Source organism: Limanda limanda, chromosome 13 (genome assembly GCF_963576545.1).
Source record: "Limanda limanda chromosome 13, fLimLim1.1, whole genome shotgun sequence".
Classification (NCBI taxonomy): domain Eukaryota; kingdom Metazoa; phylum Chordata; class Actinopteri; order Pleuronectiformes; family Pleuronectidae; genus Limanda; species Limanda limanda.
Window position 1 is genome coordinate 22,293,208 of NC_083648.1, and position 144,179 is coordinate 22,437,386.

General features: G+C 40.6%; 4 protein-coding genes across 4 annotated transcripts in view; 2 read left to right on the forward strand and 2 right to left on the reverse strand.

Annotated features, from left to right (window-relative positions):
• The first annotated feature begins 15,678 nt into the window (after window positions 1–15,678).
• Window positions 15,679–49,968, forward strand: col15a1b (collagen, type XV, alpha 1b). Its single transcript, XM_061084844.1, has 44 exons — window positions 15,679–16,075; window positions 19,572–19,759; window positions 20,165–20,374; window positions 21,747–21,899; window positions 24,085–24,159; window positions 24,508–24,594; window positions 27,435–27,538; window positions 28,033–28,084; window positions 28,193–28,366; window positions 28,479–28,505; window positions 28,611–28,673; window positions 28,789–28,866; window positions 29,092–29,154; window positions 29,238–29,387; window positions 31,356–31,529; window positions 33,582–33,635; window positions 33,776–33,811; window positions 33,954–34,091; window positions 34,217–34,276; window positions 34,369–34,404; window positions 35,022–35,063; window positions 35,634–35,696; window positions 36,115–36,150; window positions 36,258–36,341; window positions 36,929–36,994; window positions 37,393–37,428; window positions 37,705–37,767; window positions 37,954–38,043; window positions 38,564–38,599; window positions 38,786–38,839; window positions 39,145–39,201; window positions 40,055–40,114; window positions 40,414–40,458; window positions 43,453–43,534; window positions 43,760–43,782; window positions 44,544–44,642; window positions 44,745–44,902; window positions 45,047–45,113; window positions 45,246–45,377; window positions 45,584–45,682; window positions 46,505–46,579; window positions 46,728–46,925; window positions 47,913–48,028; window positions 49,746–49,968. Exons 1-44 carry the CDS (start codon window positions 15,679–15,681, stop codon window positions 49,966–49,968), a joined length of 4,323 nt encoding a protein of 1,440 aa, XP_060940827.1.
• Window positions 49,969–52,273: 2,305 nt separating this feature from the next.
• Window positions 52,274–73,033, reverse strand: xrn1 (5'-3' exoribonuclease 1). The gene is made up of 41 exons (XM_061084077.1): window positions 72,847–73,033; window positions 71,202–71,434; window positions 70,551–70,648; window positions 68,476–68,585; window positions 68,262–68,372; window positions 68,084–68,169; window positions 67,876–67,963; window positions 67,582–67,750; window positions 67,245–67,312; window positions 66,810–66,947; window positions 66,550–66,713; window positions 65,811–65,900; window positions 65,423–65,579; window positions 65,103–65,222; window positions 64,826–64,995; window positions 64,424–64,541; window positions 64,076–64,171; window positions 63,509–63,612; window positions 62,955–63,089; window positions 62,552–62,714; window positions 62,045–62,158; window positions 61,636–61,734; window positions 61,399–61,514; window positions 61,093–61,239; window positions 60,895–60,984; window positions 60,526–60,661; window positions 60,336–60,392; window positions 60,059–60,191; window positions 59,854–59,923; window positions 59,555–59,750; window positions 59,314–59,403; window positions 59,110–59,193; window positions 58,697–58,747; window positions 57,564–57,644; window positions 57,274–57,411; window positions 56,967–57,099; window positions 56,708–56,871; window positions 56,089–56,202; window positions 55,598–55,703; window positions 55,163–55,350; window positions 52,274–55,039 (listed from the first exon to the last, which is right to left on the reverse strand). The coding sequence occupies exons 1-41, from the start codon at window positions 72,919–72,921 to the stop codon at window positions 54,680–54,682; spliced, it is 5,160 nt and encodes a 1,719-aa protein (XP_060940060.1). The 5' UTR covers window positions 72,922–73,033; the 3' UTR covers window positions 52,274–54,679.
• A 2,419-nt stretch (window positions 73,034–75,452) lies between these two features.
• Window positions 75,453–88,205, reverse strand: cop1 (COP1 E3 ubiquitin ligase). Its single transcript, XM_061084845.1, has 20 exons — window positions 87,537–88,205; window positions 87,361–87,420; window positions 86,663–86,760; window positions 85,319–85,383; window positions 85,096–85,215; window positions 83,380–83,448; window positions 83,070–83,129; window positions 82,339–82,418; window positions 82,031–82,094; window positions 81,558–81,672; window positions 80,757–80,892; window positions 80,267–80,410; window positions 79,277–79,385; window positions 78,890–78,971; window positions 78,673–78,789; window positions 77,741–77,858; window positions 77,285–77,409; window positions 76,673–76,833; window positions 76,356–76,400; window positions 75,453–76,055 (listed from the first exon to the last, which is right to left on the reverse strand). Exons 1-20 carry the CDS (start codon window positions 87,869–87,871, stop codon window positions 76,038–76,040), a joined length of 2,121 nt encoding a protein of 706 aa, XP_060940828.1. The 5' UTR covers window positions 87,872–88,205; the 3' UTR covers window positions 75,453–76,037.
• Window positions 88,206–94,214: 6,009 nt separating this feature from the next.
• Window positions 94,215–144,179, forward strand: part of pappa2 (pappalysin 2) — a 65,498-nt gene continuing 15,533 nt past the window's right edge. Inside the window, exons 1-23 of the mRNA XM_061084832.1 lie at window positions 94,215–95,154; window positions 99,423–99,655; window positions 100,285–100,512; window positions 100,716–101,314; window positions 108,217–108,365; window positions 110,883–111,022; window positions 111,269–111,422; window positions 112,230–112,422; window positions 112,756–112,889; window positions 119,115–119,297; window positions 120,865–121,168; window positions 126,179–126,307; window positions 126,401–126,486; window positions 131,939–132,135; window positions 134,121–134,234; window positions 136,159–136,294; window positions 136,398–136,572; window positions 136,891–136,956; window positions 137,046–137,142; window positions 137,535–137,712; window positions 139,756–139,969; window positions 141,582–141,750; window positions 143,462–143,594. Of these exons, the coding sequence (XP_060940815.1) occupies window positions 94,215–95,154; window positions 99,423–99,655; window positions 100,285–100,512; window positions 100,716–101,314; window positions 108,217–108,365; window positions 110,883–111,022; window positions 111,269–111,422; window positions 112,230–112,422; window positions 112,756–112,889; window positions 119,115–119,297; window positions 120,865–121,168; window positions 126,179–126,307; window positions 126,401–126,486; window positions 131,939–132,135; window positions 134,121–134,234; window positions 136,159–136,294; window positions 136,398–136,572; window positions 136,891–136,956; window positions 137,046–137,142; window positions 137,535–137,712; window positions 139,756–139,969; window positions 141,582–141,750; window positions 143,462–143,594 (4,951 nt within the window). The remainder of the gene's footprint in view (window positions 95,155–99,422; window positions 99,656–100,284; window positions 100,513–100,715; window positions 101,315–108,216; window positions 108,366–110,882; window positions 111,023–111,268; window positions 111,423–112,229; window positions 112,423–112,755; window positions 112,890–119,114; window positions 119,298–120,864; window positions 121,169–126,178; window positions 126,308–126,400; window positions 126,487–131,938; window positions 132,136–134,120; window positions 134,235–136,158; window positions 136,295–136,397; window positions 136,573–136,890; window positions 136,957–137,045; window positions 137,143–137,534; window positions 137,713–139,755; window positions 139,970–141,581; window positions 141,751–143,461; window positions 143,595–144,179) is intronic.

Consider the following 144,179-nt stretch of genomic DNA (forward strand, 5'->3'; position numbering starts at 1 on the left):
GCTTATCGTCTGTTAACTCCGGAGCAAAACATCAGATCTTCAAAGTGCTAAAGCGAAGCTGCATTAACATTTTTTCTTTGTGACATAGTATATAGAGTGACAAAGTCTGTGTCTGGAGGCAGCAGAGCTGGACTGGGTGGGTTGACCAAACACAGGACTTTGACACAGTTGATCGCCTTTAATTTCCCATGTGAAAACATAAGTCATTGTGGTTTCCTTTACCCATGAACTTTCAACACCCTTTACCTCAACCGTGTGTTTATTATTGTAGACACTACGATGATGGTCTTCTAACCTTTTGACCCCAAAACATGATCTTCATCTAAATCTAACCATGTAGTTTTAGGGCCTGTATTTGTATCACTGTTACATTTATTACTGTTAAGATGATGATGACTATTTGACACTGTAACACTCTCCAGAGTTCAGCAGCAGTGCAGTGAAAAGCATCAGCCTTATCTTAAGTCCTTTTGCAATTGTTATGTCATGGAAGCTAGATGCAAAATTCGGTGTGTCTGAAATGTCTGAAACTCTCTGAAATCTTCAACAGCAAAATTCTGGGGGGTCTCTGGAGAAAATATGTTTAATGTCACTTTTAAGCTGACTATGTCCAGTATTAAGTAGGTACGTCTATTTTGAGGCGGTGGCCCGTTCCTTCTTCGGGATTGTCCATACTTCTCTTTCGTACAACTTGTTTATGTAGGAAATTTGTGCTTTTATTCTTCTTTGCCATTTTGTTTAAAAGATATGAATACATACTGGTAGGGAATTACTTTAGCCAGCAGTGGAAGTTCTCACAGGGGCGAATCGACGTGGACAGCATATAGCACCAAATCTGAACATTCATTATCTCACAGCTCTTTACATGGTAAGGTCGCTGGCTGCAATTTGGTTAAATTGGTTCATCGTAAACAAGCTAATCAGACATAGTCAAGGGTCCTCTTAATTCCATAACTGCAGTGTAGCAGAATCTGTGATTCTTATTGAGCACAAATTTAGACTTTTCTCTATGAGCAAATTTCATTATGAATGCTTCATCCTTAATACTGAACACCGAGTTCTGTCTTACTGTTTTCTACTCTTCAAACTTCGTCCTGTTCCCCCAAAAACACTCCTGCCTCCGGGAACCTTCACTTTTCATTTACTGCTGGTTGAGTAGCTCTGAATGGGTTCTATGTTTATCCAATATAAATGATTGTGAGGTGAGCCCAGTAGGAGTCTGCTTTGGTCGAGACGCTCGTCTGTACAGTAAAACCTAGTCACATTATTCTGCAGTTGACAATCTCAGTCAGGTTTAAAAACCTTAACAACAGCCATACATTTGTTCTGTCCTTGTCTGCATATTTTACATATTTCCATTTTATTCCCATGCATTCGCCTGTGATGTTTAACTCAGTGTATCTTTACCTCTGAGCCTTTGGATCGTCTCCCCTCTTGACCTTATTTGGTTTCGGTTACTGGAAAGAAATTCCCACCATGTTCCATCTAGAAACCTGGAACGTCATAGAAGTATAAAGGGTCTTTACTTAAATCTCCTCAGTATATTGGAGAACTGGCCGCCCTCACTGCAGCGGCATCCTGTCTGAAATGTGCTCATTGAGACGGAGTGGCTTCCATTCCAAAACTGCTGGACACAATGGTCTAACTGTAAAAGGTGTCATTGCCGTATGTGTTTAACGGTCGGCTCTGTAGGATTTTAATGGGAAAAGATCTCTGAGTGGAAATTTAAAATTAAGAATAGCCGTTGCTTTTAGGGTTTTCCCACTTTTCTGCTGTGAATGGTGTCATGTTTTCCATGAATTAAGATGATGTGGTTTTCCCGGTGTGCAGTCGGGCTCAAAATGAGAAGAGCAAAAGCTGTTGTGTTGTTGCAGCGGATATTAGGCCGATATGAAAAGCATTAATAGTCGGACATTATGCTTTTCTAAGATAAAAACTCAAAATTTACAGCTCTTACGTTCATGTTTTTTTAGAAAGGAAATATTAAACTGTTAGTGGGTGGCTGGTGTTTTTATTTGGGTACACCGTTTCCATGGTGACTGTTTAAAAAGTGGACCATGAATCATTATCATTGTGTTTCTGTTCCATACTGTTTCAGCTTTGGGGCAGGAAACATACAAAGAAGGTCTTTTTACTTGAGGAAAGCATTCAGTGTTGTTTATGTGCAACGTTACACTTGTTACTTGAGATTTTTATGACCGGCTCTACATGTGGACATACAGAATATTGATATAAAGTAAAACTCACACGAATACTCATGTAATAGTCTGGTTTGAACTTTAGTATCGCGTGATGATGTTGGAGTGAAACGTGGGGGTGAACCTGTTCAGCCATTTTAAGGGTTATTCATTAGGTAGTTTTTTCTTCTAAACCAGCTGCGGTTAGCAGTTGGTTCAGCCCTAGTTATGAATGACACATCAAATAGATATGTATGAGGTAGAATGAACACAACATTCAAATTAATATAGTTAATAGTACAATCTACAGACAAAATAAGCCCTATTAGTGTTAGCTTACACACACAAAAACAGAGTGGTGGATGGTGACCTGCCTCCGTGTCTCCCCATGTGAAAACACAGCAGTAGTTTTTCAGTCCACATTCCTCCACAGCATCTAGACCTTTGCTGATAATTCAGCAAAAGCACTTAATAGGCCACTGACTGTGTTTAAAGAGCTAATGAGGTGACGTCATGAACTCCGAGTCAGAACCTGTGAGGAACAGGAATACTCCTGCTGTGTGTCTCAGGACAGGAAAGACTGATATTTCACCTGCATGGCTTTTCACACCTTGATTTGACTTTTTCTGCCTTGATCAGGCATTAAACATGTTTGTGTTAGGCTTAGTTAATATTGGACCTTTGTTCACTGCTGGTGCACTGCTGTGATAGAATGTTATGTTTGTGTTATCAGAACTCTATCAATAAAATCCATTTTGTTTCTATACATGTCTAAATCAGGTACATGCAGTGTATGCACTCTTATATGTGCAGCAAAGGCTGTGGCATTTAGTTATGTAAAATGTATGATGTTGGTAGATTTAAATGTTACATCATATTCATATTTCATGTTTAAAAAAGCTCCTAATATATTTGACTATTACCACATTTGTGATGATTTGACCTTGAGAAAAATAGGACACTGTTTGACAATTGTTTCATGAAACTTCCCCCCTAAAATAGAAAGGCCAATGTCAAAAATGTACTTCATAATCTTGCTTCACACACTACTTCCCTGACGATCACATGCAGAGACCCTTCAAGACCCCAAGGGGCCCAAATCCTCCTCTCCTCCCTTGTCCCGTCTGTTTGATTTTCTGTAACTGCTCCAACTTGCAGCTCACTTTCTCACTTTAAAGTAACCTTTAATAACTGTGGGAGTTTAAAGGGGAAGGTTGAGCACACTGTCTTTCTGTGTGAATGTGTTTATGCTTTTGCACATTTGGGTCTGTGGCTTCTGAAACGATGAAGCTCGTGCTGTTTGCAGACGGAGAGCTCCTTCACATTAACAGCACGCCCTCGTTCCCTTTGAGGACAAATCCACCTAAATAACTAACAACAAACAACCCAAACCCTCATGTGATAACCTTTGGCCTCTATTGGTTCTGTGGAATGTCGTCCAACAAACTGGCAGCACTATCCATGTTTTAATGTTCTTAAACACTAAAATGAACATTTGAAGCTTGTGACTGACAATTTCTTGAAAATAATTTTATTTGAAATATGAACGTTCCTGTTTGAACGTCCTGTGCCACAGCTGCCTTATCATTATTTACCTTTGCATTAGAAGCTCAAATTCTTCCCCTCACTTCTCCCCTGTAGTTCCCTGAGGCGACATGAATGTGCTGCTGAGTTCCTGCTCCTAATTCTCTGTTTTGGTTGTGAGTGCTCCCAATGAGTAACAGTAAATCACAATCACCAAGCCGCATAACTCAGGGAATATTAACACGACTGTAAAATAAATCTTTTACCTGCTTTTTTTAAGCACTTTGACAGCACAATGTCAATGACATAAATAAACAGTTACAGTTTTGTCTAAACCTTTGTTCAAAGGCAATAACTATTACATGTGAATAATTACAATTGCTTGCCACTGGATGCAATAAACACAAGCTCTGTAAAATACATACCATTTATTTCTGTGGTCACAACCAATCTCCATTTGCTCTCTTTTAAGAAACTAATTGCTGCTTTATATGAAAATATTATATAATATGTAAAAACTACCTACTGTGAATGTGTGTGGTGGATCCCAGTGCAGATAAGATGACTTTTCTTGGTTTATAAAATATATTTACTCTTCTAGCTAAAGGAGAAGAGACCCTCAATGCACTTGACTATGTTATCACCTCAAGTTGTTTTACACATGTCTCGGATCATTTCAAGGGTTATAAGGAAAATCAAATTGTTGTGTGAAATAAACAATTGGAGAAGTTAAACTCATGTTGATCCCTGTGCCTTAGTAGAAATACTCAATGTGCCCGCATCTGTTGCAAGACGTGCGAATAGTCTAACTTTGTGTGCAGAAGGTGCCATTTCAGCAGTAATACGACTATACTGTATTGATGGCTGCACCTGCACACATCAGACAGACAAGCTAAAGATGGGTGTAGAGGAGAAATATCACCACACTGCACAACTTTTTACTTCTGCAGTTCCGAACAATAGTGAATTTTGTAGTGAGGGTTCAGTGGGTGGACGTCAATGGATGGTGCTCTGCCAGAGGGACTGTGGAAGGAACATGAGATAATATTTTCCTGTCAACATTTCACTGAAGGTTGTCTTTCATTCCAAGAGGTTCACTTGAAATGTCTGTCACAGTTACCCAGTGTGGAGCACTTCCAAAATACATCACAGACCTGCAGGACTTCACTGATGCTTATTGTCCAAAACTTCCTACAGTACCATGAATGCGTCCGTTTGTCACATCAGCGTTGCCCAGTGGGTTTCACGCCTCACACCATGATTGTGATGCTGACACTTTGCATGAGCAAAAGAATTCCCCCATCACTGTGCCTCCCTTGTCTTTCATTACCATTCGTATTAGAGGAGGAGATGAGTCCTTGCGAGAAGCTCCGTGGGGTTGTTTGCTCTGGGAACAACACTCGCAGCTGAGCAAACACGCACGCACGCACACACACACATACACACACACACACACACACACACACACACACACACACACACACACACACACACACACACACACACACACACAGCGTATCACATTCAAAGCTCTGGGGCTTATACATGCATGAGCAGGATGTAAGCAGATGTAAATAACAACTCGTATCTATGATACCAGATGTTTTTATTGACTGTCTTGGTCGATCCAGTATAGTTGCTATTATCCCAAGTCAAGAATTAAGCTTAAATTAACACAATAACAAATGTCAAAACATTTTCTTAATTTCCAGAGAAGATGCCTTAAATTGTGAGGGTTCATTCACCGCATGTATGTAATACTTTTATGTACTATGATAACGTAAAACAAGCATCCTAATTATCTTGATAAGGGCAATGTGTTACTATACAGTCAATGTGCACATTAGCAAAGAATGGTTGGTCTTTGTGGCAAATATCAGTATTATTTGCAAATTCATCATAGTTATTATTAAATTCTTTCCTCAAATAGTGATTTGAAGTGAGATGGAGGAAATGGATTAACGGGCAATGAGCATCAAATCAGTCTGCCTGCTTGTCTATCTGTCTGATCTGATTGTGTTTCTGAATCCAGCTGTCCCAGACAGCAGACACCAGCACATGGAAAGTAATAATAATATAAATATCACTGCACTGCTAATTTGATGACGTAGTCGTCCCTCTCTGCTGCTTCCTTCTCTGCCTTTGTCAGAGTATTTCAGAGGGTGAGGTAAGGGTGAAAAGATGGCAGGGGTCGGAGGGACACTTGATGTAATGGAAACTGTCCTTCCACAGATGTCCACCTCTGACTCCCTACGAGTCCTGACAATGCATTCTTTCTTCTTAAACACGCTGCAGATCTGAATGTGTGGCATTGAGTGAACTTGTGTGTTCTTTGTTTGTGTAATATATGTGTGTGTGTTTGTGTGTGTTCCAAGTCAGAAGTTCATCAGTAGCTCAGTCAACTGGTTATTGTCTTAATAACCTTTGTATTGACAGGCGGCCTGGAAACCATTAAACCAATTAGTGCAGAGCTTGAGCTCCAATCACATGCCACTACATATTTATGTATTAACACAATCTAGCCGACTTTGATGGGATATACCTTTGCCCTAGAACGGCACTTATGTAGTATAATAGTTTTATAATGTTAATAATAGGTGAAAAGGACCTAGTTAAGTGTCTCAAATACGTACAAACCGCCAGAAAATAAACAACCAACTTAGCTCTAAGTGTTTTATGTTTGTTTTGCTTTTATGTGAGGGCCCCCTCATGTTTCCAGCAGCAGCAGGAGGCTGCAGAAAAGCTTAAGATTGGCTGCGCACTGTCGGAATCCAAATACTGTTGCTCAATTTAAAACACTCAAGTCAAAACTGATTTTATTCCTTTCCAATTAGAACACACTGATGGCCAATGTAAGAGAACTTAAGACAAATATTGCTGTTTTACCAACATTACTGGGTTTGACCTAAAGATGCCTCTTTGTTTGTTTGTCTGTTCGAAGAGATTCAAATTGTCCTGTAATTGCCATTTTTGGCCACATTCAACGAGCAGAAGTTATTTTGTCACAGTTCAAAGTAATGGTTCTATTTTTATTGGCCACTTGAGGGGATAAATGTTACACCCTAACTAACTTGCTATATGCTATGTTATTATCAAATAAAAGTATGTGCCTGTTTGCACGTCCAGCATTATAAGAACAGCATAACCTTTTTAAATTTTAAACTTGTGCTAAAGTTTTGATCAAATTTAAGTTCTGTTTTATATCCAGTATTATATGCGGTATGTGGCTCTTTAGCTGCTAAATGCTAAACTCACCAGCTACTGGTTAACTTTATAAGTTAGCCTCAGCCCAAGCTCTGACTCTGGCTCGGCGTGCTGGTTCTGGATCAGTGATGCTGTGGCGGCGGCAAACTAATCGTAAAAGTTGTCTTTAATGTCTCGTCACTTAATATTTATTGAATGAGAAGTCAAGGGTTTCAGGTTGAAGTGACCAAGGGGAGCCGCTGTGTGTAAACCTGACACCTGGACATCTTCATGTCAGTGTTTAGGGGCCGGTCCATTTAGATCCACTCCGCAGTTCTGAAGGGGAAGTTGTGCCGAGGAACCTGCTGTCGATGCAGGTCAGCAGAAGGTGATCGTACTCCTGACGCTCTCAAGCCAGGTCCTCTTGTAACACACGTCTCCATGGTTTGGGTCGGAGCTTCTTCTCCAGCAGCAGCTGCTTCAGCCCGCTCCTCTGCTACAGGTCCACAATGAACTCTATCTGCTTCCTTGGCAATATTAATATTACATTTTGAAAAATTGTTTGCATCTTGCACAAGAATTTATGAATTTAAGTCAAAAAACTATATGGAAAACTATATTTAAGATAGTCAAAGATAGATAAACTAAATTTACCTTCGACCACATGCCTGTTTCCGGTAAGTCAAGTGTGTTTCTGTCTTTGGCTGTGTTAGGCAGTGTTAGGCTGGCCCCATGACTCCTCAGTCAAGGCAATTGGCCGGATGCCCAAGGCAATTGGCCGGATGCCCACCCGTGTCATTATCCAGAACTATCTTGATGCTGGCTTTCGTCAAAAGCACACAGGTTTTAAATGGATTTAAGACTTTAGATGAACGGGAAGTTGTTAGTGTGACTTTCCTCTCTCATACCTGTTAGATTCATTTGAATAAGACGGCCTGCTCCAGTGCTCAGCTGCTGCTATGACGTGTGCTACAAGCAGATGAAGTTATACCTCCATTCTTGGACAATGAAAGTCTATCTATCCTTGCGCTCCCTCAGTACAGGGGTTTATTGTAATCTGCCATCAGTAAACCCATGACTTGTTGCTTTGAATCAGTTGTGTGTTGCCATATTACCCAACATGATTTGTCATTCAGCGCGATGCAATCTAGATTATATACTTTTACATGCTCTATTGGCTCAGAGAGGGATCTCTGACTCATAATGGCACCCACACATTCTCAGATGATGAACGTCACGAAACAAGAGAACACCCTGTCTGGAGAGAAGTCAGGTCCCTTAAGTTTGGGCTCATGTGTTTAAGTTTCTCCCGTGTGTTTAGATGTGTAGGCGGGTCAGTTGTTTGGGTTAATCCTACCCTCGGGCCAAACTCTCCCTCTGACAACATATCTGGACACCCTATCTTTATCCTGTTTTCTTTTCTCTATTTTTTTCTTGGCTGTTCTCAAGATACCCCTTCATCTATCCCTCCCTTAACTTATCCATTTGCCCCCTATTTTCCCATGCAAAGTATGGAAAAATAGGTGTCCTATATTTATTGCTGGCTAGAATAACTACTACTAAAACTACTTCTAATGTAATGGTTCTTAAATGGTTCTTCAAAGTCACATGAACCTTTTTATTTCAATGTTTTAGTTTTTCAACCATTTCCATATTAATTTGAATCAATATGGCCTAAACGACCATTTCATTTCTATTGAACCAGTTGAGTCTGCAAAGAACTTTAAAACTTTATTTTACTTAGAATGCAGAGAAATTATGGCAACACACACACACACACACACACACACACACACACACACTCACATCCTCTTGCCTGCAGCTAGTCCATTTGTCATCACTGAGGTTGGAGGTTGGAGCCAGAGGTTCAAAGAGTGCGAGCGCATGTCATTGTGCACCTTATGTCTCCGCGCATGCACGTGCGTGCACGTGGGACATCATCTCTAACATTCCGGGCATTCTTTGTGTCCCACCTGTCGTCTCTGGAGACAAAAGAGATGCGATCAGACTCAGAGATCCTGTCCCGCTCACACAATCACCGCTGAACCTCAACCGGAGTTCAGAGCATCAGTTGGAAAGTGTTGCTGCCCCTCAGTGACGTGAAAGTAAATTACAAGTTGGATCAACAATTCTTGTCATAGACAGAAATTATGTAAAGTATATTAAGACATACTTTCATGCAGCAATCGATGATATTTTCTCACTTATGAACCTTACATTAAGTATTTATCATTCAGTAAAAACAATATGCACACACACTTTTCATTAATTTAGTTTTTTTCTCTTGTTTTACTATAGTCTATGATTTAAACATTTTAGCAACATTAGTAGGTCACAGTTCTTTTTTACAGTTCTGTTCTGTATTTGACCAGTGTACATGCTTAATTTATCATGTTATAGATGCATATCAGTGACTCTATTGGCTGCATGACGATGACTCACTCCTCCACTTGATGATTCCTAGTTGCTTAACAGCCTTTCTTTCTTTCTTTCTTTCTTTCTTTCTTTCTTTCTTTCTTTCTTTCTTTCTTCTACTGGCCTTTCCAACAAGAACATATAAATGCAGTCCAAAGGTTTCCTGAACATGGCCTTGAAATATGGAATGAAAACATATTGTAGGAGGAGAGGAAGAGGGAGGAAGGGAAGGTTAGCAGGGGGGAGGTGCATGAGAAAAACAGCTAAGCAACACAGGCTTCATTGACTGCTTAGCTACTGGCTACAACGTGTGTGAGAGCGTCTGAAAATGTGTTTGTGTGGTTTACTGTTACCTGAGAACAGGTCCTCACTGTTGACCTCAGCAGCCTGCCCATCTGGACCTCTGGCTTATGGTTGGTTCAGACCACGTGTCAATCAAACATATACTGGCACTCGAGTAAAATATATGTCACAGACAAAAGAAACACAGCACAAAAAGCCACTTTGAATTCCCCAGATGACTTTGGTCTTGTTTGATATAACCAGTTTAAATTAAACTTGAACGCTGCGATTTATCTTTTGAGCTGAGTGGGTCAGTTTGTCATTTAGAGCATTGATTTGTGAAGGATTATTTTATTTAAAAACAGATTGTTAATAACTTGTTGTGCCCTGTAAATGAGTACTCTGTTGTTTTGGCACAAAAACTCTGAACAGTGAGCCAAACCCTCTTTCGCTCTAATTGGCAGAGCGGACCATCCTGTACACTCACACACAAAACTAAGTACACCCACATTGGACTTAGGGACACACAGAAACAGGGACTCTGACCATCATCTTTGAATTGGACCGTGAAGTCTGTTGTTAAAGAAATATTTTCTGTGTTATTTTATTCATCTCTATTCATATTTGTTATTCCCTGCAGGACTATTTTAAACCAGTGAAATGTTTTTATTTAGTTTTGGTGTTTCCTGAGGTCATGGACAGTTGCTCCCATGCCTATTTTGGGGCCCAAATCACTACAGTACTATAAGCATCTCTTCATATCTATCATGTATTGTGTGGATATTATGTAACAATTATTAACAAAATCTGGGTTTTGTGTAACTATTTTTATCATGTAAAACTTGTTTAGCCGGTATTGATTGTTGAGACATTAATATACTAAGGATTATCCTCAAACTAGTAAAGGTATTTCCCTCTAATCACAGAAATAATAACTAAGCGTAACTGATGGTATGTAAACTGGCTTATTCACTTCATGGACCTACAGACTGATTTTATAACGTATATGTATCACTTATTTTGATTTGATCAATAATTATAATACTAATGATGATAATTAAAATGAACTTAATTTATACAGCACTTTTCAAAACTCAGTTTCAAAGTGCTTTACATACTTGAAACAGGATCAAACATTTCCAAACTAAGTTAAATACGATCAGGGAATAAAATAAAACACAGACAACAGACAACAGACACGTGTAGGTAATAAAGTGGTGTGGTTTGAACAACTCCCACATCTATTACTGTTTATGACCACTAGGTGGGGGCCACCATTGCACCAATAGGTACTTCGATATTGTTATTGGTAATAGGCAATTATACAATAAACACTATTTCTGCTTGTAGGGCCTTTCAAGTTTACTGTACATAAATATATATCAATCAATGAAAATCCTTTCTATTTACCATTGTTATGGCAATTTTACGTAGTCGTCAGGAATAAAGAGTGAATCAAACAAACTGTTAGTCTGTATTTTATTACAAGGCCTCGGACACAAATCAAACTGAGAGCAAGGCTGTCTGCTTGAGAGTGCGAAGAGTCTCTCAGGAACTGGCAGTTAAGAAGCCCCCCCGAGATAACATCATAAAGAAACTTAAGATTTAGCATTTGAAACAGGAACTTTGACTAGACAGTGTCTAGACACGATCTCCAACAATAGATTTTTAGAGAAAGTTTCGGGAACAAACACACATTCAATGACTCATATGAACCCGGGTCACTTGATGCAGATGAAAAAAGAAGAACTTATAATCAGATACATTTGAACCTGTGTTGTGTTTACAGGCACTGCAGGAACAGTAGAATTTTCCACTACACCATCTGACCTGATTAGGACATAATTCAGTTTTATATAAATAACATATTTGAGTCCCAAAAACATCAAGCAGATGATTGGCTCTTTTTCAGAGTTATGGAAGTAATTCTTGTAGCTGTGTCCTTATGAAATTAGGTGTCAAAAGTTTTCAAAGTCTCCCGATCCCATGATTTCTCCTCAGTCTCCTGCAGCCACTTCACTGCTCATTTCTGCGAATAAATCCATGGCATCGCCGCGCGATCGGCTGTGACAGTAAACCAATTAGAGTTTATTGTTGGAGCGGTTGCTAGGTAGAGCGGGAAGTGAGAGAGAGAGGTGAAGGGTGAAAGGGTTATTCTTCCTGGAATCCAGAGGCCCTAAACGGGGTCACCCCGACCAGAAAAATAGGGGGTCTGAAAATACTCCCTTGCATCCTTTCATTTAATTTATCCTCAAATATGATGACCACTTGTCCTAGTGTATAGGTTACAACTTAATGACCTCCAGTTATTGTTCTGTCTCTGACTGGCTGGTGTTGCCAGGACTGCTGAGAAACACACTTTAATATACATAAGGTTCCTGAAGTTGCTCCAACAGTGATTATGTTGCAAAACTATGAGATGAAAATGTTTCTCCTAAAGGTGTTTTGCATGATAAAAAAAGTTATCTCAGAAAAATCTTGTTTACATTTGTTACAAGTTCTATGGTTTTGTGTAAAAATGTTCATATCTAAGTTATTATTGCTGTACTGACTAGGGATTGTGTATCTTTTCAAACTTAACAAGGATTATGTCACTTGCAGTCTTTATTCATTTTAGGAGGCTAATAGAGTGCACTCATATAGTTACATGGTTACATATGTGTGACTGAGGCAAAATGATGAGGACTTGGGAACCTCAAGGTTGGACAACGCCACCTGCAGGTCAGGATCCCTAGGGAGATTTATTTAGATAAAGCTCTCCATAAAAACTTGTAATGGATATACTACACACACTTATGACAGGGTTAAACGTGCCCACCATGATATCCACATTGACAGACACAGATGGATTTTCAATAATCAACATAACATAAATCGGTCTTTGTGAACAGAAATCGTGTTTATTTGCTAATAAGTGAGATCTGATCACTCAAGACACATTCTAATACCTGGTTTGCACAGGGCCTGTGTGTAATGTCAAAGGGTCTCTTGTAGTGTCGGACCCACAAAGAATAAATAATTAAGTTTACTATAGTTTTCAGGGGCTCTTTATGGTCTTTCAGCTCATTGTCTTGGTTTTATGGCCCTCAACTTCTTGTTTTGGTTCACTGTCACAGTCATGATCAACAATTTTTCAGTTCTGATAAACACACTGTGTATAATGTTAGTTGACACTACTTTCAATGCATATCCGGCTGTAATGATGTCTTGTATAATTGCTAACCGTTAAAGTCAGAAACAGTCCCCTCTGACCACCTCAGAGGGGCTGACAGCTGTGTGCGTGTGTGTGTGTGTGTGTGTGTGTGTGTGTGTGTGTGTGTGTGTGTGTGTGTGTGTGTGTGTGTGTGTGTGTGTGTGTGTGTGTGTGTGTGTGTGTGTGTGTGCGTGTGTGTGTGTGTGTGTGTGTGTGCGTGTTGGTATGACATGCCAGGTCTCCCTGTGGTGAAGCATCAGGGCTGCCCCCCCCATGTGTATCTTCCTGACCTTCTTTATCCCCTCCTCACCACACCCCCATCCTTGGCTAATCCATGACTAATCAAGCTTCTTCCCCTGGGGGGGTTTCTCTCTCACCCCCTCTTTAAATCTTAAGCCCATCATCTGCTCCATTAGAGAGCCCCACCACCCTTATTTTCCCACAAGTGTATGTCCGTGCGTTCTGACCAGCATGGGACCAGAATATGATGAAAAATATAGTAACAAACAGCAACTACAACCCTTCTCCAGTGGAGTCATTCAGGGAAAAGAAATGTAGAGCAGGAAATATGGATAAGAGTGCACCGTATGAATGAAAACTGAGTTAATCATGGTTATGAGCATGTCTGAAATAGATAGATGTTTTGATTTCAGCTGAATTAGCAGTGGTCATGTATTCAGATTATTTTATTTTATTTGTAAATATCAATAAATCCAGGTTATTGAATGAGGTCTGGCCAGCATACACAAACTATCTGGGGTCAGCCTCAGCTGTCGATCATGCAGTTCCCATTTTATAGCATCAAATAAATAACTAAAACCAAATTTAACATCAGAATAAACATCAGTCTGATAAGAACTACCTAAAGTTTCAGAAGACATCTTTGGAAAAACATTTATTTGGCGCGTACTTGGGGAAGAGGTTCGTAAATTATAATTTTTTTCAGATATTTTCGTATTAACATGTATCTTGTTTTACTCCCATTGCTGATTTATAAGCTTTGAAAATGTCACAGCTGGTGGAACACAGATATACATATTCAAATGAATAATGGAGAGTTCCATTCACTTGCTGACATGTCTCACTAGGACACCAGGACATCATTCATTTGATCAGTTAAAACCTGTGCTTTTCCTGCTATTCAAAATCAGTAATAAGTCAAAATGGCAGGGTTTTTTTTTGTTTGGAACTTTAAGATTGATGAAACTGCCAAAACAAAGTGCCCCAAAACATACATCAGTGTGACCGCACCGCTAACACTTAAAGTATCAGCCTGAACAAACAACTCCACCCTCCACCCACTGCACCATCCCCAGCCACACAGCAGCTCCTGCTCATCATGGTCCTCTCCAAACATTTAGAGAAGCACAATACAAAAGGACAGACTTCCCTTTGTCATCATCGACATGGGGCCTCGCTCCCTCTGCCCCTGATCACTGAGCTGCAACACAGAGACATGTTTCCATTTAAGCTTTGGTCGTTTTTTAATTATCTCTAAATCAAAGTTCTAACACCAACATGATGCCTTATCGGGCGTTAAGAGTGGCATTACAAATTAGCGAAGAGTAAAATTAAAACTACGGAAACAGTAAATCTAATTTTAGTTACCGAGATGAAACTGATAACCAAATTCAAATCAGAAAAATAGAATGCCATGTCTTCTTCTGATCCTACTTCTAAATAAATCTTAGATAATTGAGATATTAATTTGGATGAAGGGTGGCAAATTTATTTTAACCGATTATAATTTCTCCATTTGGCTCAACAACAACAGAAGTGTATTGTATTCACAGGAAAATTAATTCTGCTCTGAACAAGAGATTTCACAAATAAAAAGATCTGCTCTGTTCACTGAATAACAAGAAGCTCTAATCTATTAAGACTCAAGTATTTCCCAAACCAAAATATAACTGGACCCAACAATGATATATATATATACACACTTCTATATATGTTCTTTCTTCGTCAGACTATTTTGAATTTGTAAAGCAGCTGAAAACATACTTTTATGTACAAGTGGAAAAACATTTCATGTTCTGTAAGAGACCAGGGGGAACGCTTTGCCCCCATGTCCCTATAGAGAAACTCTTTACATTTGTATCTGGTATTCGGCTCTCATTATTAGTAGAGACCTATGTGATCATTTAGATATGACAGTGCTTGCTCTGTTCAACAGAATCCTGTTTGTAAAGGAGCTTTCCCCCTGACTTTTGTTGTAATAAGCGGTGTATTAACACTGTGGAGCGTCAGGAGAAAGGGACACAGAGGATGCAGCATCGTGAATGATGCTCCTTGCTCTAAATCAGTCCGTCCGGATGCATCGGAGAGTTTGACAGGCTGCTCATATGGGGCGGCAAGAAACCAGAAGCTTGATCCATAGATCCCACACAGAAAAGAGAGAGAGAGAGAGAGAGAGAGAGAGGAAAGAGGGTGAGGAGGAGGAGGGGAGGAGTAGTGAACTAACTAACTCTCTAATCTGCCTGTCTGAGGGAAGAGGGCAGAGAAAACCAAGTCGGCTGTGTGGTGGAGTGCCAGAGGAGGGGGACTGAGTAATTACACAAGGGGGGGGAGAAGGGGCGCAAAAAAGAGAGAGATGTCAGGGAGTTAGAAACAGAGCAAGAGACAGAGACGGACGGAGAGAGCGAGGACTTCTAACGAGAGGGGAGAAGAAGAGAAGAGAAATGTGAAGAAGCAGCAGAGAGGACAGAAAGAGGCTGAAAAGACACAACTTGAGTATCTGTCTTGTGACCCGGATCTCCTGAAGTGCTGAGATTTGCTTTGACACATTCTGTAGGACTCTGCATGTGCCTCCTCTCACAGCACCTGTCCTGCACATGTGTAGTGTTCTGTGACCACAGTGGACGGGATCAGTGTGCATCAGTGTGTGTGTGACACAGAAAGAGGATGGGAACCCTTTGTCTCTCTCTTGCTCTCCTCTTCCACCTCTGCTCTCCTGCACAAGCCCAATGGTGGAGTTTCATCTGGGCAAACCCAAAAGCCAGCTCAGAATCCTCTCCTCCCTCCATTCCTCCCTCTACCACCTCTTCATCCATCTCCTCCCCGGGCTTTTCTGACACCCCGTGGACGACAGGGCAAGTGGGAGTGAAGGACGGGATGACGGAGGAAAGTGTGGAGGGTGGCACTCAGACAGAGGGGTCTGTACTGGCTCTTTCAGCCGGGCCTGGAGAGTTCCTCTCTGGCCTCAGCACTGCAGAACCTGGGAGGTTCTCTGCAGAGGAGAGTGCAGGTGCAGACAGCAAAACCAGGTCCCAAAACAAACCACTGAAACACTGGAAGAGTGGTGAGTGTTACTGGGATGCTTTTCAAATGTATATCCGAAAATCTGTCCCTAGCATGAAAACACTATTACTCTGGGTTGGTTTGCTTCATATTTAGTATTCAAATCTAGAAAGGTTTATAGGTTGCATAACAGCAAATTGATCCGCAAATTCAAACTTTGAAAGAGAAGCATTGCCATTGTCAATTATCACAGGCTGCCAATGACCAGCAAGTTTGGAATGATCTATATATTGTATAAATATAACTAGTATTTACTATCCAGTATTCCCCCATAAAAGCAGAGATTAGTGAAATGTCAGGAGAATTGACATAATTTTTACACTAGAAATGTTTTTTCTTCCTTTTTCTATGTTGTTCATTGGTTGGACCATTCTCTAATATTGGAAATAATAAACCCTGAAACCTCCATTGCGTTGTTTTTCTGTTTGGCCACTTGGGGGCGGCAGAAACAAGTTGCAAACATAACATTGACATATCCGTTAATATGGGGAACCTGTTAGCAAACAGTTGCTCATCCAGAAGAAACTAAACAATGTTAAACCAAAACAGTCTGCTGAAAGATGCTAAAGATGTAGAGCTGAATAAGGAAGTGGTACCGTCTTTCCCTGTGGGTAATTCACTATATTGAGCAACCCTTAAAAAATGACAAAATGTGTATTATCTATTGTTCAGATGAAAATATTAATAAGTGCAGCTTTGACAATTATCTCGGTATTTAAACCAAAAACACAGAGCAATTGCTGCTAGTGAATATCAGTAAAGAAAATAGAGTCAAGCTTTTATATTTTGTGTTAACATGTGATTACAGTAAAACTGTGTTAAAGAAATTAGGCTTAACTACACTATCTAATCTTAATGCAAAATAGTGTCCCTGTGTGTGACGCAGAACTGAATTTGTGCTTTTTGTTCCTGTGGTACGTTGGTATGTGACTCAGAAGTATCTGCCGGTGTAAGAAGCTGAGATCTCTAGACAACAAAGGAGCAGGAAGCTTTTGTGTGGCACGTCAGGGTCGAGTGGATTTAAAAGGTTATATATGGCACCGTCGAGGGGGTTGTTCAACTTGGGTTCATAAATCCATAAATCTCCACAAGTTGATCAGGCATCCACGTGGCCATGAGCATGACGAGGATTAGGTTCAGGAGCAGGGAGTCACAATGGGGAAAAAATGACACAAAGGAAGAAGACTGGTTGGAAAACTATGAATGAAACTGAAAGAATGATGTGATTTACTGTTTGAATGACCTGACGACACCGGTGTAACTTACCTGTCTGAGTATGAATGTATGAATGGACGAGCTATATACGGAAAGGATTTAGATCCGGTCATTGCCGTGTTTTATCAGGGGAGAAGGCCTTGAACATCCATCGTGTGAGATATGTGTTTAAAACCTCATCTGATGTCAGCATGAATTATTCTGAAGAATCAGCGATTTAATCCCTATCACATGATGGAGATTCAGTGGAGAGGGATTTGTCTGCAGGCAAGGCATCACCACCAAGAAGACCCCACATTATGTGGCCTCTGCATGTGTACATTAAACTGAACAAGCCAGCATAAAGCATCCGCAGTGTGTTTTATGTCATATCAGTGTTTCACTGTCCCATAATGCTTATTCTCCCTTTTACACAGTCAACAGTCTGGTTTTGTCAGGGTTTGTGAAGACAGCAGGTGGACCCACATCATAGGAGCTAGGCAGGAGGAAGATCCGATACAAAAAAACTGAATTTATTCCAAATAGCACAAAATAAGGAGCAGGCCCAGGAAAAAACAAAGGCAAACCTCAAAGTGTGCATGACAAGAAAACAAGGCAGGAAACACTGGAGACAAAACTGACAGAGACAAGCTAATGACTAAACAGACGGCACGAAAAATACAGAACTGAGGACTTAAATACAAATTGAACTGATGACAAACTAGAGGCAGGTGGCACAGGACAAACAGGTGAAACACATCAAGGCAGCAAAACTGGAGGGAAACACACAAAGGCAGGAAGTAAATGGAACAGAAACATATTTTTTAATAAAACAGGAAATACAAAATTTAACATGAATGAAAACAAATCTGAAACAAGGAAACACAGGTAAAAGTGAAATAAGCAAAAGAGTCCATAATTAGAACAGTCCAACAAAATTCAAAAACTCTTTATCCAAGAGTTTAGAGCCTGCCAGAATCATGACAGAATCATAAGTACCTCTGCTGCTGGGTTAAGGCAACTATACAGAACAGTAAGGTGGAACAAAGGTGCAATACTCCTAGCATGAGCAGGCTGTGCAAAAGGAGTTTGTGTGTGTGTCTGTGTTTCTTGAGTACCTGCCACAAGCACAACACCTGTGTTTGCAATATTTAATGCATAAATGTAAAGAGGACCACTCTTCAGATGTCAGCCACCTACACACACACACGCACACACACACACACACGCACACACACACACACACACACACACACACACACACACACACACACACACACACACACACACACACACACTCTCTAAACCCTCTAATCAACTGTTTCCAGTTGGTCAGGCTGATGAATTAGAACCCCCCAAATGATGGGCTGTCGGGCCTGGAGTTCTTGTGTGTTCATGTGGGTGAGATGTGTATTTGACCTGTGTGTGTATAGCAGACCTATAGGTAGGTATCAGGGGTGAGCCTGGCTGGAATGCGGAGATGAGAGTTTGTCGCTACAGGAGACGGGCTCCATAGTGGAAGGAATCAAGGGAATGTGAAACCGTCTCATCACGTACAGGCTAAATACTCTAATTGGCCACACTTGTGTGCTTGCGTGCATTTCTCTCTCGGAGGATTAGGTCCATGTGAGGCAGGACAGCGAGGCGCGGACAGAGTCAGGATCAGATTGAGTCAAATCCCAGTCGTGTCAGGATGATTCAGATGTACCTCTCTTCCTTTCTGTAATGCTGTGAACGACCGAGCAACTTACAAGTAAAAGACGAGGGAAAAGGGTTTCAAGGGGGGGGGGGGAGAAGAGAGAGACCAGGAACAGTTGTGTAACCATATTTAAGCTCTGCCTGACTGGTTGTCACAATGAAAATAAATATGATAGTTTGTATGGATATAATGATTTAGTTAATGATAGCAGCACCATTTAAAAGTAATTGTATTAATGATAATAGTTGAGTAGTGTGAGATCTGGATCCTGCAGCTCTGGAGTCAGAGATAAAGTCAGTCAAGTGATCCCTCTGTCAGGAAAACAGAATTATCAGTGGTAATGTAGTGTATCAGGAAGTGAAATGAAAGAACAGATCTTGAGGGCGATCTCTTGCTCATTTAAACTGATACCAACTTTGATATTCTGATGAGGAGACTCCAGAGTTCTGAATCAAATTAAAAAAAGACCGGGCACAGATCATCAGTACTATGATACAAAGCACATGGACAGGGACATCTTCTTCAGCTTCTCCCCACCTGTCGCTCATTCTTTATTTCCATTTACCCATGTTCACGTTGTCTTCTCTCTCTGTGTCTCTCTCAGAGCGAGGCTCGGGGGGGCATCTGGACCTGACTGAGTTAATTGGCGTGCCGCTCCCTCCCTCGGTCTCTTTCACTCCTGGATATGAAGGGTTTCCAGCTTACATCTTTGGGCCCGAAGCCAACATCGGCCGGCTCACCAAGACCTTCGTGCCGGGGTCATTCTACAAGGATTTTGCCATCATCGTCACGGTAACGCTACTGAGATATGAACTCTCTAACCTTTTAAACCTCATGCTGTGATTAAGACTTCACCATGGCTTTGGATACAGTGGTCTTGAAACACAACAATGTTGCTTAGCTTTTATCAGATCACAGGAATTTATTGTGATGTAAAACATCTAATGGGTAGCTAGAACCTCTCTGTGCTTCCACCTGGTGGAATTCTGATGATATAGCACATCAATTCAGGTCCTAATTTTTCTCCTTGAAATTCATGAAAACAGTCTTATTGGTTAGTTACAATAAATACAGAATGAGTGAATGGTTTTAATGGGAATAATTTGTAGAACTGCTATATTCATATGATGCATGCACTGCTCTGAAGCATTAAGTTTTTCCTGACCTCTGCTGTCGTCTACCTCGTCTTTGCTGCAGGTGCGACCGTCCAGTCCGAGGGGGGGCATGCTCTTTGCCATCACAGACGCCGGTCAGCAGGTGGTGGAGCTGGGTTTGGCCCTCACTCCGGTGCGGGGGGGCCTCCAGAGCATCTTATTGTACTACACTGACAGAGAGCAGGTGTCCCACAGCCACAAAGCTGCAGCCTTCAGTGTCCCCGACATGACTGACCAGTGGACACGGTTCACGGTGAGCATCATCTGGAACAGTTCATGTAATATGCTGAATTATAGTCACAGTTTATTGAACTGATACTGGACAGTAATTAATTACAAAATGAGGCTGCAAGACTTTAAACCAAATGACAAAAGCAAAATCATATCTCTCATATCTCTCATATCTCTTGATTTTCAGGAGGGTTTAGCACTGAGCTATTTGGTTCAGCAGTCCATGGATAGAGATCTATCAATACATCCCTTTTAGCTGTCCTTCAGTCAAGGCTGAAGACTCAGGGTGACAGGGTATAATTAACCTGTAATACTTAGACTAGAATTTTTGTCTTTTTAGTATTTCTCATAACCCACTTTTACAGAATGGCTTTTACATCATTGTTTTGATTAACTCGGTGATACGTTTCTTTTATCTTTTATGTTACCATTACCGTTCAAATCAAAAACAATCTAATCATTTCATCAACAACCAGAGTTTACCAAAGTGCTGTACAATAAAATCACACAAGAATAAGAGAAGATAAAAACAACATAAAAGTATGGTTAAAGCCGATTAAAATAACAATAGAATAAGAGAAGATAAAACCAAAATCAAAGAATAGCAATCTTAAGATGAGTCCACAAATCAAACCCTTTGGCATAATTGGCTAACAAGTCTAAAACAAACAAGTAGAAGATTTAGTCAAGGGCAGTCAAAAGAGAGAACATGTGGGTCTTCAGTCTAGCCTTAAAAGACTCAGCAGAGTGGGAACACTTAATGGAAAGAGTTAAACTGTTTAAGATCTTTGGGGCGGTTACAGTGAAGGCACAATCCCCCTTACACCTCAGCCTCGAGCGAGGGACAGCCATGAGCAGTTTGTCTGAGGATCTTAAAGATCTGGGGATGGAAAGGGAGCAGCAGAGCTCTGAGATGTACTGAGGTGCCAGGCCTTGTCAAATTATTGTATTTCTTGTATTTCATTGTCATTGATTTGCATAGTTTGTTTCTGCAATTGCCAACATCTTTGATTGTATGTTTGCAAAACATTTTAAAAGCTATAAAAGCTTCTTCTAACTCTCACTGTATTCTCTTTGTTTATTAAAACACTTTGGGAACATTAACTTATGAGTTAAAAATAAAAGTAATTCTTTTCAGTTCATTCCACAAGACTCTTATCATTTTAAACAATGTATATAAAGCATGTAAAATGCCTATGTGTTATATTAATGGTAGCTTTTTAAAATAAAATGTAAGCTGACCCCAACCATAAAAAGACAATTTTGCTCTAGGAAAGATAATATATTCCTAGTTGTTTAATTAACACAATCAAAGGCCTCATGTCAACTGAAACCCCTAGAGTTGTAAATACATTTCTAAGTGATACTTAGTGTGTATTTGCTCTTTCTGTCAGGTGGTGGTGGAGCACGATGAGGTGCGTCTCTACATGGACTGTGGAGAGGCAGAGAGGGCGACTTTCCATCGCAGCCCGGAGAGACTCACGTTTTCTCACAACTCAGGCATCTTTGTTGCTAACGCAGGAAACACGGGGCTTGACAAGTTTGTGGTAAGTCAATAACCTGTGCCTGTGAACGCATGTCTGAATCCAGAGGAAGAAGACAAGGAGTTCTGAGGGAATATGTCTGGCTGCCATTGTCTGGTCTGTGCTGTTGGCCTCAGGATTACATTGGTTAATGTGTGTGAGTAGGTGTGTGCATGTGTCCTCTAGCCTCTGATTATCATGTAAAAGAGTTGAAATCATCCACCCCCAGTCTTTCTCCTCTGGAGAGTTATTCAGTCTGCAGAGAGACGGTCATGCACTTTGCAAATATAACAATTAAAAAGTTCATATGATATGAGCTGATTGTAAAATGATGTTTATTGGATTATAAGTGATGACGTCAGAAGTGATAGTAGTAGTAGTGAGTAGTTCCGACATGATATATATTGTGGGTCAAGGTTTACAAAACCTGAACTCGCCACAGGAAGACAAAGTTTTATCGGCCTCCACTTAGAAGTAAACAGGAGGTAAGGGTTTGCCCATGAAAATTGTTTATGTTTCAACGGTCCCTTAAAATGGGTGAAAATAAGTGATCTCACAGTGACTTTGACAGTGGCATCATTGTTGTTGTCAGACTTTTGTTTGTTGTTTCAGAATTTTTGAAGTCTTCTGGTATTTTCATATACAGCCGTCTCTGGGTTTTACTCAAACTTCCAGCGAGCAGCAGTTCTGTTGACTGATGTGACTCGTTGATGAGAGAGTTTGGAGGAATGGGGCATTTCATGTCTTCTGATCTTTGCCAGACCACATGATGGCTGAACTCTACAGTACTAATCCATCTCTATAACACAATCTGGACCTCTCACAGCCAAGTCTAAACTGGGTCAAGATGTCATGGTGACCCACCCCACCTCATCTCTAGTCCACATCCTGTGCTGGCTGTGACATGAAGGTAGGAGAGGATGAAGTAGGAAGAGAGAAGGATGATATGGAGGAGAGGATGGAGGAGTAAAGCAGTAGCAGATGCAGAAGTCGGAGATATCAACAGGACTGACATGTGGTCAAGGCTCAGTTGTGGTCGGATCAGGGCCTTTGCAGCCAAGTCTGTCAAATGTGATAACGTAGTAGGTTTACTGCAATATTCTGATGAAGGGGAAAACCTATTTGTATGCATGTCATTGAAATAGATGAAATGACAGACAGGGTCTTCTAAGGTGAAAAAAAAAGACATTAGAACATAAGAAAAAAGTGAACAACTAAAACACCCTGCACACTCACACTCACTGCCAGTCCAACCCAAACAGTCCTCACAAAACAAGCTGCTGATCTTGTTGCCATGGTGACTGGATGTGGTCACTCCCACTTCATTCTTCTTTGTTTGGTGCAGCTTGACTTTCTGAGCGGGTTATCTGAAGCGTAGCCACTCAATATGTGCATGCAGCAGTCATGTCCAGCCTGAAATATCTGGGTCACTCTGTTTGCGTGTGTGTGTGTGTGTGTGTGTGTGTGTGTGTGTGTGTGTGTGTGTGTGTGTGTGTGTGTGTGTGTGTGTGTGTGTGTGTGTGTGTTGTCTTGTCTTGAATCAAAGGAAAGCAGTCATGGTATGGGGCCCTTTGTCATCAGCGTGTGTTTGTATGTGAATGTTGACCACAGGAGTGAACTTCTTTCTCTGGGTTCTCACAGAAGCCATTTAAACCAGTAACATGACTGCCATGCAGCGAGTTTGAGTATTGTAAATGTTTAACATGTATCTCTAGAAATCTGGTCTCCATGTTGACGGTACTCCATTGTGTGTGGCGCTCCTCTACTGCGAGAGAGAGCAAACTTTTTAAGATTATATTCCTTTTTTGTTTGACCTAAACTGTCTCAGGTAATTAGTTAACTCATATTGCAATTGTAATTTGTAAGAAATTAGACTTAAAGCAAATATCGTAAGTCAGTGTGTGAATTAAACCCAATATTATTTCGTCATGTCTTTACTGGATAAATAGTGGAGTTTATTTTGGTAATTTGTGATCAGCTTCATGGTCCCAGTCAATATTGACTCATACTGTATATCATGTTGTTTCCATTGATTATGCTGAGGAGCTCAGTTATAATGTCACTCATCCTCTCTATCCACCGGCAAAGTGATAAGTAATTTATTGCAAACACCAATTCACATCCTAGGAGTCTATGAAATATTCAAGACAGTTTCCTGAGTCAGTTTATGTTGGTTGTTAGTTTTAACACTGTCACTGTGTCTCTCCAGGGCTCCATTCAGCAGCTTGTGATTAAAGATGATCCGAGGGTGGCTGAGGAGCAGTGTGAAGATGATGATCCTTATGTGAGACACCCACACACACACACACACACACACACACACACACACACACACACACACACACACACACACACACACACATACTCACGCACACTAGTAGCATTTTCTGAAGTTTTTGTCAAACTGGTTGCCACTGACAGGCAGGCAATTTATTGAGGTTAAGACACAAACGACTTATTCAAACAGTTAGATAAATAAAATAGAACTTTATACATGATGTATTCAAAGTAATTAACAATTTAATCAGGTAATTCTCTGTTTGGTTAAACTGGAGCACTACGCCATCTGTGACATCTTGTTTTGAGCCTGTTTTTTTCTGAATCAAGCACTTTGATGTGATGTTTGACAAAGGCCTCGGGATTCGCCAGCGGAGATGATGCTCTGGATGACAGGGAGACGGAGGAGGAAATGACCAAGAACAAACACGGCACGGCACAAGTAGGCTGGATGGATGGCATCACTTCATACACATATCTTTGTGCAGTGAATATATTCAGTCTTAAATATTGTTTGTGTCCCTGGTATGCTTGTTGAGGTCACAGCTTCACACCACGTTTATTAAGATGGCGTTATCTTGTGATGCTCTCAGTGTGTGTGTGTGTGTGTGTTAAGGCTCCATTATGCTTCTACGAATCCGTTACGGACGGACGAACGGACGGATCGGACAGACACTTTTTCATTTATACCTCTCCGTGTTGAAAACAATTCACCGCCAGAACAGTAGGTGGCGCAACGGAAGACAAGCTTGGAGAAGCCTACCTCACGAGTTATCAGAAGAATTCCACGCTGTTTATTTACTTACTCCCCACTTCCCTCACACACAGTGTAGCTACGATGGCAACTAAATAAAATAAAGTGACACCCAGCAGGTCAAAATGCTGATGTAATCGTTTCTTAGCGCAGCGGTTCCCAGGTCTTGTTTCCGAACTGTGTTGCTAATCCCACAGCTTGAAGCTACACGGAGCTAGCTAGCTTCCCCCCCAGCTAGCTCCCCCCCAGCTTCCACACACAGTCAGCAGGGACTCCCGACTACTACCCAGTGTTTGCTTCTAATGGCTCTTATATACTACTACGTGTCCGTTTCTCGGAGAGGTCTCAGCGAGGGGCGAAGAGTCTTTTTGATTTTTACTTCTCCGACACAGTACGTCGGAAAAAATTCATCGCCAAACCCATAGGTGGCGCAACGGAAGACGAGCTCAGAGAAGCCTACCCCATTTGGGAAGAAGAAGTCCACGTGTCTCTGTTTACATCTGTTAGCTTGCGTCCCACACACTGAACCATGGCAACTAACAGAACTAAATAAAGTGACACCCAGCGGGTCAAGATGCTGATGTTATCGTTTCTTAGCGCAGCGGTTCCCCGGTCTTGTTTCCGAACTGTGTTGCTGATTCCACAGCTTGAATCTGCTTGAGGCTACACAGAGCTAGCTAGCTCCCCTCCCAGCTAGCTTCAACCTCAGCTTCCACACACATTCAGCAGGGACTCCCGACACTAACTACTACCCAGTGTTTGCTTCTAACCTGGCGGTATTATAGAAACAGTGTCATGATAGAAGTGGAATTAAAGTTGTGACGGCGGGGTTATGCACTGTTACCACCGCAGTTAGCATGGTTGCTAGCCCGCTAGCCTAGCCTGCTAGCACCGTTTTGAAAGCTTGTTATAACCGTATGTGACCAGGCACACATGCCCCTGGCTTAACACACACGTCACATTAATCGTAGAATCGTAGTTATGTATGTGTTTATTGTGAATCAGGAAGTTACAGGTCCGGAAATGACGTCGAATAGAAATGACGTCGTACGGAAATGATGTCGTTCGCGGACCAATCACAGCCAAGAGCTGTCCGCGGGCTCTCCGACACAACACGGAGAAGTTAGAAAAATCAGACGTGTACGTAAAGCTCTCCGAGGCGCTCGGAGAGGGCGATCCACGACGGATAGGGCGGTCTTATCTATCCGTTTTACAAAATACGCAAAAGCATAAATTGGCCTTAACCTGACGGTATTATAGAAACAGTGTCATGATAGAAGTGGAATTGAAGTCCTGACAGCGGGTTTTTGCACTGTTACCACCGCAGTTAGCATGGTTGCTAGCCCGCTAGCATAGCCCGCTAGTGCCGTTATGAAAGCTCGTTATAACCGTATGTGACCGTGCACACATGCCGTCAGTGCTCTAACGAGTCACCGTCAGCCGGACAACACCGCTGGCTTAACACACACGTCACATTAATCGTAGAATCATAGTTGTGTTTGGGTTTGTTGTGACAGGGAAGGAAGCAGGAAGTTTGAGGTCCGGAAATGTAAAAAACAGAAATGATGTTGTACGGAAATGACGTCGTACGGAAGGGGTCTCCGAAATAAACACGGACAGTTAAAAAAATCCGAGGTGCACGAAAAGCTGTCCAAGGCCCTCGTAGAGGGCGTTCCATGGCGGATAGGGCGGTCTTATCTGTCCGTTTTAGAAAAGACGGAGAACATAAATCGGCCTTAGGCCTGTTGCATTTGCTCTTGTGTTTGCACCCCGCATCTTATCATCAGAACCCTAAAACAGCTTTCCTTCTGTACGTGTGTATGAGTTTGTATTTCTTCCCTGTTCCAGTGCCATGTTTCATCCTCCCACAAGCAGGAAGTCCGTCTGACCCCAAACATCCCATAATCAACACTTACTTTGAAGCTTCAAACTAAACTGTCCTTCAAAAGCTGAATAACTGTTGCAAGCCATTAAAGTCAAAGTGAAAGCCTTAGTTTTTTACACCAGAAAATAGTGTTGACAATCTCATGTTTTTGATATTATCCTGCAGGATAAAGGTCGGTAAATTAAGGCTTTTCATTATCTTTAAATGACCCTTAACTTCTGGGTTTTACACATTTCAAACTACGCTTTATAAAAACATTTCTTACAGTTCATTTGTATGGGCTGAGTAACCATATGTTGATTATTATTCTTGCTTGCATTATCACTTCCTTATTTTTACTTACGTTATTTTAGTGGTGTGGCTCTGGATATTAAGATACTGGTGCAAATCTCCATTTGCTGGTTCGTCACACGTGACTGAATCCTTCAACATATCTATGACTTCGTACTTAAGTATTAATAATTAGAACCAAAACCAACGACTAATCACAATATCATGCTGTGAACTTTCCCTCTTGCCACAAACAGGATGCATCATGTTTTAATATGTTATAAGAGCCATTTCAATATTTCATTATAACTTTTGAATTTGAATTTTGAATTAAAATGTTCTGTGACCAACTGATCTTCTCCTTCTCTCGTAGGGGGAGGACAGCTATCCAGTCAGAGCTCCTCCCACTGAGGCTCCGGAGGTGGAGCTTGAAGAGTTTTCTGGTCACATGACACCAACAGAGAGCAATGAAGAAATGATAGGAGGTCAGAATCACATGCTTTGTTAATTTACTTTCTGCTTCACAGCAAAGATCTGAAGTTAATATGAAAAGTCTGTTAAACAGAAATCTACATATAAGAGAAGCCCACCTGTGAACTGGTGCATCTTAGCATTCGTTGGTTCCGATTCTGGGGTACCCTTAAGCAAGGCACAGCTACTTTTGTCTGGTTAAATAAAGATTAAAAAGAAGTTACTGTTCAAGTTTATCCATAATCAATTGAGACAGTAATACTAATTTGTTTGCAATATCAGCAAAAGGAGTATAAATAGCAGATACAGATGTTACAGTTGTAATGAAACCAACACTTGCTCATGCTCTGATTTAAGAACCAAATCTCAGTAACTTTACTGAGAAGCATTTATTAACTGTGACACTCACGTTTCGTTGTGAGAATCTGGAGATGATTGTTAAATGTCAGACGACAGTTTGGCTGAATCACAGGAACTGTTCAGTAAAACATGAGGATGTCTTTGTTAACAGGGCCACACCAGACAGAGGAGGCAGGAGAGAGATCAGGAGACGTAAGTGTCACTGTCAGTCAAAACATTACAACAGACATCAATATGTGTTATTACACATTGTCTACACCACCTTTATAAATAATATGACATAATTATTTGAATTTCCAGGGTCATGTAAGGCCTGAGATAAAAGGAGAGCGTGGAGATCCCGGACCACCTGGACCACCCGGTCCCCCAGGACCGACCCCTCGACCTGGGCAAGCTCATCCTGGATCAAGGGGGACCCAAGGGCCAGCAGGGACCCCCGGATCCACTGGACCACCAGGGAGAGATGGACAGCAGGTGTGTGTGTTTCCAAAACTTTATTGAACTAATCAGATCATAAGCTCTATCCCTCATGAATCCTACACTGTTCTTTTTGTGTCACCCACTTTTACCCTTCCACGCTTCACAGGGAAACAAGGGTGATACAGGAGACCCAGTAAGTCATTTTTTCTCCTTAGTTCTTCTTCAGTCTGCATCAGTATGTTTTTGTGTAACTGTTGATAAATAGACTACTATAACAAGATTGTATTTTCACCTCCAGGGTCAGAGAGGACCTCAGGGATTTCCAGGTTTGGATGGAGAAGCTGGACCAAGCGGAGACAAGGTGCGACTGAAGCCCCCATGTTGCAACTAAAAACCTAATCATAAATGTATCTTTGTGTAAAGTACAGCTCACTTTTATGTTCAACACCAAATGCACTTGGCTTCCCGCCCTACAGGGTGACTCAGGAATCGGTTTACCAGGCCCTCCAGGCCTCCCTGGGCCACCTGGACCCCCAAGATCACGCAGTGTACCAGTAAGTAACACGGTTCATCGTTCTACCACTTGTGTGTTGATAGAATCCAGCATATTTATTGATGGAGTCAGAGTGAAGGACAAGATGGTTGAAGCGTAACTGAGCTCTCCGTGTGTGTGTGTGTGTGTGTGTGTGTGTGTGTGTGTGTGTGTGTGTGTGTGTGTGTGTGTGTGTGTGTGTGTGTGTGTGTGTGTGTGTGTGTGTGTGTGTGTGTGTGTGTTTTAGTATGGAGCAGATGCTCTTGGTTCTGGCTTTGAAGACTTGGACAGTGACACTGAACTCATCAGGGTAAGATAAGAACAAATAAAAAAGTGAGGTGTCTGTTACTTGAAATGACAGAGTTGAAAAAAATATTATTCTCCTTCTCCCAGGGTCCACCTGGCCCACCAGGGCCTCCAGGGCCTCCTGGTGCCTCTGGATCTGACATGTTACCTGACTCAGCTGAAGGCCTCCCCTCTGGTCACGATGGCCCCTCTGGTGTCCCCGGCAGAGACGGGTCCACAGGCAAACCTGGAATACCAGTAAGTCACCGATACCAGAGGACATAATCAAACTTACAGTGTATTCTGTTTCAAATATATGGGTCGAAGTAAAACCTGCAGATCAGAAAGTGTAATTAACATTGTTAATTTGAGGCGTGTAACAGCCCTGGAGTGTTGCTTTATGATTGAGTTATTTATATAGAGGAACACAGAGGCTGCTCTTGTTCCACAAACACATTTCATTAAATTTACAGCTTTAAAATCTGATAAGGTTTCAAATGCTGCTTCAAAAGACAGTCCACCCTCAAGATTCAAGATTCAAGATTCAAGATTTTTATTATCAAATGCACAACAATAACATTAAGCAGTCGCTGGCAATGAAATGCTTGAGTCACAGGCTCTCTTCTAGCAATGCTCAATAATTACAACCAAAAAAGTTAAATAGAAATAGTATAAAATAGAATAAAATAGAATATAAAAAATGTTAAATAGAAAATATAATGTGTATATATAAAAATATATATATACAGCTCAAGAGAAAAATAGAACAACAATAGTTAAATTGTGTGCAATAGTGCAAATATGCAAACAAACTCTGAACCGATCTCACTGGAATACACTCACTTCTAAAATGTAATAACACCAAAAACATTGATTTCTTATCAAGCAGAGGATGATTTACTGAAACAGGCTGACGACATAGAAAAACATTTGAAGAACAAATAAAAGCTTTTTGAGTTAAAGTTTGCCTATAAAAGTTTCACCTCCGTAGAAAGTTGTGCTTTCTGTCTTACAATTACATTATGTGTGAAAACCTTTTCTTCCCCTTCATGTAATACTTGTGTTTGTCTATCTTTTGTCTTTGTAATCTTTATATATTGTGTGTCTTTATTCAAGCATATAGTTGTATATGCTTTTTATGAATCTTTTTTCGTTTTCCAGTTAAAATTCACCTTAAAGGGATAGTTCACTCATTATCCACTCCCCACTGGTCCGCTGGAAGGGTGGGTGAAGTGTTCGAGTGCACAAAACACTTTTAGAGTCTCAGGGGTAAACAGTGTAGCAGCTGAATCCAATACAATTGAAGTTATTGGTAATTCCTTCTTCAGACATTATAAAAAAAACAAAAAAAACATAACATGCCTCCATACTGCTTGTGGTGTTTCAGCCCAAAAGTCCATGCATGTCTTTGGGCGAGAGCTTGATGTCGGAGCACACTTGGATGACACCACACAAGCAGTATGGAGGCATGTTAGGTTTTTTTCTGTTATTTTTATTATGTTAAAAAAATTATCTCCAGTAACTTCAATAGAATTGGATTTGGCTGCAACGCTGTTTTCAACCCTTGTGACTCCAGAAGTGTTTTGTGGACTCAAACACTTTACCCACCCTTCCATCCGCATAGTTGTAAGTAGATAATAAGTGAATTTAAATTTTTCTGTGAACTAAGTTGAAAGGATGCTGGAAGTAGTAGTAATGCTGACGGGGCTGCAGCACCGTCTGCAATACAAGAAAAACCCCAGACCAATTCGATTAAAACTTTCATTTCATTTTGTACATAACTTTTATAGAGAAACGTAATAGTGGGCCTTATATCTTGAAATTCATGAATAATTTTTAATTTCATTATAGAACTTTGATTTTATTTTCTGTGTAATCCAATCACAAATATGGAATGTGACAATTCCGGTTTGCTGTGTGTTGTACTAAAATGTTCTAAAACTGGTATAACATATACAAAAATTGGCCAGTCAAATTTGTTTATTTTGACTTTCTCTCAGTATCACAACCTGACTGACTTCCAGTGTTCCTGTTAGTTTGTCTTTTCTTAAATCACACTTGATAAGTGTTTGTGTGTTTCATGATCTTTTAATCTCTCTCCACCTCTGTTCCCACATGTCACTCCTTAATATCCTCACCAATCTTTATCCTGCCCACATCTCGTCCCTGTTCTTCATCTCCGACTCCCCTCCCACCACCTCGTCCTCCTCTCCACTCTCGTTTCAGATGATAGTGGATTGGTTTAGTGGTTCTGGGCCCGATGAGTCAGGTTTGAGCGCAGAGTGGTCCCCGGACCTCGGCTCAGACCTCGGCTCCGGTTTCAGTTCTGGGTTCACCTCTGAATCCGGTTTGGCCTCTGGGTCTGGGCTTGTCTTCGGGTCTGCTTGGGGTTCAGGCGAGGTATACTGTCGTGGGTTTGCTTGTAAACCAGCGAACACTAAAAGGCAGAAATACAGTCAAGAGACAGTGCATTGAGGCAAAGTGAAAAAATAATCACAATGCTTTATATATTTAATTTGATTGAGAGCACATGCCCCAATGCTCTGCCCAACGGCTGTAGATTATCTTCCACCATGTTGTCCTAACCACTGAATGGCAGCTGAAATTGTATTTACCCAGGTGACTGAGGTGTGTGTGTGTGTGTGTGTGTGTGTGTGTGTGTGTGTGTGTGTGTGTGTGTGTGTGTGCCAGAGATAATTGCTTTCTTTGCTGCTTGATGATCCTCTGGAATCCACAGTTACTGTTCACATAGGATCTGCTTGGAATGCTCTCTGTCAGTTTTGGGTTCATTCACCTCCAGTTCATATGTTGTCATCACCAAATGAAACATTTCAGCATGAAGTTTCACTTTACATGACAAAGTGACTGAACAGTGAGGAAGTGACCTGAGACTTTCTGATTTCATAACCTCAGCATCAGCTGCCTGATGCTCTTTTTCTCCAACATGGTGACGAAACAATTCTGCCTTTTGTTCTGGTCTGTCTTGTTTTCTCTTTTTGCATATTGTTGTATACTGGCTGCTCTCTACCAAGGTGCACTGGTGTGCTGAGATATTACTTTCAACCACAGTAATAACAATCCTACAACAGTTCCTTATTGTGTGTTTTAGTTTTATGAAGTGGTGAGAATAATTGTATCATTTATAAGAAAATGTTAGAACAAACCAAAGAGTGGTTTCATAGGGAAACCCATGATCCCGATTTTTCACAGCAGAGCATGAATATGCAGATGCCCTGAGAGACAATACATCTTTTTTTATCAATTTTTGTAACTTTATTTATTTAATCTTATTTTAAAAGATTTTTTCAATGATATAAAAACCATATATATTCGCACATTGTCAATGTAGAGCCTACACATTACACACATTAAAAAAATACATTTGCAGAAAATGAAAAAATTGGGCATGACAGTGAAAAAAAATAAAATTACTAAAAAAAAAGAATTATATAAAAATATATAAAAAGAAAATGAAAACATTTACATTCATTTTTGTTGTAATGGTCTTTTTGGCCACAAGAGGCTGCCATTCACCACTCACTAAGTCTGAACAGGTCTTGAAGCAGTCATGTTTTCTCAAAGGTGATTCATAATTTCATCCATGAACTTTAAACACAAGTTATGTGTTCGCAAATTCTGCAAATTAATGTCATCTCTTTGTTCTGGCTAGAATTGTGTTTTAAATAGTTCTTTTCAAGAATTAAAAAAATTATCCAAACATACAAATAAAACTCACGGCTTCTGCATAAATGTGCCCAGCAAATTTTGAAGGGGCAGTAGAGATTTGGAGTCACCAAGATGATTGAGATTCATCCTAAAGATTCTCACACGGACTCCTTTAAATGATCTGTGCATAAATTCATCAGTGTTCCTCAGAACTGAAAGTGATACCAAAGAAATCTGAGGCCCCTGGTACACGGAAGATACAGAAACATTGCTGTACTTTGGTCTGCTACTGCTTGGTTAAAGGAATACACTGATCTTTTCACCTTTTAAGTAATGAGACAATCATCCTTCCCATTACATTCCTGACGCCACTGCTTCATGCTGCATTTCAGCTGAATCAAAATAAGCTCAGTATGGTGTTCATTACTAAATAAATGTTAATTAAATGGCAGAAAAAAAGTAATGAGATATATTTACATGCAGCCAACCCCGTTGTTTGATTTCTGTCAGTTGGTAAAATTGGAATTTTATACATGATACAACACTTAAGTCTTAACATTGTTGGAGTAGGAGCATGTTGTCTTGTGGTGTGTTGAGGTGATGAAAAATAGTGTTGGAATGGTTGATCTCATCACTTAAGGAAGCTCACTGTATTCTTTTACATTGACATGCTGTCATCTTTGAGTTCAGTGATGGCCAATGAACAGCTCACTATTAAATCGTGCTATTTCTGTACTAGCCTATTGTCTGTGAATTGTCACTGATTAATTTACTTTGTGTGTCCAGGGTTCAGCAGGAAAGGATGGGGCTCCAGGTCTACAAGGAGCAGGGGGAGAGAAGGTATGTTCATCCAGATACATGTGGTTCTGGCCCGGGAGCTTACTGAGCTCCAGACCATTGTCTTGGTTTTCATCTTTGCTAAAAGTCATGAAATTCTCCAGAAATTCTCTGGATCTAATTTATTTTCTTTACATCATCAGGGTGACCAAGGGTTAACTGGGCCACCAGGGCCAAAGGTAATGTACTAACTCACAGTAAATGAAAACACAATGTGTTTAGTACCCAGATTGTTTGTACAGTTTAGAACAAATCAAAGGATAATGTTAACTGGGCAGATTTTGCTAATAGTAATCTTCCCATTTCTCTTTCTCCCTGCAGGGTGAATGTGGCTCTCTGGGAACAGCAGGGCTCCCAGGGGCCGATGGGCCCAGTGGCCCACAGGGGGAGAGAGGCCTAACAGGACCCCCAGGACTGCCTGGACCCCCCGGACCTCCAGCAACCAAATTCTTTGTAGAGGTGACACTATTTTTATGTCTACCACCTACACATACACATCCTGCTACACAGACTTTCACCAAGCTAGGAAGGAAACAATAACAGAAGAACAACAAATGACATACTGATATTAATTTTGTTGTCAGGATATGGAGGGATCAGGGAAGAGTGACATGCTCCTCGGAGCTGGAGTGAAAGGCCCACAGGTCAGTGTGTCAGTGTGTGTGTCGGTGTGTGTGTTATTATGTGCTATCTGTATCGAATCATTTACAGTAAAGTTTTTGTGTTTTTCTCCCAGGGTCCTCCTGGCCGGCCTGGCCCACAAGGACCTGAGGTAATCTATTAATGAAGGTTGATTAGAAGTACTCATTAAGCCTTGAGACAGTAGCTAGTATTGTAGTATATTTTTTATATTAACAGGTGATAATGCTGTAGGTCTACCTTTTATTTTGCATTTTGTGAATAAAGTTGAAATGTCAAGAATAAATTCAACTACTCTCGTCTATAAAACCCAGTCAGAGGTGTGATTGACAGCTGTGTGAGCTGCCAGAGGGATACATCCTGCAGTGTTGGTGTAGTAGCCAGCATTACCCTTGTATTTCTCCATTAGTGACTAATTGTTTGCACGAATGTGGCGTCCCCTTCCAAGCTTCTGTGGTTTAATCTACTAAATGGACGCTGAGCTATACTGATATTACCAAAGTGTTTCATGCTAAAATGGACAGAATTTCCTTGTTACTAAAACTGATGCGAAGTACAATTTCAACAATTCATCAACACAATGCATCAGGCAGTCATATATGAATACAGTATATATGGTTCTCCTCTTATTTAGTTTGACTTTATTCTCAAAATTTCAACTTCATTCGTTAAAATGCAAAATACATTTACATGTGAACAATGTATTGCTCCTTCTTGTTCACTGAAGATACTCCCTCATGTCTCCTGCAGGGTGAGAACGGAGCCCCTGGATCTCCAGGGCTCTCTGTCAAGGTCAGTTCATTCTCAACTTGATGTTTTCTTTCTCATACAGCATATGATTCCCTCGCCTTTCTGTCCATCTTAACTCTTTATGTTTGATCGTCAAGTGGTTTTTATTGTTAGTTATTATAGTTTTGTCATTCTTTATGATTTTGAGGGTGCACTGATACAAAGGGCGAGGGATTAATTAGCATTTCTAGTTATTTGTGAAAGATGCAATTATATATATAAATATAATATAGCTGCATTTCATTTATATCTTTTCAGTGCCATCTTTGAGTTACTTCAGTCTGAATTTGTGCTTTTCCTGTTCTTAACATTCATTTGGGTCACAGAGGAAACCACTAGTTTCTCTGAGATAATAATTCAATAAAAGCCCAGAAGGTAATTTGAAAACACTTAGCGCTGCTCTGACTCTAGTTTCTGAATCCTCAGACACTTCAGTCTGGCTGAAAAAATATTCTATCCACAAAATAATCATAATTCCTATTAGGAGAAACTGAAAATGACCTTTGTGAACCGAATGTTTGCACAAGAAGCATTGACTGAGGTTGCCACTCCTCATGCTGTGTGTGATTTCAGGGTGAACCAGGAGACCCCGGAGCAGAGGGTATCCAGGGTCCTGCTGGGCTACCAGGCGTTCGGGTAAGGGCAATAACCAGGGAGCAATTCAGATCATTTGGCTTCTTGTCCATCTTTATATACAGTCTATGGTCAACCGGCACAGCCCCAATATGTTACAGTTAAACGTTTGGCACAGAATTGTGTGCATTTCATTAGGTATATTCATCACAAAGGAACAGGAACGAGCCATGTTAATAACCAAAACAGCTTGAATGTAGCAAGGAAATTAACTAGTTGGAAACAATTAGCTGGTTTTGGTAGTTAGTAGCTCATGGACCATGTCAAACTGTTAACATGTGTGTGTTCATTTATTAATAAGCCACTATGGTTCCAAGCTGACTGTGATCATATGTATACGTATTAGTATTAAATGTATTCTTCAGTGCATAGGATGGTTGCTAACACATTTACTTTTTTTTTCTCTTTACTTCACAAACAGGGGGTGAAAGGAGAAAAGGGAAATCACGGACCAATGGTTTGTTGAGCATATCACACTTTGTTAAGATTTCAGATACTCTACCCTTTATTTACCTTTTATTTTGATAGAGCAAGACTGACAAGTCTCTGTTTTCCCTCCTGAAGGGCGATCGAGGCGCTGATGGACTCAGTATCCAAGGATCACCTGGGCCTCCTGGACCGCCTGGACATAGTTTTAATTTGCAGGATGTATGTACACATATATGCACACACACGGTTAACTTACCAAAAATATGGGGGTTTTTGTTACCGGGGTTTGAATTGCTACTTAGCATCAGAGATAACAGTTTTAAATGTTGGTAGTATAGTCTTTAGTTGGACCAACATCTGTTTTAATGTAATATCATGGAAACATTTTTACAAATCAAAATGATCAGGACCTTGTTTTTTCCAATTACAATGAGGTTGAACAAACCATGTTCATTGTAGCTCACAAGATGAACCGCAAAGTGTGTTGCTATAAAAAGCCCACAGGTTGTGAGTATTATAGGATAGATTCAAATGTATCAGAGGGGAGAACTGCCCCAGTCTGTGATTGCTGAAGAGAGCTGTCTGGACTCAAGAACCGCAGGACATAGTGTATTTGGAGTTATGGTCTACAGTTGATAATGGATTGTAACGTGAGAGATTACAGTAAAAGCCACAGATTTGATTTCACAGCTGTCATGAGGCGCCAAATACATTTTCAAGTCCTATTTAGTGAATTGTACAAATATCTAACTATGTGAAACAAGATCACAGCGCTCTAACTTAGTCAGCATATGTTTTGTCTACAGCTGCTCCTCAACGTTACGGATGGAATTTTCAACTTCACAGAGATCAGAGGACCACCAGGGCTCATGGTGTGTAGAAATAAACTGTTAACACAAAGTGACAAAGTATTTTCAGGTGTTTCCCGCTGCCTTGTTCCACCATTTCAGAAGCTTACAGACTACAGATAATAAAGACAGGAGGACCATGGCGAAAAGATTATGTCGACTGCAGCTACACCAATTAAACTATTATGAAATACTTTTACAGTCATTTCCTACAGCAGAGCTTCATGAGCTAATTAATCTTCTTCATTAACATACTTCACTGTGGCATTATCCTTTTTGATGCTGGAGCTGCAGTTTTCTTTGAGGTTGTTCATTTATTGACATTAATCCAGCTGTGCTGCTTTTGCTTGTATGTTGTGACTGCATGTCTTAATGCATATGAATGTGTGTGTCTGTGTGATGCATGTGTCCGTGTGTTGCAGGGCTCTGAAGGCTTGCCAGGCAGAGCTGGATTTCCTGTAAGAGCAGCTTGCTACATTACGACTTACGCTGAGCATGTGTATCACCACTTTTAAACATTTGTACAATATTATTTGCAATGTAACACTGTTTTTTATTTTATTTTACCTTTGCTCTCATTGGGCTAAACTGGGTAGGTAGCAGAACTACTGTAATGTTTTGTTTTCAATGGATAAGAATTGTGTAATCATTTCAATTTAGTTATTTGGAAAAATTTTAAATATTAACATGCTGGTTAAAAGTCTCAACTGTGCCTCACCTTCGTTCCTTTTCAGGGCCCCAGAGGACCAAAGGGAGACATAGGTCCTCAGGGTATCGAGGGGCCTTCAGGACTGAAGGTGAGTGATCATTGAGCTGCAAATCAAAATGTGCACTTGGATAGCTAGCATGCCATCACGTTGTCTAATGGCATTTGTTTATCGAAGAATAAACACTGAAACCCCTCCAACATGTAACAAGAAACAAGGAGTGTTTGTAAATGCAGAAAGGTATGGATAGATTAAACGTCTTTGCTCCTGTAACAGGGAGAAAAAGGAGAGGCAGGAGTCACCATTGCTGCTGATGGATCTATCTTATCTGCACCGAGAGGCCCCAAAGGGCCCAAAGGCATAAAGGTAAAGTAACCCCCACCCGTAAATGAGTCCACTACTTTACCCCCTTACTGATGATTTTACCCTCACTACAATGGTCAGATGGCTGCACAGTCATTAAGTCATTTCATACTGTGGTCCCTCCATCCGTGGTCCCTTCTTCTTAATCTGAACACCAGACACATTTTGGACAATAAGAAAGACTCCAGGTCTGCCTGCACTAACACGATTCCATAAAACTCAACAGTGAAATTGGAATATTATGAATCACAGCTGCAATGCTACAGAAGTCAAAGTCAAAATTATCTGTTTTATTGTTCTTCAACTCACTGTCAGTCCGACTATTGTAATATTATGATAACAGAAACACAAAGATCAAAACACCACATATCAATGCAGGTCTTAAGTTTCAATAAATACATTAAAGCTCAGTGATGTTCATGTACTGGAATAGAGAGCAAATCAAGTTCATCATTGTAAAACACTTCACACCACATGATCATTGTATTCTCATCTCAAATCTGTACTTTGTTGTATTTTGTAGGGTGACCAGGGGTACCAAGGACCATCTGGAGTTATGGTGAGACATTAATATCTACATGTTTCATCACTTAACTAAATAATAAAATAATATCATATCATAACAATATACCTGAAATCATTTTAGGAACTTTGTAATTTATTGATTCATTTGTTTTAAATACTTCATCACGTAGATGAAAGATTGTATTGAAGTGTACGAACAGTGTTTATGTGTTAATTTCAGGGCCCAATAGGACCTCCAGGACTAAAAGGAGAATATGGTTTCCCTGGTCGCGCGGTGAGTGGCTTCTGTTTATCTGCATGTGTACTCGTCAGAAAATAACCAACCCAACTGCAGTGAGAGAGTCTGCTGAGGAGCTGGTCAAAAGTTAATGAAAAAAATAAATAGATCCAGTGTGGGAAAAGCCTATTCTGTAAAAAAAATCTTTCTGATAATTCACTTCACTGTGTTTAAATGCGACTTTTAACTGGGGAAACTTTTCTCATGAATGATTTGAGTGGCTTGTCGGCTTGGCTTTTCAAATGATGCACTCTGCATTTATACAGAGAACTAACTTGTTTTCATTCTTTCTCTTCCTGTAGGGGCGACCTGGTTTGCCTGGAAGGAAAGGAGACCGAGGAGAAGCTGAAGGCCTGCAGGTAAGACAAAGCACCATCAGCCCCAAAGGCTCTCTGTCCACTACCTGCTCAGCGCCCCAACAGCAGACAGAGGCAGTCAGAGAGCAGCCAGAGATTTGTCTCAGGAGCAGGAGGAGTTCAAAACAGAGCTAACAGACAGTGAATATTGGACCTAGATTCATCATATGAACACAAATTTCAAATGAAAGACATTGGAGGGGGCACGCGTTGTATACCTCAAACAGGAAACAACTGCAACTCTTGATTTTCTAATATTGCCATTTCCGAATGACATAATCATGACATACATTATGCAATATTCTGAAGAATGATTGGTTAATCTCGATAAGCTGTAGACCATGTCTCCAATCCTGATGCAGAAATTAATGCATTACTACTACCGTCATGGTGACATCGTTCCTACTATATGATCAGAAATGATTTTCTGATTCAAGCCTCAGGTTGTGTCTCTTCATCTATAAGATGCAATTTTAATTTTCATAATGTCATTTACTAACATTCTTGTGACTTCTTCATGATTCATTATTTTAATATATGATGTGGAACAATAGTCTGATCAGGTATACTAAGCTTTCGATTGTCTCTTTAGCTTAATTACTAGCAGGGATATCTTAAAAAAGGGGTTTTAGACGATGTTTTTGTTGAATTTGACCTTTGACTTTGGCTGTTGTCCCAGAGCCCCTCCTTCTTCTTCTTCTCTTGTCTTTTGGTTTGTTTGGTTTTCTTCCTTCCACTTTTTTTTTTACATCTATCTGTCTTTGTCTCCCTGTTTCTAAAGGCTTCTGTGTTGTGTATTTTTGAAAAAGGAAAAAAATTACTTCAACTGTATTTCAACTGTGTTTCTGTGTCTCAGGGACCACCAGGTCCCCCCGGCCCACCTGGAATTCCAGGAAGAATTATTGGTCTCAAGGGAGTAAGTATGAACTTTATACACATTATATTTGATAGACTTTAGCAGCTTTTAATTTTCACTAGGGTTCATTCTCCAAAGTAACTTCAGTCAATGGAATTATTTTAAAGATGCTGTAATCTCATAACGCGTAAAAATGTTAATCATTAAGTGTCAGTCTGCGGAGCACCACTATCTTAAAATGTTTTTGTTTTTTTTATAATGGATAAAGATCCTGACACTTGACAGGTTGATTCACTTTAATTGAAATTTTAAAACTTGTATTTAGTCTGACTCTGCTGCTCTCCTTTGAATCCTTAAAGACAGTGTTCCCCGTGCGCCCCAGACCGCACTGCAAAAAGGGACTAGTAAGTGTGAGTGGGACCACCTGATTGGTCCGTTTCTGTCTGAGATTGACCATCAGTGGTTCTACTGGTGTGCGGGTGTAGCAGCATGGCAGCTCTCTGGTCTGGGCTACGAACAGCAGCCCATTCCTCCCCTCCTCTTTTACCTCTGTTCGGTTTCTCCTCCCCTCCCTCTTTGCTCTCTTTACGTCCTAATGATCGTTGGTAAAGGCTCCATGTTTGTGGGTCTGGTCTCATTTCACCAGGCATTAACATTTGTCCTGTAAGCAGCTTATTCGTCCTCATTTTACACAGATCTACATGTTAAGTGGATTGTAAGTAGTTGCCAGATATGAGATAAAAGATGCATTAGCTACCTGCTAATTTAATTTGGCCATAAATTTAAGGCATCCAATAAGATCACTGAGGACAAATGCTATTTCCTCGTCCGTCCTTACTCTCCTCATCATCTCCAGGAGGAAGCTGGATGAAACTCTGACAGGGAAGAGAAAAATAAATAGTTGAATCTAATCCCTGTTGGTGCCAAATCACTTTCAGTTCAACTGGTTTAAACAGGAAACTAGAGAATGTATTCATAAATAAATGTTGGCTACGATAAGTTTTAGATTGTTACTTGTTCCAAAGAAAGGCTGCTTTCTTAATCAGTTGTACTGAAAGTGTGAGAAGTCAAACTCCCTGTGCTTGTGGTGTTGGGTTTTCTGGGTTCAGCTGTACAACCTTGCGTCTGACAGTCTTTTCCGAATTGCTATAACACATTTCCTGAAACTTCCTCTCCTTTTTCTTAAAACAGGACACACAAACCCCAAAAAAGGGACACTCACAAAACCTTTGACTTGAGTTGCAAAATCAAACAATCAATTATCTTTACCCACAACCAAACACTGCCATCAAATAACATTCACAATCATAAAACACTACATGAATAAATGAAAAACAATGCACTCTGAGTATAGCAGGGGAAAAAACATCTTTGTATTTACTGTAGGATATTTGCGGTTCCTGCACTTTAAACTTTTAAATGTAAACATGAAATCTGCAGCAAAAATTAAAAAACTGTATGATTTTAATGTAGTAATTAATTTCAATCCTTCATTCTGCCTCAGCATTCTGCCTCTTGGCCGGGTCAGGCCACAGGACTTCATCTACATCACAGGCAATTCTCTCCTTTGCTAAACAATGGGGAAAGAATCGTTGGCGAATCCAGCCTTGAATAGAACCAGATAGAATAGATTCAATAGATCCTATATCATCCACTGACTGATGAGATTTTCTTGGGTATGGGGGTTTTGGCCTAACAGCATGCTGAGAACATTTTTTCTATAAGGTTCAAGAAGGAAGAGTATGATGGAAGGCAAACATAGCTATTGATGAAATATTATCATGCTCTTTGACCAAAGCGAAAGCTCATGTTGTTCCAAATATCAACATAAACACGAGGCTCGGCCTTGTGAACATGTCTGAGCAAATCCTCCTGTGGACCGTCAGAATCTTTGTTGACGTTTCGTGATGAATGGTCCTAAAGTAAAATGACATCCACAAGTGTGTCTAATCAGAAGATCAGTGTTTTAAGTTTTGCCAACTATGTGATTGATTCAATAAATTTGTTTAGATAATGGGGTTCAGTGTCTCCTGTGGCTCTAGTGATGCTTCTGGCTGAATTCAAAGCAGCTGAACTAGTGATCAGATTGGAACATAGACATATTTGTAATACAGAAGCAGTGCTTGGTTTGTTGGAGATGGATTGAGCTTGAAACTTGACTCCTTTTTCCTAAACTTCAGATGTGGGGATTAACACAGTAAAATTATGTATACATCTCTGGTGGAGACATTTTTTTTAGATCTGCAATCTTTATGCCTAGTTTTTTTTTTGATCATATAAACAATACACTTAGAGAAGTTTTATCACATAAGAGTGGTTAGCACTGTCGCCTCACTGCAAGAGGGTGCCCGGTTTGAATCCCAATTTGGGTAGCGTCTTTCTGTGTGGAATTTGCATGTTTCTCTCTGGGTACTCCGGCTTCCTACCGCAGTCCAAAGACATCAAGTTTAATTGGAGACAATAAATTGGCCGTATGTGTTTGTCTCTTTAAGTGGTCCCTGTGATCCGCTGGGGACATGTCCAGGGTGAATCCCGCGTCCCACCCAATGTCAGCTGGGATTGGCTCCAGTTAAGCGTATAAACATTATAGATAATGAATAGATGGATGGATTGATGGAGATTGGATTTCTCTTATATCAATCTGCTGCAGTGAAGGACAGCATCATCCCTAACGCTTACAATTAAACAGTTCATTCGATGCTTGTAATTTTGTGCTTATGATCCACCCGGGACATGCAGATGAACAGGACAGTTTCATACAAGTATGCAAGTGGTGGTTGGTTTTGGTCCACCTGAACATTTCGGCTGATTTTCTAGGCCTCAAACAGAGTTATATGTTACAGGCAGTGGTTCACTCTACTTCTGTGTGCATGCACCTGATTAGTGGGTTTTTAGAAAGCAGATTGAATCCAGAGGGGGTTCATTGATGTGTGGCAAAAGGACATAGTTTCGGTTTTTATGGGCTAAGTGTCGGCTGCTACTTGGAGTCTTCAGTGTGTGGTTTAACAGGAACGTCCAGGATAGTGACTGTGTTAAACCCTGTGTGATGAAACAAGGAAACCTTTTACATTCACCATGCTGCTAATAACCCAGCCCTGCTTTCACCTTAATCCCTAACTTTGTACAGACGGGTGGAGGGTGTATACGTGCAGCTCTCTATAGCATGCATCCCTTGTATGTAACAGGTGTTGTTGTGCAGTGCTGACAGCAATGTTTTAATCTTTGGATCTTATGCTTTTTATTATAACCCAAGTTATACTATTTTGTCACACATTCTTTACAGATGTTTTACTTACAAAATTAATTCAATCCATGTTTTCAGCAGTCTGCAGATTTGTGAACATGTGCATATGTTTTTAGTATCCATCTGATGCTAGTGAGCATGTATGTGTGTGTAGGAGTCAGTGACAAGGGGAGACTCAGTTGGAGCTAAAGGTGACAAAGGAGATGAGGGGATTCCTGGAGAGCCAGGCACATCTGGTAAGAACTCAACATCATTAATGCTCTGAATTGCTCACTCACAACTTTTGTGTGTGATTAACACTATGATGCTCAATCAAACAGTACCAGTAACTTTACATGAAACAGTAAGGCATATGGAAATTCAAACTGTTTGTTTAATTGCAACGTCATTATGTAAGAAACTATTTTTTGCAATCATAAATAATTATACACATGTATTATTTATGTTATGTTTCATCTCAGAACCCTTTCTGGATGGAATTGTGGTGAGTACTAATTGACTCTATAAACCTCCTGAAGAGTTTAAACTTGTTCTTTGTGTCAACAATTTATCTAAGAGTGAGGATTTTTGTAACATTATAACAATAAATTTGTTTATATAAAAAAGATAATTATGTTATTATTATCTTATTTTAGCAACTCCACTGCCTTTATCACGTCTGCACAGACTCTGGCTCCAAATACAAAAGATAAACCTGCACAGAGAAATGTCACATGACTGCCGTTCCACCACAGCTCTATAGATTCTCTCATTATGTTTCAGCTCATTGTTTTGGTTTTATTACCTCTCCCTTTAACACTTTAGACTCACTCAGCTGAAGTGCATCATTAAACCTATTATTCAGCACCAAACAGTAAAAAAACAGCAACAACAAGCTTTTCAGCATGACATTAGACCTGTGGAGGTGGTGGAGGCCAAAAAAGAATAAAAATAAAAATAATATTGGACATATATAATCTAATTTATTGGATGACGAGACACAGTGCTGCGCAATGTCTGCTAGATGTTAAAATAGGCAACTGTTTGTTAACAAGAAAAACACAGCAACTTTATACGGTAAATCTTGTTCCGTTTCCCCCGGGTTGCCAAAAATAAATAAATGTGAAAAAAAGTATATGACTGTATTTGACTTGCTAATATGGGTGATCTATACCCATATCATCACTGACACTGAAATATGCTCCTGACACTTCCATATCTCTACTCAGTGCTGCTCTGGTTGATCTCTGTTGTCTCTCCTGTCAGGGTGCGAGAGGAAATCAGGGCAACAAAGGTGAAAAGGGAGACAGGGGTGACACCCCTGGGCCTGGTCCTCCGGGAACGCCTGGCAGGTCAGGACTTGTGGTGAGTTCCGATATTAATAAACTCCGTCCTGACGATGCTTTAAGATTCTCCGTCCTGAGTTAGAGTTTTTCTAAAGTTATTATTGTATTTCTGAACCTGTAGGGTCCAAAAGGTGAGTCCATCGTTGGTCCTCAGGGTCCCGTAGGTCCTCCTGGCGTGCCTGGAGCCCCTGGGTTCGGACGCCCCGGCCCCCGAGGCCCCGCTGGCCCCGCTGGCCCCGCTGGCCCTCCAGGACCTGCACCTCCATATGGATCTGGTATGTAGAAAGAGAAAGATTAAGTAATATTCAATCTCTACTAGGAAAAGTTCTAGATCAAAATCAGTACATATATGGTGTATGAGTGAAAGCTGACTAAGTAGTTAGTTGTTGAATGTAACTCTTATGTGTTGTCATCAGATGACAGCGTACCTGGCCCTCCTGGTCCTCCCGGTCCACCAGGTTCTTCAGGATCTTCAGGATCCGGCAACCTGGTACCAAAACACGCCTCAAGTTCCACCCTGCTTAAAAGAAAAAAACTATAAAACTATTATTTTCAGTCATTGATAACTTCAAAATTTGTCATTAAGTTACAGCTCTGATGCTGTGGTGTTGTGTGTGTACAGGTGACCGTCTATAAATCCACCCACGCTCTGATCAGAGAGAGTCAACGGGCTCCAGAAGGAACCCTGGCCTATGTTTCTGAGAGAGGAGGAGAGCTGTACATCAAGCGGCGGAACAGCTGGCGCAAGATCCAGGTGGGAAGATGGTGGGCGGACATGTTTCTGCTTGGTTGGATGTTGGACTTTCCCATTCTGATTATCAATAATTTATCATCCATATACACATATATGTACATAGGTATTTTTTTAGACAATAAAATCAGCAAAATGTTTGTTACGTACCAATCAACATGTAAGTGTATTTGACCCAGAGTCTGTGTATGTGTGCGTCTGTCTAACAGCTTGGAGAGTTGCTCCATCACGGACCTTCCTCCTCAGCAGAGTCTCAGACGCTTAGCGTACCTGGAGAATATAGCAGACCACACAGGAGCCACAGCCAGGTGCATACACGTGCACGTGCACGTGCACATGCACTGGCACACACACACACACACACACACTAACACACACACACACTTACTGTCATTTTGTCTGTATGTGGAATGCGTATCTCGTGAACCGGTCATCTTCTCTATAAATGTAAGGTCTTGACCTTATTATGTTATTATTTGGCTCTTTAATCGGACTGAACAGAAAATCTTTAATTACAATCGATACTTTACTTTGTAACCTCGTTTAGATAAGTGCTATACAAATAAAGTTATCATTATTATCGGCTTCACAATTACATTGTTAGTGACCCAGAGAAGTCCTCGGCCGAGTTTGTTGTGATTATATGCAGGTGATACGTTCAATATTAATCAACTTTGAATAAATGGGTGATGAGCGCTCTGTAGCAGTCAGTGGGGGCGGGGCAATGTATGTAAAATATACACATGGTCAGTAAATTAATGTAAATTATAAATAAAAGCCACACACATGAACAGTAAAAAAGCAAATTCAGTTATATATTTGTCACTGCAGACAAACCAGGTAGGATGAACACAAAGTTTTCTAACTTCACTCTGCACCATAGACTGTTTATAAAAGGCTCTGCACACAAACAATGAAAAGTGACAGCATATCGTAGAACTGTATGAGGTCGACAAACTACTGACCAGTAATAATTCTGAAGTAGCTCCAGAGCATCAACACAGGACAAGATAACAGTCCCCACAGGTTGGGAATGGAAAGACTGGAATAAACACATATGTTCTAACATTTATAATTGCTGTTTATGAACTTGTCTTTAAAATAATAGATGACTAAATATGTTCCAACAGGAGTTGCAGGATGGCGGTAGAGGATATCAGCCGAGCTTTAACGTACTACCCCAGACCTTTAATGCTGTTCCTGGGGTGAGTAAACACATGTTCTCCCTTACACACACCTACATGCACGCACACTTAGAAATTACTTTGCCGAACACCAGCTGCACTGATGTCAGATTCGTGAAGGATAACGTGTCAGATTTGGACCAAGTGTATTTCTTCTCCAACCCACCAGCTCCATCTGGTAGCACTGAACTCGCCTCTGAAAGGGGATATGCGTGGTATCCGGGGGGCCGACTTCCAGTGCTACCAGCAGGCGCGCTCCGTGGGACTGACGGCCACGTACAGGGCCTTCCTGTCCTCACACCTCCAGGACCTGTCCACCATCGTGAGGAAGGCGGACCGCAACGACATGCCAGTGGTTAATCTCAGGGTAAGGGCAAATTAAAATGTACCTTTAATGCGTAAAACCCAGAATAATTGTCACTGAAGCTTTGTAGAGGCCTGATTTGTTCTTTTAGAATCTAATGACTGATTACATCCAAAGCTGAATTTCAGTTGTGATGTGTTGAGTTACAAGTTTGAGTTTGTCAACTTTCAACTGCCACAATAAATTTTCACACTAAAGTGTCCACAAGCATTTCAACTGTCTATTATGAAGAAAAAACTTCATACTGTCTCTGTATTTGTTAAAGCACCCCCACTCCCTTATGCAACATAATATAACCACTGCATTGTTCCCACTTTGGAACACATTCAGAGGGTTTATTAAATCAAACGATTTGCAAAAAAAAGAAAACAAGATGCTACCTAGTCAGTAAAAATCTGTTATGTGATGTTATACCTTGGTGAGTGAAAGATACAACCTGTTGAAATCTGAACTAAAATAACAATCATATCCCAGGAGCACATGTGGGAGCTGAAAAAGAGAGATAGAGAGAGAAAGAGAGAGAGAGAGAGAGAGAGAGAGAGAGAGAGAGAGAGTTAAATAGGCGTTGTCACAATGTCATGGGTCCCATCTGTGATTTAATTAAATAAATAGTGTGTTTAATATATGTTTAAATATTTATGCACATAAGTTTAACTTTATTTCATTTAATCACCCTCAACTTATTTGATTTATTCACACTAACTCAACCTGATGGAAAACTATTTTTCCAGGCTTTATCCCTTCACCAGATATCACAGATTCATCTTCATATAAATATAACACACAATATTTCACTGTGGTGTATTTCTTCAGTGATGGTGATTACATCATACTTTTTAACTTCAAGAGATTTTTCATTATTAGAGGTGAATACATGTGTTTCTGTGTTTTCCTACAGATTTATAGTTATAATCCTGATAAATGATGTATTAACTGTTGACATCATCTTTTGAGTATTTTCTTTTTATTCTCCTTCTGTTTTCTCCTCAGGGTGAAGTGTTGTTCAGTAGTTGGATGTCCATCTTCTCTGGGAATGGAGGAACATTTAATCCATCCACTCCCATTTACTCCTTTGACGGACGCAACGTTATGACTGATTCATCATGGTGAGTGTATGTGTGTGTGTGTGTGTGTGTGTGTGTGTGTGTGTGTGTGAGTGTGTGTGTGTGTGTGTGTGTGTGTGTGTGTGTGTGTGTGTGTGTGTGTGTGTGTGTGTGTGTGTGTGTGTGCGTACATGTGGGCAACTAAGGGAAAGTATTTGTGTGCAGGGATCATCCAAACCAATGGTCTTTTCTATCAGACAGGTCATAAATCTCATGTCCACATGAGCAGCAGCTCTCACTGAAAAGAACATTTGTGCAATAAGCAGGAGCTGAAGTATCTTTGAGCATCTCCCAGCATGCATTTGGTCACAGATGATAGGGTAGATGAAGCACTTTAAAGACATTAATAGATAATTCTGCTTTACAATAAGGAATATTTTCCTCTTTCTCTGTACCAGTCACCTGCAAACATGTGTGTCATGTGTTCATAGTACATACATGTCCAACCCATAGACTGTATATAAAGTTGACATCATCATGACAGCTCTGAAAATTGCCTCCGTTGCCCCGGGTGACTGTTTGCAGTATAGTTCATAAACCCCACTACCTCCATGTTGATGGATGGTACGGGTACCAAAATATAGTGAAAAAAATGCACATTTAATACATTTTAATCAAAGATAATTTCTGTCATTTTAGGTATAGTTCTCACCACACTGATATTTATTCAGGTGTCTGTTTTAAATTTGGTTTTAATTACTTATTTGATAGAATAAATATTAAGTAAGTAAAGATAATATTTGAGTTTGATATATAAAACTTTGGCTACCTCGACTCGCTACAGTGTAACTTTTGGCTTAGAGCGACGTCGTGGCGATAGAGGATCCCACTGGGGTCCCACACACAGCCAGGGATGAAGTGTTGCTTTTCAGCATAATTTATAACTTAAACATAAATTCATAAAGCTCTAACTTAAATACAGCAGCACTTTCTGCTGGACTTTTGCAGCTCAGCAGCATCCCTTCCTGTGTGTCTCTCCTGTGCGTCTCTCGTGTCTCGCGTCTTGTGTCTCTCTCCCTTTTAAACCTGAGGACCAATCAGCTAACAGCTCTCACCTGCACTGATTGGTCCTCTGGTTCAGATGGATTACAGTCTCTGGTGTTGCCTTGAAGTGTTGCATTTAACTGAAAAGCTTACAGTCAGCAATAGATGATCATAAAGCAACAATAAAACTTTTTGGACTCTTGGGTTCTAACTTTAGTTTGCATGTTCTCGCTCTGCCTGCTCTGGTTTACTCCAGGTGCTCCGCCTCTCGCCCAGTGTCGGCTGGATATGGGTTCACTGTCTCAGTTTTAGGCCTTTGAAAACTTTAAAATGTATACATGAGAGAATCATTTTCCATGCACCTGACGTGCAGCTGGGAGGAAAGTGGAGCACTCAGTGGAAGCACATGCAGACACAGGGAGAACGTGTAACTCTGCTTCCTGTGAGCCTTTCTGAGGCCATGGACCCGGTCACACATCGGTGAATGGGTCTGACCTTTGCCTCCTGGTTCACTTCCAATCAGCTCGGGTGAGGAGCAGAATAAAACATTTGCTCCTCATGGCTAAGCACATCAGTTTGGTGAACTGCAGTCATGTATGAGTGGCCGTGCCCTCAGCCTTCCACCACTAGTCCGAAGTAACTGTTGACCTGAAACATAGCGGGGTCTCTATTTATCTGTCTTTGTTTCTGATTCTCATACATCCTCCACTCTCTCACCCTCCTCCTCCTCCATCAGGCCAGAGAAGCTGGTGTGGCACGGCTCCAGCACCGTGGGAATCCGTCTGACCCACAACTACTGCGAGGCGTGGAGGACAGGCGACATGGCGGTGACGGGCCAGGCCGCGCTGCTGCAGACGGGACGACTGCTGGGGCAACACACCCACTCCTGCTCCAACCCCTACGTCGTGCTGTGCATAGAGAACACATATGTGGGCAACACACATCTGAGGAGGACCTGAGGAGACAGAGGACACACACACACACACACAGACACACACATACACACACACACACACGTTAACACATGAAGAATAACACATGCAGGCATGCTGAAAGTAGAAAATGTGAACACTGTGCACATGAATGGGAAACACACGCAGGCACATACACACATAATGATGTTATAGACATGACTCTTGAGTACAGACGAAAAACACAATATTTTTCCCAAAAAGGTTTTTCCACAAAGTTATTTTCTCTAATTGTTGAATCACGTTTATATTGAAAAAGATTAAAAAAATGAATAAATAAAATTAAATAGGGCACATTTACCACGACGCTTTGCTCGCTATACAAATAGACACAGTACACAGATAACATTGAAGGCTTGACCCATAATCGCAGTGTGGCGCCCCCTGCAGACTCACCACCAGCTTTGTTTACACTCCTTTATCTATGATGTTGTCGGTTTCAGGATATTTCGAATGTTTTTCTCCAGTTTTCTGCTTGTGACCTGAACTAGTCTCAACATTAACATCTGTGCTTTAGTGTTAGCATTAGAGTTGAAATCAATGTGTGAATTTCATTAATTTATACTGTAGCGGGACATAGTGTGAAAAATCTAGTGAAGTTCAGATCTTGAAGATGTTACATGTATATATAAATATATATATATATATTTGTGTTGTTGACAATTGTTTTAGTTTCTTACTCCGTAGAGGTAGATGTAGAAGGTTTTTCTCTCACTGTGCGTCGACTGAGACGTAGTTCCAGTCTCGTGCCTGTAAAGACTACGTAGGCCTGGTTTTCATGGAAGTGTTCGTTTTTCTGATCTGTGACTATGAAGTTTATGCTCAAACTTAACTTGAGGGAACATTTGTACTGACTGACTGGTGCTCACAGAAAATAAAATGTCTTATTTTGTGTTTTTTAATTGGTGCCTCCATTTGCTTTTTTATGCACACACGTCTGTCCAGGACATTAGCTGGCGGGTGCATCCCTCAGCTTCCTTAGGAAAGAGCGCCTCATTTTGGTTCATCCTTCATGGTCCACATACAGGGCGATCTTTGTGGACCTTGACAAACGCAACCTTTGAGGGATGCAGCCTCTGAATATAGACCCAACTATGTATATGTATGTACAACTATCAATGACAGCTGACCACTCCCCATAAGTGAAGCCAAATCATCTGGATTGACCCCTGGTGGCTGGCTGAGGAACAGTGAGCCCTGCTGCCTCCAGGTCAGTTCAAGGGACCAAAGTAAAAAAACACTAAGTACACTGTTCTGATAGTTATTTCCTAAGGATATTTTCTGTTAAATCTTATCACACTAATGATTTAGTTTGTGGGAGGTAAAGGTGCAATACTGATGATCTTGTCTTGTTTTAGTGTATTTAACTTTTCGTACTTTAATTTTACAGCAGTTTTGCAAATAAAGAAGAGTCATTGGGTCCATACAGGCAATATTTGAATGTTGCTAACATTACCACTGGTCCAACCAGACCAGTGAGGCTGTGGCAGTAAAACCTGTGCAGTGAAGAAAGTAAGGATACGTTTTATTGCTCAGCGATTCAATGCTTGATTTGAAGAAGGCAAATTGTGTTCCTTCACTTTAATGGTACATTCTGAAACTTTAAATATCAGTCACACATTATTAAAATGTCACCATGGAGGTAATGTATGAATCTTTTATCTATGGTGCTGCAGCCAAGATTATTCGGCATTTTGTCAGTCCCCTGTGCCACCAGGATGGCCCTACACACTAAACATATTTCAATTGTAAATTAATTAATAAAAAATAACTTGACAGTACCAATGCCAAAAAGAATAAAACACATTTTAACAAGAATCACTTTATTAAATGGATATGTACAGCACATTCCTGGATCAAAACATCAACTAATTTTCTTTTAATATTGAGAATTCTTCGTATAGTTTCCGGAGGAAAAAAAAGAAAAAATACAGATATATATCAGGTGTGCTTCAATCTGAAAAACATTAAAAAATGTCCTCTTATTGCACCAGAGCATCTTAGACTTGAGTCCCAGGGTCGGTGTTAAGATAGACATCAGCCCTGACAACAAAAATTTGAACACAATGTACTATACATCTGCAACCCTCAAAATGAGGACAAAGTAAAAATAAGTGATGGATTCAGCTTCCTCCATCACTGTGGATCACCTAACACTGAAACAAGAATTTTCCGGATCGCTTAGAAAAGACCCGACGATGTCTATAAAAAAGTGTATCCATAAAATCAAAAGCTAAAAAAAAAAAAAGATCATCAAAAGAGAAAAGAAAATAAAATTCAGATAAGCATCTCGGAGATTTTAGAATTTAATGGGAACATTTGTTATAGAGTGATACACGGGCAGTGATATATAACAGGAATATATCAGTACTGGTTATGGACAGGAGTTACATTGCTGTTTGGCTTCATTTACACAAATACAAAACATTAAATAACCTATTTTCAAGCTTACATAATGCTTTCTCCTAATGTCAATAGTGACTTTTTCTGCCACACCCCTCTGAAGATTCAATAAAAAAAGTATCAGATTGAAACAAAAATGTTTGACGGACAAACGATATTTCCTAATGCAGCATCTGTCACACGTCAGGAGTCTTCATACAATCATTAGAATCCTATGTTTTGGCTCGAATTTTGGTATTTTCATTTAAAATGTCAAAAGTATGGTAAAACATTTTTGTGAACTTATCTGAGTGGAAGCAAGAAAATAGACAAACAAATTCCACCTGTGTAAAATCAGCCCACAATCTCCAGACAAGATTGGCCTTGTATCTAGTTGCATTTGTTTTTCAAGATTAAAATCATTCTGTAGACTGCAACAATAAAAGTAAAGGACTTCACAGGGTCCAGCTCATAAAAACAAACTGGATATAAAAAATTAAAAAAAAATTCCTCTGGAGGTTCTACGTATCACTGAGGACGGTGGGTCAGACTCTGCTAGTGTAAAACAGCTCTGTCTGTCTGTCAGAATTAAATGTGTCACATTGAAAAACTTCATCAATGTCTTCCTGATTCACACAGCTGATCCAAACCTGGTGTATTTTTATACAAATGGCTGTAATGATTCATTAATGTGTGAGCATTATGTACAAGTGTAGCCGTGACAGACGAGTGATCTCTCTACTCGACACTCCCTAAACAAAACAAGGCCCAAACACAGTTCGCGAAACATACAAACATGCAAATATCCAACATTACTCAGAGAGCGATCGCTGCAGTGCAAATCTGAGGCTCGAGTAAGGAGAGAGCGTCTGTCACGGCCACACGACCCTGAGAACCGACATCCAAATTTGATCCAAGAGCGATTCTGAAACAACACGATGTGACCAGGAGCATGATAGATCTCAACAAATCAGAATTCAGATGATGGTTCCCAGTGTGTGTGGCCACATGCCCGGTTCAGACCTGGTATTGAAGTCTGTTCCTGAGAGATCTGATCCCAAGTGGACAGTGTTAAGTCTGTCTGTTCACACCTGGATAACATGTGACAACTTGTGATCTGCTTTCACTTCCTCAATAAAATAAAACAGAGAGGAGTCGGCAGGGGCTGAAGGAATTCATAATTGAATTTGCGCAACTATGAGGAAAGATTTGATAAATTTAACAAAAGTATCGGTCATTACGTGGTGGTCAGTGTTGATATTGCGGCAAAAATAACAAAATGTGGCCCAAGACACATTTTTGCATCCACACAAAAGAATGTGGCCACTTCAGACGACCACCTAATCTGTTTTTTTGTAATCGCATCTCAGGTCACATTTGGGTGCGTTCAGAAATGAACTCAGAGCGGACCACTTGTGATTGGATCCCTCAGGATGGATGTCAATACCAGGTCTGAACGGGGTCATGAGGTCTTCGACCCAGGAAGACAGCAGCGTGAGAACTCCCCTGTCCTTAAATCAACTGCAACGATTTGAAGGAGTTAGGATGGAGAGTGAAATGTGGGGAGGCTGTACAGGAAAGGCCACATTCAATCAAACTGCAGTTATGTCAAAACAGAAGCAAAGCTTTTTGTGGAAATATTGTATATTAGGTCTAAGATTATACACCTTTTAATTGCTAAATTATGATGTTGAGTGTTGTATTTGTTTTCAACAGTTTGTTCCCCTAAAATGCATATTCAATAAAAATGAGGCACCTTTAAGGCAGTGTTCACTAGGTCTTGGTCACTGTCGACCAGTCTCATCAGGCTGAGTTCAATAAGTGAGTGAGGAGACTTGAGGAGTCTGAAGAATCCATGATGGTAGTAACACGGTACTCATCAAACCTGCTGACATTTTCAAAAATGGCGGCAGTCAGAGAATCTGTTTTCTGAAACAGGGAATTAATGGCGATGCTATTAATTCTCACATCAGCAGCTTTGGATGTTTACATTGTTTATGTAATGGTACTGTTGGCCTGTTTTGTTTACAACCAGTGCTTGTATTCGCTGTTTCATTGATGCCGCCACGTTGTCCTGATTCTAGCAGTTGCCTGAGTAGGAGCTACAAAAATAGAAGCTGTAATAAATCAATTTTCCTTTAAATATACTTAAAGAGCCCCCGGGTTCTGATTCAGATCCACATTCATTAAAGACTAAAGTAAGGAAACTGAAGCTGCTTTTACATTAAAATGTTGAGTGAAAAGAAACTTTCTTTTTGAGATGCTGAGTCAGGCTTTCAAACAGCAACTTTAAAAAAACTACACACACACCAGCTCATCACTCTAAGACTTTAGCCGCCTCGAAGTTGACAGCCAGCTTCCTGTGCTTCCTTTTGGAGGCGGAGCCAGGGGTGTGACCTGTTGCTGGGTTGTTTTGCCTTGGGGGGGTGTGCGGGGATGCGGTCGTTGGGGAAATACCATCAGCTAGACTGGTAGCGGACATAGTGGGGTTATTGTTGGTGGCATGCTGGTGGGACTGGATGACCTGACCGCTCTGTGGTTCACTGTGAAATTGAAATTGGCCAGAGGGCTGGTTCGGGGATTTGTGGGAGTGGTTCCTGGCCACGGTGTGTGCGGCGCTGTAAAACTCTCGAGTGTCCATGTTCTTCTTGTTGGCCGAGACCCGCTTCTTGGTCACCTGTCAGGGTCAGAGGAGGACAATAAGAACGATGGGTTACCATGACGAGATCACGACTTTACTTGCAGAAGCAGAAAAACACTTCCACAATTATTCTACGTCCCAACGTGTGTTTGTGTTTACTTGTAATGGGATGAACTGGTTGTGGGAGCCGATGGGCACCCCTGCCTGTGCAGGCTGGGGCCGGGCGGGACCAGGGAAGGTTCCAGGGGGTCCATAAAACTGTTGATTCTGGTGGTGAGGAGGCAGTGCCATTCCCCACATAGGGCCAGGGCCAGGGCCAAAACCCTGAGGGGGCAACAGAATACCACCTGAAGAAAAAAGAACAACATGTAAGAGATTAAAATTCATCTACACGGGTAGATTTAGAAAGTCTCACACAACATCTGAGACAGGAAAAAAAAACAAATGTGGAAATAACAAAGTTCTAAAGGCTTTAATCCGATAAAGATTTTTGGGCACAGATGGCTGGTCACCATGATATCAGTTTACCACTCCATACTCACATGAGATCATGTACATGTTACTACTGTCTGTAGAGAGGTGATGTAAACTGACCTTGCTGGTTAAAGACTCGGTTCATGGCTCCCATGGGTGGAGGTCGTATCTGACCCACTCCTGGATATAGAGCAGGTGGGAGTGGGAAGCCCGATCCCACTGAGTTCTGCAGACACACAAGAGAGAGACGGTGAAGCTTTTAATGTCTAAATCTAAAGAACAACAATACCTGTGTTATGATGCATATTTACAGTCTGCCTGGTCAAATCATCAGTTTATGAATCTTGTCTAAGCCCAAAATGCTGCAAGTTAATGTCCACAGTGATTCTTGTTTCAGGGCTAATACCACAATGAGCTTATATGAACTGATTATTAAAATTAACAAACATCTTCCTGAAGTTTGTCTCTCTTTCCTTTTAGCTGAAAATATATTTAAGGTTCATTTGATGATCATAAGATTTCTAATTTAATTATTTATCCACTGACAATTGCAAGCACACATTCTCTCATTCACATAAACACTAGTATGTGTGTGTGTGTGCGTGTTGTACCAGTCTTTGGAGGGCAAAGAAGGCAGCTTTCTCCTTGGCATCATTTTCAGACTGGCACTGTGGGCCGTGAACCATCAATCCATTGGATAGTTTCACCTGACACACGACGTGACCCTGTGAAGACAGAGGACAGTTTTAGTTTAAATGCCCAGGAAATTGTGTCTAAATATAAAAAAACATACATGTGCAGGGGCTTCAGATCATCTTCTGACTCCTTCAGTCTTTGCACTCTTCGTGTTATATATTTAATTTTAAACTTCCAATCATTCTACAATCAATTATCCATAAGAAGATGAAAACTTGTTTTTCATAGCAAATTTAGTAACAAAAGTATTCAGACTCTTAATTACACAAGAAGACTGGAGCTAAAGGGTCTCTATTGAATTAAGTCTCTAAAAGCTTTGTACACGGACGAGAAACACCTCTGAACTGCCATCTACAGGTCTCTAAAGACTTCTGGACTCGTCACAATGCAACTCCAGTGACATCTTGGCCATATGCTTTGGTTTATTATTATGTTTATTAGTTGATACACAACTGTGGTGGTTAAAGGGGTTGAAACCTTACTGAAGCAATTGCGTGTATCGTAAAAAGACAAAAATTAAATGTGCTGTATTACCTGTCTGTTGCGCATAAAGCTGAAATCGGGTGGTACCATTCCTAACCCCACACAGATACATGCCAGCTCTGACACCTTACTGGTAAACACAGCGTTGGAGAGGTTGGGGGAGGGGGCTGATACAGGAGAAGCTGAGTCACCATGGGGGGAATTCATCTTTGCAGCTTGAGGAAGAGAAACAGGGATGAAATGGAATAAAAAACATGGAATACAAGCTTTGGTTGGTAAACATGTAAACTGGCCATGGTGTAGGAGGTACCTAGTTTCTTGGAGGATCGTCTTCTATTCTGCTGCTGGCCTCCAGAGGGGGGTGTGTGAGCAGTGTCCAGGAAAGGGGGGCCACCTGTGCCGGAATCAATCTTCAGCATCTCCTTCAGTACCATGGTTCCCTTCTACAGCAGCACAACCCAAATTACATTCTATTAGAAATAGTCAGGTTTGGTTCGAAAACAAACATGGCTGCCACCAACCAAAATATCTTTGACAAGAGCACGGCTTGGCAAATTATCGGCTATAACTCTAGTAAACCACTGTCATCTCAAACCACCAATGCCTCCATTACTCACCATGGCGAAGGACTGTGGAGACAGCGGGCCATCTGACTTGGTGGTGGGTGCTTGTGGAGGAGTTGGAGGAGGTGGGGTCTGCTGATTCCCCGTAGAGATCTTTAGACTGGCAATGAGATCCTCAAACTCAGTCGAAGCCTAAGAGAGAAAAAATACATCACAGTTTAACCAAAGTGTGTGTGTGTGTGTGTGTGTGTGTGTGTGTGTGTGTTTTCCCCTTACATCTCAATGAGGTACACAAGGTTGGGAATGTACAGTGTGTGTGTTTAAGTGTGTGTGTGTGTGTGTACCTTATTGCTTGTGTTCTGTGACGGGAGAAGGAAGTCAGGTTCTTCATTTTTCTTCAACAGCCTGATGCCACCAACTGGGGCCTGTAGAGAACAGACAGACATTAAAGTTGCAGTGTGTAGAATTAGGTTGCATGTTGCAGCTAAATACCCCTCACCTCACCTTCCCCTTCCAGACATGAAAGAGAACCTGTAGCAACCTTCAGTTTTCATAAAAAAATCTAAAAAAGGTATTTAGTTTGTCCAGTCTGGGCTACCAGAAAAAATCGTGGCCTCCATAGAGAGGCACCCCCCTGGTGTAAATATAAAGTATTTCAATATAAAGAGCCCATTCTAGGGTAAATAAAACAACTTTTTATAATTTAGATGAAACACACATGAAAACATCACTAGGAGAAATTTATATTCAAATTTCTGTCAATAGATCCCTTTCACCTAAATCTTATACACTGGACCTTTAAGGCAAAAGTGATTATCCAAAATCAGACCAATACACCTCACTGTCCACATACACGTCAACGTTTGTGGTGATAACTGCTCCTGTGATGTCCAAGTGTGCGTGAGTCCGGACATTCATATTCTACTCCAAACCAGGTCATCTACACGTTATACGCCTAAATGTCCTCTGATAACGTCCTCCGAGGTGCGTTCACGGACCCTGGGGCACACCATTGTGTGGCTACATCTATTACTTCCGGTAGTGGACATTTAGGTTTAAAAAGTTGGTGTAAATTACCTTGTTTTGCGTCGAATAGGAAAGTTGGGGCTTGGGACACTTGGATGACACCACACCAGCAGTGTGTATGGTTGTTTCTGTTGTTTTATTACGTCTTAGGAAAAGGACACCTGGTCTAAAACACTATTTACCCATGAAACTCCTAAATGTTTGTGGACTCAAACACTTCACTCACCCCTCCAACAGTAAAGTGGTGAGTAGATAATGAGTGAATTTTCATTTTCGGTGAACTATCCCTTTAATGTCAAGGCATCAATTTTTACAGAATGAAGAGGCTGACAACGGTATTTTGTAACTCATACAAAAATATAATTATGAGAGTTGAAATGAGTGTGTGTGTGTGTGTGTGTGTGTGTGTGTGTGTGTGTGTGTGTGTGTGTGTGTGTGTGTGTACACTCACAGCATTGTTAGAGTTTGTGTGCAGGTTCTTCCCCTGTTGGTTGTGTCCTTCCTAGAGTTGACAGAGACAATTACATGTTTACTGAAACACACGTAAAAAGTCCAAAGGTAAAAGCCAGATGCTCCTCAGTCCTGATCACTCTGATTCATGTCAAAGCTACAGACTGCTGTCTTTTGCTTAGGCCTCCTACATGTTCTTACACAGAGCTGAGCTGGCTCCATTCCTGAGAAAGTTAGGGTTCTGTATTGATGTCAACTCTCTTTGTGGTCTTGTTGGTTATCTGTGTTTCAGGCAATGCCCAGTGATGTCTTGATTGGACTAAACGGGTAGCTCAGCTCCACTGGCAACACCTGTGCTCCATGAAAGGTGCTATATTAGCCTTATATTCAGTTAAAACAACCACACACACTTACATCATTCTGCCAGTGGGCAGGAGGTTTATTCGGAGGGCCCATGCTCTGCATTGACTGCCACACATTTCCGTACTCGTCTTTATTCTGATTGGAGATAAGTGGAGAAAATTAACAATATGTGAGCATATTTCCACAAAGAACATTTACATTAACATAGTGTACAATAGAAAACAGCTTATAAAAGTGAGACGATCTTGCATTTACCCTGCCCTGTTGCTTCTGGATGGGACCTTTAGAGGGGGAGTTTCTGTTGCCCTGGGAGGCGGCCTTCCCCCCACTGTGTTTGTTGTTATGCTACAGATGAACAGTTGAGAGGTGGAACAGGGAGAGGAGAAAGGAAAATGGAAAAAAGGATTGGATCAGTTACTCAAGACAAATAATTTCCAATTGCTTCATTATTTCAAACAGGAAAAATAAACTGTGGGGCTGCATTGTCCCCACTTACCTGTGTGGGTATAAAGGGTGACCGTGGCGAATGGTTGAGGCCACTCATCTGCCTGTTTGAGTGGAAGTTAGCGCCACTTGCGGGCTGAGGTTTGACGATGGCTGTGAGTTTGTGAGAGGTGTTATCCAGTCGGGCACCGTAGGAAAGATTGATGAGAGCGCAGGGGGGGAGGCGGTAACCACGAGGTGAGGTACACCTGAGTAGAAAGACAAACACAAACAAATCTGGTCAGAAATCCGCCTGGTAGTGCCGGCGTGGGGGTTTCTTCAACCATGCAGACATGTAAATAGTGTGACCACCTGATGTTAAGACCACCAGCAAACTCTTCATCAAACAGCACTTCATAGAGAACCTCTGCCTCACGCTCCGCTGAAAATATAAATAGACACAAAACAGTGAGAATGATATGTTATATGTATATTCTACCCTTTTCTATGAAAATAGTTTAAAAGCGGTTTAAAGACATCAGTGGATAAAAGAAATGCTGAATGCGTGTGTCCTCACCTCCTTGAATACCGACGACAGTTCCTCTGAGCCCCAGTGGGACACTGAAGCTCTCTCTGATGTTGACGACTCTGTCAAACAGGCGATACTCTGCGTCTGGGTCTGGAACTACACCCTGCTGCTGCTCCAACGGCTACACACAGATAAATAACATGTAAATGCACAGTATGTAATAAAAACATGATGCAGCTCGCATTTAAATTGTGTGTCATTTTCAATTTGTACTAATGCTCCTATAGCCACAGTCTTCATGCCTATTGTGGAATTTTTAACTCACCCTGAAGAGTAGATGAGGTTTAACAGTCACGCGGACTTTCCTAGTGCTCTTCTTCACCTGCGAGAACAAGAGGAGAGAAGTTTGTGAATGGGTATTATACACTATGAAGTGAACAAATAAGAGTGCTAACCAATATAAAGCTGAAGAGACTTAATGAAAAAGTCAGATGTCATGTGTGAGTAAGAGTCACCTTAGATTTCTCAACTGCATCCTCGATCCTTTCCACAATGGCAGAGTCCAGCACCTGTAGGTCACATGACGCCCTGCTGATGGAGCTGACTGGGTGACTTTTCAACCATGAAGTGATTTCAGCAACTTTCTGGGCCCTGTGGAAAGTACATCAATATCAGGGATCAATGATAAATACACCATAAGTTCCATGAAGTCACAAGATAGAATCCCTTCACTATGTGCACAGATTTGTTTTTTAGAAAGTACCAACACAAGACAAAGTGTTTATTTGTTAGACTTTCTACAGATAATTCGAATCCACGCTACATTCAACTGTCCCTTTTGCTCTAGATCAGACGTGTATGGAAAGTCTCTGTGTGTGTCTTACCCATTCTGGTCTGCTGCAGGCCAGACGTCGTCTTCATAGAAAACATCATCATGACTGTTCCTGGACACCAGGTTGAATACCTCAGAAAATCTATAAAAAAAACATAATTTTAAAATGTTAAAATAAGGCAACAATTAAATATATGTATTTGACAAATACTTGACACACACAAAAAACAAATCTTTTCAATTTTTTTACCTGTCCACGTATTCAGCTAGCAGGTCCTCCACAGCAGCCGAGTAAAGCCACTCCTTTTCAGTTTTCTTGGTGTAGCCAGGAACCTCTTCGTTCTTCTTGTTGAACTTCAGGTTCAAGCCAACGTTGGCTTTTTGCTCCCCACAAGGACTGGAGCAAGAGAAGAAGACGACAGGATTGGAGCGCAGAAGAGAAAGCCGAATATCTTCAGTGTTTGTATAAACCATACAAACGTATAGATCGAAAACGTTCAATATACAGCCAAATTAACAAGTGATGTTTTCATGATATTTATAAATCTACACTCACTTCTTCTTAGAGCCTCTCCCAATAAAGATGCTTCCTGAGAAGCGGGACACGAGGTAGCCGGAGATGCCGAGATGACCTGCCAGAACATATCCAGGACTGTATTTCACACAGTATTTCTAAAAAAAAAACACACACACTCAGATAGGTAAACATACATAGCTGAGGCACAACAATTCTCTAACAAGACTAACAATTTCTCAGTTAAATGCCCTGACAAATGTGAACGGCATCTCTTACATGCTGATTCTGGATTAAAGGCTCCAGCTGTGGCTCATGCGGCACGTTGAAGACCACACGGACTCGACCGTCTTTAATGACGTCACTGGAATCTTGCACCTGTTCAGCCACAAACAAAAAGAGATGGTGATTCATATATGATAAAAACGTATCTCGTTTTGAAATAAGACCTACATTTTCAGAGGGTAAACATAATAAAATATTTTTTATCATAGCCATTACATTTCACATACTAACAGTTTAAGTTGAGTATATATAACAATTACGTATACAATATATACATAGTAACAGAAGAATAGGTCAATGTCATTCCCCCCCAAAAAAATTGCAACAAATTTTCGTTAAAATGTCAATCATCCATCATTTCTACAATGATGTGGTTGCTGTAGAAGTATAGCAGATGACTTACCTCCCCTGTGTTACCGTAGTACGGGTTCCCCACCATGAAGACCGTCGTTCCTTGAGGAAAGAGTTCATCCAAGCTCGTAAAACACTGCATAGACGAGTAAAAGGCCTCGATGTCCTGAGGAGACAGAGGGAGAAGCAGTTAACGAGCGAGTTAGTGACAAAGTTACATCGGTGATGAAAGAGTGCAAACGTGAGGCTCAGTTAGTAATATAAGGTTTGTTTAAATGTGTCTGTATCAGTGATGTTACAATACGTTGGATAAAAACACGAAATCCCACAATGGGTCTAGGTGGGCCAGATTCAGCTTAGCTTCGCAGAAAATCTGTTCTCTGGCTTTCAAAAAACTGCAACTGTGTGTTTTTGTCGGATGGATTATGAGCATGCATGAATGTTGAAAACGTTTTTAGCTTTAAACTCACTCCCTAAATGGAGCTTAGCGGGTTTGACTATTTGTTTCCATCGGTTTTGTTTGCGCATTCCTTCATGTGCTGTATATGTAGATGTGTACCTTGACCACGGTCTGGTAGGCGAAAGGGAGAATTTGTTTCGCCCACTGCTTCTCTAGTTCCACCACTCCATCGGCTTTGGGGACATACTTCCTTCCTGTCAGCAACTGGCCGTACAAAACCACCGATGTCTCAGTCACCATGATGCCTTTCCTTTTCAAGAAACTGAGGAAAACAATATCGTATTAAAAAGGAATTGTGAATAAAAGCAATGGGCAACAACCTGATGCTATACTGTGATTCTAGGTAAGAACAGGGAAGTAGAACCTTGTTACAGTGGCATAAAGGGTCTTGTCCACAAATGAGACGGGCAACAATGCGTTTTCAAAACTATACACTGTTATAGAAACAGTTATATTTTATCTAGTCATTGACAAAAATGTTTTGCGGTTCTTTGTGTCTTACTATTCAGTGATTCCCTGAACATCTTTCACCCAATCCTTCTGGTCCTTGTCTGACATACGGATGACTCTGGTGGGAGGGGGAGTGGAGGAGCCTTCATACAGTCTCTGTACACTTGGATGTTCCTCCAGACAGAACCTGCAAAACAGGTAAAAGATTGGCCTCAAATATTGAGATTCACACAAATACAGAGACAAACTGCGAGCATCCAAACAAATGGTCCGACTGAGATACTCGTATACATTTGGTGAACGATGGTGAGGTTGTTAAGTCGTCTGATATTGTGCAGAATTTGTAACTTTGGGGCCACCCAGTGGTTCACAAAAGACACCCTAGCAGCCAACAATACATTGTACTGCAGCATTAACATGGTCCCAATTCAAGTGTTTTCTCTCTGCAACATAACGGTTTGTATGTGTTTGTAGATTAATTCCAAAACAAACAAAACAGACAGGATGACAGAGAGACACTACAGCTACAACTAATGTCAGAAATGATTTTTCAGACACATTTAACTTCACTGTTGGTGAAGACACAGCTGCTGTACTGATTCTTACTTAGTGTCTCCATCTGTCACTGCAATGATGCGAGCTTCTTCTAGATGGGGCCAGTTCACGAACACAGACTTCCCCAGTACTTGCGCAGCAGCATCGTCACATATCTAGAGTCGCAGAGGAAAAACAAGGAGAAACAGTAAGTGTGAGTAAAAGGCAGAAATAGAAACCCAATAAGTTCAAAATAAAACAGTAGACAAAAAAGAGACAAATGTACAGAGAGTAAGACCAGTGCAAACCAGCTTTTATTGTTAAGGTCTGTAGTTGTGTTCAAACTCAAAGCAGGTTTAATGTTCTTTATTGTTCTTTATTGCAAAAGGAAGAATTATTTGGAGCTTGTGAACCAAGTCTTTGTTCTTATAACGAGTCTGAACTTCAACTCAGTTTTCTTACAAAATAAAATACTTAATATATATAAATATAAAGCTATTTAGACATCAGAAAATTTATAATAAGGAATATTTTGATATAATTGATTTAGTATATCCTGTTTATAAAATACCCTACTATTTTAGCAGGATAAGAGTTCTTGTTTTTAAGAGCAAGATTAATAAATAAAAAAAACTTTACCGTCTCTCCTTCCTCGCTGGGAAGAATCTGGAGCATCATGTTCTCCCCTCTGCTGCTCTGCTGGAACACGACCACACCGCTCTTCTTCTTAAAGAACTGAAGACAGTGAGAGAGCCGACGAATGAGTGAGAGGGGTAAACAAGACAGAAGAGAGAAAGAAAGAGGGAGTGTTTCATACTTCCAATCTACACAATAGTGCCGTGCACAAAAGAAGTTCTGAGACACAAATATGTAGTTTTAGTATTCATTATTAAGGTGTAGTTTGCATACAAAAGGTTTAGAGCCAGTGGGTCATTCAATGCAAGTATATTGCACACGCACACACGCTTGCACGCACTCACATCTTACCTTGTGTTTGATGTGTTGCAGAGTTGGGAAGCCACAGAAGTACAGAGATGAGCGATCCAGTCGTCTGTGGACATGGTCCAAACGCACATGCCAGGCGTCCATGGGGATGTGTTCGACTCTGTATCAGACAAATACAACACAATAAAACTGCATTGAACGACAGCCTTTGGGTAAACTGATTGTAAAGACTGAATTTGTTTTGGCGATATTAAGGTATCTGACAGCATAGACATAAAAGGTATTTTATGACCAGCAGTAAGTAATACGAAATTGGAATTACATTGTGCATGTTCATTCTATCTTATAATTCATAATACAGTGAAGAGGCACGAAATTACTACATGTCACACTCACAAATCAGGACTGTTTAGGGTGAGTGTGGGTCAGTGAGTGCTTCTCTACCTGGAGTGGCAGTGGGGGATATCAGGGAACAACTCAGGAAGGGAGGAGGTGTATGGGACGTCCCTCTCTTTGTCATACGAGTAGACCGCGCACTCCGTGTGGCAATTCCTGGCTTTCTCCGCTTTAGTCATATTGTCATTGCAGGGCTCCATAGCTGCTAGTAAACACCTCTGTTGAATAAATACACATAAACATGTGGTTAATATTGTTAACAAAGGTTTTTCTTTTTCATAACTGTGGCATTATTTTCCTTCAGTGTTTGCCTGCATGCGTTTACCTCATCTATGAAGGGGATGAGCACCACAGCCTCCCACTCCTGCTGCTTGCCATTGAGGTCCGTTTTAAAGTCAACTGGGTAGGACTCGATAATGGGCGAAAATTCACTGGTCATCAGGTGCTGGAATAATGGAATGAACATATTAACATAATTCACTTATATATTCCTCAAAATAATATTTTACAATCTGTTATGTTGGGTGATATTCAAACTGGTTTCCCACATGGAGACAAAACAGGTAATGTGTTAAAGAAGTATGTTGGTGACATGTGAATCCACACGCTAATGTATGAGAACATGCAAATAAGTGTGTGTGTTACCCTGTAAGACGCAGGGAGCAGCTCCATACTGGCAGCAGGCAGGACGGCCAAAAGCTGCTGGAAGGGCATGAAGGGTTTCGCTATATCAAAGGTCAGTTTTAACCCAGATATATTCCTGACGTCGGACAAGAAGGGGGCGTAGTGGTGGGGGTAGTACCTAGAGAGACACATACACATTATAACACTGATTTTTAAATGGAACAAAATAGAATTTCACTATAACTGGGGATTAGGGATATGTGAAATCTTCATGAGAAGGTACATATGAAAAATTATTCTGTACTCTTTTTTCTAAAGAGACTTTATAAAACGATCTAGACTTTTTCAGGGCACTGGAACTAAAAGAAAAGTGCAGAGAGTAAGTGACATATAATACAGAAGTACTTACCAGCTCCAGGACTGAACCCCGTGGTAATAGTAGTGGAGAATCCATTGGATGCCTTCAACATAACACTTGGCCTGATCGGCAAGAAACTCACTGCAAATGGAGAATGAGGAGATACTTAAGGAAACGAGCAAATTACAAATTAACATATCATCATCAACTTCTGAAAATCACCTCAACATATTCACAGATCATTTTCACGTGCAGGTTTGAACTAATTTACTTATTAATGTCAGATTTTACACTGACACATAGACACACTATTGTTTCTAATATTACATTACTTTAGATATGTTTTAGAAGAAACTCTGTCTTAACAAGAGACAACCACAAATGGAATGATGCTTGGGAGAGTGTTCAGAAAGTATTGCTGCCAGTTGCTTCAGCCCCTCCACCACCCCAGCACCCACCTGTAAGCTCTGATGGAGGGTAATAAATATTTGCTCATCAGTCCCATTAAATCTATGTAATCAATCATATCTAGAGAAACACAAACATGTTCTGCTGTTGCAATAAACATTTGATACGCAAGTTGTCTGATTGAACGACATGTCCTCTCAAAAGCGGTGTGCCAAGTGACCCTTAAAGAATTCTATGCATGTTTTGCAACATTTGAGTTTTATTTTAATGTTCACTTGAATTTCTTGTGTCTCCTTACTTGTCCACAAGACCCAGATAAAATAAACTTGTATGTTAGTGAGATTGTGTTGGTAGATTGTGTTTGCTTATAACAACAACTCACTCAGAAACCACATCCACACCCATCTTTGTCATGTAGTAGGTGCGTTTGTATTGTCTGAATTCGGTTTCAAACATATCCTCCTCATCGTCATCTTCTGCCGTCTTTCCCTTTCGTTCTCTAGCCGCTCCTTCTGAGGTCAGAGATGCCAGACTGACAGAAGAATCCTACTCACACACACACACACGATTGGACTTATTAATCAAAGGGAACACAAAAACAGGACAAGAGTGAATGAATATTGGCTCCATATTTTAAATCACCTCTGTCTTTTTTGTGTTTTTAGAAGCAGCTTCCTTCTCTGCTGCAAGTCCAGCTGACTCGTTCAGATACTTGTTACCAACTTTACTCTCAAACCACTTCAGGTCCAGAAACACATCGCTAAAATGTTCCCGGTCAAACTGAGGGGGAAGCAGGAGAGAGGAAGAAGAAAGACACAGTTCCAAACTTTTACTATTTGTAATGGGGTTTTGTAGAACAGAAGCAATCCGGAAATATGTTCAAGAATCTGTACAAAATGCATAACAAGGACCAAATTTACAATTTTTGTGATTAAAGGCTACACAAGCCTTACATTACATTAATGTACAACATTACAACTGCCTATGCAGTACAAAGTAAATGGTTATTACACATGCACAAGATCATTAAAAAATAGCACCGATGACTTCAGAGAAAAGAAATGTTGGTGGTCTTACCTCAGCCAACTTTTCCAGGTATTTCTCAAAGGTTCTGAGGTTTAGATGACCGTTCTCATTCAGATAACCTGGATCAGAAAAAAAGTAATTTTTATGGAAACGATGTAGCCTTTAATAGTGAGAAATATAATATATAAATCTGTTACAATGGTTCACATGTACAAACTATTTTCAGTAGCTCCTCCATTACAAAGACTACTTGAGACCAAACACACTTTTGAACTAATATAACAAGACCTCGAAAAACTATTGCACATGTTTCATATTTTCATGCAATGATTTAACTTTAATTTAAACGAGTATTGTATCATAACAATTGTGAGTGTGCGTGTCTCACCTCCCAAGCTGGGAAGTACACTGATGTAGGTCTTGTACAACAAAGGCAAAGCATCATGGTTAATGTGGAGATTAGGGAGATGAGGGATGAAATCATTTCCCACAAGGAAGCCCATTAGAATCCAGTCGTCTATTATTCGCTCCAAGTCATAATCAGAACCAAGATGATTCTGAAAAAGAAAAGAGAAAAGTATATAAATCAGAATACAGCCTACATACACATAATATAGTGGAACAAATTAAAACAATAAAACATGTGCCTGTTTGCGTGTGTGTATGCATGTGTGTGTCTCACCCTGAGCCCAGAGAACTCATAGTCGATGTACTCCCTCATCAGAGACAAATGAAGTAAGTGAAAAGTTGTCTCCTCTGGAGCCGTTATCCTGATGAGACGAAAAGAAGAAAGCATGGTAAAGAAATGGTAGAGCAGTGTGTGACAGAAACAGAAGTGCTAATAATAGGGGGGGAAACAAGAGAGAGAGAGAGAGAAAAGCCTATGGCACCTTTTCTGGTTTTTCTTTCCTCCGAAGCGGACCTCTTCTCTCAGCAGGGAGAAGTTTGGCTCGTGGCTGGTTAAACCCAACATTATCTACAACATAGAGAGTAGGGACAGTGTGAGCAGGATTTGAGCCGTTACAAACGCATAAATGTGAGTCTAAACCACAGGCACACAAACACTACCAGGTCAGCATCCAGGCCGTATAGGCAGTGTCGGGTGTTGGGGTCGTGACCCGGCCTTGTGTTCTCAGAGCGAATGAACTCCATGATCTTGTGTTCTCCTTCCCCTGGGGTCTGTTAGAGAAACGCACTTAGTACAAGCACTTCTGACTGCAGCAGTAACACAATCCCAGTAGCTAAGAAGTGGCAAGAAGAGCAAGGTGCCAAGTTCCCTCACCTGATGGCCAGACAGGAACACTCTGACATTCTGCCACATCTTGTCAGTGGAGATTTTGCTGTGGACAAAGTATTTGAGCTGCTCCTGAAGTCTTGCCATGAAGTCAGTGCCTGGAGGAAGGATGTGTTTAAAGGACTCATTGTTATCTTTGTCAGAACAGAACAAATTCACATGTCTTCTTTGTTCTAATTCCATAAAATGTGTTGCTCACACCAGACCTCATAATGTATTAAGTATCTGTGGCTACATACACAAAACATGTATGTTAACTTAATTTGGTTCTAAAGCAGAATAAGCAGAGGCCCATGCCACAGCACAGACAGTGGAAAGTTCCTCCACAAGCAGTTTACCATTACCAAACACACTGACACTGCATTTGGTTGCCTGCACATCTTAACTGTTTGTTTCAGTTCATTAAACTCTGATGTGTTTGGTTTGGTTCATTTAAGCAATCGGTGTCGACTAAACAGACCAGAATGAGCAACGACTTCAGTCAGCATTAGTGCAGGTATTGAGCAATAGTCCAATATTTAAGTTCTCTTTTTGTCAAATATAACATTGATGTACCTCGTGGCCTGAAACTCATTGGACAAGGTTTTGTGTGGAGAAATAAAGTGGCGTGGATTACTACCGTGTTAAAATGAGGAACTACAAAAATACAAGGAGCCAGACAGAAGCACAGTTAGGATTGACTAATGTGTTATTTTATGCCCTAAATGGGTGAGAAAAGTCACGCATTGCAGTGCCAAATTAATCCACTGCTCAAAAAAAGTAGGGGAACACTTAATCGTCACAGTACAACATCAAGTCAGTTAAACTGCAGGGATATCAATCTGTCCCTTTAGGATGCACAAGTGATTGTGAATCAATTTCACCTGCTTTGGTACAAAAGACAACAACTGACTGATTCTTCTCTAGTTTTGTGTTCTGCTAGTGTCCTTGTCACGACTGGTAGCATGAGGCGGTACCTGCCGCCCATTCAGGTTGCACATGTAGTCCAGCTTTTCCAGGATGGCATATTCATACGTGCGGTCGCAAGAAGGTTTGCTGTACCTCCCTGCTTAGACTCAGGAGCATGGAGGAGATACCAGGAGACCAGCTGTTACCGATGGGGAACTGGACAGGGCCGGAGAAAGGCTTCAGGCCATCTCCTCCTTCCTGAGGAACAGGAGGAGCCCTACCAGTAATACAAAATGACCTCCAGAAGAATACTGGTGTGCATGTTTCTGACCCTCTGTCAGAAACAGACTCCATGAGTGTGGCATGAGGGCCTGACGTCCTCTAGTGGGACCTGTGCTCAGAGCCCAGCACCATGCAGCCTGATTGACAGGCGTGAAAGAGTCTGGAGACGCCGTGGTGAATGGTATGCTGCCTGTAACATCATCCAGCATGACCGGTTTGGGGGTGGGTCAGTGATGGTCTAGGGAGGCAAACGGTACCTCGACTGCTGAAGTACCGGGATGAAACCCTTAAAGCGATTGTCAGACCATACACTGGTGCAGTGGGCCACAGACTGTGTGACCTCACTGATGCCCTGATCCAGGTCTGGGAGGGGATTCCCCAGGAAACCATCTGCAGACTCATCAGGAGCATGTCCAGATGTTGTTTGGAGTGCGTACAGGCAGGCGGAGGCCAAACACACTAATGAGTCACATTGTGAAATTCACGCGAGTTGGATCAGCCTGTGAGATCAATTTTGTACTTTGATTTTCAGTGTGGTTTTGAATCCAGCCCTCAATGGGTTGATGCTTTTGGTTTCCATTGACCGTTGTTATCTCATTATGTTCTAAACAAATTATATAATGTACACCAGTAAAGATTTTCAACTAGAAGAATTCATTCACCAAGATGTGGCCAAAGTGAAAAGTTGGAGAGTAAACACTTTCTAATTCTAAAAAACACACAAGTGATTTGGAATTGATTTATTCTGATGGTCCCAATTATATTTTTTTGGAATTTAATAATATTAATTTGATTTCAATAGCATGTTATAATTAACAAATGAACTGAAATTAACAAACATATGTTCATATTGTGTGATGTGATTGTAGTGTAAAGTGTGAGTGCATCCCTACCTGGAGTGATACAGTTGGAATCGAAGCGAGCTTCTGTAGGAAGGACCTCTCCTTTATCCAGGGCTTTTTTTATCTTGTCCTCTGCTTCTTTGGCGGACCTGAGCAAACACACAGACACCCACCCCCCAAAAGTCAAACTCACAGGCTTTGGCTGTGTTCCTGCTCTTAGTCCAGTCTCCTCCCACTGAGCACCAGACAGTTTGTCTGTTTTGGGGCTCGCTCATACAGACACAGATTTACTGTTGTCCAGCAGATCATTATTGTTAAAGCAAAAACTTATCCTGACAGTTTATAAAAAAATATATATATTTGTAATCAAAGCTGCCATCGTATTTAATCTGGATAACTAAATGAGAATGCAGCATTATCTTCAGTGGGGATTAAACATCACAGAGACACTAAACCCACTTCTTAATTTGATCACTACTCCAACAACCTTACATTTAACAAAAAATCTTTATCAAGTTTCTTTGAAACTGAGAAGAGCACAATTTAAAGATGAAAGAGCTAAAAAAACTATTCCATAACAATAATATACTAGTATTTAGCTAATTCTATGGTTCAAACAGGAACCCCTCTGTTTTGGATGAAAGCATCTGAAACATCGGAGTAAATTCCAGTCTGTTTCTTTCAATCTACATCCATGTCTACCTGAATCTCCTTCCCCTCTGCTGGTTCATCTTTGCTCTCGGCGCCACACCATCCACAGCCATGAAGAAGACCTTGCGGGGCTTGATGATCCTGAAGAGCACCTCCAGGTAATGGAAGATGTCTGCAAAAATCTTTTCCTCCGAGATGCGAAAGTGGACATCTTCGTCGTTCGGGTGGGAACACTGGTGGATGATCCCATTCATGTCCAGATAGAGATTGTCAAACTCTGGGATCTGAGGAGAGTAAGAACCAAAACATTTTATATAATGCCTATGATCAATAAATTGTAGAATACATTTAGCAATATTCACCGCCTTGAAAAATATATTGCTATTCCTTGACGGTCTGTAATGCATCTCTCAATAAATATTTAATTGTGATATCGTTTGATCGTATGTCAGCATTGCGAGACTGGATTTACTTCATATCACAAGCATTGGGCACCATAAGTGAAAGGTCACAGGCAGCTGTGGCTCAGGAGGTACAGTGGGTCGTCTTCTGACCAGGTCGGCAGTTCGGTGCCTGTCTTCCCTATCCAACCTGCCAAAGTGTCCTTGGGCAAGACACTGAACCCCAAATTCCCTGATGGCTGTGAGGGCAGTGTATGGGCGATGTATGATAGAGAAAGCACTGCACATAGAAGCAATGTATGTGTGAAACAGCCAAACTAAAATTAATGGTGCTCTATAAATACAGACCATTGGCCATTGTATTCTAGCAGAACCCTCCTGCCTGACATAGATTTAGTTCAAAACTTTCCCCAGTAACACTAACAACAATGTTGTTGAGTAGCAGTGGGGTTTATTTTCAGTGTGTCAGCTTGAAAATGTCCCTGAGTCGCCACTAAGTGTCAATAAAGAGGTGAGGTAGCAACACATTTGCGATACCGAGTTGTGTTCCATGTAAAGGTTTATGGTAAACGTCTCTCGCACACTCTTACAGACACTGATCACTTGCTGACTTATGCAATGACTGGGACACTGAGTCACGTCCAGCTGATGAAAGTGCTGCTCCAGAACTGAAACATTATCTCTCTCCCTACACAGGGAAGCAGGTCACTGAAGCTCACTCCGGTGAAGCTCCAGAATAAAATTAAATAAAATAAAATATGAGTAATGTGTGTTGATTTAGAAATGTTCCCCTCGGTGTTTACTACAGGCTAAATAGCAACAACTATGAAAACACAAACATTTTGAAATTCACAGACATCGCACCAGAACACGGTGGCTGTAAACTAGCTGGTAAAAAATAGCCTATATTCCCCTGTAACTGGGTTAAGGTGAAGCTAGCTGACTGTGTGGAGTTTATTGTTGGTCAGAATGTTCTCGCCCAACAAAGACCTTCAAGTTATATTCAGACTGACCTGTGTACGGTCAATATGTTTACACGTAGGAGACCAAACAGTAAACCTGGCAAGCGTCTGGTAAACAACGCAGTTTTCTTTGGATTATTGTGAATGAATAATGGAGTCAAACGTATTTGGCCACAGTAGAGCTGAGCTGGGACGGTGCAAAAACATCGGTAAACTACATGAAATAAAACTTCCCCGGCCCTCTGCACTTAGCTCGGTGGTAGCCAGCGGCTAGCTCGGGCTAACGCTGCGGCTAGTTGACAAGCTAACGATATTCAAAAGCTGCGTTCCTACCTGATGTTCCTTTACAACTTCACTGAGGCATGGATAGCGCTCGGAAATCCATCGGTAAAATTTCGGGACCCCCATCTTGACCTCTTGGAACCGGGCGTACAGACGTTCAGCTATGTGGGTAAAATACAGCCGTGGTTTGCTGTTTGTTCACACTGGAGTCGGGTTTTGTTTCCGACGGCGGCTAACTAGCTAGTTGTCCGTGGTCCGTCTACTAAAACATTCCGCCGCCAGCCGTGAAACAGAAGATCCAATTTTTTTCAGTTCCTTTAAAAAAACAAGAATTAATAAATAATGATAATAATCATAAAAACAAACGTGCTAGAATGTTAACACTTTAAATTATAGTTCACAAGATTTTCAGCCAAATCTACTACTACTATTTTGATTTCCTGCATCAGAAATAATTTTGGCAACATTTGACTAAGTTAAAACTAACACATGAGGTGGTTTTCTTATCCCTTCATTTTGGACAGAATCCACCTTGTTTCCAGTTTTTTAATTATGAAAATATAATGTCTAGATTAAAAAATCGGGTAGTTAGCTATATTATCACCCATCCCCATCTGGAGTGTTTAACGTCGCTGCTGACAGTGATTTACATACTGATGTGCTGTTATATTTGAATGAGAAACAGTCAATATTAATGTTATTAGTAACAGTTATGTTGTTCCTACTATGAGCCCCAAATATCTGCATTTAACCTATCTTATTCTATAATATTGTTCTTATGCAAAAATGGGTGATATTAACATTATTGTCAGCGTAGTTCTGCCTAACTCCATCTATTGGATGCATTATAAGACCTTTTAACACATCTTGTTCATACTTGTCCATGCTCCAACCTGAGCAGAGGTCAGACTCATGATTCAGTCACACTGTTACTTCCCCCTGTGTTACCTGAAAAATTCACTTCTCAGACCTGTGCATGTGTGTAAACACTGATCGCCTGTCATTTCGCTCATTCTCTTATTTGCAATGCTGGGTCAGATAGTTGGCCTTGTTTACATTACACTCGTGGAGATGTCTCAGCAAGAAATAATTGTCATCTAATAATGGCTGAGTTTCATTAAGCTGTTTGATTCCTGATGTTTGTTAGGCTAAATCAGGTTTTACTACTGTATTACAGGTCAAATATCTGCTGTGAATAAAGCCTATCAAACTTATTGATGATCAAAGGTCCACACATTTCAAACCTGAACAGAGGTCTAATTAGACAATTGAATAAAAAAAAAAAAGAAGGCCTGCAGTGATTGATTGATTTCAATACAAGTGATAAAATAGTCAATAACAATTTATAGTTTTTTATATATAAAGCACATATCATTAATTTATTGCTTGAGATAACATTTTCAAGTATTAATAGACATGATATAAATAATTATTTTGAGGGCTTAATTAATGAGCAAATTGAATAATCAATTAATTTATACATGGTGAGATTATTGGAAACACATGCACAAGAAAATTCAGGTCTGCATTTGGTTTAAAATGAAATGCACTGATAAAAACAATCTAATGAAGTCAACCACGCTCTCCAGTCTCTCTTCATACCGACGGTTTGCCGCTGACAAGAGCAAACTCTCAGAGCCGCTCCGCTTCGCTTCCATCCCACACACCTCCCTGTCACTGCATAGCTGTGATTGTGTGATACATAAGGAGAATTAGCAAAGAGCATTCGAAATACGATGCCTTTTTATTTTTTTTTACTTTTTCTCTTTTAATAATTTACTTTGCAGAAAGTCAGGTCCCAGATTTATTGAGCAATCTGCTTCTCCTTTGTTTTGCCTGTTTTTCATGTCATTACAGAAGGCAACATGCGATTTCCTGAGTTTACAGGGAACATGGTGGACGTTTCCTGCAGTAACAGGTTTCACACAACGTACAACAGCCCTGGTGTAAGGACAACATTTAGTGGCTCTCTGGCGTTTTAGCTTATACAGATGTGTTCTGGGAGACTGCAGATTGAAAAGATTTACAAGGTTTATACTTCCTATACGAGACCCATTAGCAGCAGTAAACACGTAACTCAGTCAAACACACTCAGGAGAAACTTTAAAATGCCACCAGTATGGAGAAAAGATACGACCAAACGACTGAAATTGTTTCGAAATAATTTATTCAGTTATACAAATACAAAACACCTCTCACTCATTTATCATAAAATAGGTAGGTGTTGGCGGTGTTTACTAAATCCCCTCCTTGTGTCGACACGGATCACCACTCCACAGAAACTGACGGCAGTTTGCCTGAAGATACAATGCAGCTCAGCTCAGATGTTTTTTAACCAACAGTATGTGAAGAGAAATTCCATTGCTACTTGACAAAATATGATTCTGTGAGGTTTTCATTTTTTAACAAGCAACAAACAGCTCACATGAGGAACAGAAAAACAAAAATCAACTTTGATGTCGCATTGCAAAACAATGCCTGCAGATTACATCATTACAGAATCACTGTGATCACAGAGGTCAAATTACTTTTTGATCCGATAGAAACTGAAATATCAGCCGTCTCTCAACATGTTCATTATTCATTGGTCTTCCATAGGCTACTTCACATTCTACACTCTTCAGCAAGATGATAAACTGACGATACGTTTGACAGAATGAAGTTCAAGTCATATTTATTAAAACGGGGTTCTCCCGATCTGAAAAACAACAGTACACATAAAGAGGGGAAACTGGAGATCGACAAACAATGGGGGTTTTAAAAGCTCCACATGAAAACATCATTTTTGCATGTCATTTTGTCTTGTGCTTTGGCCTTTAAAAGGGAGAATGCATCGCACTAGTAGAGTTTGGCTGGATGTACCTTCAAAAACAGCTTAATTAAAAAAGGTACATGTTTTCATTTGACCTAAAACCATTAAGAGGTGTTTTATTGTAGCCGGAAAAATGCTTTCTGAAGTGTTCTTGTTCCATTTTGTGCCCAAGCTCCATCCTTGTTTTGTCGCTGTAAAATGTCTGCACATCATCTCCTGCTATACTGATGCACTCGTCCAAAGTCTTTTACTGATGCCCATCAAAGTGAAGCTCGCTAAAATAAGAAGGGTACAGTTTATTTCAGCCAGGTTGTGGCAGGGCATCCTAAGTCAGCAGGCAGCTTGAGGTCTCCCTGCGTCAGACTGATCCTCTACCGATCAGAGAAAGGCTGATGGTATTTCTATCGACCACTGAAGACACGGTTGGTGTTCAGACGAGCTCGAGTACCTGTGTGGAGAGAAAAGACAGACGTGTTAGGTTATCTGTGGTTTACAATGAGTGCAGTCAATGTGTGACAGGTAAGGCTGCATCTACGCTGATAAAGAAGATCAGTTTCAACAAGTTAATTTGGTAACAAGTTCTTATTGTATTAGATAAAAAAAACAAAAACTAAGTCATTGACAGAAATGAACAGCTGATGGTTTATGCCAAACGAAAAACTGGTTCAGTCTTAAAAAGGCCTTATACTTTGACTGTAATCTATGGTTGTTGGTATGATTCATCTACACGTTTGTACAAAATGCAAACCTTGATTGTTCCTTGACTGTTTGCAGCAATCAGCACATTTGACTCCTGAAAAACAAAATTGTAGGAAAACACAACATAGTTTGAGTTACTGTATGAATAGTTCATTACTTGTAAAACTATCAGTTTAATATATACTTAAATGTAACTGTAAAACTTCCTTAATTATTTGTCTTGTTCATGGTTAACACACACCTTTCAATCTTAACAAAGGCATCAAGATGAAAGGTTTTCTGACTTAGCAGCAGTACAGATGTATTGGTTCAATATTCCATTAATATATCAAAGTCAATGACAGTGTCATAATGAGGAGAACTCACTCCGTCAGGCAGGGCCCTCCAACAGACGGCACTAACGAACTCGTTTGTGTCGTCTTCCTTCTTGTCCTTGTCCAGGACACTCTTTACTGTGTCAAACTTGAATGTTAACAAAGTCTTGGATAGTCCTTTGTAGTAAAGGTAAAGGGAGTTGTTCTCACTTCCTGTATACACAAACAAACATGTAATGTTAACTTTTATTTGCAATTATTCACATACTGGTATTGTGCCTGTAGAGCAGTGGTCCCCATAACTCTCTGGACTCTGGGTTTGGGAAGTGTTAGAAATAATTTAGACAAACGCCATTGTTTAAAAATATCCCAGTTTCTGCTGGTCTTCATTAAGACGCTATCCCAGAGTTTATAAACTAAAACGGGGCCAGCAGCATTTCCAAATCTCTGGAGTAGTGTGCACGGATCCCAGGTATATCTGTAGAAGAGTTGATGCATTTTCAAACTAAAACCTAAAAGTATGGATGTAGCCTAAGTTTGTCCTCTAGACTTGAACATTTGGTGCAGTGGTTCCTCTGCACTGATAAAAAACACCAAAGAAATGCTGCATTAGGCATTATTCCACAAAATCGCTGTGTCGTCTTATTCAAAGTAAAACGTTTACCGCAGGCAACATAGTCTCCATTGGAAGCGAGGCCTACAAAGTTCTTCTCATTGATGTGACCCTTGAAGGAGCGCAGACAGTGGGTTTTGTTGACGTTCCACAGCTTCAGCTGACTGTCTGTCGAACTACACATTAAAAGGGCACAAATAAAATTCAGAGCTGGAGGGCATTTTGTGAAGGGACATGTTGAAACTGCATGCAAGGACTATCAATTATAACTATCTCCATTATTTTCCCATCAATACAAGTATTTTTCATGAAATGTGGTGATTTCAAATTAAAGATCTGCAAAGAAAACAATAAGCTTCAAGAAAATAAAGACACATCTAAACAGGGAGTTAATAGGCAGGGAACATCTAAATATTCAAATATGTTATATAAAATATAATACATTATGTAAATAAAGAAAATTAAACTCCACTGCTCAAAATAACAAATGAGGCTTAAATGACTTACGCAGAAACAATTTCCTCTCCGTTGACAAACTTGGCGTAGGACACAGCCTTCCTGTGACCTTTGAACACCATGATTGGTTGCTTAGTGTTGCGTAGATCATAGTAGTGGACACAGTGATCTTTGAAGGGGGGGGGGGGAAACAGAACATAAACACTTGACTATTTAACCACAAAGGCACGAGCTTTAGCAAAACGACAGTGCCAACGCTTTGTTCACGTCCGTGCGTATCTAACAAGCTGTGTTCTCCATCTGTTTTGTTGCCTGGTGGCTTTTATTCAAGACAGTAAACCAGCTATTCAAAGTTCAAGTAGGGCCGTCCTTTTTCAGACTTTGTGGACTTGGACCACGGAGATGCAGAGAATCTGGTAAATAATCCGGGGCAGTTCACATCTGCTGGGTTCATCCAATATCAAGTTTCTTGCAGAATTGATTCTAGGCACAAAAGCATATTTCTAATTCTTATTTCTCCTGTGGGACAGTAATAAATCGTTTTTAGAAGTTTGTCTGGACCGCCAGTCTGTGTGACCACAAAAAATGTTATGATCTAGAAGGAAATATTACAGTGGTGTGATGTGTGTGAACCTTCAGAATGCAACAATAATGATAGAGAAAAATTTGATTGTTGGCCTGAGAAATGTCTCTTTTCCAATTCAGCATCTTTTAACATCTTAATTACACTGTGCTGTTGTTAGGCCGGAGTCTGTCCTTGTGCCATAACCTGTAAACTTGCCTTTACACCATGTTAAAAATGTATAAGTGAATTCCTATATATATATCTCTCTTGCTGATTTGTAGAAAATAATTTGACAGAAAAAAAAAATGCTGCTATTGTTTTACATAATTCCCAATAATTTCATGTTTGCATCATCGTTGGCCAGATGAGGACATTATAGAAGAAAACCAGACACTCAACCATAAAACACTAATCCTACCTGCACAGCCAAAGGCCAGATGATATCTGGAGGTTGGACTGAATTTAACGCAGCAGACGTTGGCCTTGGCCTCGATGCTAGCCACTGAGTTATCAAGATTGGTTGACCATAACTTCACTAAAAAAAAAAAGACAGAAATGAGAAGATTAACAATCAGATACAATAAAGAGGCTGGAAAGCTGGCAGATGCCCTTATATTCCCATATTCCTCAGTCACCTTTAGCATCATCAGAACCAGAGGCTAAGAGCTTGGGGTCCATCAGATTGAAGTCAACACTCCAACACCTCTTTTCATGTTCCTGAAAGAAAACAGGGGAAACTATGAGAGGGTGTCTTCCATGAGGCTGCACTGCGTTATCCGTACACGTTATCTTTCCACACAAAAGCATTTTAAACCCTTTTATTTTTTGTAATAAATGTGTTTGAACTTTACAGTTTGTGATCTTCAGAAAGTTAGTTTTGTGTCTCACTTTTAAGTATAACTCTCATTCTTTTATAAAGACAGTCAGGGTGTCACTGTTTCCCTTTGCATATGAGGCCAATATAAAGACAATTTGAATCCTCAAATATTTAACAATCAATTCAATAAAGACAAGCTCAGTACCTGATAAACTTTGGACCTCTGGCCGGTGAATCCATCCCACAGGATGACAGTCCCCTCATAGTCACTGCTGGCCAGAAGGTTCTTGTGATAACTGCTCCAGCTGATACAGCTGCAAGAAACAAACAAAGGCTGCGATCAATTTCACTACACAGTGAGTCACACTCTTAAAAAACGCTTCATCTGACTCAGGCCTCAGTTTCTGGAAATTAAAGAAGAATGTTTTTACAGATCTTTGCCACAGGAAGAGTGTTTTATAGAATATGCATTGGAACTATATCGACCTGCACAGCACTACAACTCAAGCCCAAGTAAAACAGTAATATGGACACATTCCTTTTTCTTCTCAGTGCTGCTATGGGCTTTAAAATCATTCACGTGTCTTAAAGCTTTTATCACACCATGAATTAATCAAAATAATTTTATTAGTGGAAAGCAGTGGGGGAACTTTAGAAAAAAGTTTTAGTGAAAACTAAGAGTTTGTTAATCCTGGCATGAGGGAAAGTCTAGATTTCCTGTCCAGTAAATAAGATTATTTTAACAAGTAAGCTTTAACATAAACCAAGTTAGCACGGTAACTTTGTATCTGTGAATCAAGCCTGCTCGTTGGCAGGATTTCCTCATCAAACCCTAAATTTGTCTGCCTCCTCAAATATTAAACTACATATTGTGGCTCACTTCCTCACTGAAAAATACACAATGAAGGCAGAATGTGACTACGAATGGTGAGTCATATTATCAGAGCTCCATTGATGTTTTTTTTCCCCCCCCAGTCACCACTTACACACTTAAATCAGCGTGATCTGCTGTTCTGGGACTGAAAGCTCTGAGTTATATAATCACCTCAGGGTTAGGCCCAGAGTTTTTTAAACCTGCTTTCTGGAAAACTTCCCACATGTTACGAGGTAATCATCACGCTGCAAACACTGCAGTGTAAGATCTGAAAGAGGCCTGTAGATGCTTCCTCTTATGGGAAAAGATTATTTCTCTTACCTGATTTTGGAATTGCAGGTCATTTCGTTGACAGGGTAGTGGATGTCCACTGCGTCCTGGATCACAGTGCCGTACTCAAATACCTTGATCTTCTTGGTCACACCAGCAATGGCAAAGTAGTCACAGTCACGGTCAAACTCAATACTGAAACACAATGAGAACACAGTCAGAGATGGTACGTTCACAATAAAATAACATATATATGCCATTTCCTCTGTTTATAGTGGATCAGGTACTGAGCTGCAGGATTATAATAAAATTTGTTTCTAAATGGCCAATACCTTTGGGCATTTTTAGTAGACGTGGGAGAAACTGAGATCCAACCTCATAACATGATATAACAAATATCTGAGGGGCAACTACAATGATAAAACTGATATACACCGAGTTGAGTTCCTTTTTTGAGATGCATTCTGTGACAGTAATTCAATATATATATATATAAATAAAAGGACAATATGAATTGTCTTTGGTCGTTTTCTTTTCATACCTGGAGACTATACTGGAGCCATTATAAAGGTCACTGGCGTAGGAGAGGGTGGCGAGCGGCCGCACAGAGTTGTAACGGGTGAACTTGGATAAACACTCCATGAAATCATCCAGTTGGTTGAGGTTCCTGCCTTCATCTGAAAACACCAGAGACACCCTTAATAAACATACAACACTGTCAGCGGTAGCTTCTACATATTTATCTGTGTTTGCGGACAACTTTTTTGCTATTTCTGAGCATTTTTGATCAGCACAGTTCTTTTGTTTGACACATGAACTACAGTAACTGCAGTTGTGTCCAAACATCGGAGATCCCTTTGCAATTCAAGTGCTCTCAAATGTTTGCATCCCACTGTATATGCTATAATCATACTAAAAGTTAAATTAACTTCATGCCATGTTTTAATGCGAGTAAAAATTGTAACGATATTCATAAAACAAACAAAAACAAAGAGGTTGGATTAGGTAGCATGAGCCACAATGTCTGAGTTCTTCCGAAACCTATGAGCTTGGACATATCACCCAGAATTACATGTATCTGTAACAGCAAGACATTTTGGTTAAGTGGCCTTTATTTAAAGAAATATGGTTAACTTTAAAAGAAACACTTGGGTGAGACGGACAACCATTCATCCAGCCAATCTCTGAAGTGAAATATAAAGTTCTAAAAACAAAAGTCTCACTCATGTAACTGTACTGTTTTCTACAATGATCTGTACAGGTCATCTCATCCCCTACCAAACTGCAGTCGTACTGTGACCGACTGCCACAAATATGATATCATCCTCTGCAGGATTCTTACCTGTGATGCGAGACATTTTGTTGGAGAAGTAGCACTGTTCTAGATCCTCAAAGTGAGCCGTCAGCCTCTTTCTTCTGGACGCCAGGGTGCTGTTATACCAGGTCTGTCGTTTTCCCTGGGGAAAACAAAACCAAGGGTGTTACAAATACAGTCAAATCATGCTGTATTCAAGTATAACCCATTTATGCAGAATATTTGTGATGTTTACTTTCACACAACAATACAAATGTTATCTGAACTTTTCAGGCCCTTTGTTTAGTATCCAAAATGTTTGTACAAAGATTTATTAAAAATCACAGAGGAACTTTTTCTCATTTCAGGCAAAACTAATGGACTGCATCCAATACAAAAAAGACACCACAATAAGTGATACACAAGTTAGACACATTTTGACAATAACAGACAACTTTTAAACTGTGTTAGAGAATACACAAAAAAACAGCAATAAGCCGAACTGTGTGTTACTGACTTACCTGGGTTGTTCCACCAAATCCGGGAGGCTGGATGTAATCTGGTGGCTCAATAATACTACTGCAGCTAACCAATAAAAAAAGAAGAAATACACATTTATAAAAACCTACAACAGAGCCAAACAACTATAAAGCATTTTTGGAATTACATTAAGTTATAAAAAGAATAGAACAAAAGGTAAAACATTGTCATCGGTAAACTCACATTTTAACTAGTTAACAACAGAGGTGACTGTGGTTATTACTACTGTGATGATGATGGATTTACTTCTTTTACAGATATAATTTGTGAGGACACAGGTCGGCTGTACCTGGGTGCTGGTGAGGGAGCCTCCACATTAGGCACCGTGCACTCTGCCTCCATCATTGGAGAGTACATGCCGCTCATTTCCTGGAAAAGGACACAACATGTTTGTCTTTCTCCAGCTGGTATGATGAGTGGCTACGGTTGTTCTCATTGCAGAACATTACATGGTTCCATCAAAACTTGCCGATTGCCCCTCTAACCTTCCCATGAGAACGTTCTTGGAATTAGGATTTGGTGAAATATCTTAAATTCAAGGGTTTTCAAAGTCTGACATTGTGGATTCCTCCTTAGACAAACCTGAAACAACTGCAGTCGATTCTCAGAAAAGTTTGAGTAATGAGAAGAATAGTAATTCTTGGATTTGTTAGGAGGATTAATGGGCATTTTATCGTTTGATTCACAAAATAAAATAATTTGTATTCTGTCCGTGTGTTCAGAGTTGATTGATTACGGTTATTTTATTATTAGATATTCTGTAAATGGGCTGCAAGGGTTAAGCCACTGGCGCAAACGTGTCTGAACGGAGAATCTCCTATTGCCTTCCGATATGTGAAAGTCCAACCCCGGACAAAGATGGAACCCAATTATCTGGACATTTTCTGATATTCATGGCTTAATTGGGCCAAAGCAGCGGCCAAACTACAACAACTTACTTCGCGTCGTCTACTTCCACCTCACACTTTTCAAGGCCTCAGGTTTATAACATGCACATGGAGATGAGTTCTGTTTCTTTACCTCAACACGCTTTATGTCTTCTTCAAGAAAGTTGAGCTCTTTCTGTAGCTGCTCCAGTTGCTGTTGACAGAGCCAGAAACACAGATAAGTAAACTTGCCTGTTGCACCTTTTTTTTTTAATAAATAATTACAGTTATTTTACAAGTGATTAAATCCCTGAAGAGGTGGACTTTTCTGCAATACATTAATACTGATATTTTCACACATTCTTGGAAACTAAACCATGATCCCAACAGGCCATTCATTGTATAGTAGTATAAAATCTCAATATGGCTAAGTTTAATATTATCTTTTGAAAAAACAATGGCACCTCTCTCTTGTTTCTTCTGGCTTCTTTGAGGAACTCCCTAAGGATCTGTCTCTGTGCTGCTTGAGATTCCTAGAGGAAGGACAGACAAAGTACATAATCACATGCGAGCACAAGCATAGCCACTGAAAACATTTGCTCAACCACCAATGGGATAATAAGAAAAGAGAAAATGTTTGGTTCTTAGAGGAAAACAAATATGTTCCTTTTATTATTAAAATCTTTTTTACTACAAATAAAAAGTAAATCTAAAGATGATGATTTCTCCTTTCAAAAACGCACAAACAAACAGTTACTCTTCTTCGTACTTTCACTGCAAAGTAAACTGATATGTAGAAATGGGCAGTGGCATGTTTTACTAAAAGTAATTTAGAGACATGTGATACACTGGTAGAGATGAGGCTGTTCAATCGAAACCAACAGGTTGACAGGTTATACGTGCTATTTCAATTTATTTACACTTTCTAAAAATACAGCATTATTTTCGAAAGTGTTACATTTTAGTTGATTTGTCAGTTGACATATGGTGTTGGTGACTTTGGACATACAAACAATATAATGGTGACACTTTCTAAATGACCTCAACTTATCTTTGATATTTCACCATATGTGATGCAACAAAATTTCAAAACTGGAAAAGGTGTGACTCCTACTTCTCTTTCCTGAGACTTGTATAAACTGTCAAAGACAAGATTAAAAGAGGATGTGCCGGGCTGAGATAGAGCGAGATGTGTACCAAGTTTTACTGCATTTACTCAGTAAGTGTGTCAATGTAAACCATTAAAGACACTCAAACGACCAAGTCGAGCATTACTGAATTATACAACTCATATGACTCAACAACTCTTTTAACGCTGCCTGAAGCTGTTCCTTGCAGAAATACTGATATACTATTGAGATAAGCTGGAAATGTGATTTTTGCATGTGTTCCTGTGTCAAAAGAACAACAGAGGAAACTGTAACACTACACTAAATGGAAGAACTATATCACCTTCTCAGCCTGTAAAACAGCTAGTTAAGTGCCTGTCATCCATAAAAAATAAGGACAATGTTTTTAAGGTTCAGTGCGTAGAATTTAGTGATATCTTGTTCTAACCACAGGACTTTGCCCATTTTCACTACAATAAACGTGTTGTGATTTTGGTGGAGCTGTGGCTCAATTGGGTCAATTCCTAAGCAGAAGGTCAGCAGTTTGAACCCAGTCTTCCAATTTCCAAACGCTTACGTGTCTTTGGGCAATATACTAAGCCTCTAATTGCCCCTGAAAGGCCAAATTCTCAGGGAAAAAAGTGCTGCCCATGGATGTACTGTATGAATGTGTGTGCAAATGGGTGAAAAACTGGACTGTAAAGCACCTTGAGTGGTCATCAAGATTAGAAAAGCGTACGGAAATTCTGACAATTTACCATTTTATCCTTATGGACATTTTCTGTCACCAAATATGTTATTACTAACGTTACTAAATTTAATGTTTAACCCAAATTAATTTGTTTGAATCTTGCATTTGTTGGTCGTGTCTATATGTTCCTCCTTCGTCATGGAGAAACAAGTTGTGAAATATCTGTGGCTCATATAATGAATCATTATATATTTTTATGATGGTATATTGCACAGCTCTAAGTGAAGCTGAACAGCCAAGATGTAGATATACAATTCTAAGTAATGTTAGAAGCAAACTACATTAAACACATATGCGATCATCCTCAGCTGTTTACTTACTGCCTCCAGCTGCTTCTTCTTCTGAACCAGCAGTTCCAGCATCAGGTTGACATTTGCTAAGTCCAAGTTCTCTTGGTCAGGACTCAACACATCCTGGAAGACCTGCCACCTAGACCCGTTCTGGAAGATAGAGACACTGATCAGTAACAAATTAGAGTCAAAATACAGAGTGTGTGAGTTTGAGGGATTCACAGAAAAGGAGACGTATACGCATTGTACTTACAGGATGATCCAATTTTAGTCTCTTTTCATCTGCCCTTTGCTTCTGTTTGAGGATCAGTTCGTTTACTAGAGGGGAAGGGGGGAAATGAGAGGTGAAGAAAACTACCTAAGTAATTGCCAGACACACCATCATCAGGGTGAAACAGTGGGGCGATGATACTCTGGGTGAGACAGTTAAGTTGTTTCACTTGATTTGTTTGTGCACTTCCACTGGAGTATGTTCTCTTCATGATGTTAGAACATAAATTAAGCCATTTATTTGAGAAATTCACTTTTCAACCCATGATCTTATAGATATTTGTATGATTTATTAATGGTGAAAACCACTTCGATTCTAGTACGTCCTTTTGTTAAGCTTTGGGTGGATGAAAAAAAGAAAAGCTATATTTGTGAATGGCAAGACCTGCAGGGGCAACTTAAATAGGAGATCGGAGCAGCGCAACTTGTATTTGGTTAAACATTCTTCACAGACGTCCTCATGACACAAGCGTTGAGGTTTGCATATTCTTACAGACCCTTATCTACATCCTAATTTAATTTAAGTTAACAATTTAATTGTAGCATTAAGCCTAAATGTCAAAACCATAATCACATTTTAGGTTTCTTAAATAGCACAATACAATGGTTGTGAACCATGAGACAAAACAATTGTGCTCACATGCAAATACAGACGTTAATTGAAGCAGAATCATAAGTAAGTTTCCATTGCAGATGTTTTTTATGGTGAACTGAAAGAGGGAAACAGCAAAGTTGAGCCATTTTCAGACATGCACTACGGAGAGCTTCCGCAGAATTGGGCCCAGACTTATAATTATGAACAACACTGCAGGGAGATTCTCCGCTCAGACATCTTCACTAAAACACAGAAACCTGCAGAGGGATCAGGTGAGGGGTGGTGCTGCAGTCAGAGGCAGGTTGCAATGTATTAATTCCGATAAGATCACTGGGTTTTGTTTATAGCATCAACACCAGTGACGGGCCATTTACATCTTTTTCTGCATCTTCTACATGCATGGGTCCTATTTTTAATCCAAAGATATGTGTGTTCCTTTTTTAATTTTGCATCCATTATGTTAGAAACAATGTCAACACACCAACTTGCTCGTAGTGAACCCTCCAAGGGATCTCCTGCTGTGTTCTCACATGGGCTCATTTGGACATTCTCCAGATATCTCACTACGGGGTTAGCAGGAGAATTTCCAGAGAAAGACTGTAGCCTGTCACTCGGACATTTGCATTCTCACATATAGCCCCTCCAGAGAATGTCCAGAGATTATCTGGAGTTCAGTGCATGTCTGAAAGCAGCGTTAGGTCACTTTTGTATCATTTCATTTGTAATACCTACCAAGAAAGTTTGGGTAAAGCTGATCTACATTATCCACAACATAGTTACACTTGGGACATCTGTTGCTATCCTCGAGGCTCTGGCGGATACACTTGAAACTGCAGGGAGGAGAAAGAATTCAAATAAACCAAAGCAAGTTCAAATCGGGGTCCTCGCACAAGTCAGTGCTCGAGCCCCTAAGGAACTGTGGAAACAGTAAAGGGACAGTTTGAGCAACCAGCAATCATGTTTAGTTGCATAAAACTATATTAAAAAAAAAAAAAAAACATAGAGCATAGACGTGTTGGACTTCTCAATTCTCACACTAAACTGTTTTATCCTTTCGATTACCTTATTTTTAAATAACCACCAACAGAGACCAGTCAGTCACTCCACCTGTCTTTACACACTCATTCTCAAATTCACCCCACATTCTCCCTCTAAATCTTCTGGAAATCTCGCTTTGCAAGGGCAAAACAACAGTCACTAGGATACAAAGACTTGTTTTGACTTGTTGAAAAGGCAAAAACTATGAATCGTTCTTTCAGCAACAATGACTCCTTTGGGAGTCTGTTGGACAGGTGGAGGAGAAGAAAGTTGTACCTTCCTCCATCTCTGCCTGCGAGCATCACTGATACACATAATCAAAACAGCTCCTCCTCGTTCTCACACAAACTTCATATAATTGAATGCACAAACACAGATCCCTCAACACTCACCAGAAACTGTGGCCACACTTTGTCATGTGTGCCTCCTCTATCATCTCGAAGCAAATGGGACTGGAAAAGCAAAACAGAAGAGAAGTTGTGTTGAGTGCAAGTTGAAATGTGGCTCTGAAACTTTTCCAGCAGTAGCAGTTGGGATGTCAATGCCCTGCAAGGGGACAGAAACTAACCAGACAAAATCGTTGCTTTTATCCTCGTATGAATTCAGGAGGCCGTTGTATAAAGGTGCTTGGTGGAGGGTTTTCTTTCTGCTGCCTGAGGACGCAGTGGGTCTGCTCAGGGATGCGAACGTGCCCCGGGACGAAGGCACGGCGGCCAAAGTGGGCACCGCCAGGACGCCCTCGCCGGCTGCTGACAGGGTCCGGACGGGCACAACATTCCCAGAGTTGTTGCCGTTGCTTGTCGTTGCACCGTTCGTGTTCCCGCTGCCTCCGGTGCTGCTGCTGCTGGTGCTGGGCACGGAGCTCGCACCGCCAGGGCTCTGCTGTGGCCGGCCGCTTGACATCACGCAAAGGCCCGCCGAGAAACTCCCCGAAAATCCGCTGCGTCGCTGCTCAAAGCATCCGGACGGGCTGCTATTTGGCCGCTTCGGAGGGTCTCGGCTAGCTAGCTAGCTGGCTCGCCTGTGTGCTAGCATCCTGAGAGGAAGCAACAGTGCCCGCACATCCAGCGTGTTTAACGAGTCCGTGTTTCTGTCGCTTCTGTCACTGGCGGAGTATTAGAAAGTGTCTGTGGCGCTAGCAGCAAACAGACAGGAGCACGCACACGGACAAGTGCAGCCACAACTGCGTTGCTCGGGAGATTAGCCGGTTAGCTTCGGTTAGCCATGGGCAGGAATCGCTTTGACTCTCCTCGATTACCCAGTGTGCTCCCGGCTTTCAATCACTGCCCCCTAGCGAGGAGGAGTTAAACTGTGCCGGTGGACACTACGCAGCAAACTGTTGTCTACATTCATTTGTACAGCTCAACTGGAGAATACAATCATGAGGATATAGGTTTATTTTTGTGAAACCTTTTCTTTACGAAAATGTGACAAAACATCCTCGAAGGTCCACTTACTTGTTTTTTCCCCTCAGCCTTCAACCACAACCAGATGTTATTAAAAGCTCAGAAAAATACATTATTATATTTTATCACAGATTATTTTTGTCACAAGAAAATAATGAACTTCACCATCACAAACAACAAACTACAGCTGTAAATTCCCACTCCACAACCAACTGAGCACAGTATTACTCAACTAAAGGATTTAATGTAGCGACAGGTGATTGTAAAGGAACATTTCATTTTGCGATGTTGTTTTGAATTTCTTTTATATTTTTCCTGTCTTGGTCACCAAGTGGATGGATTGGCAGGTTTCGAGTTCCAGGTTCACCATTTGCTTTTTAAACATCATCCTGATAATCATAAACATCGAAAGATGCCACATATCAGCGATGTTGTGGCTAATAAATATCCAGAGAATGTCAATAGACAAATGTATCATGAAACTGATAAGTTCATGAGAAGTCTAAAGGGATAATGATCAACTGTTGCATTTAAATGACACATTCTTTTCAAAAAATATTTATGAACACTATGGTTCTATCTCAGATCACCGTAGAGTTCACTGAGAGACACATGGGTTATTTTCGGGATTTCAGTCTGTCATAGAGTGCTGCCTCATGTTTGTCCTTTTCATTTCCCTGATGATATTGCCTTCACGTCAAGAAAATAAGCAACCAGGTCACATCCACAAAGTGCAGCCAGTGGCCGAGCCAAGAGAAACAGCGTCGTGTCATTCAAGCATCCACCTGCAGCTCTGCAAATAAAACATACGGAGCACTAACATATTCATGCTCACAGTTTATGCAGACTGCTACTTGCTTTTCCATTTTTACCTCCACGTGGGCAAATAAGGGGTTCCTCCATGTCAGCACGCACAACATGGATTTTCCCATGTTTTTGTTTGTGGAAGGAGTTTATATGTATCATTATGGAGCGCCGTTAGGATATGAAGTAAGGTTTTCAGCAAGAGGAAAACTACTGGATACGTAGGGACCAGATTATTTCCCTGAAGAGGACCACCATGTTAAAAATGTCCCTCACTCTCTCTCTCTCGCTCTCTCTCTGTGTGCAGCATGCGTCAGTCATGATGTGTTTAATTGAAAATGACTTGAAATAAATCAAAAGTGTCAAAAATGTCAATCTGTTTTAAATACATTGAAATATATATAATTATGCATCTCAAGATACATTTAAAAGCTAGCAATTGTGTTTGTTATATGAAGATAACGTATAAAATAAAGATAATTGAAAATAAAAATGGTATAGTGTGTGACATTTCAAAAACAAATATCAGTTTTTTATCAATTTTTTGTAGAACACTAAAAATACTCTGTTGTGACTCTGAATAAGACCCTTTGAGCTAAACACCTGCTGTACTGTATATACACCGTGTTGCCTTTGTCCCCCTCTGCCCCCCCCCCCCCCCTCTATTCTATACCATTGGTGCAGAAAAGCTTGCCTTCTTTCTTTCTTCCCCTCCACATTTGTCCTGCACATCAGCCTGGATTTTCTCCTTTTTGGGGACCCCCACTTCTTTTTATGATGAACCAGGTTGTGTGTGTGTGCGCTTGTGGAGCCGCAGGGGTCAGCGGTGTTATTGCACTGGAGGTTAGCGAGTGGCCAAGAGGTAAAAAGACAAAGAGTGAGTGACACGGTAAAAATAATGAGGGTGTGTGGAAAAAAACAAATGAGTGAGTGAGTGAGGAAAATGTGTGTGTGAAAGAGAGGGAGAGCAGAGAAGAGAAGACAGAGAGCGGGCCTCAGGGTCGATGAGGTCAAGACGGACAAGCTCAGATGAAGGATAATCTGTGGAGGTCCCTTACAGTGGGGGGTGAGGCCCCGGTGGAGCACACCCATTCAGACTCCCTCTCTCTCTCTCTCTCTCTCTCTGTCCCTCACACACTGCACAACCCAACATTGCTCTCTTCTTCTCTTTCTCTTCTTTCTCTTCTCCTTCATCCTCCCTCTCCCTCCCGTTTTTGTTGCTTTCTCTTAAAACCCAGCCCTCCTATTTCTTGTTTCTTTTTTTCCAACACAGTTGCAGCTGGATTTCAAAAGGGCACTTTGCCAGCAGAAAAAACTGAATGTTTAGCAGGCAGATCCCTCAGTCAGGCAGGCTGGGATTGTGGAATTCCAGCCTCCCACTCTTTAGGAACAGTTTTTTGCCCCTTCGGGGGCCCCTGCCATAACTGCCAGCGGCCTCCTCCTCCATCTCCATCTCCAGCCTCGAGCTAGGGCCCTGTTTGCAAATTGAGCCTGACGAAAACAGTAAGGGAGCAACAATAAAGAAGGTGTGGAACAGCCACAACTGGTAGCCATAGTTTATTTAATTATCAGGTGAATAATGAGAGATTATTGAAGGAATTTTGGTTGTAAAATATAGAACATAAGCTTTTAAAAATCACAAATGGTAAAATTCAAGTCTTGAATCAGATGTTGCTGTGAAGTTTGTTTTAGAATTCCCAAAAGCAGTACATAATCTGTTACGAGTGTCAGTGAGGGCACCTGTGATTTGAGTTTGGACAGTGTGCGCAACATGAATTCATTCTTTTATATTTTTCAAGAGTCAAATAACATTAGTTCATGATAAGCTGCAAAACCACATGGTTTGCATGTTTTATTATTACTGAAAATTCTGCATTGAGTGCAATACCCAGTACAATTACATGCAAACTCTTGTAGTAGCCTACGTCCCCACTGTTCAATAGAAATCGGTGCAGGGAGACAGAGGGTGACTACACAAGTTGTCTAATCGTGAGGTGTGAATATTTTTCTCAAATGTATGAAATGGTGCTCACAATTCCATATCTGACAAAAGAGTAATGTTAGTCAGACCTGGGCAATGTTAATGTGAATCTTGAGGTCCATGTATTTTAGGTTTGGGAACTTAAAACCGCAATTATGCAGTCTAGAAGGAGCAAAATCTCCGTTTAAGAGGACCTTAAGTGCAGCTTTTTTTTGTTAAACATAACTTTTGCTTACTATCCTAAAGAGATCGGTAATGTGGTATTTAAAATCTTATTGATGGTGTTCGGTGTTTCTGCAGATGTGTGGGAACATATGTTTTATATCCATGTGTGCACTGTGCGTTGTTTTTGTATTGATTGCCTATTAGACCATTTTTGTGCTTGTTTATATGGTTACATTAATAAAATAGACTAATAAAACCTTCAGGTTTACAAACATGACATAACATCCCCCCATGTTTCTCCCGATCTCTCTCCTGCTTCCATTCCTCCCTCTCATCTGATACTTCCTCTCTCTGTTCTCTCAGGCCTGACTCGGCCCACACGGACACAAGAGTTAGCTGCAAAAAAGCAGGTAGCATATTTGGATGAAGAACTCTTTTCATGTGCGAGACAGATGTTATGGCTGTCCGTGCTGCACCGCTGAGGAGAGCCAGAGCATGAGTGAGTGAGATGGATAGATCAAGAGGAGGGGGAAAGGAGGCTCGGGGTGGGTAAAAGGAAGAGAAAGGGGGGAAAGCAAGAGTGGGAGGGAGGGAGAGGGTTTCTCAAACCTCACCACCTTCACTTTGGATTGTGTGTGTGTGAGTGTGTGACGACACATCAGCTTGTGGAAAGTAACTTACTATGTTTACTTGAGTATAGGCTACAATAATAATCTGGATTTCAGGATTTTTATGATATACCACTGCTACTTTTTGAGAAGCAAACATAAGAGGGATATCACATCTATTTTACCCCATTGGAAGACATACTGCTGTGCAAATTTAGATTTTACACACATAACCAATGGAGTTCTAATACAAGACAGATCGAAGTTTATACAAAATACTTTAAAGTAGCTCTAACCATTTTAAGCTGCTGATTACACATAAATGCCTATATATTGCATTAAAATAATCTAAAAATGTAATATAGGCTAATGAACTTTATACTTACAATATTCTGCTTCCTGCAAGTCTTACACCATTTACTTAGCTGTCATTACTGATGCATTATGATGAGGAGCTAATTATATATATTTAATACTGTACAGTGGGTATTTTGGATCATGATTTGGTCTTCAACAGTGCAACGCATTCTACAGGCACCACGTGTTGCAATATTAACTTAAAACTCAAAGAAACTGGTTACCACTCAGTAGATGTAAAAATTCCCTTCGAAACATTATAGTGGCATGTTTTTTAAGATTAAGATTAAGATACATTTATTTGTAGCTTGAAATGGAAAAAACACTTAACTTGTCTACCTATCCACTGATGATAATTCAATGGCAATTCATTTGACCTAACTGTATCTTCTTATCATAATGAGTGGATGGATGAAGAGAGAATGAAAATGAACAGGCTACATGATGAAGTTTTACACATACTCTCACACACACGCGCGCGCGCGCGCACACACACACACACAGACACACACACGCAGACACACACACACAGACACACACACACACACACACACACACACACACACACACACACACACACACACACACACACACACACACACACACACACACACACACACACACAGACACACAGACACACACACACACACGCACACACATACACCGGATCTCCTCCACCATCACCACCACACTTCCCCTACCGGTGATGTCAGGGCGGGCAGGGGCTCCATGATGAAAAAAAAACAACTTTGGACTCAGGAGAATAAAGGGAGAGAGAGAGAGGGGGAGAGAGAGAGAGAGAGGGGGGGAGAGAGAGAGAGAGAGAGAGAGAGAGAGAGAGAGAGAGAGAGAGAGAGAGAGAGAGAGAGAGAGAGAGAGAGATGGAGGAGTGAATGGAGGAGGATATTACAACCAGTGCATGGACCGGTGCACAGAGAAGCAAGTCACTCTCTGAAGCTCTCACAGACGCACAACTATTCCAGGAGGAGCCGACACGCGGGTTCAGGATATTAATGGACTGATATATCTATTTTTTTATATATATAATTACAATTATCATTCTTTCTGAAGACAAAACATAGGAAAGCTTCTGCTCAACAAGTAGGGTAACTATTCTAGAGCTTGCACTCTGCACTTCATTTTGCATCTGGAGTTGACTTTTTTATTTTTATTTTTGATTATTATTACTCTGATTCACTTTGCAGCCATATTTTGGGACAGGACGCGTGAATGATGCCGCAATGGTCAGGTAAACATAGGACTTAAGAGGCTTTGAGCAAGAGTCAGTGGAATCTAATGTCCACGATTTATTGATTTGCAAAAAAGGGAAACGCCATCCACATCTTCCTCAGTGGTAAAATAAGTCTGTTTGCTGTATTTAAAATCTAATAAATTAGTGCTGACCTTAAACATCTCCTCCTTTCCCTCGTGGGCTTACTTCTAGACGGTTTGTTTTCAGCATTTTTGATATTATTTCTTACTGCAGCAGAGTCGGAGTGCAGGAGGCTGCAGACATCGTGCAGACAGTAAACATGAATGGGAAAGAGGCAAAGCTTCGCTCCTAAAGGTCCGTGCAAAGTGTGGAGAGCTGAAGCTGCACCAACAAAAGATATCTGCTCACAAGATCTGATTGTTCTTCATCCACATCCTTTCTAAAGCGAATATACCAAATATATACGGACAACCTCAGTGCGCAATACATCCATGTGAGATCCACACATTGAATGTGACGCCCTCTTTCTTTTAGTTTGATCCCTTTGCAATGCACTGATAGTTTATATTGCTTACTCTCCTTTTATGTGTTAACTCCGGTGGGTTGATTCCCAAACAGGCAGCCTACACAGCAGTTTGTTAATTTCTCTTCTTTATTCAAATTAAAATAAAAACCTGCAAAGTAGGCTATACCTTCCCTAATCTATAGGACAATGTTGTTGATCCGACTACTGGCTGTCTTCCTCACCCTCATCACCAACACGTGGCTGCTCGGCCCGGTTCGCTCGGACGCACTGAGCCGGTCCAAACGCTCCCTGGCGCTGCGGGCGGACCGCGAGCTTCCCTCGCTAGCAGGTGAACCGTGCACGGCCGCGGGCATGTGGAGGTCCCGGCGGCAGCCCCGCTCCCCCCTCCCGTCCCAACAGCGCCCTCCAGCGGCCCGTCCGAGGACGAGCACCAGCGGGACGCGAGAGCCGTACAGTGTCAGGAGCGCGCCCGCGGTGTGTGCGGGAGGATGCAGGGGGGACGCCGGGGTGCTCCACCGGGTCGAGGAGAAGGCAGGCTGGGGCGAGGCGGAGGGTGTGACGGTGGGAGCGAGGGACGGACATGGTGACAGCAGAGAGCCACGCCATGTCAGCCGAGACGCCGCGCAACGAGCCGGGAACTCTGTGCGTAAAGACGCCAGGCACAGCGCCTCCTCCGCGGGAAACGCGCAGCCTCCAGACGGCTCCATCTCCAGAGTCACCCGCAGCCTCGGCGGGACGGTTCATTACGATGAGGAGGGAAACTCCAGCTGGGAGAAAGTGTCCCCGACAGACTCCGGGGGACTCCGGGTGCTCCACGGACTGCAGCGGGTCGACGGAGAGCTGCACTCCGCGACCCCGGGCACCGCGGAGGACAGCACCGAGGACTACTCCGGAGAGGTGGAGGAGGCGGACCCGCCGGCGAGCCTGCCCGTCAGCAGCCCCTCTCCGTGGGGGAGCCCGGTGCCCAGGGGACCCCCCTCGTGGATGACGGCCCTGTACTTCAGCGGGCGGCGGGAGCAGCTGCAGGTGAAGTCGGCGGCGAGGGTGGAGCTGCCGAGGGACAAGTTCACCCTCGAGCTGTGGGTGAAGCCCGAGGGAGGGCAGAGCAACCCCGCGGTCATAGCAGGTGGGTGATCAAATGCATGATCGAGTTTGCACGTATATGTGTATGAAGATGTCCCAAAAAGTTCCTTGGCCGCTCGGTGACAGATCCCAGTCTAGGGAATACATATGACTTTTTCTTCAATCACACTGGTCAGTCTGGATTTGAACTCTTGGCCCTATATCTGCTTGTAGGGTATATGTATATAATCCTCGTATTGGTTGACATAATGGACCTATACAGTCTCATTTAGACTTTTAGATTTCTTTGTGCCTTCTGACTCCTTAACCTCTTTACTGCGTATCCACTATTCCCTCCTTCTCTCTCACTTTAGCTGTTAAAGTTCAATTCATTCAGATGGAGGTTTCCTGTTGTTTCAACCAGCTACTGTATCTAATAACCCTAACAGCATTTGGCCTCCCTCCATGACAAAGGTCAAATGGGGTTCATGCAGAGTTTAAGCTTAAACTTAGTTTGTATACTTGTTATACATTCATGCTGAAACATTTACATGTTCAATAATTTAATCAGTGGACAGAAAATGAATTAACTGATAAGATTTGCTACCTTCCTTTTAATGTGATTGATTTATGTTTAAAAATAAAGCTGTGTCTCCGTACAACAGCATCGGAAATTCTAAATATTATGGTTGAAACAACATTTCAAAATGTCAGTTGATAGGTGATTGGTGACTACATTGTTTTTGACAAAAGTTTAAAAACATTTGTCAGCTTACCAGCCTCGGGCATGTGGCCCAAAATGTTGATTTCCCCCTTCTCCACTGACTGATTATTGATAATGACAATGGACAGGCAATCATCAGCTACCTTTGACTTACTGTATGTCTCTGACACGAGGGCTGTGCTATATGACCAAAGGCATGTATTGTGATACCCAATATCCAAATGACAACACATACTGTTACTCGTTACCTGACACTCAAAACGTCTCTTGAAAACACACAAACATATATCCTTATTAGGACTTTGTATTTACTCCCACTCCTTGTGGACAGCCAAACCAAAACCTTATCCTGAACCTGAACCATGACCAATTCATGCCTAACCCTACGCTTCACCAGGATCTCAGACATTCTGTTTTGTCTCATTATGGCTTTGGTCCTCATGAGGAATACTGGTCCTGACAATGTCAGTGTTTATGCTTGAAAAGGTCCTAAAGAGGAAATAAAAACGTGTACACACAGACCAGAGTCTCTACCACCAGCTAGCTCCAGTTTCACTCCAAACTGCAACTAAAAATGCTTTTCATCTCCCACAAAAGCAGTAATCCAGACCTGCATATGGCTCCATTTAAAAGAGGTGCTAAGCCAGGAAGTCAGAAGTGTCACATGTTCTCAATCGGAGTGATTACGAGGTGGGGCAAAGCTAATGGAAGAGGGAGTTCCATTTCCATTTCCACCCATTAAAATTTCCATCTTCTGTTTCCATTTTCCACACATGAATGGAAACGAGCAGAGCCCAATGTAGGGTTAATCCTACATGATTTACAAACCCCAAAAAAAGATTGCATTACCAAATAAAAGACACAAAAATATCAAGAGTGCACCTTGGCCCTAAATGCACAGCCCCACCCAGATAAACCTGTTGATCTTGGCATTTTCTTAAGTGAGGTTATTCTTTTGCGGGCAATAGAAATAATTTAATGACTATTAAAACATGGTGATGGTAATGGTTGATATTTGTTCTTTATGTAATCGTATTTAGTCAGTTATTTAACGATTTTTTATTTTATTGTTTACTTTTTTCCCCACAACAAATGAAATGGTGTTTTTTTATTCAGGACACACACTATTCATAAATATGTGGTTACATAACTGAGAAAATCCCCAGGATGTGTTTCATTCAGGCAGTTATCTCGCCTGTGGGTTTCCGCTGACTTAGAGCAGTGAACTGTCTTATGAACCCGTCATTTAACCGAACTCTTCACATCAGGATGAACATCGCTGTTTTTCCAATGAGCCCGCAACAAGAATGTTATGCTTGAAAAGCTGCACATTTGACAGAACAACAGATACATCAGACAAATTGAAGAGGTTCTTTGGTGGAGCACCAGGGCTGCCCAGATAGGGAGCGAGACCACAAACTGTTATGTCTGCTCATATTTACTCTGATCAAAGATCCTACTCCATCACTTACTTACATTACTTTCTTCCACTCATTGCTTCCTTATGTGAGGGCTGCATTTTGTGGCATTAGGCATTCCTCTTTGTAGTGTCCTGACAGAATCTGACAATAAAGTGAAAAACAAACTCCCATTTTTCACCCAAACATGACATTGACCTTCGTTTGACTTGTTATTCTAATGTGACTGTTAGAGAGAGTTCTAACATTACCCAAGAGTAGGCTACTGGACAATGTAATGACGACACCATTTCTACATGTCCTGCATTAATATTATATGTTTTCAATATTGTAACTATTTATTGTATATTTAAAATATGATAGTATATGCTGATAATAGTAAGCATTAAGGCTGCAAGCAGCATTAAAGGGCCACTGCACCTTTGTGCACATTGGGAGAACATGTCGATGGTGGACATGGATTCTACTTGAGCAATGATTTAGCCAGAACCAAATGCCAAAAAACCCCATTAGAGAACCTGCTAGAAGAATTTGTCAAAGTAAGAAATGTATGTTTCCTGTAGCCAGTAGGTGGCGCTATGATGAAGACTGAAATTTCGCCTGCACTCTTTTAAGAAGGATCTGATGAGGTTGGATCAAGTAACAAGTTACAACAATCCATTGTTGATACAAATTAGCAATAGTGCTAACGGAGAAAACTTATAAAGCTGCACTAATGAGTATTTTCGTATTAACTGTGTGTATCAAATGATAATATATAATGAAAAAGGGGTGCCTTGTTGTAGAGAATTATAACCTGATTCTGCAGCTACCCTCATCTCTAAGCTCTTGTACAACGTCTCTTACATTTAGATATGGCAGCTTCACAGTTCACCACTCTAACCAACCTTCTGTCCAGCAGCCGCAGGTATTATTTTCAGCTAAGATGCTCTGATAAACCCACTGTACTCTATCCTCCCAGTGTAAAACATCAGACAGACACAATGAGCTAATAGTTAGTTAAAGCAGTGGAATATTTAGCTGTCAAATACTTTCTGGACAGTCATACAATGAACCAGAGAAAGAAATGTTAACAACTTTAGGATGCATTATGTCTGAGTTATTTTTAAGGCTAGCTTTGCTGCCCCCAAGCGGCAGCTACAGTTTTAAACCATTGTAATAAAACCAATTATTAACATAATGGTAAACGAATGAGGCCAAAGTGGCAATGACTGATGTTCCCTGGTGCAAGCAACGATATTGTAACATATTTTTTGGCATCTTTCGTTCACATCACATCACATCGACCGCTTAGGCACTGAAACCTCTAACGTCATTTAAGTTCAATTTAAATAACTGCTCTGTAGCAGCTCTGGGCAGCGTGCAATAATGGCCATTCCACAGACCCAGCTCAATCTTCTTCTATGTCCTTGGATAAACTCCGGCAGTGTTCTAAACAGGCAGGTTTGGAACTGCACTAGTTTGTTACCAATGCTGAGAGTGATACCATGCATGTGCAGTCATATGTAATACAGTAGGCACCATTGACAACATAATCTAATTCACTTTATTATACTGTTAAATAATAACAATCCAATTCACTTTATTTTAGCATTAGTTCCTGAAGCCATAACCTCTTAATCTTTATGATCTTTCACTGAATGACCTGCAAAACCCCAAAACTGGCTCATACTAAAAAATATCCTTGGAGTCTATTTTGCTACAGGTGCCGACTTTACATATACATATACATGTACACACGTACAGCACTGGGGAGGGTGAAGGGGTTCCCTGACCCCTCGCTGTCCCAGTGGTGGACATCTGGGGTGCAGATGTGGAGCTGTGTGTGTCTGTTGCAACAGAAGATGGAAACACCACGGCCTTGCCTTGGCTGAGTGAAATCCCTCCGTCCTCCTTCCCCTCTCTGTTCTCTCCCGCTGTTTCTGGCTCTGTCTGTTCTGTCTGTCCCTTAAACTCTATTCGTGTCTCAGCCTCTCTGTGCCTCTCTCCCAGTCTCCCTTAGACCTCAGGACAACTATCACTCCGATAGATTGATTGTTTCTGTGTTTATTTGTTCATTTTCCTGAGAGCAACAACCATTTGTAAATTTCCTGTTATTTAACGCATACAACTAGGAAATATTTGCTTGTTTTCCACCAGTATTCTTTCAAAATATTGACTTTACTTTTCCCCATCTTCCCTGTGCTATAGGTGTGTTTGACAACTGTTCCCATTCGCTGAGTGAGAAGGGCTGGTCGGTAGGTATACGCACTGTGGAACCCGCCGGCACCAAAGACGCAAGGTTCTACTTCACACTGCGGACAGACCGAGCGGTGAAATCTACCACCATCTTTAGTCACCAGCGATACCGTGCCAGTGCCTGGACTCACCTAATGGCCTCTTACAATGGCCACAACATGACCCTGTATGTAGATGGAGCTAAGGTGTGTGGTTTACGTGCATTGGTCAAATTTTCATTGGGTTGGGTTATTTACCTCTGCATCATTTTTAGCTACTACTATGCTACTATGATTTAATGCATGACATATCAATGGACATAACCTTGTTGACCAACATAGACAACATGTTAGAAATGTTTTGTGGTTAAAATCATTAAACCTACAGAGATTGCTGGTCATCAGATCCATTATCATGACAACTGATAATTTGCCAATGAATCTTGCATTTGGATTGAGTAAACCTACGACTTCCAAGGTCAAAATAACCTTTAATAGCTTATTGCTTCACCTTCAAATTGATTAATGCCAGTTTGGAGACAACAGCTGTAGAACTGTGCGAGCGTATGGTTTCTCATTGCTCCACTCCTGGCTTTATCAAGGATTTAAGTTTGGACTAAAAGATCGTGTGTATGAACTCAAACACTTTGTACAGAGGGCTTGATAAGGTGTAGTAGAGTTGACAGCTTTAAAACCTGTGAAACCACACTGACAGCCGTAAAACATTTACGACCGTTTAAGAGCATAAATCATCAATTATTTTGTTGAAATGAAGAGAGATTAGTTTCTGCTCTTCATCTCATCTTGGCTGTTCCACCTCTGCATTTCCTCTGTAGGTGGGAGAAAGCAACCTCCAGTCTGGGAATCTTTACAGCCCCTTCATGAGGACCTGCAGAACCCTTTTCCTTGGCAGCAACCAATCAGATCAGGGCCACAGCTTCAGGGGCCATATTGGGGGAGTGGCTTTGTGGGGCTATGCCCGCTCTCAGCAGGACCTACTCAAGCAGCCACTTCAGGCAGACAAGAGCGAGCCGGTCCTGGCAATGTGGGCTGACTTCACTAATGTAACTGCCTGTATTAATTTTCCACCCTGTTTGCTCTCTCCAGATGTCATCATATTATAAATTATGACATTTTCTTTATTTTAGTTTTCATTAGCTTTACTTATTTAACCGTTATGTGCTGTAATTGACTGGAATCAGTTAAGTTAACTGAAATACTGATGGATACTGGATACTGCTCTTAAATGTTTTAATTATGGTTTCAGGTGGAACAGTTATGGAGCCCATATAAAGCTGGCCTCCATCCGATCGTTATCACCACTCCCGTCCCCGAACAAGAACTTGTCTCCTCGTTCCTGCCCCCCCCCTGCGGCCTGACACCCTGCGACAACATCGACATCATCGTTGGCTACAATAACCACTGGCAGCTCCGTGCCCCAAAGCGAGTTCGCTACCGGATTGTCAACCTGTCCAATGACGACGGCGGAAACCCCACGGTGACGGAAGCCCAGATCCAGCTCCAACACCGGGCTCTGACTGAGGCCTTTCGCCCCTACAACATCACTCTGGATCAGAGTGTACACACCGTCAGAAACTCCAGCCTTAAACAGAAGTTCATCCTCAGCAACTGTCGCATTGGAAAGATCGGTAATCGCCAATGTGACCCTGAGTGCGACCATCCAAGGACAGGCCATGATGGAGGGGACTGCCTCCGACTGGGGCCATGCTACAACTGGAAGAAGCAGGATGGGGTTTGCAACATGGAGTGCAACAGTATACACTATGACTACGATGATGGAGACTGCTGTGACCCGGAGGTCACAGACGTCCTCAAGACCTGCTTCGATCCCGAGTCCCCTGACAGGTGAAGTGAACAGTTACATCCCTCTCATCTCTCTGCTGTTCTGAGATTGTTTTTTTTTGTAAACACTGAGTTAGTCTCTAATTATTTCCAATTGCTACCAAATTGTAGTTTTCTTTACGGATTACTGTTAGGCCACAGTCAATTAAACCTTCTGGACTTTATTCACTTTAAAAGCCTCTACGGAAATGGAAGAGATTATGCCCCATATCAAATATGGCGACATATCCATTTGTATAAACAAACCAGGGATATATAATTGGCTTTATTGGATAGACATAATGGAGAAAGTACCAGAGGGATTGCGTTAACCGTAACCCGGTCAGGACATCATGGTCATAATTAAGACTACTTAAGCCCAGGGCTGTACAAATGAACAGCACAACATGTTACATGTGCAAATTGGCACTCTCCCTTTCCCCAGTGGCTTTAGAGGGCACTCTGTGAAGCGGGGATGGTGGGTTGAGAGGCCAAAGAACACACTTATTTTTACTAAACAACTCAAGCGGCAGCCCACTGCTTTCCATTTAGTCTGACAGACAGGCCCATGCAGAGCTCCAAATAGCTTGCATGAGGTCTGGCAATGAGGTCGTCGGCCCAGGTTTTCAAAGACTCTATTCCTAATCCAAATTGTAACCCCAGGCTTTAGACTGGGCCACTAAACAGAACATGTGATTTGGAGATATTTGTTTTCAATAACATATTTTAGCACTCAATGCTTTGGAGTTGACAGACTGACAGTTTAACACAAGGAGAGTTAATGTTTTTTAGCATGTTGGATAGACATTTGTCTCCCATTTATACTTTTGTCAAATAAATCTCTCTTTACCAATATAGAAGATTTGTTACCTCAACTTCTTGAGTTACAATAACAGACTGATGAAATGCATCTCTGTCTTAATTACCAGTGATCTTAATAATACTGATTCCAGGCTATTGCTATTGCTAGGAATTGACTTTTGTTGATAAATAGTCAGTCAAATCAATTATGCTGAGTCTGTAATCAGCCTATAATCTACCCATCAGTGTGTTATTTTTTTTTAAATGCAGTAACTCAGTGTTCCTGGCACTGGCTGAAAGAAGCTGTAGCCACACGACTACGTTAACTACATTTCTTAGCAGAATTTGGGTCGTGCAGCTACTGTTAAAGTTGGCTCGGTAGCAGCAGCAAAACAGTTACAGTGTGAAATCGGGCTTTACACCACCTGGTTTCCAAAATCTGGGTATGGAAAGCAAACAAGGAACCTGGAGTTCACCTGAAAAACCAGAGCAATACACTCAACTGTGAGGATTTTCGGTGTCTAAAAGACAAGCTTAACTTGACAGCTCCCAATGGCCAACAGAAAGACTCTGTTGTTGTACTCTCCAGCTCCCAGGTTTGAATTTGTGCAGCTGTCTGAATGGGAAACACGCTGCTGCTGGAAAAGAACACAGGGTTTTGTTGATTTTCTCTGGAAGACACAGGTTAAAGTTAGGTAAAAGTTGAAAAAAAAGTTGGCCTGCATGTGTGTGGTCTCATTGCTTGGCCGCATGCGAGGGCCTCTTCAACTGTGTCATGAGTAAATGTTAATTTATGTTGTCCTGTCACGGGCTTGGTGGGAAATACACAGGAAGACAGACAGGGAAAATAAATGTTGGTTAAGTTAGAGTCAGATGTTCCCGGTCTATATACCCTAATCGATTGCTTGCACAAACTGAACAACAGTTATTAAAGGGTCAATCTTGTAAAATGCTCAGTGATTTATTGAAGATTTAATTAAATTGTTGCTGCAAAACAATATTCCAAAGAAAATACGTAGACCATACTGACCTTTGGGTTATAATTCGAATTGGTTTTAATAATATGTGTCAAAGATTTGGAGACATAGATGTGTTGTGTTGATTTTAATATCCCTGTTCTTTAATTTAGTATTGTATTTGCATGAGAGACTTTCACAAATAAGTCTTCTGCTGTTCAGAATTTCAAACCTAAACTCCAGCCTCTCTATGTGTGTGCTCATATGTCATGTAAACCCTGCAGACCCTCCTTTAAAAAACGGATGAATGGCCAACACACAGGAGATCAGGGTGTCATAAAAACTGACAGTAGCACAGGTCCTCTGGAAAGGTCCTGACCCCAGCTTGTTTACAATGCGTATGTGTGAGTGCTGCAACATGCCTGAACGCATGTAGGTTTCCCTGCATCCCGGTGCAACTTGCTGAAGCAGGGGATGTGACATTTTGCTGGCATTTGTGGAGCACCGAACCATTTTTATGTTTGTGATCTGGGTTCTTGCTACCTCCCTCCCCCTTCTGTCTAAGTTCTTAGCCAAGTATTCTGATTGTGGGACCACATATGTGTGCAGCTGCTGCTGGCCAGTGCAGGGCCAGAGGTTTTTGAAGCCAGCGGCTGTCACGACACAGATTTGTTGTTGAGAGCCAGTTCAAGAGCGATGGGCAGGTACGTACATTCTGGACGCAAAATGAAGAGAGAGGGGAGATGAAAGATAGAGCGAGAGAGAGATCGAGAGAGAGATCGAGAGAGAGATCGAGAGAGAGATCGAGAGAGAGAGAGAGAGAGAGAGAGAGAGAGAGAGAGAGAGAGAGAGAGAGAGAGAGAGAGAGAGAGAGAGAGAGAGAGAGGCGAGTGATGGTGTGGAGAGGGACACCATGTCCACTTATGCTGAGACACATGTCCAAGATCTGCAAACATTTTTTGGTTAGCAAATCCTGGAAGGTGCACTTCCGTGGAAAGAGCTCCAGGCAACTCCTGTGAGAGATTAACCCTGTTCCAACCTTGTTTGATGCTTTACATGCAAGTGAATCTCATGCATGATATTGTTTTTTAGATCCAGGTTTATTCTGGTGAGGTTGCTGCATTGTTTCCCTGAATGGGGAATGCAGGTCCACATCTGTCTGCGATTCAATCCTTGCTCATTACTGATTCTTTGGTGTTGCCAGTCTTATGCTTTCTATGACAGTGAGCGTGCAGCTAAGCATGCTAGTTCATAGGGACATTATATTTTGATTGATATGGATTGACATTCTTTTCATTTCTCAGATTTCTTTTCTTGCCCCTTGCAGTGAAAAGGGTGGCAGATGTACCACTCAGAAGCCGTTTCACAAGTTTATTTTCTCTAGCTAGCCAACTAATTATGCTAGCCTGGAAATATTGTCTCCAACAGACCTTTTAATGTTTTTTAAATAGAAAAAAAAGAAAAGCTTAAAAGGGCCTTAATTTTTATATAGAAATGTCATATATCTGCCTTAAGACTGCGGCTTCAGGATTGCTCCTTGTCATTAGTGAGTCCTCTTCAAACAATTCTACAATACACTGTCACTTTTTATCATTTGCGTGCATGACGATGAACAATAAAAGACCGGGCACTAAGACCTTGGGGAGTCTGCATTGCTGCTGCGCTGGCTTTCTCACTCTGTCAAGTAACGTCTCTCATCAAGACAGCAGGATTACAGCCAAGGAGTTTAGCTCATAGTAAATGATGCACGGAGTGAAATTGTAAGTACAGGTGGTTACAGAATGTGGCTATCTGTAGTTTCTAACGTTTGTTACCTGCTTGAATTTAGGTTTACTTGAGGCAAATGAAAGGGAATATTGTAATGAGCTATGTTAACACTAAGCTAGCTAGCTAGCTATTTTGTTAGAAAATTTCTCCAGTGAGCAAGAGTGTGAACGAGCAAATTTGAAATGTAAGAAATAACTATCGACAGCTCTCTATTCTTTGCATTAATATCTATCTCTAGTATTTTAAAACAATAATATCAGTGCCTATAGAATGTTGATGTTTATAATCAGTTAATGCTAGTCAAAACTAGTATATCCGTCTTTCCTTAACAAGCAGCAAAATTATTTCTCTCTATTTGAGAAAAGTTCATATTTGTGTTGTCAAATTTCACAATGACCCTGAAATTCTGTCTCTTCTGTTATCTTATACTGAATGAATGCAAGCAAAGATACAGAGAAAAATCACAGTCTTTCTGATTGAACCAATCTATGAACTGTCTGAAACAATGGATATCCGCAGCCCCAAATTAGCTCAAAAAAAATTGGCGCGCGCTGCGCGCGCAAACATTCCACATCCTTAGGGGCTAAGCCCCCCCTTTCTTTCAATCCTAGAAACGTCCCTGACTCAAACTGAATTTACTTTAATACTGTTCACATGTGTGGCTTGTATGTATGTTTGAATAATTTACTGAGCCGAGGTTATTTTTTCCGACTGCACTTTTTGGGGCAATATACGATACATATTCCAATTGTAAAGTTGATTGGATGAGTGGTTCGTGAGATATGAGTTCCACAAACAGACAGACACGCATTTGTGGAAGTAGTAGGTAGATGATAGTGAAGGCTCGGTGGGCCTGCCATTTTGGGAGACCCTCTCATAGGTTTTGTTTCCAGGGTATTGCCAACAAATAACCCATGGTTATTCAGGTACATCGCACAACTTGATATGTCTGCTTAACCATCATTCATTCACACATTCACAAAAGTTTGTTTTCACTTTTTCTGTCACAAGGGAAACTTGTGGGTTGTGAGTTGATGGTAAGGATATCTCAGATGTTGGCTGGTTTTACTGGCGTATAAACTTCCCCAAATAAAATAAAGAGCAGGACTGTATTCATCAAGACCTGAGAAGCAACTGTTTGGATAACATTGAGTTTATGTAAACAAATAAGGCAAGACCCGATATGTCGAAGTATTTGACTGCTTCTCGTGTGATATATTTAGAGTCTGTCTGCGCTCACCTGAGCGTGTAGAGCAACCTGTCAACGAGAGTGTTTCAAATGGAAACACATCTTCAGTTTGACATGGTGACAGTGCTAGTGCTGACTCTGCTGTGGATACACACAGCGTTTGACTGGCCCACAAGTTGTAATTTTGTCAACTCATAACCAGGGGTTTTCTCTTCAATAATGCAGAGCCATTTATGTCTCTGCCAGGTCTGCTGTGGACCTCCACCGAGGCATCCTCTGAGTCTCAGAAGTTTTAGAGTCAACCCTTTAGTGGTCAACATTCTGTCAATTGTAATTGCACAGCCTGGGCTGATGGATACTGCACGTAGCCTCAGCTGAACTCAGCCTCAGTCGTGTAGGGAGAGCAGGGTTTCCCTGAAGCATCTTAAATCTTCAACCTTATTAAGTCAGGAAACACGCCTGATAAAACACACTCTTATTTACAGTCCTACACATACACATACACTACAGGAAGGGATTGCATCAGGGTTGAGAGTTACATGCAAATCTCTCGGCTGATGAGCAACAGATTTGGACAAATTTAGAGGTGAAGTGCCTCACTTATTGCTACAATGACAGAAGTGTATGGGTGGACGGGGATTACAGTTTCATTTTCATCCACAGATTTCTCCCAGCTGAAGCTCTTACAGTCAGGTGATCGCTTGTCTTTTCTTCAAGCTAGAGAAACAATCTAAGCGTCTCAGAGCCAATGAGCTATTTAATGAGTTATCATATAATTTGTATTTCTTATGAGAAACCAGCACTTTTAAGCCTTATTATGATTCAAGCATGCAGTTATATTCATAAATTCGGACCTACAGCCGTGCTTGATCAAAAGCATACATTTTTATGTATTTTTGAAGAAACCAACATAAAAACAAATTGCCCGAATACATCAACTAACTGAGGTAAAGATTGAAGTATGGCTTGGTAATTTGTATACAGTTAGCTCTACAACGTAAATTGTTCAGTCACATAAAACCTTAACTCCATGCTTGAGAAATACAACATGAAACAATAGTCCATTACGTTATAATCGTAGGAAAAAGCAAAACTTCACAAACAAAATGATTCATACATTTAAAAAAAATGCTTTTTAACTGATTTGAACTTAAGGTATAATGGTCCACTGGAGGACTTGAAGACTTGCCAGTTGATTTTTATTACCATGTTCTGTAGATAAGGCAGAAACCAGCTGTGAACCTACAGAAAGGAGGCGCAGCTTTATCCTAAACTGTCTGCCATGTGAACGCCATGTAGTCTGTGGGGAGCCACCGCGATTCTCTCAGATGCAGCAGGCAACCTGTGATCGGCACAAAAGGGTTCGATCTATGAAAGGAGAGAAATGACCCAGAGAAATGACAAATCACTCTAGCTTAGGCAAAACAAAATCATCATTCTGCATGAACAGGCAGGGTAAACGGTAAGGTATCACAATCAGAAAAAGAGAGAGAGAGAGAGAGAGAATGGAGTGATGAGCTGCAGGGGGAAGTGGTTTGAACGGGTATGATTTGAAGTTACAGAGCAGAGACGACAGATTGTGTGCATTCATACTATCATCTTGAACAAACATATGCTAGAAAGAGTCATGTGCAAATATTTTGCAATATACCCTTTCGCATTAAGACAGAGTCACAGAAACTACATTTCTCTCTCTTTTTTATGTTTTAATGTGGGCAAATTCATAAACTAAGCATTAAACTAATATTCCCTCTCAGCGGTTTATAAATCAGGTTTTATTTTCACCGCTTCAGCACTTTGAGCCCACCATCTTCCTTAGAGATGGAAGAAAGAAAAATAGTAAAATACTACTTTTAGCTAAAAAAAGTAGGTAAATATTTATATACTTGGCACATTACTGAAAGTTAAGAGGTGGTGGAAAAGTTATAGATTTGTAACTTAACTTCAATGTTTTCTAGTTTCCAACCATCAGGTAAAATTAAGTTTACTTAGGTGTGCAACATAATCCTTATTTACCATGGACATAAATAATTATGGCTTCACCTTTTCATCCCAAATCACTTTCATGGATGCACATGTTATGCATAATTTATTCAAAGTATTAGTATTACATTCTTATTCAGTATCATCCGTTAAGTCTGTGTTTAGAGATTAAACTTGGCTTGAATTAAAATGATGAATGTATTGTCTCCCCTTTCTTTTTCTCTCTGCAGGGCCTATATGAGTGTGAAAGAACTAAAGGAGGAGCTTCTCCTGAGCGGAACCGACACACTCAATGTTTTCTTTGCCAGCAACTCAGTCCGTGAAGAACTGGCCGGAGCTGCAACCTGGCCGTGGGCAAAGGAGGCTCTAACCCACCAAGGTGAGGAGATTAACATCAAGTTATATTAACATACATGTCAGAATATTTCATCATGTTTCATGCTTCTTTCTCTTTTGTTTGTGTAAGGTTTTCTAATTGTCCCCTTCTTCCCCTTTCTTATTTCCTCCATTTTCAAGTTATAACGTTCTACCATTCCAATTTTCTCCATGTCCTTATTTACCAGGTGCCTTTTTCTCTTTGTTTCTTTTATCCATCCCTTCTTCTCCATCTTTGCCCTCCCCTCTTTTGTTGTTGGTATCCAAATAAGATGGGGAGAGGAAATTAAGCTGGGAGAGATTTTCCCGGCACGTTGCCTCTTTCCATTTCCAATCATTAGGCCCCTTTTCACTGGAGAAGTATAATCAGCACAACAACAACCAAACAAACAAATGGCAGTGTGGGCTCTGTACCACTGTTGCCACCCATGCCCACTTACCAGCTGTTCTTTATTTATGCAGGCCGTCCACTCTTCTCTTCTCGTGCCAGTACAGAGAAGAGAATGGACCACCAGAGGAAGTATCTTTCAAAGAAAATGTTCTGGTGAAAGAATCCACTGATCTCGCAAGAAACAAAATAAGTTGATGCAGAGGAACAGGATAATAATGTAACAATTCAAAAATAAATTGAGCCTTTTAAAACAAGGTAAAATATCGCTGTTTGATTCAATGAAAATAAATGTTAACTGTTGCCATAACAAGCACAACCCAGGTGAAGCTATATGTTCACAATAGTTTTAGTAATTCCTAAAAAAAAAACATTGTTTCATTAAAAATAAAAAAAGTAATATTACTACAATTTCTGTTCGATCTAATTTCAATGCAGATGTCTCCTCCTAACTTAAGCACTTTCTGATTTATTTGATGTAAATCGTAGAGAAACAGTTTTTCAGTGTTTATATATTTGCTCAAGCCACCACTGGAGGAAGTGGACGTCTTAGAAAAGGGTCTTTTGTGTATTGTGTCCAGCAGAGGGAGGTACCCTGAGGCCACCACAGCTTTGTACTCTACAATACAAACATCTGTTGTTGTTGTTCCCGCAGATTGAAAAACCCAATAGCTTATTTATTTATTTTATTCTGTAAATTTATGGATGAGAGGTAGCTACTAATTCATTCAGACAGTGTTTCACTTTGTTGCTACCAGTTATTTGTCTGAGTAGAGGTTTTAAATGACACTGCTGAATTAATTTCTCGACTGAATGTCTCCCACATGACATTTGAGTTTCTTAGCATCTGTGCCTGTTTTAAAACAGGTTAGTGGATGACAGGTCATCTCTGGAAGCCCCGTTTAGTGTCTACATATGTAATGTCTTCATCTTTCAATGTCCTCACCACTGAAAATACTGTTTCATATTAGAAAACCAATGACTGTCAGGTCTTTTCTCCATCCTGTGATTATCAACATGTTGAAACTTATATCACCACTCAAAGGCCTTATTGCAAGCATTTCTCCATAACCCACAAACCTTAACTAATTTTAAAACTACTCTGTTAGATGTACTTTGTTTTTTTGATTTGATATAGTCTTTTCAATTTTCCTAATCCACTTTGTAATTGCTTTGTAAGTGTATCTTTTTTTAATGTTTATGAAAATACACTTCAAATATAGAAATATGCCAAAAAATATATAAACTTGCATTGTTAAGAAATGATAAAAAAAACATACCTCTAAATCCTCAACAGAAAAGCTGATGAGTTGTTCAAAACATAACATTTCTGGCCCAACCTGATTATAGTGCAGCAGAGCTTTTAAGAGCCTATTATTGCACAGATTTAAAAATGCAATTAAGAATCATTCTCATCATTATTATAACAGTAATGCTTATGGAAACATAAAACACTGGATTTTTCCAAAGTATTCTTCCACTCAATCTGCCAGTCTGCCTGTTAAAGCAATGTTTTCCATGTTGTGTCAACCAGTCATGATCAGGTAGGAAGTCTGATTCTCCCTCTGATCACTCATTATAATTCGTATGAATCCAGTCTGTCATCCACACTGCGCCAACTGTGGATCACCTAGAGTTCATTACTCAGCTCTTACAATATGATAAGTGAAAGTGGTATTTATTGTAGTATATAAGACAATGCATTTCCTTTTGTAAGTTATCAGTGATTGTTTCATGAGATGAAAGAGTACATACAAGATTTCTGCCGAGCACAAATGTTCCATATCCAACCGTAACAACCCGACTGGATCCTTTTTCTTTTTGGCTTTAAAGTTTACTTCATTGCTTATTAAATTCAATATTGCAGGGTTTTTTATTTGGTGGTCTGTTTCTCTTTTGAAAATCCCAGCTGTAGTAGATGATGTGGCGGAGTAGTGCCCCCCAACTACAAGTCAGTATAAGAATCTGGACTTTAACAACAATGCCGCATTTTTTGTGGCAGTTTGTTTTGTCCAAGAACAAATCTAATCAAATACAACATGGGTGATAGATCTGAACAAGGTTTCTCCTTTTTCAGATACAGAACAGTGGCTGAACCTGTTATTTATTGTCTGGGTTACTTGTTGTTGCCAGGTGGGATGGTGCTGAACCCGTCTTACTTCGGCACTGTGGGCCACCACAACACCATGATCCACGAGATGGGACACATCTTCGGCCTGTATCACGTTTTCAAAGGGGTGAGCGAGCGGGACTCCTGTGATGACCCATGTCAGGTAATATTTTATATCTTATATCTGCTCTTAATTGTTTAACTGTTAACTGCCAGTATATATGCGTGGCATATGCTTTACAATAACTGCTTTTTAAGTCCTTAAGATGATAAGTGTTACACAAAAGATAAGTGGGAATTGTCAGTGTGCTTCTTCATCAGCTGTGTGTAAAATGTGTACAAACCAACCTGGACAGAGCTTTTCACACTTCTGTGTATTTGCTAGTAGCTGAATCGTGTGTACTTTCAGGAGACCACCCCGTCCATGGAGACTGGAGATCTGTGTGCGGACACTGCCCCAACGCCCAAATCCAAAGCCTGCCACGATCCTGGAGCTGTTAACGATACCTGCGGAGTCACAACGTACCAGGACACACCTTACAGCAACTACATGAGCTACACAGGTACAGAGGAGGAACATTCCCAGCTTTGCCTACTTGAAGCGTAATGCCAACATGTTGAGATGAATTACTGAGCCACAGAAGAGGATGCCAATTACATGGCACTGTAGGTTGTAAGAAAAGTCATGTAACATGTAAGAGACTTGACTTTATTGTGTCTTCTATATAATAAGAAACAGTCTTTTGTGTAAGAGAAAATTCAAAACACATGTTTTTTGATTACAGTAGCAGTTTGTCTTTAATCTCTGCCATTGGTCTTTTTAAAATGGGACAGATGTGCACTTACTTAAAAAGTAACAGCTACCTCTGGAAATTTCCAATAAACTGCCACATAAATCCTGAGCATGCACAATATATACCATGTCTATCTCACAAATGGGCAAATAAATTAGGATCAATGAATTGAAAACACAACAACATCCATTGAAACCTAAAAATAACTTGCAGCCTAACGTACTTATCATAATAATAACCGTAACATTAAAATAGTAACAAAACTTTGTTCGCCAAATAGCATTGCAACTAATTATATTGTCTATCAGTGTTTTCACATTATGTTTCCTCTATCAACCTTTTCAATGAATGCATATTTATATCTGAATGGACCTGCACTGACATTAGATTAAGATTGTTTTAGTATTTTCTCTTCATAATAACTGTTGGACCTGACTATCTCCTGGTTTATTTATCATTGCTGCTTTCTCCATTCCTTAGTATTTCTAACCAATGGGATAAGCTCTGTAATTACTGCTTGAACCTGATCAATGAGGATAAAAAGGGATTTTTGTTTCTGTCATTGCATCACATCAGATGACAACTGCACGAACCATTTCACTCCCAACCAAGTGGCCAGGATGCACTGTTATCTTGACTTGGTTTACCAGAAGTGGCTGTTGGATCGTCAGCCTGCCCCGATCCCTCTGGCCCCCATAGTGGCCGACCAGAGCTCAGATTCTGTCTCGCTCTATTGGCTGCCACCTATCAGGGGACCACTTTATCAAAGGTATGATTGCTTAAGCTAATGAAGTATGACCATATTTCCAGATAGTACAAGTGGGCAAAGCTTCACGGACCTGTAAATAGCTCTCCTGGGTACGAAGGTGTGGCTCAGAAGTTAGGATAATCCATTGATAGAGATGAGAAAGGCCTTGTTGGCCCATTGTAACATCATCAGATGAAGATGTGGCTGCAGCCTTTTCTGGGTTTCCTCTTGCTTTGTCCAGATTACAAAGCACTACATGTAGTTCTCATACTAAGGAACATATTTACCTTATTGACAAGTGGCAGACAAAGCATCTGACATTTCAAAATCAGTGACTCTTTTTGCTTTTCCTAGCTCCTCTTTCCGCAAGTCTGTTATCAACTGCGGAGACTGTGAGAAAGATGGCGACTTCCACCAGTACGCCTACGAGGCCTCGTCACCTCGTATCTGTGACACATCCGGCTACTGGACACCCGAGGAGGCAGTTGGTCAGTCACAAATGACTCTTTGTGTGTGCATGTTTGTTTGTGTGTCTTCTTTGACTATACGTGTGTTAACTTGTGTGTTACTTTACTGAAACTGAATGCAGCCCTGCTCCAAATCCGTGGGAACACAAACCAAACTGAATCGTTGAGATTGTTGGAGCTGCACGTAAATCCGCAACTAAATTATCAACACTTTGAGTTAGATTTTCATTACTGGAATTCATTCAAATAAACAATGGCCAGGTTGAACCTAAAATTGATACTCTACTGGTGAGGAGGGAAATTGTTGTTTTCATTCATCTTTCCTCCTAGAATCTACATTTGAGTTGTTTTCTTCCCCTGATAGGGTCAATAGTTATTGACAAGGAGGAAAGTGGCAGTTTCAGGTTAGAGTGTGTGTCCTTGATTTCTCTTGTTTCAACGGAGCAAATCAAAACCCCCACCCACCCACCCGCCCTCTCACAAGCACATACACACAGAAACACACCCACACTCTTCCCTGTAAATTTCAGGTGCGTGCGAGGCTAATGGCTCCTGGGAGAGGAAAAAGGCAGAAAATCATTAAACGATAATTGCCCTCAGCTACAGACCTCTTTCTGTCTCTGTCTTGTTTTAGCCAAGGCGAGAACAAGGATTATTAGGCAAAGTGTCTACTCTGGGTAATGTTTGGTTGCTGTTCAAACACTGAACCTCCGTCATAAACAAATATGCCAGAAAAAAAGTGTATCCTGCAGTACTGTATTTTGAACAATGCACTTCATCATTACGCACATGGTCCTTGTTATTCCAATCAAATTTCTGGAGAGTTTCCTCTGACATGACGAGAAGGGTGAGGGGGAAAGAACATGAAAGCAAAGAGGAAGACAAACATAAAGAAAATACAGGAAGAACGGAGAAATGAATGTAGAAACACAACAACACTTTCTTTTTTCATCAATGGAAACTCTACCCAAATATGTGGAAATCCTCTGCTGGAATTTAGGCTTTGAAAACAAGCAGCGAGGAGGAACAGGGGGATTACGGCTCCCTCTCTTTCGCTGCGGGATCATAATGATGATAAAGAGTCAATTACAGTCTTACTCTAAACAGTGGTATGCACATAGCTGAGGAGACAGCCAGTCTGCTGGCTTCCCTGGCTCCTTTTTCACTCTTTCCCACTTCTAAAGGCGAGGATGCACGGGGGTCATTTTATCAGCCAACAGAGACGGGCAACATCGCCTTCAGCAGGGAAAGGGGAATTAGGACAAATTCAATGTGGATATCGTAGCTGGCAACAAAAGACAAGGGGTTAATGACAAAACACCGTTGGCTAAAACTGTTGGCAAAACTGCCTGTTTACATCTTCTTAAAATGTTGCTGATGCCAACCTTGACTAGATTGAGTCAGTTTCCAGGCTGAGGGAAAACACCAAACTGTTTCAGGAGTCAGAGCTCCTGTTGAGAGGAATTAAATTGGTTTATGTGCTGCACGGAGCCTAAATGCAGGTTATAATTTCAAATGAGAACATTTACGGAAGGCTTTTAATTGTGCATCGTGCTGTTCATTGTGCTGCAGTTTGCAGAGTTCAGAGAGGGAGAGGATGAAAGGCAGTCAAGTCCATACCTGTATGCATTAAAATCTTATATCATATTTATAGGCTGATTGGATGAAGATGGAAATAATACCTGTGGAAAGGAAGTGGTGGAAATGAGTCGAGGCTGCAGCAAAAATAACTATCTATGTAAAGTAAGTAGTATAGAGGTAGAAAGTAGAAACAAAATAAATATGAGAATTAAAGCTGATAGAGTTTGTAGAAAACCACATCTACTAAGACGTTATTTATTTATTACTATGTTGCATTAAAAGCATACAGAGCTGGGTTCATAAATATTATTATTAATATCATTATAGCTATTCTGTTAAGCTAGCGACAAAATCATCAGACCCAAGGTTACAACTTTTCTCAATAAAAGCTCTGTAATACGGCTTGATACAAAGCATTGAGCAAAAACAAAATATATTTTACTTTGAAGACAAATGCCAAAAGAGGAATTGATGTTATGAATGTTGTCATGATGAAGATCAGCAGCCCCTGTCTGATAATCAAAGAAAAGTAAAATAATCGAAATGATCGATTAAGACGTGCTGCTGCTGTAGTTTATCAGAGGACATGGAAGAGGCCGAGTTCAACTTTGTCATCAAACTGAAGGCTTGCTCCACTGACTGCTAAAAAGTGCTGGTCATCTGTTTATTACATATTTATTAATGTTGATCATCAATGAAGTCATTGTAAGTAAACATGCAATACTTATATTAAAAAAATATACATAAATATAATGGAACAAAAATGAATTATGTCAACATAATAAACATATAATGTGAGGATATATACATGAAAATGGATTGCAGGTAAGCTTTTAAAATGCAGGCATTAATATTGCACAGTTGATAGAGTTAACCAGAGTTGTAGTGCAGTCCATAATAGGTGCATGTGGTTTATTGGGAGCAGAGCTGGTGGTGCAGTCTGCTGCAGGAAGGAACGACCTGCGTTACCTCTACAATACCGACACCTTGGGTGGATCAGTCTGTATTTGAAGATCTATTCAGAATATAGCCATGTGAGAGCAGTGGCTTGAGAAAAAAATACCCTGTTACCTTCTAAACTGGTTATGGAAAACAAGGACATTTTGACACGTGCTGTTTGACAGAGAGCAATAAAGGTTTGTACCTTGAAATTAGACCGATGAGAGCAAGCTGTGGGCAGGAAAACCAAAATAATAACAACAAGAATCCAAAACAGATAAAAGTGCTCTGTGAATTGAAAATACCAATTAGCGCAGCTGTATTTAGAAAACGTGTGACTTTAATGGACATTTTATTTGTTAACTGTACCAAATAAAATTGGTGTTTCCTGAATTTCATGAAATTAACGAGCACATTCGCTCAGTAAGAGGTCAATTGAGGAGGATGGGATTTGTACCCGACTACACATGCCCATATTACAGTGCACCCATAAGACGTAGCAGTAACTGCCGATCTGTGCCAGTACTTTTATGAACATTTACCAGCCCTCCTTTACAGTTTCACTCCAGTGGTGCCAAATCCCACCTCTGATTTTACTGTATGTCCATAAGCTGTTACACGCAGATTGAATCTGCTCCGCGAAGGCAGTGCTTTCAGTTCTCTTTCAAAATTGGATGTTGATAATATATAACCACAATATTTTTATAATGGTGAAAATGTAAGCAGTTCAAATCCCACATAATTTGAAGCATATAGTTATGGTTCATTGAATCACCGAGCATTTAGAGGATAATCACGGGATCATTTTGCATGGCATTCTTTTCAGTTAGAAAGGCTTTCACATATGCACCACAGAATTTTCTGATTGTCTATTGTTGGTGCTTGTTCACCCACTGGAAATGCATGTTTGGTTTATGCAAGGGGTGGCGCCTGAGCTGCAGGAGAAAGCTAAGGACGTCATCAACACGTCACACAGCACTGTTCACACATCGGCTCAATCGGACATTACATGGGCTTAGTGCAAAGGTGCTGGGCAGTAAAGTCTGTTTAATGTCCAGCACAACCGATACATTAGCGTCCACACACACAGCCCCTCAGGGTGATGTCGAAAAAATGGGTCAGGGTCGCAGTTGCATACGTGAGAGCAGCTTTACAGTTTGGCGATTCCTCCACAAACGGCTTAACATAGTGGGTGTAAAATATGTAACACTTCATCAATATGCTGATTTTATTGAACTTTCACCTGGGACACATTAAAACCCAGTGATGAAAACACTGCCTTAATGTGATTCCATTGTGCTAATCACTACCACTCTCACAATTAACAACTAATCTCGCCTGGCGTAATGGTGTTACAACTGCGTTTTGGGGTGTGGGCCATGCTTTACGTCAAGGGCAATGACTCATAGCGTTTTCAACTGGAACATTCTGCTCTTTGTCTTGCTAATGAGAATGGGTTTTCTAGAAAGTGTTGTAAGTTATACTGGGAAATGTGTTAATGTGGTCACTACTGAATAGGCAGAGAATGTGGAAAAATATTTAATTTCAGGCACGAGGCCTAATTGATTTAGTCAAAAACCCAGCTAACCTGCATCATACCCGGTAGCTGTCATATTCAACTTTTGACCGATTTGAGCAGGTGCACAGAAATAGTTGCGTAGTTCGAGCAGAGCGTAATTCAAACCAGCGAGAAGGTCACAGAACAAAACTAAAAAGAAATTGAAATGAGCAGAACTGTCTTAACATTGGCGGAGCTTTGTGAACATTGCGTCTTCATGGACAATCCAGACAATCCCATCATTTACGGTTAGAAGTTGATCTGAGGTCAGAGTAATACCAGCCGTACGGTATGTGATGGATATGCTAACAAATATATCTAGTTTAATGATACACATACATTAGTTAGAATGTCTGACTTCTCCTTTAGTTATTGTCAACATTTTACATCCAGATTAATGACAGGCTGCCTCACACATTCACACAGCTTCCATCTTTCATCTGCTCAGTTTAACAGCCTGGCTTGGCCTCTGTTTACCTTGCACCAATTCCCACATGTGGACACGCAAAAACACACAAGGTGCAAATTACACACTGTGCTTCAAACCAAGCCAATAGCCCCTGCAATGTAGGTGTGTGTCCAACTGAAATTAAATTTCCTTTTTTTTGGCTGCCATAGCATAGATATCTGCTCCGTAAATCACTCATATTTCATGATGACCCCCCTAGTTTTTTGATGGAGAGAGAGACTGTTTGGTTACAGCCAATGACATCTTGCATAAAGCAGGAACGCCAGCATTCAATGATACGCTGAGCGGCCACAGTGAGCCAGACAGCAGGCTGCCACACAACAAGAGCTACAGACTGTGAGTAACAGCCAACATTAGCCCTTCTGCCAAAGTCTCCCTCTTATCTAACTTCCAAAAATGAGCACATCTTGTCCTGCACCTTAGCTTTTGGAAAGGGCAATTTATTCCATCTATGCACCGCTCACCTCAGCTCGCAGGCTACATAGCCAATTAGCTTCGCAGCAGCAGCGCATTAAAATGCATATAAACATACCTGCAAATGTCACTTCAGTAAATACTGTTGGGTCCTTCCTCTTCAATACCACAGACAACACGTGTGCAATCTTACTTTGGCATATAGCGTTAACGTCAGCCATAACTCAGTGTTTACCATTCATCATCTGGACTGTGGTGACTGGCCTTATTCTAATATTTTAATAATTTGACCCTTCTCGTAATAACGTAACTAAGTTTGAGATCTCAAACTTTGACCTATTCCTGCATATTATGCGCTATAATTTATTGCAGGTCTATTTGCCGCATGCTCCCTCGAGCGCTCCTGCTATCGTCCATAAAGTTGTTACCGTCCATGCAGGCAGTCATAGTCTCAGCTGCAGTTGTAAACATACACGCAGGTTGCAAAGGCCCATAACACTGGCACAACCAGCTCAGCTTTCAATCTTTTGAAAGTATTGTGTTTTCACACTTCACATCCCTTTAAATTGCTTCTTTAGAAACAGCTGCTGCAGCTTTGATGCTTTATTTTGCCAATTCAGTCTCTTGATGACCTTGTAGCAAATTTCCGAAAACTCATTTGATTTTTGTTTGTTTAAAAAGGCTTCATAAGCGTTCATCAAATATGTTTATTGTACTTACAAAGAAGTTTTAGGAGTTAAAGAACCACAGTGTGATGACCTCTCTCTCAGAAACCTCACTACCTCTGATGCTTCTTTTAAAGGGATAGGAAGAGCTTATGGGGTTTGTCCTTGTTGAATTTGACTGAACGTGATTCGGTTTTCCTCCACCTAATAATGTATTGAGCCTCTCCTCCATGTTGCACCCAGCTACACCTTTTTGTGCCAAATTTACTGGCCATGCTCATTCATTTCTGTGCTTGGACATTTCCCCTAAATAAATTAGTTAACACTTCAAAAGGGGACAATTCAATATGAAAGGTTGTCCTCGGCTGAGCAAGTATCACATCTATTGGACCAATAGGGATTAAAGGCCTTCCTCGATAACAGTAGTTGATAAAAAGGGAGAGAATTCTAACTGAACTCATCTCCTCATTACAGCTGAATCAGGACTGTGAGTGCTCATCATTGATGGTAGTGAATCTCTGGGTTCCCTGTTGCTTTATGTCAAAGGGATGTGGCCATCAAGAGTCTTCACAACATTAATGCAACCATTTGTCTGTTTATGTGATGTCACCTAACCCCAGGTCCACCTGATGTGGAGCAGCCCTGTGATCTAAGTCTCCAGGCGTGGAGTCCTGAGCTCAGCCTCTATGACACCAACGTGACGTCCCCTTGCCCCGACACGGAGGGCTGCACCCTAACACTGCGATTCCTCCACCCCGCTGTTCCACACACACTCACCCTCTGGGTCACCTACGTCTCCTCCAGTAAGTCTAACTCACAATTACCGGACATTATTTCCATAGTGCATCAAAAGAAGGCCTGTGTCAATGTAAATTCTAATTTGAAGAAAATTGCAATATTCCCATCCATATTTTCTAGCAGAAATTTTAAAGCACTTTAAGTAATTTTCCCAGTAATTATCATAAAATGGACTAATACCAAACCATTTCACGAATTGGCCTTTTTTAACAAACTCAAATTTTGTCTGAATAAAAATACTCAATGTGCGCAAACAAAACCCGACAATAAAAGATTGCGGTAAAAGCAACGAAGCAGTGCACAGACTGCAAGTGACGAGTTCTCTGCACCCAAGCGCCTCCCTTTCAAAACAGCTGCAGAAATCAATGTGCCCCATGCTCCATAAATTTGGATAGACCGGAGTTGGAAACTGTTGAGTCCGCAACAGTTGCCTGAGGATCCCACTGGATTATAGGGATGCCTCCTGTCAGATCCACAAAATCTGCTTCTCAGCTCTTTCAGACAAAGATTGACAGATTCTAATTGATGGATTTAAATCTCAAGCTTTGTGACTGGATGTTTCTAATGGCAAACAGGCTCCAATACCCTTTTTAATTACTATTTATTATATAATAATACATAATTTCTGATATTATAATATCCCCTGCCAGTTAGTTCCTTGTCTGTCATCCAGTTTAATCAAATTTACTCACAAAGATTTGGTCTGATACACCAAGTAATAAGGAAAAATGGATTCAACCCAGTATCAACACCCCGTAATTTATTGACATGGCCACAAACAGTGAGTGAGACTGAGGTGATGAAGAGGAGTCTGCCACGAACTTACTGCACTCTCTAGGGGTGAGGTTCTGTAGCATGTGCCCCGTGGAGACTCTTGAGTTGCACGGCCCTGGCTCTGTTGCAGAACCCTTCCTTTTCTGTAAGAGACAAACTATAATCAAAAATGTTGTATGTATTTAAGCCTTTTATGTCCTTCTGGATATTTGACTAAATGGCATAAAATAGGTTCATTCAAACAGTTCAAGTAGACAGTCCAGTCCACTGACGGCTCATTAATGAAACTAGGGGTAATGTCTAGTTGCTCTCCATGCTTGTACAGTGCTTACCATAAAGGGACTCTCACAGGAGCTTTACTCCAGAAATAAAATTTTTTGAAGGGTAATCTCACTTTTGTTTTTGTATTTAGTTATTGTTTCTGTATTGCTATTATAGTGACATATTATGATACCGAGCTGTAATAAACTTTATCCAGTAAGCCATGATATAGCACTTGGTATTTTCATACGTCTGGCAGATCTAGGTCACCCCTTGCTTGACCTGAAGCTGTGGTTTAGATATTTTAAGACATGATTTCATGGAATCATAACCATCTGGGAAAGGTAGAGCCAAAATCAGACAACCTGAAGTAGTTCAGTATAAGTCTAAAATCTTTCATGTCTTTTATTTTATTATTATTTAGCCAATCAGAATGTTTTCAGGAAAGCTGCACATCGTTTGTATAAATATTTGAGGAATTGAGCAAAAATATGGAAGTTCAAATAATAGTGATCCTTCTCTAATTGCATTTCCTAGGCAACCCAGCCATAGCCAACATTGAGCTGATAACCGATATGGGGAACAGCATCAACCTTGGACCACAGCATGTCTTCTGTGATATGCCCCTGACCTTGCGCCTTAACACCTACAATGCTGCCATCAGCGCCATAAAACTCTGTACCTTTGACGAGAAGATGGAGATCGATGCCGCCATGTTGTCCTCGGGCCCCGGCAGCCCTCTGTGCTCTGGCTGCCTGCCTCTGCTGTACTGGATTCAGCGGCAGCCGCCGTTCACCGGCAAATCCCCACCACCTCAGACTCAGCAGACATTCACTGACAGGTAAATGGTCATGTGTTGGTCAGGACAAACAAAAAAACAGATTTACTTTCATTATGTTAAGATTACTTTAGAGTCGTGCTTTCAGTGCTACTTTGCAGTGGAAGCACATTTCATTCACTTACCAATGTTATAGCAACCCAAAATGTGGTTATAGACATATTCCTTGCCCATAAATCAGGAAATGATTTGCTCTGCAGGAGGCGACCACAATGCATAACAGGAATTGACAGGTGTTTTTTTTTCTGCCTGAAACCACTCAAACATACTCAGGACTCCATGACCGGCAAGTTCCACAGTCTGGTTTTACTCTCAGGTGTAGATGAATATTTACATCATGGATGTGGTGCCAAATACTAATGCTGGATACCAAGACACACACACACATACACACACTCACACACACCGACTTGTCAGGCATCAGCAGGTCAGAGGAAAATAAAATCCAGGGTCTGTGTGTGGGTGTGTGCGTTTATGTTTATGTGTGTGCACGTGTGTGAATGGGTGTGCATGTGTGTGTGTGTGGCCTCTGATCTACTAATTAACAGATATCTGTCTCAAGTGTTAGGGGATGGAACAGAAAATATTTCCAGCGTGATAGCTGTGGCTACTGATCCAAATGTCTTTGAAAAAAACATATTACACTCAGTCAAATATATGCACATGTTTTTCGGGCTAAGTTGAGCCAGTCTGTATCCTGTCTCATGTGGTGGGGTGTCCAAATGATTACCAGTTCCCAAACGTAAAACCACAAGCCAGTTTATCTCACCAAATATCAGCCCTCATCAAAATCCCCTCAATCTCTCTACTCTATCCTTCTTATACAACTACTGCACAAAAGCTGATAACAACCTGCCAGGATATGGCAGTTACGTCACATGATTGCAGATCATTCAAGGCTGATTTCAAATGTTGTGGCACTCTGAATTTCTGAGAAGCTGCTGCTGTTTTACAGAGCGGGCAGACACTAGGTGGACGCAGCTTCAAAAAACAGTTTATTTTTCAGGGAACACGTCTCCTATGTTACACAAGCTCAAAGTGTCTAAGTGCAAAAAGATGTAAGAGCCGAAGGGAATTAAGTTATGTGGGACTGAGGAGGGCAGAGAGGGGCTGATGTAAGGAGAAACGAGTGTTGGAGAGCAATGAGTTTAGAGGAGGTGGGAGAGGGAGCAAGGGAGGGTGAGATAATGGAGGGAAGAGAAGCACAAAACAGAGGTGTGGGAAGGAAAGAGGTTTAAAGAAAGAAAATTAAACCTAAAGTGGAGGATAAATAGGTGAGGGAAGGAGAAATGAGGGCTGAGGACAGAAGGAGACGGCAACACAGCAGAGGTGAAGCAAAATAAGCAGAAGCAGAGTTTTTTCCCCCAATGTTTTGAATATGAACCAAATGTGAGCAGCAGAGGCCATAAACACCAGTAACTGCTTGGATCAGGTCCACAGCCATTTCCTCCTGCTGAACCTGCACCATGGTCAGCGCAGGCTGGCTGAGAGGAATACAGACAGGGAAAGATGAGTGAAGACGACCAGGAAGAACGGGAGTCTTAAAGACAATAAAATAGAACGTTTAAAACTACAGTTATTCTTAAACATTTCACATATTTTTGTTAGTCAGGTAATCTCTTTTTTAATCTACAGGATTAAAGGAGATCCTTGAAATTGTCAAACAAATTATCAACCGATCAATAAAGTTTTCTCTATAAATGAAACAACACATAAGCGGGAAAAGCAAATCATCATTTTGGCTTCATTCATTCTAATTCGGGGCACGTTATGCGAGATGACAACTATTTTTTCTTATTATATGAGAAATCCGATGCTTATTGTTCTCCCCACTAAGGTGGAGTGACACAGCATTGACAGAGTCTGTTTTCTCGTTGATATCACTCCCCTTACCCCAACTCAAAACTAACTTTACCAATAACGCAATCCAGTTGTGTTCTGCAGTGTTTGACCTGACCCAAGCAGCAGCCATCTTAAATCATTTGAACATGGAGAAAAAACAGTGCACATTTCAGTCTCAGTCTGTCCTGGAAGACGCTCATGTTGCACAAATAGGTAAAACGGGATCAAGAGCACAGAGTTCAAACCTCTGCACAGCACAGCTGGCCAACTACTGTGTGAAGAGGGTGTAAGTGTCAGATTGAGGCTCTTTAGTTTAAATGGTAAATGGATTTGTATTTATATAGCGCTTTTCTAGTCTGATGAAGACCACTCAAAGCGCTTTACAGTACAGTTTCACATTCACCCATTCACACACACATTCATACAGTGCATCTACTTGCAGCACTTTGTTATTCTATGGGGGGGCTATTGAGGGTTCAGCATCTTGCCCAAGGACACTTCGGCATGCAGATGGTTCAGACTGGGGATCGAACCGCCGACCTTCAGGTTGGAGGACGACCACTCTACCCCTCAGCCACAGCACAGCAGCCGTTTAGAAAGTTACGTAAGCTTGAAGCCATCTGACCTTCTGACAAACACTTCAAATGGTGCATGCTGGCCTAAAGGGGTTGGTTCAAATCAAGTGGGGGTCAGGCTGCCACACAGCACATCAAATCTTAGCCACTTTTCTGTCACTGACTAGCATTTGTGCTTAATTCAGCATTAAAGGGGAATTTCCGTATTTACAACCTGGGACCAATTTTTTAAAAATGTTGTTGTGTTGAGAAGTAGTCCTAACAAAACACATTTGAATAAGTCCTGGACATGGTCTAATTGCACGATTGCTACAATGTAATCTTACCATGCTATTTTGAAAGGACATGTAATGTTCACTAAAAGGGTCAAGTAAATAGGGACGAACATCAAAGTCAAATACTTAAAGGTTCAGTGTGTTGAATTTAGTGACATCTAGTGGTGAAACTCCCGATTGCAGCTAAATAGCCCTCATCTCACCCTTCCCTTCCAAACATGAAAGAGAACCTGTGGAAAGCTTCAGTTGTTGTAAAAACTCAAAAGGTGATTCGTTTGTCCATTCTGGGCTACTGTAAAAAACATGGTGGCCTCTGTAGAGAGCACCAGCTCCTGATGTGAATATAAAGTCTTTAAATATAGAGGGCTCATTCTAGGGTAAAGAAAACAACAATTCAAACAATTTAGATGATTACACACATGAAAGCATCACTAGGATTATTTTACATTAAATATTTGACAATATATCCCTTTAACCTTAAGCTTAGACACAGAGCCTATAATTGGCATATTCCACATCAGACAGAAATTCTGCCATAATAGCTTCACTTAGTGAAATCCAATTCTCTCCGACTCTCACTCATGTTTCCATTGACCCAGAATAACAATTTGAAAAAAAACTTTAAGTAGACATTTCGTGGACTGTAGCAGTTGCCCCCTAAGATTACATTATAGCCACTGCTGCCATGTTGCAGATACCTGGGGAGATGATCTACTGGACCGACTTCAAACGGTTTTCTAAGTACCATTCATTTATACAACCACATACACAAACAAGGATGAGATGAAGCATACTTGTGTTGAACTTCTAACTGAAGCTCTTTTTTTTATACAATCTTATAATAATAATAATTTACTCTATCACACACTCTTTGGTGTGTGTGCCACACACTCTTTGGTGTGTGTGCGTGTGAGTCAACGCCATGCATGTGTTTGAAGAAAGGCATGTCTCAAAGCTTGTGCCATTATCCCCATTTTTAGATTTGTAGATGTCCATCTTGTTCATTTCTTTGACAGCCCCCCTTAAGCTCTGGCATTTTGGATCAGCTATAAACACCCTTCAGATGTGGTTGCACAAGATTTGGTATGAACTTGCTTGTTACCTGGCCTTGAGATATTATTTGGGTTGCCTTGTTGCCAAAGCATATTTTTTTCCTTTGGATACACGCCACATAAACTGGAATTTAACTAATTATTTATGCTTTACTGATAATGAAGATAAGATGAAAAGTCAGTTGCATTCATGCAGCTCTTCTGGAAACAATTCAAATTTTGTTTATAGTTTGAAGAGGAAATTAGAATTAAAAAGTGCAAGTGCAAAGTACAGTCTGTGAGAGCCGAGAGCGAGAAAGAGAAGGAACTGTGTCACATGGCTAAAGAAAATAGCCAAATATAGATACAGTGCAGATTAATAGGGAAAAAGAAGGGAGTTTTTCAAACTATTCATTTCCTTCTCTGATCCATAATTAATAAAGGAAATCTGTGGATACTGAATGATTTATTCTTCTCACGGTTAAAGTTTATACAAGAAGCAGTAGCTCTGTCCTGAGAAAACAGGGAGAATAATCCTTATTTTAGACACGGCCCCCCAAAACAGATCAATAGTTCCTGTCACCGGAACAAAGGTATGGTTACACTCACTTCCTGCCGTCGGGCTTTAAGGTCACCGGATACTGCAAGGTTACAGATAGAAGCCACTGTGAGTAACAGTTCCACTAGTCGCTCGATCCCAAGAGCCATTGTTTGTAGAATCCAGTAGGATTGCTATTGCATTGACTTGTTAATGTTAAGGTTAATGTTTCTTTAAAAGTTAAGGGTTCAATGTGTAAGATTTAGGTGAAAGGGATCCATTGGCATAAATTGAACAGAAAATTATCCTAATGATGTTTTCATGTGTTTCATCTAAATTGTACGAATTGAGTCCTCCTTATTTAAAAACTTTATATTCACATCAGGAGCGGGTTCTCTCTACAGAGGCCGCCATGTTTTTCACAGTAATTAAGACCGGACAAACTAAACATCTTTTGAGTTTTTATAACAATTGAAGGTTACGACAGGATCTATTTCATGCTTGGACTGGAAGGCTGAGATGAGGGGTATTCAGCTGCAACACGCAACTTTACCATTAGATATCACTAAATTTTACACACTGAAGCTTTAACACACACTTAACCAGACTGGCAAAACTAACAACAATAATTCTTAGTTTGTAATGTTTTGAATGAGTGACTTGTATGGATCTATATGCTTTCAAAGATTCTATGATATGTTTGTACTACAGAGCAGAAAATAGTCTTTGGACTCCTCTCTTCTTCTCTACAGGACTGTGCAGCAAGGAGTCAAGTACCAGTACACAATCCAGGTGGAAGCAGAAGGTCTTCTCAGCGATACCTCCCCACCTCTCCTGTACACTCATGGGCAGTCCTACTGTGGAGACGGCCTCATACAGGGGTCTGTGGATATGTTCACACGATTAATGATGAACAATTATTCTTTCAAATCAGAGACTATCTGACATTGGTGTTGACGATGTTCTTCTTCCAGGACAGAAGAGTGTGATGACAGTAATCTCCTGGATGGGGATGGCTGCTCTAAGAAATGTCACAAGGAGATGGGCTTCAAATGTAATGGTGAGTGAATTTCATTTACTGCAGGGTGAAAAGTCTGAAAGCTTGTTGAGCTGTTTGGTTTCTTTCAAAACAAAGGTGACAATTTTCTTGTTTTTTCATACACTACACCCACTCAAATCACTCTTAAATGTAAAACATGAATACCGTTTAAACTAATAGTGTAAAAGCAAAGTTACTAAATGGTCATGTGCATGCAGCAGCATTAGAAATAAAATCTAACAAATCAAATTTAATTTACAAGACATAAAAGCTTCTGGCTTGAACTGAGTCCACAAAGCAGTAATGTAACATCACAGCAGCATAAGAGAAAACAGATGAGCTGAATGGTAAGAAGTGAGTTTTTGGTTTGCTCTGTCACAAATCTTGTTCAGAAATGTGAAGTATTTTAACATTAGGTTGGCAAAGAAACACTAGAGAAAAAAACAATTTTCGACAGCAAAGTAGACAGTTGAGTCTCAAAACATATGCCAGACATGTTTCTTTAATTGAATAAGCTTCGGCTTTTATAAGATTTCAGGGAATCGATTGCGATCTTGGGAATATTGATAAGTGAAGTTGATTGATGTCTTATCGTAGATCATGTTGTGGTTTGAGATTGGATGCTGTGAGCTCACAATAACAGTTGTGTTTTCGACATAGTTGCCATTTTTCATCTTGTTGATATCGAAAGTAAATAGTATTTTTTTTTACTATCAAATCAAATCTGCAACAAACTGGCCAGGTCTCCCCAGCGAGAAAGATTATATCCAACTGTAAAAACTTAAAAAATATGTAAAGTTTAGTCACGCATATCCAGGCCTATCTGCACACTTCATTTTAATGCTTTATCACTGGAGCATCCAATACTTCTTAAGTCTCAGCTACAGTTTATAGTCAAAATAAAATAACAATGTAATTTTAATGATCCATCATCTATCACCTTGATGCCGGTCAATCAAACAAAGTCTCTGTTTTGGTTGATGGTGAGGATGTTCGCTCGCATCTCATTTTATTGTCATCAAAGTAATAACAGGGTTTTTCTCGTGTTACTTGAAGTACCTTAATGTGATTGGAGGTTGTCTTGTATTTCTGATGGTCAGAGTCAGATAATTCAAGGAAAGTGAAGGGGGTTAAGAGCCCAGGTTAACCTTGGTGAGGTTTAGTCAAGAATATATGATTGATTGTTAGAATAAACACCCAGAGATTTATGTAAAGATAAGGAAGATGAAGAACCATTTAATTTGTTGTGAATTTCAGGATATATTTTACATGAGATTTTTGCTTCTAGATAAACAAGAGGCATATCCAGGAGACCTGTACCTGGATCACTGCTGATAGATATAGTTTGTTTTTTTTCTAATTTAGTAACTTTCCACTTTCTGTGCTCACTTTCCTGTGAGTATACCAAATCAGTAACTGCTGTTTAGTAAGAGGTAGTAAACGTTTTAAAACATCCAAATGATCATATTCCTTTTGATATTATTCAGATACACAGTATACTTCGCATCCGTAAGACAAGGGTGGAATGTTGTCCTGCTAACCCTCAACCAAAATCATGCAGCATAACATGGCAGACGACAAATAAAGATGCCACAGAGAGTGCACCCATCGTTGTAAATCCACCACAGGACAACAATAAATTGTGTGCAGGGAGGCCACAAGAGAAGACTGACAGCACAACATAGAAGGGAGTTTACCCAAAGTACAGCATCGTTAGAAGAAGGCGGAAGACTCTGCCTCTGTCAACATGTGTTTTTGGACCTTAATATGAGGTAAACACGTTTAAATATGCATTGTCTTGGAGCAAAGCCAGAAAGAGAGCATTGATAGTAAATGCTCATTATTTCACAATGTCACATAGTCATAATTAACTGTTTACCCATGAATACTTGCTCACGTTCTTATTTTTACTGACACACACTGATGACTGCGTTGTATTGTAATGGTTGCGCAAATAGGCTGACACTGTCACGTCCAACGTGTCCATCCAAGTCCCCAAATGTCTCTATTTCTCATTGAGACACTTGGACCAGATGAGAGCAGGCATTAGCCATTGACACAAGGAATCAGCTCTGCTGTTGTGGTATGTGGTGTTCCTCCACAGCCTTAAAATTCATCCCCCATATAAAGGAATGTTTGCCCAAAAAGCTCCTCAGTTGCCAGAAACTAAGCTGAATAAGTTTGTCTTTGACAATATCCAACTTTTTTAGTGATTTTATTAAAAAATCCATGATATTACTAGGAGATATGACAAGTCCGTTGATATAAAGTGGTACATTACTTTGATTTGCTTCCCTGGTTTTGACTTTTAGGCCAATGGCCGCTGTGTGGTATGTGTTTGGTGTAAGGGTTTGTGTTATGAGAGTTTGTGGCAATAAATTGTCCATCATTCAGTCATTATTTGTCAGTGCTAGCCAAGCTGTGACTGAAGCTATTACATTTCTTGTTTCACAATGAAAAACATCAGATAAACAATTTGGCCCCACTAATCTTTTACTAATTGGGAACCAATTATTCAGTTGTTGTTGAAGCCATAGACAAAACATTTGTGTAGCTCTTCTTGCCATGTTTGCTTGACCCATTCAGCTCCAGCTGCTTGCTGAACTGCCTTGCTCTGGATTTTGTTGGGTTTATAGTAGTTTAAAATAGTTTGCCATGGACAAGCTGCTGTGGTTGTTGAGAAGTCCTGCTTTCACCTTGTTTTTTTAAAAGATTATACAGATTTCTAAGTAAAAATGTTTCACTGCCTGATTGAATGAAGGTTAAATTGCACAACATGATTAACGCATGCAGACCTTTAAAACACAGAAAACTGATGGAATTAAAAAGACTTAATTATTTCCACAGGAGTTGTCAAAGCAGGGGTGGGGTATTTGGAGAGTTCACTTCCTTTGGTATTGCCAAATGAACTCAGTATGACAATATTGTGTCTCTGGCTCATTTACTTTTCATCAGAAACATGTTGCCGTCAACGAATTGAGGACAATTGTGCAGCCATTTGTGACACAGCTCTGTTTCTGTAACTTCTGCACATGTTCACATTTTCCACAAGGCTAAACAGAAGTGTTTTCCAGCCTTTTCATGAAGAGCTGCTGCTTTACAAGATATTGATCAGCTTATGATTTCCACTCTGCTGCTGCATATTATGTGAACATCGATTTAATCTATTGGGTGGATGACATGACGCATGATTTTTCTGTAATTAAGTGTGAATGTTTATTTAGATGCATTTAACCACTTAAACAACACATGGATGTGATGCATATTATGGTACTTTGTTTTAAACTTATGATTTTGTATGAAATATCTGTTATGTTTTGATTATATTTTAGGCTGAATACGCAAAATGTCCTGCGGTGTGACCGTAACATAGGTGAAGCATTAAACTTACATATTAACAAAATAAACCAGAAATATCTGGAGCAGGTAATAACTGCCTTTGGATTATATTGTACATAATGACTTTGTAAATATTAGGTTTTAATATGCACAAAACTAGTATATTAGTATTTACAGCAAAATAACTTTCGTCACACAAATAATGTCCTGTGGCGTGACATGGAAAATCAGATTTTTGAAACGGCAGTTACATGGACAACTATAGGGGCCCTTAGTTTATTCCACTACCAGGAAGCCCCCCAGATGTTGGAATGTACTGTGTATGTTGAAAGGTGACCTCTCATTAATTTCATAAATGTCACTCTTTCTGTCAGACAATGAATGTGTGATTTTTTGAGAGTCCTGTAGTGTGACAGCTGTAGTTAAAAATTTGTTTAAAATAAGTGTAAAAAAAAATGTCACATTTTTTTTAATTTAAATTTAATTAAACATATTAAGGTTAAACTGTGTTATTCTTCAGTTAGCATAATAGCTAAGGTCAGTCTTGTATAGCAATGACTCACAAGGATGAAAATGTCCTGTGGTGTGACAGACGTCACACCACAATGAAATTATACAAAAAATCCACGGAACACTAGCAGTTTAAAAAAATTCAGCATTTGAACATTATAATTTCATAAAACTGTAATCCTCATTAGAACTTTATTAAAAAAATACTGTTTCACCCTTATTTGTCAACTACCCACATATATATTAATTGCTCATAGCTCAGGTATGATTGTGTTACAAGAAGTATAATCTTACTTAGCACAAATAAAACCTGTATATATCCTGTAAAATTCAACATATTTTTGACTTTGAAATATACATAAGCACATCTTTGTCTATATTTAGTTAATCTGTTAACTGTTATTTTGATTTTATCAAATTTTACATTATTTGTTGGGGTCCTTTATTTATTGTGTGTTACTTCTATTTCTTTACCATTCTTTTAAAACGTCACAACACAGATAGAGCTATACTTTAAGATAACTTAAAACTATAATATTAACAACTTGTAACCAGACAAGTATATTAAATCATGAAAGTTATTATTATTATTATTATAAATTTTATTATTATTATTATTACATGTCAGTTAGCTGAAGCTTTTGTCCAAAGCGACTTACATTTTTAGTACACTCAACATTTATTAGGGGCCATTTCGACCTTTGAAATATCTATATTCGAACAAAAGAAAAGATCTATGACATGTTCATACTTTAGCTTTCTCTATGTCTATTAATGAAGAATCCTGAGATGTGGTTGAACACTTTGCAAAAAAAAAGTAAGTTGACCTTGTTTGTCAAACCACATGAGGGGCTTAAAGTCTCTCCATAAACAGCCTCCTCAGCTGCAGGGCAAGAGTTTACGTATCGGTTTGAAACACACTGCATATACTCATCATTTCTCATTCTCTATTATAAACTCTTCAACTATAACAAAGACATAAAGTGAATGCTGCTGCTATTTTGATGTTATTCTGGTCCTGATCTCAGGTCTCCTAGGTGATGGCTTTGTTTTGTTTCTCCCCTTGCTTCATCTTGAGAGTGGATAAATTTGAGATTTATTAGCAGACACAATAAAAGTTAAACCAATATTCCTCTGTCTGTACTTATGTTTTCTATCAGACATGAAATAAGTTTTGAGCACTGCTTTGACAGTTCTTATTAATACATAGAGCTGCTGTTGTCACCTGGTGACATACAGTGTAGACAAACATGGCCCATTGAGGAGCTTTTGGGATCAAACTAGCTGCCAAGACACATTTGAGGTCCTCTTTGGTTCTCTCTGCCTATTGAGATTACAAAATTGCTGTGATCTTAAATAATTAATCAAGCCAGACTTCATTGCTTTCTATTATTTACAGCGTGTTGACAGGCCAGAGAGACAGATACGGTTGAGTTGATGCGGCTAACATTAAAAGTGGCCAATGAAAATACAGAATAGACTTGCTCTGGTTTGGTTCACTGACAAATATATTTGGAGGGGAGTTAACAGTGGGGGATGAGTGTGTTTCCCTGCCAGATTAAGAAACCAGGCTTTATATTCTTTCATAAATTCTCCTCTCTCGTTCTTCTCTCCATCTGCCAAGGTGAACCCAGTCAGTGTTATGTGTTTGATGGTGACGGGGTTTGTGAGGACTTTGAGCGGGGCTCCAGTGTTCAGGACTGTGGTTACTTCACACCCCTGGGCTACACGGACCAATGGGCCTCCACCGCTACTGCCTCTCACCAGGACCCCAACCGCTGTCCTGCCCACGCTGCTACCGGGGAGCCATCACTTAACAAGGTATTACAAAGGTCTAGTATAACCCACAGGGACCATTAAAGACCGAGATGATGATGAACTCCTTGTGGAGGCAATGGTGCAAATCATCAGTTCCATGTTTGCAGCTGGATGCGTTTCTACAAAACTTTGACTTTATCCCTGTAAATTTTCAGATTCCTGACCAACTAGCTAAATCCTCACCTGCAGACGAGGAGAGCGAAAGCTTCTGTTGTAGTTCCTGCTTGTAAATGTTATGATTCTGACTGGTTATTCATGTGAATTGTCCTTAATAATGAATAATATGCGTCAATTCACATTTTCGCCAGGTGTGTATGTAATACAAAGAAAATAAATATGCAAACATCAATTCAACCCATGCTAAAATATGCATCATTTACTCATCACTATTCACTATTATTTTCTGTGCTGCCACTTCTTGCTGGAAGCAGTATCATACCAGTCAGATCAATTCTTTTCAGCCTGTAATTATATAAACAGTTTCACCAAACATATACAAGTACGTCTTCATTGATTGGTCGTTCACTGTGGTAAGTCTGAGATTTCATGAGTCAAATTTCAGACGGACTCAAACGAGATCTTTCAACTTTAAGATCTCTGGTCCTTTAGTGGCAAGTTTGAATTGAACTTGTTTGACTAATCCTTTACATGATGCAAACAATTTTATGAGAGAGGAGCCTACTCATGGCAAAAACAATTTAAAAACGGGGGAACAGAACCGTCCAGTCCTTCAGATCATATTGACATATATGAAAGACCTGAAGCAGAGGATTGTAATTAGCTGGATCCTTTTTAATTATATAAGCATTTCAGTTTTTCACACAGTTGAGCAGTGACTGGTAAAGACAAGAAGAAGAAGAAGAAGAAGGGCTTTGCACATAACTTTGGGGGAGATTTTGGTAGAACTTACCATGACAGAGCAGAAACTTTGAATATGGCATTGCTCACATCTCTCTTTCTACAACTTTAGCACAAAACACACCAATCATTTTCCAGCTTTGACACCTCTCATGAAATGTCTACAATCACAGGAGGCCTCTCAGGCCCGTCATTGCTGATGTTCCAAATTATGTCACAGAAACGGCCTTAGGTCAACCTCGCTCCTCTAGACGATAGGTCACATGCAAATGATGCAGAGTGAAGCAAGTTCTGCTCAGCCGGGCAAAGAAGATGATTCACTTCCATGGGAGGACTGCTGGTGTCAAACACACTCGGAACTGGCACATCTCCTGGGATTTTTCATGCTACAGTGTCAGCATGAGGAGAAGTGCAGTAAACAAACAAATCAAAGTGTCACGAATAAATTTAGGATTGGCCAATTAGATGCGTCACTAGCAGAGAATGTGGGCTCTTCTCAAGGCACTAAATAGAATTTATTAAATTAGAACAAGATTCTGAACTTGTATAGCTCCACAATAAACTAAACAGCTTCATGACACAGCAGAGTAGATCATAAAGATTTTTGCCACATTAAAAGGTCGTTGAAGTGTAATGTCTGGATTATATACCCTCATATCATGCAGCTTTAGAGTTTGGAGTTAGCTATTGTTTGCGAGATATTTTGGATAATAACCAAAAGTAAATCATCTTGAGATCACCTTAACCTTGAGCAATATTCCCATCAAGTTGTTTTGTCCAAACACACACACAGACACACACACACACACACACACAACACACACACACACACACACACATAAACACACACACACACACACACACACACACACACACACACACACACACACACACACAAACACTATGCCGTTGGGCATTGGTGAAATGTTCTGGTCAGGATTTGGTAAACACACACGGAAAAAAAGTTGGTAGGAAAATAAAACGTTGATCCTCTGAGCTGAATGGAAATGTTCATGTTGTTCACTTTTTAGAGAGAAACCAGAGACTACCTTATACTGGCTGGACGTGTCTAACGAATAAATGACTTTCAATTAATTATCAATTAAGAATCCATTTGTTTCTGTGTGAAGCTCTGCAGGTATCAGCACCTGGAGATGAGTGAGACACTATCCACAGACGCCTGGTTCCCTTGCACAGCCCAGTCGGGCACAAATAATAACCTGGAACATTCATTTTGGCTGAAGGTACGTGTGTTTGTCTGTGTGTGTGTGTGTGTGTGTGTGTGTGTGTGTGTGTGTGTGTGTGTGTGTGTGTGTGCTGTGTATCTGTTCTCTCCTTCACTGAATGAGTGTGGGTGGCTACCTTTCAACATCTTCTAGTAGTTTCCAAAACTTTTTTGAAATGGGGTTGAAGGGCTGCTCACAGATGGCTGTGGAACTTTTTAACAATCACATTATTCATTTGATGCATTGGTTGTATGTGTGCATAATTATTCATTTTTTAGGGGTCATCTGCGAGTTCTAATGATGTGAAGATAATTACAATGATGACTAACACTGTGCTTATTCTGTATCTGCAGTTTTATTTTTGACTTCAGTAATTATCATTACGAGTTTATTAATAGTGGTGTGTTGTACAATTCTGTCACGATTCATAGCTCAACAAGTTATTCAAATACTGGCATCTGAAGAAAAAATAATAATTCTCTAATCATAAATAGATCTTTTAGTTGTCATGGACACATGATTTATAATTACATTTGACTATGGCTCCAAAAAAGATAAGGCAAAAAACATCTTGATCATTTAATAATTATTCTTGAACATTTCAAATCATCAACTAATTGTTTATTTTAGGATTAAAAAGCAGTGTTTAAAATTGATGACATTTTGTATTTGTTGTGGAATCCTACGTTGACAGAGAATTACAATAGCCGCTGCTGCAGTTAAAGTGATTTATTTGAATAGTTTCTCCGCTTATCTTTGCAGCTCCAACGTACTCTTGTCAACCGTGCTTCACTTCGATGTCCTGGTTTGTGTACTCCGCTGTATCTGGACCTGGCGTTCCATTCCAGACCTGTGTCTGGTTCTCATATTTAGTAGTTTTGTATTATTTAATCTTTCCACAGCCCCAGTTCCCACAGTCGACTCTGCGGGCCCAGACTGAGCATAGGCTAGCTGTTGATTTGACTGATAGCTTCGTAGTCTTGTCTGTCATTCTCCGGATTAAGGAGCCCTTTGCAGTCAGGAGCTTGCCTCTTTCCTTCCGTGCACACACTCGTTCATTTTGCCTCTTCTCCTCTCATCATTTCCACTTCTTTGTTGAATGACTCATCTTTCCATCCCCTGCTTCTTTTCTGAATGCCCTTTTTATCAGACACTTCTCTGCAGCCTCTCTGGAAGGCCGCCTTTGCCCTAAAGACTCTTTCACTGACTCTTTCAAAGCCGTCATTATAACACCCATATCTGTCAGCTCTCCCCGAAACACCAAATCTTTCCTTGACGTGTTTTTTCTGTCTCTGAAAGTGCCTCCCTAGCTTAAATAGCTTGTCCTGCTTGATCTGAAAAGCATTTCTCAAACCTTTTTATCATACCCATCCCTGCCAGCTCTCAAAAAGTGTCTCATTCGACACCTTTTCATTCTTGAATAGGGTCTCTAAAAATGTATTTTACCCCCAAAAATGTATCTTTTGATTATGAAACACTCATAATCTCTTGAGGTTTGGCAGGTGGCTGTGACAAGTTCTGTAACAGAGAACAGTGATCGTCAACTTGAAGTCAAAACTGTGCTTATCATCGCAGTTACATGGGGTTCCAGTCACGACTTAGTTACAGTACTTCTGCAGTTTAATATAAAAGCATGTGCTTTGGTGAGGACAAGTTCTCACATTCCCAAAGTCTTTTACCTGTTTGTTCACGATAAGCTGCAGCAGGAATGCAATATTTAAAGCCTGAATGCTTATGAAAACAAATTTTGTACAAATGTGCGATGTAACAATTCATATATTTGACTTACAGCAATCACACAAAAATGGTATTCTGTGTATTTATCAACTCTTTTACAGTAATATGTTTCTTGCTAGACACAATTTAAATGTTTTCAATTTTGCTTTTGAAATCTTTTGAACCTTATTTTTTAAATCTGTCATTACTTTCACCATTGATCCAGGTGGGATTTGACCATCCTGGAGTGGCAGCCTCTGTCATGGTGTACGTAGCATCAGACGGGTCATTGTCTGTGGACCAGTGCCGGAGGACAGCAACCATCTTACTCTCTGATACTACTGGCAAAAACCACTCACTAGGTACTTTTTGTTATGGATTTGTATGTTTTTGATAATGTATAAAGCAAAATAACATAATTTAAATACTAGTAGTAATAAAGACAATACCCTTCAATCTGCCCAGGGACACATAACCTCTCATGTCATCGGAACCCATTAGTGGTGAATGTGACCCATGACCTCTCGCGACCCTTCTTCCTCACGGCCTCCGTTATCCTCCTCTTCTCCTCCCCCTCGGTGGCAGTGGGAGGCGTGGCTTTGAGGACCTCCTGTCACTTCAGCACCTTCGCCCTGACCGGGTGCGCATCAGAGGGTGGGCTCTCCCACAGCTACCTACTTAACACACGCATGTCTTCACACGTAGCACGCCAGTTGGAAAGGGAAGTGCTTGGCAAGGGAGTGATAGACTATTAAACTGCACAGACAGAGCGCATACGTCTCATTATATTGAATTCAGATCATGAGAATAAATATTTGCTGTGTACGTTTAGGGTACTTGAAAGAGTGCTTGTGTAAAAAATGTACGATTACTCCACCAATTGCACACTCCTCTTATTCCTCTCCTTCTCTTTCTCCCTCCACGTCCCCCCCCCCCCCCACCTCCATCCCTGCAATAGCTGTTTGCGGCGGCCATGTCAGGTGGACAGCTGCAGCCCGCCTCACTTAGAGCACGCCTCTGTCAGGTAGGCCCTTTACCACGAAACACTGGACGATCAGAGCGATGAAACAACAGACAAAAGATCTTTGTATATATATCAGTGTGTCTGTGTAGGTGTACAGGAGGAGGAGAGGCCTCTCACTGCTCTGCTCAGTGTCACCGTGGCTTCAGTATCACCGTCCTCAACGGTAGGGGAAGCCCACCCCATCAGGTAAACTGGATGTTGTCGTATGTGTTACACCACTAAAATAAGTTTATAAGTTATATTTTTGATGAATGCATATTCAAAATCTATCGAGAGAGACATTTCAGTATTTTCCTCATTCTAAAGTGGCACCACAGTAATTTTTTAGACCATATTACATATTTGTTTCTATTCCTCGCTCAACATCTGTGGTTGCCTCCTCTTTTACCTCCAAAATCTGACATCTTCTGCGAATGATGAGGAACCCAAACAGATTGTATGTCTTGTGTGTTTCACTGGATACACTGCACGTCAAAGTCCAAGAAAGTGTCTGCAGAATTCAAAGATAGCATCTCAGGAATGTTATTGGTAAAGGTATAAACTCTTCTGTCTTCTTCCCCTCTCTTGACCGTCATCAGCGAAAGACAGAGCTGGAGTGTTTCCATGGTTCCTGGGATCGTGTAGTGAGCTGTCAGCCTGTAGACTGTGGGCTGCCCGATCAGTCTCACGTATACCACGCCATATTCAGCTGCGCCTGGGGAACCACCTTTGGCAAACAATGCTCCTTCACCTGCGGATCACCATCCATACTACAAGGTTAGAGCTGGCTTGCACTGACAAATCATCATTTATAAATTGGCCCATTTGGCTCTAAGTTAATCTAAGAAGAAGATGGACAGAAAGACAAAACTGTTTCAGTCTCATGAAGAAAATATGGCAAGTTAAGGGGCCAATCTTGATAACACTCATTTTTAATTCACCAATTATCACTTGATAAAGATTCTTCTCTTGGTTCACCAAAGCTTCACATTGGTGAATGATAGGAGTCAGTATTGTAAGTGTGTTAGACCCTCTTTCTGAACAGCCCCTTTTAGTGAACAGACAAACCACAGCAAGATGCTTCTACAAGCTACAGCCCATAAAATGAATTGGACATTACATTTATTGCTGATAAACAGATGCCTGTTTTTTTAAAGGGTGCATTCCACTGTTGTTAAAGACAGTGTTTATTTAAACAAATTAGTTTGAAAAGACAGGGGGAACTAATAGACAGGATTGTAGTAAATCACAGTGGAAAGGCCGTTTACATTTTAAAAAAAAACATTTCTCCTCTTTATTGTGCTTCTCTATGCAGCTGAATGCCCTGAAGATGTTAATGTGAACACACAAACACACCCACACACACACACACACACAGACACAAATAAAACAGCTTTACCCTTCTTTTGGTCATGCAAGTTAGGCAATGCAGTCGATGCTTCTTGAAGTGATTAGATGGGACAAGCATGATGTCCACACAACTTGTGATTGTGGTCAGAAAACCACAGCAAGTATGAATCATGTATCCATGATCAAAATAGAGATTGTGCAGAAGTAATTATATTTGTCACTTTTGGTTTGAGGGCCATTGTGTGTCACTCAGCAGGAATATATTGAGTGGACACCAGTACAGCTGTCATGGATAAGCATAACACCAGCATAATGTTTAAAAAGCTTATAAAATGTTGTGGAGGGGTTTGAGTGTTATGATTCTCCACCAAATGCCAACACTCCTGCTTCATGTGGGGCCGTACAAACATAGAAAATATTAGCTTTGGGCAACGTAGAAGCCATAGTCTCCTTCCTCATAACTCAACCAGACAGAGCCATGCAACAAAACCAGAATGTTCAGTTTCGACAGAAATGGATTCATGATGTGGACCTACTTGTACTTCTCCCATGTACTTTTATTTGTGACGTGCAGACTGTTTTACTTGTGTTTATGTATGTTTTCAAGCACACTGCATGTATGAAGAAACACAATCTTCCTTTTTTAGCTCAGCCATGGATATTAAGTTCTCACTCCTGTCTGCAGCCAAAGAAATTTCTTAGGGAATAATTCATGGATTTTGAAAATATCAGGTATTGTCAAGGGACTATTAGGCAAAGGTATAAGCTTAACTGAGTTCCATTGTTTCAAATGGAAAACTCAGTTCTTAAGAAACAAAATGGTGAATTCTTGCAATTTAGAGGTTTTGCTGCTCCAGCCTCACTTCATTTGGTATGATCATGAGCTCAGAGGGTGATGCTCACTAAACGTATTAATTTGTGACTGACATTAATGCATCTATTTGCTGAGTTTATGACTGCCCTCTACCTCTGCTATGGCTACACTCTCACAGGTAACCATGTCAAGGGTTTTAATGCAGAAGAAATCAGGAAGTTAACAAATCTGCAATGTCGTTTCCTGCTAGTCCACTCCACTTTATTGGTTTCTTGGGAATTAAATCATTAAAAAACATGTCAAGAAAGGATAAATAAATGTACCTTTATCCAGAAATTGCCACATTGTGTAATAGTAGGACACTGTTTGGCAAAAATTACATAGTCTAGTGTCTAGTTCAATATGGAGTTACATTGACTGTCAAAATGCTCCAGAAGAATGAATTGTGAAAAATCATAGAATATAGCAAAGTACTAGTCAAAGTAACTAGTCAAGTTGCTTTTTCTATTTTCCAATCATCATCAACCTCATCATTCACTGATGAGTGTGGTTCAAATGTTAATGCAGGTTTGACCTATGTCTTTCTGCATTAGAGTACTGTAGTTATAACACTGTCTCTGTCCCGACTGTACTTCCCCATCTGTCTCCCTCCCCAGGTGACAGTGACAGGCTGGTGTGTTTGGAGGACGGACTGTGGTCTTTCCCAGAGGCCTACTGCAAGATCGAGTGTCCTGAGGTCCCAAACATACCCAATTCCAAGCTGCTAACAGCCGACTGTCAGACCTCAGGTCATGACGTTGGCTCCGTCTGCCGTTACAAATGTAATCCAGGCTTCTATGTAACAGGGAGCCTCCAAAAGAAGACTCAGAGGTGAGCTGCCAACTGCTGATGCCAGGGTTTGCTGAGGTAGCCTCAAATAGCATCACTCATATTTAAGCAGTTTCTTTTCAGTGGGCTCTGTGTTCTGACTGACACCTTTAGTTATCGATGATATGAATGATTCCAGGCTTATTACTCTCACGTAAAAGGACATATAATGACTGCAAGAAAAATACACTGTAACCATGTATTTAGGTTTAAGGACTGCCTTTATATCGACCTACAAATTCCACAAATGTCTGCTTGTCATTCTGTCAGTCTGAATGCGGAATGCATATCTCGAAACTCGTTATTGTCTTGAGTTATCGTCTTCACACATTCACAGAATCAGTTCTTGTTTGGCAATTTCTTTTCAAAGTAAAAGCATGTTTGTTTTGCTGCTGCTCTGCTTTATATCAAGCTGAATTACAGAGCTTTTATTTAGAAAAAGTGTGAACTTGGGTCTGAATATTGTGCCGGTTAAACCATATAGGATGAACACAAGTATTTAAATTTAACCCAGCACCATAGATTGTACATAAACAAACTAGTAATACTAAGTCTGCGTAGACAGCAGAGCAAAGAAAATGCAGTTTACTATCACACATGCCTCCCTGCGTAATGCAGGAAATTCCAACTTTTCCTTTATTTTACTAGATTCTCAGTACGCACTGCTAATAAAATTACGACCTTCGATTCAGATGTTTTATGCAACAGTATAACAGTGAATCACATGAACACCGAGACCCCAGATGCAAGTTTTTAAATATCAATGGCTGCAGTCGAAAGTTCATCGTCTGCAAAACAACATTCTGCCTCGGAACAAGCTGACATTAGGGTCCAATAAAACATGCACCACTGCTAACTGGGCCTCGTCACTACTTTGCCAGTTGTATTCATTGGGTAACAGCTCATTACTGAACTGAACGTAGCTGTTGTTAATGAGATGAGGGTATAATAATAGGAGAGTCAGCTTTTCAGTCTGAATTACTAGTAATCAATTCTTGAGTTATGCTCCATGTATGTATATTTGTTCCTTGCTTCTTCACTTGCCAGAATATGAAATGGCTTAATAGGCTTAGTTTAACTATCATATGAGGCCAGGAAGAATATACATTTTATAGTTTTGTATTACATTATATTTCCATGTAAAATGGCATAAAATATTTTTATGTAAAATCCACATGCAGCTGGGAAACTTTACGACTAATGCTGTCGCTTATGTGTGTAAACATGGTAATAACCCGTGTTGCTTTATAAACTTTATCATGTCAAAGTGGACGAAAGCAGCTTTTTGAGAGCTTTAAATTAGCTTTTTGCTTTTTACCTTTGACATGGGTACCCATGTAAATTTATATATGAACACATACTGCTGCATTTACACACCACTTGCATCACAGTGGAGATCATTGTTACTGTAGAATGGGCGGTCCTCTGCTTCATCCTTTTTTTTTTTATTGAAACTGTAAAAGTGAAATGGGACAGACGAGTAGCTAAGGAGAAAAAGTGCAAGTGGTTTGAGAGAAAAAGGGAAAAAAATCAAGAAAATGCACTTTGATAAACATTGTATTGCCAGGAATACAAATAATTGAGAGATGTATGTATTTGTTCATGTTATCTTTAGGAAGTACTTCAAGTTGGAGTGTCATAAGGGAGGTCAGTGGGAGGAAACCAGTTGTGAGCCAATATCCTGCCCAGCCCTACCTGACGTATTCCAGGGCATGTACACCTGCACCAATAGCCTGTTCTATGACACCCTCTGCACCCTGCAGTGCCCGGACTCAACAGAAAATGTAAGACTTTCAGATGCTGTCTATTATCAGGTCAAATAGAAGTTTTGCAGTCTGAGACTATCACACCTACACATAATATCATGTGTGAATGGTGCCTCAGACCAAAAGAGTAAAATTTCATTCAACGAAAAGAGGTTGCATGGTTTGGTTCATTGGCAATGTAAATACACTTTTGGGTTGTTTGGACTTTTGGACCAGTTGTAGGAGGTTAAGGCAGCATTTTTGAAGACGAGAAATAAACGCAAGCTGCTTACCTTTGCTTGTAGTCTTTTCCTAAGATGACATAATGTTTGAATGTTAATTTTACTGGTAGTAATATGATATTACACAAGCAACAGAACTAACAAAGGAAACGGGTTTGTTCATTTACTCCATTTAAATGGAAAGACTACTTTTGTTTATGCACTTTATTCCAAAAGTTGTCAATAACGGAATTTACATTACGCCGACATCAGAGGCACCACTCAATGTCAAATATAGGTGGATGCAGCCCTCGTAGGTGATGACAACAGGAAGAACAAATGTCATACAAAAGTGATCCTTGAATGGCAAGGTGAAACCAAAACTAATGAACAATGGACGGACCATGGTCCCGTCTTTTAGGTGTGAAATCGTCCTTAGACACTCCGATTCCCCGTACCCTGTGCCAATAATCTTGGTCATGATGAACTAAAAAAGAAGCAAAAGTCTAAATGTGTATCTAATTATTAATCTTCATAGCAGCCGCGGCTTTAGCTGCAGTCAAGCTTCACTGACACAAGGCCCAAATTCAAGAGGACACATTTTCTTTGGTATAAACAAGCATTGTCCATGTGAGAAAATGTCTACATTGACTGAAATTGTAAAATACATAGAAATATGTTTTTTATGAAGTCCCTGGAGAACTACGATTTGAATTTCATGGTGCCTATAGAAGCCACTGAAAGGGCCCATATTGTGTGAAATACATTTTCTGGGCTTTAACTATATGTGATTACTTGAAGTACCCTCAAAGTATCAAAACAGTTGCTCAGTGGACATTTTGCCTCAGTCCATTATAAGAAATATGTTATCGAAACGCCTTGTTGGACGATGTTACTTATTTTTCAGAAACATCCTGTTGTAACTGACTGGAAATATGTGGCGGCACACAAACATACCAACGTCACTTTCAGCTGTGTTTACCAGAGAGAATGCGCCAAAATGAGACCGGTGATGGGTCGCAGGTCACTTAAAGTGCAGTCAGCCAATCAGAGGAGGGACTCAAGAGGCAGACGAAGACAGCCTGTTCTGTCTGCAGCTCTAGAGAGAGGCGGAAGAGAGGACATGGAAATACACATTGGAGCAGTTTTTTCGGCTTTGAACCAATGATATATATCATCTTAGGGGTACCAATACCTCAAATTAATTCCCTGAAAGGTGTAAAATATGGGCCGTGTGTGTTAAAAACGTAGGCACAATTATTTACTGTCCTTCATGTGACCAATGTCATTAAACATAGGTACAAACAAGTAAATTATTAATTTCACATCATCAATTTACAACAACAATTTCTGTCAATGCCTATCTGTGTGGGGAGCTTTATATCTCTCCATGTAACTGCTCAAAGGTGTTATCCCATTGTAACCGATTTTTGTGGAGTTGTGGAGAGACAGTGTAGCAAAAGTGAGTGTAAACTGCATAGTCCCTTGATGACCAAAACCAAAATTGTAGAATTCGTATTTGCTTCCAGATTGAGATTCGCTGCACAAAGGACGGTGAGTGGACAGCTGAGTTCACCATGTGCTCCAGGCTCCAGGGATCCTGCGCCCCTCCTCCCCATCTCAACTCTGTGGAGTACAGCTGTGACCAGGGGATGGATGTTGGTGAGCACAAACTTCTTTCTGGAACAAGAGTTTTAATCCATCAAATAAACAGCCCTGATTATATTTGCTTTTCTCTGTCAAACAAAGTAAAGCCATACACAGTAGCCTGCTGATCTCTGGCTTGTCTCGTTACTCAAGGCTCAAAACAGTCATGGCTGTAGAGCATATTTTGTCAACATTTACATATTATTCTCATTTTCTCACACCAAATACACATATTTGACAGCATTCTTTGATCTAGATTTCAGTCATTCACAGTAAATTCACAGTACATTAGGTGTGACAGTCTAAATATGTGTAGAAACACATAAAACTGATGGTGATAATCAAGTGTAACTGCCCAATCGCAGCACACCGCTGTGTCCTCTAGTGGACATATCCCATGACTGTCTATCTTGTGTATTTTGATGCGGATCCAAAACCAGAAGCAAATAAATCCATCTCTCACTCTCAGTGTGCTGGACTGTATAAATAAAGTGAGACCTTTGTATGCCTCCTACTGTACTGACCCAAAGCAAATATACAGAAATAAACAACCTCCGCTCAATTATAATGCTGCAGGAGGTCCAGAGCCATTGTCTGTAT

What these genes read in the sequence shown, in the direction of transcription:
- col15a1b (XM_061084844.1), top strand. Translation starts at nt 15,679, where the DNA reads ATGGGAACCCTTTGTCTCTCTCTTGCTCTCCTCTTCCACCTCTGCTCT. An exon ending in CAAGATCACGCAGTGTACCA is followed by an intron (nt 28,867 to 29,091) that starts GTAAGTAACACG and finishes TGTGTGTTTTAG; the next exon opens with TATGGAGCAGATGCTCTTGG. An exon ending in CTGCTTGGGGTTCAGGCGAG is followed by an intron (nt 31,530 to 33,581) that starts GTATACTGTCGT and finishes TTGTGTGTCCAG; the next exon opens with GGTTCAGCAGGAAAGGATGG.
- xrn1 (XM_061084077.1), bottom strand. Translation starts at nt 72,921, where the DNA reads ATGGGGGTCCCGAAATTTTACCGATGGATTTCCGAGCGCTATCCATGC. An exon ending in TGCTCCCTGCGTCTTACAGG is followed by an intron (nt 65,223 to 65,422) that starts GTAACACACACA and finishes CCATTATTCCAG; the next exon opens with CACCTGATGACCAGTGAATT. An exon ending in ACGATCCTCCAAGAAACTAG is followed by an intron (nt 56,872 to 56,966) that starts GTACCTCCTACA and finishes CTCTTCCTCAAG; the next exon opens with CTGCAAAGATGAATTCCCCC.
- cop1 (XM_061084845.1), bottom strand. Translation starts at nt 87,871, where the DNA reads ATGTCAAGCGGCCGGCCACAGCAGAGCCCTGGCGGTGCGAGCTCCGTG. An exon ending in GCTCCCTCACCAGCACCCAG is followed by an intron (nt 82,095 to 82,338) that starts GTACAGCCGACC and finishes TTTATTGGTTAG; the next exon opens with CTGCAGTAGTATTATTGAGC. An exon ending in GGAGGGCCCTGCCTGACGGA is followed by an intron (nt 76,401 to 76,672) that starts GTGAGTTCTCCT and finishes TTTGTTTTTCAG; the next exon opens with GAGTCAAATGTGCTGATTGC.